Source organism: Phyllostomus hastatus, unplaced genomic scaffold (assembly GCF_019186645.2).
Source record: "Phyllostomus hastatus isolate PE091 unplaced genomic scaffold, TTU_PhHast_1.1 phas_contig_495, whole genome shotgun sequence".
NCBI lineage: Eukaryota > Metazoa > Chordata > Mammalia > Chiroptera > Phyllostomidae > Phyllostomus > Phyllostomus hastatus.
The window spans coordinates 9,636,055-9,761,934 of NW_025333895.1; the positions used below are offsets into that span (position 1 = coordinate 9,636,055).

A 125,880-nucleotide genomic window follows, 5' to 3' on the forward strand; every position below is an offset into this window, starting at 1 on the left:
TCACAGTTTATCTGGCCACGTGAAAGCTCCCCCCACCCCCGTCACCCCAAACAGCAAACCCCGAGTTGACCATTTTATTGGCCGACGGCTGATGGGGGAGGGGCAGCATGCTCACAGGTCCACACCCTCTTCCCCCGTGGGGCCTGGCCGGGCCCCCTCCCTGAGCCAGGGCCCCACCCAGGGGTGCCCCCGAGCCCTCCGGTCCTAGCTGCGGGCGCGCCCCTCGGCCTTCCAAGCACTGTGCTGTGTCCGCCGCTCCCGCCGGGCCGCCTCGACCCACCGGCGGATGTGCGTGGCCTCCAGCTGGCGCGCCTCCAGGACAGACACGGGGTCTGCCGGGTGGGACGCTCTGTGGAGCAGGCAGGGGCGGGACACTCGGTGGGCAGGCTGGCCGGGGCCCCCCAAGGCCCCCCGCCAGGTCCAGCCGTGGGCCCAGGCCAGGCGCATGCAGTGCCCCCGCCGGGACAGGGCCGCACCTGAGGTCCAGGTGGTGGGCTCCCCCGCGGATGGTGACCGCCAGGATGGAAGCACTCAGGTTTCTCTGGATCTGTGTCGGCCGGAGGCGCCAGCACGTGTGAGGGGCGAGCTCCAGGCAGGCGGCCCCAGCCTGCGGCACAGCCCACACGTCCCCCCACCAGGGGTCCCCCCACCCTGGGGTGCAGCCAGGGCAGTGACTCGAGGTGGCTGTGCGGCCTTGGCGGGTCCCGTCAGACAAGGGGCCACAGGCAGGGCCCGGCAGGCCAGGGAAAGGACCGGAGGGCAGAGGGGGAGGGAGGAGGCACAGACCCCCATGGGGACCCTGCGAGGACAGTTACCGCCCGAGGAGACCCCCGACTCACCCCGCCCCCGGCCCAGGGGTCCAGGTCACCGTTAGAGAAGATGATGTTGCTGGCAGCTCTGAGGTCTGAAAGGACAGAGCAAGTGGCCGGGGACCGGGCAGGGCCCAGGCTGGGCGAGCCGCAGAGCTGCCGGCCCCGGGCAGGGCCGCTCCCCCGAGCCTCACCGGCGCCCCCGAAGGTGGTGCGCAGCCAGTCCCGCCGCGGCCACACGCCCCACGTGCGCAGGCAGTACTGCTGGCGCTGCTCCTCGGTGAAGGGCAGCTCGGGGAAGAGGTCCGTCACGTTGTTGCTGGAGAAGGCCAGGTTCATCTCCGTGCAGGCCTGCGGGCCCCGCGGTGCTCAGGCCTGTGGGCGGGCAGGCACCCCCCCAGCACCCCGTCCCTGGTGGCCCCCGGTGGTCCCGCCCCTGGTACCTGGTAGTCCCAGGCCCTGGCGTCGGGGCCCGAGCCGCAGCCCGTGGGGTCCGCGCACGCCCGGTACTGCAGGTAGATGTCGTAGCAGGGCTGCGCGCCCGAGGAGTTGTACACCAGCCCTGTGGGGAGGGGAGCCGGCCGCTCGGAGGGGCCCTGCCGGCGTCAGGGCTCTGGGGCCTCGGCCCCGGGAGCAGGGGGGCCCCTGGGTGTGCACTGGTGCCTCCCACCCCCCCCCCCCGCCGGGGCCTCCTGCAGCCCCCAGGGAGCAGCGACCCCAGGCCAGGACAGGAAGGAGATGGGCATTTCCTGCCCAAGGTGATGGTGGAAGTGTCTTGGGCCCTGAGGTCCCCCGGACCGCCCCCACAGCCCACCCGCCCTCACGCCCACGGCAGGACCCCCAGTCTCTGCACCAGCCCAGGGCAGAGGGGCGGGCGCACCTGCCAGGGCTCGGAGCCCCTCGATCCTGCCGCTCTCGTTCAGCAGCCGGTCGCAGGCCACCTAGCGGGGGGGGCGGGGGGGGACGCCTCAGCAGGGACCCCCCTGGCGACCTGCAGCCCCCGCGGTTCCCCTTCCCTGGTCCCAGGCAGCAGAGCGGAGCCCGGCCCTCAGGCTGGCCGGCACTGACCGCCCCGGGCAGCCGGGGCCCTTCCCTGTCCACGGGCGCAGGCGCCTTGCCTTGACGGGGTTGGCGGGCAGGCGCTCCAGGAAGTCGGTGGGGTACGGGTAGTCCATCATGGCCAGCACGGTGAACGCGTTCCGGGCAAACCCGAAGAGCTGGACCAGGTCCTTCCAGCCCGAGAGTGGCCGGCAGAGGCCGAAGGCCTGGCTGACCGCGTCATAGGCTGCCGGGAGGGGGCAGGAAAGGCCTTTGGAGGCTGCTGGTCGGCGAGGGGGGACGGGGTGCGAGGGGCGGGGCGTGGCCTCACCTCCCTGGAGGAACAGATCCTTGATCTGCCGGAAGGCGTCGCGCACGCCCTGGGCACACTTGGGGCCCTGGCCCTCAAAGTCCTGGAGGAGGGAGCGGTGGTTGTGGCTGCGGCTGCGGCTGGGGCTGGACCCCGAGCCCCTCCCCCGCCCCCACTCCCTCCTCACTCACCGCAGAGACGTCCCGGAAGAACTGGTAGGCGTCCCCAAGGCCAGCCACCAACACCACAGGGGCGCTGGCCGCCAGTGCCCCCGCCACTAGGTGGGGGTACTTCATCCTCATGTAAGCGCTGAGCATCCCCCCGTAGCTGTTGGGGGCACGCGCGGGGTCGAGGCTGCGGACCTCCTTCCCAGACCCCGCCCACTAGGGGCGACTCGGCTCCCTCCCAGACCCCGCCCACCGGGGCGACTCCGGCAGCAGCCTCTCCACCCCCCGTGAGTGGGGGGCTGCGCCCCAGCACTGGCCCTCTCCCCCTCAGCCCCATGCCCCCCACACCCCAAGCGGTGCCTGAAATGTCTGAGACCCACACCACAAGTGTCGCCCCGGGGCTGGGTGCCCACTCGTCCCCGGAAGACAGAGGAGACGGCGAGGACCCACCTCCCGCCAAAGGCGACGGCCGGGACGTCCTGGGCCCCGAGGTCCCGCCGCAGCGCCTGCAGCAGCCTGGCGAAGTCGGCCAGCGCCTGCTCCACCGTCAGCAGCTCCATGTGGCCTCGCTGCGTGGACCGCTCGCCGAACGGGAGCGACTTCCCGTAGTACCTCTGCGGGCGGCACGGGGGCCGTGGCCTCGCCTGCGCCGAGCCCTGGCGCCCCCAGCGGCCGCCCTCCTCCCCCCACCGCGGCCGGTACCCACGTGCTCCGCGAAGACGACCAGAGCCGCCTGCTGCGCCGCCAGCTCCAGGATGAACCCCGAGTTGTTGGCGAAGGCCCACACGTCCCCCTCGTTGCCCGTGTAGAAGAACAGGGGCCCCTCGCCCCTCTTCCAGAACTTCTCTGCGGGGGGCAGGCGGGAGGGGTGGGGGTCAGGCGCGCGGCAGGCCCCCCGGGCCCGGGGGTCCCCACGAGGCCTCACCTGACACCAAGAACCGCTGCGGGAACGTCTTGTTGCCAAACCTCTCGAAGTTGAAATGGTCCAGAAACTGCTCGAAGTAGCTTTCTCGGAAGTCGGGGTCCAGGGCTCTGTGGGCTGGAGCGCACAGCGCTCAGCAGATGAGACCACCAGGAGCGGGGGAGGGGCCGCGGGTCCCCACTTACCCCTGGCCTCCGGGCCGCGCAGCCCCAGCGCCAGCAGCAGGGTCAGCGCCCAAGGCAGGGCCGGCGGGGACGGAGAGCCCATGTCTGCTCCGCCCGCGGGCCGGCAGTCACATGACTAGCGGGGCCACCCTCACGTGGCTGGCTGGGCGGAGCTGTGCGGGCATCTTCCGCCCCATCCCCAAGCTTCCCCGCAGCCACCGTCACCACGGAGATGGTTGCCGTGGAGACACATGAAGCAGAGGGAGGGCTCCACGGCCTGGCAATGGGACAGGGGACCTGTGTGCCCAGCCACCTGCCCTCCAGTGGCCACCACTAAGGGCCCGGCCTGCCCCACGCCTCCCCGCTGGGCACCCAAGCTGGTCCTCCTCACTCCAGTCACCCGCCAGAGGGGCAGGTCACCAACACACACCTGGGCGAGAAGTGCCCGGCCCTGCGGCCCAGCTGTCCCAGGCTGACAGCCTCCCTGAGATGCCCGAGCCGGGGCCCCTGCTGGCAGGCACCGGGGGTGGGGCTGGGTGGAGGAAACACCCGGAAGGTGGGGTCAGGGGGGTCGGGTGCTGAGGGCAGCACGCCTAACCAAGCAGCTTGTCCAGGGGGCAGCCAGGGGCCGTGTGGCTGGCTGTGGGGCAGTGTCCTGGGGCCCAGGCAGGGGCGGGCAGTGGCTGGCGACTGCTGGAAGCCGGGGGAGGGGGTCCCCATCCCCCCAGGCCAGTCTGTTCACCGGCTCTCCAGGGGGACGGGCTCCCCAGGTGGCCACCACCCCCTGCCCCAGCGGCGGGCCGTCCAGGGCCTGGGTGGGGGGCCAGGCCCACAGAGCCATGCCCCCCCACTGCCCCCGCTGCAGAGGAAGGAGCCCGTCTCCACTCCAGAGGCTGCCCCTGGCCAGGGTGGCCCCCGGCCCCGGCCCCGGCCCCGGCCCCGGCCCAGGCCCAGGCCCAGCCTGCCTGGCGCTGGCCCTGGCTGGGCTGCCCGCAGGTCTGGCTGCAGGAGCCGGCCCTTCGGCTGCCCCTCACTCGGTCCCCAGGCTGTCACTGAGGCAACCGGTGTGGTGACAATGGCTGTGCGCCGTGTCACACCACCCCATGGGCGTGGCCATCCCATGGCCACCCAGGGACAAACCGCGGTCACCCCACAGTCCCTGACCCAGCGGCTCTGTCCCCATGTCCTCCTGCCCCCCCTGTCCCTGTGCCCCCACCTCCCTGTGCCCCTGCGTCTCCGTCCCCGCGTCCCCATGCCCCCCGTGTCCCCGCCTCCCTGCCCCTGTGTCCTCGTCCCTGTGTCACTGTGTCCCCACACCCCTGTGTCCCTGCCCCTGTGTCTCCGTCCCTGGGCCGTGTCCGCGAGTCCCTGTCCCCGTGGTGGGCCCACCCCTGTGTCCTCGCCCCTGTGTCTCCGTGACCCCGCACTCCTGTCCCTGCGTCTCTGTGCCCGTGTCCCCAGTGTCCCAGTGTGCCCCATGTCATGTCCCCATCCCGGCCTGCCCCCCCCCCTGTGCCCCCGGCCCTGTGTCCCCCTGTCCCCGTGCCCCCGGCCCCGAGCCCCCATACCCCCCTCCTCCCCCGTCTGCACCTCCAAGCACCAGTGCCCGCGGGTCCCCGTGTCCCTGTTCCTCTGCCCGCGGACCTGCACCCAGGGCTGCGTGTCCTGTGCTAAGTAGAGCGGCCGCTCGGAGCCCCCAGGGCCCCCACATGAGGACTCGCAGCCCCTCCCCGGCTGCTCACGCTCGGGCGCCAGACACTGAGCCCCACGGAGAACCTGGTGTGTCACCTCCGGGCCTCCCGGCAGTCTCTCCATCGGCGGCGCTGGCAGGGCGTGTTCAGACTCTCTCCGGCGGCGGTCCGGCCACGACGGGTGGCCCTGCACAGGCGGGTACCTCTGCGGGTCCAGGAGCCCCCCCCAACTCACTGCCTGGGAAACACGAGTCCCCGCCCCTTGGTTCTCCCTCCGAAGGTGGTTGGTTGCGTCTTCTCCGGGCCCCTTGCCGGTCCGGTCCGTGCACACGAGCGCTGACCGCTGTGCTTCCGCAGCAGAGGCCGTGGGGGCCTCGACGGGGGTGGCTCTGGATTGGAGGGGCACCCTGGGGAGCGCTGACCCCTCAGATGCAGGCTTCCCAGCCACGGGCAAAGGCTCTCTTCCCACTCAGGTCTTCGAACTCAACGATGGTTCACAGTTCTCCGTGTACAAGCATATGGCCTCCTTGGTTAAACTTATTCCTAGTTATTTTTGTCTTTCTTAAAATGATTTTATTTATTTTTAAAGAGGGGGGAAGGGAGGGAGAAAGAGAGGGAGAGAAACATCCATGTGTGGTTACCTCTCCTGCGCCCCCTACTGGGGACCTGGCCCACAATCCGGGCGTGTGCCCTGACTGGGACTCGAACTGGTGACCCTTTGGTTCGCAGCCCGTGCTCAATTCACTGGGCCGCAGCAGCCGGGGCTGACGGACCTTCCTGTCTGAGCGGCTGTACTTGTTCTCTTCACGGAGCCGCTCGCCCCGCACGCACCTCGCCGTCCTGGAGTGCCCGTGCGGCAGCCTGTGCAGGCTCTCCGCCCCCTCCGCCGTGTGGCTGTCTGCCGGGACGGTTCCCGTCGCTGGTTTTCTGGCTCCAAGTGGACGTGCTCGCCGGCACGGCTTCTTCCCGGTGCTTTTGCTGTCGCGGCTGCGAGAGCCGGTGGTGGCGGCGCTGCCGGAGTGTGATGTGTGTGTGTGGGGGGGCAGGGATGAGAGCAGGGAGGTCCCCACGCCGCCCCCGGCCGACACCCGCCCTTGGCCTTTCCGGTCTCCTCCGAGTGGCACGTCCCCAGGCTCTGCACCTCATCACCCTGCGCTCCGAGCCTCGCCCGCGGCCGCTCCCCGGGGCGTTTCCCTGTCAGGCTGAAGGAAGTGTCCCCCTCCTGTTCCCAGACCGAATACGCGACCTTGTGCAGCCCCGGGAAGGGGCAGGCGACGCTGGGTGGACCTGACGCTCAGGACACTGAATTCTGAACTGTGGCCCAAGGAACAACTGCTCTCCTCCTCCGTCCGCACCCAGGAGTTTCGCCGTGACGGAGACCCGTCCACCCGTCCGGGAAATGTCACTGCTCTGGGAGAGGCAGCCCCAGGGGGGCCGGGTGGGCTGCTCCAGGTCCCAGACGGGGGTCTGCGCTGCTGGGTTTTCCAGACCGGGGGGGGGCTGCCTCAGGGACAGCGCTGTGTGCAGCCCCTCGAGTGACGTGCGGAGGGCAGCCCAGGAGTCCCGCCGCCTCCAGAGGGGGCGGGTGAGTGAGGGCACCGGGCACCCCAGGGCTGCGCTCACTCCCCCCCCACAGACCCATCCGGGGGCGGCCAGAGGGCCAGTGTCCTGGCCGCCACGTCCTCAGCCCACTGACCCCGCAGAAGTCCTGGGGCCACCAGGCTGGCCCTGTCCTCTGGGCAGGTCTGAGCCCCCGCTGGGGGGTGACAGTGTCTGCGGCCCACCTGCTCACGTGCACGTCCACACGCCCTGTTCGGAAGCCCAGGTGGGGCCCTGCAGGGCACAGGTGGGTCCTTACCCACGTGCTCCAGAATCCGGGGGCCCCACGAGGAGGGCCTGCTGGGGGCCTCTGCCCTCCTGGATGGGAGCTCGGTGCCCTGCTCCGGCTCTATCACGGCCCCCCGCCAGCTGCAGGGAGAGGGGGGCCGTCAGCCGTGCAGAGGCCGGGACGCGGGAGCCCGTGGGGGCCGCCCGGCTGGGCCCAGCCCCGCTCCAGCCCCGACAACCAGGAGACAGGCCCCCCCACCCCGCCCTGGGGGGGCGCCCTGAGGACGGGGCAGACTGCCTGCTTCCAAAGGAAGGTGGGCTCAGCCAGGTGCTGGTTCCCCTTGTCTTTCAGGGAAGAGACGCCCAGCGCAGCGGCCCCTCCGGTCTCCTGGAGCTCAGACCCGCGTCTCCGGCTGCAGGTACCTGACGACCGTCCTGGGCGGGTTCTGCTGCTGGTGCGCCTCGTCCGCCGCCGCCTCCCTCCTCCTGGAGCCGTCCTGCCTCCTGCCCTGCGAGTCTTTATCGGGGGCTCTGATCTGCAGGTTGGGGGGGCCCCGCCGGGCGTGCCTCTGAGGCTTCTGGACAAACACAACATCTGCTTTCGAGGAGAAACCAGCTGCCTACAGGCTGCCGTCCGGTTCCACCTGGGGCTCCCCCCACCCCCGACCTCCGCCCCGTCAGACCAGCCCCCGGGGGACTGTGCCCGGACGATTTGTTTTCGTCCCCACCGTGACGTGCGGATTTGGGGGAGCCCCTTCCCTGCAGCCTCCTGGGCCTGACCGACCGCAGTGTGGACTCTGTCATCTCCTGGCTGTCCCCCTGTCCAAGGGCTCGGAACATCTCCCGGCTGTCACAGCCCCAGGGGGACAGCAAACGGCTGCGAGGCTTGTCCAGCAAATGGACTCAGGGGGACCTCTGCTGCAGGCGGGCCCCGGGCCCCCTCCTTCATCCTCCGCCCTGGGGCCAAGGCGCCAGGCCCCTGACCCTGTCCGGGGCTCAGGCGTGGGCTGGGGGCGGGGCTCTACCTGGGTCTCGCGGCCAGTCCTCCCCGGCGGGTGTGACCAGCGACACCGTCGGGGACAGGAAGGAGCCCCATGCGTGACGCGTGGCCTTGGCTTCTCAATACACTTCCTATGAGCCTGGGAGGCCGTCTCGTGGTGGCAGCTGAAGGACTCGGCGTGGGCCCGGCCGCGAGGACCGGGAACACGGCGCTGTCGCCGAATCGCATCGTGGGGGCGGGGCTGCGGTCCGCGGGTTGGGGCAAGGCCTCTGGACGGGTGTCCTCCCTGATTTGCGCCCCAGGGGCGTGGGGCGTTCACCCTGCCATCCCGGCCCCTGCTGGATGCCAGGGCCCGGGCCGTGGCCGTGTCCCGGGGGCACACGTGCTGAGTTCTGCTTTCGTGCAGTTGGACGGTCCCCAGGGGCGAGCCGCCGAGGGCGCGGGAGGGAATGCTCGTCAGCTGGACCGGGGGAGGCAGGGTGGGCGGCGGGGTGTGAGGGCCACTCCTGGCCCAGCGTCTCCTCCCCCCAACCCCTGCTGCTTCCCCCCACCCCGTCCCCCTGCCAGCCACAGAGGGGGTCCCGGGCTCCCAGCATCAGGGCCTCAGAGACCACCTCCCCAGAACCACCCATCTCCAAGGGGACCACCCCAGGCCTCCTGTTAGGGTGGGGGCGCCCCAGGGCCCGACACAGCCCCTGCAGCCCCCTTCCTGGAGGGTGGGCCTGCGCCCCTGCCTGGGGCCTCGCGCACCTGTCTCCTCCAGGCCCAGGCTCTGATCCTGGCTCCCCCACCCCCACCCCATGAGGGGTCGTGAGGTGACAACCGATGTCAGCCCAGGCTGGGCCAGGGCTGGGTGGCTTCAGAGTCGCAAGGTGGCGCTCTCCACGTGGCCCCACCCAGGGCTGGAGGAAGCCCTCGTGGCAGCGTGACCCTGGCACTGGGACGGAGCAGGGGGCCCAGAGCAGCAGCGCCAGGGCCGCCGTGCTCCCTCGGCCCCGCCCCGGAATTCTCCCCCCCCCCACTCCCCCCGTCACTCCCGCCACGTTCTGTTGGAGCCACCACGCCCAGGCCGCTCCGAAGGCGGGGAACCGGCTCCCCGTGGAAGGGTCCAAGTCGGAGAAGCCCCCCCACAGCCCCGCACACTCCGCCTGCCCTGAGGCCCACCGAGCAAGCCCCAGCCTCCCTGGGTGGGCTCCACGTTCCCTGAGGTTCCCGCCAGCAAACCCCGCTCCTCGGTGCGCTGCACCCCTCCGGTCCCCTGAGGGACTGCGGCCTGACGCGTGCCCCTGCGGAGCCGGCCTCTCGGGCTGCACCCCGCCCCCGCCCACAGGCGCACGGGAAGTGGAGCCCTAGAGGGACTCGCTCACGCGAGGGGGCCCCCACCCCACCTCTGGAGGTTGGGGGCCTCGGCAGGGGCTCCAGACAGAAGCTGGAGCACCCCCAGCCTGGGGGAGGCGGGGCGCCACACCTGAGCTCTGGAGCAGGGACTGGCAGTGCCCCGGGCGGAGACACTCCCACCGCGGCCCCCTCGGGGCTCCCAGCCCGCAGGTTCCCACGGCCAGCAGAAGCCGCTCCGGGCCCCACGGGGGCAGTGGGGCAGGCGGGAGGGGACTGGCCTTCTGCCGTCTGGATGCAGCCCCGCCAAATCCCTTCTTCCGTCCAGGCCACCCCGAGCTGGCCGACCCAGTGGCACCCACACCTCTCCCCACCCATGCAGCCCCCGGGCTCCGACCTGCCAGAGGCCATGCGAGTTCAGAGACAGGCCCCTGAGCCTTTGGAGACAGAGCCCCACGTGCCCTCCCGGGAGCCCCCGGGAAAGGTCCGCGCCCCAGGGCTGGGGCTCTTCCCCCTGTGAGCCTCCACCTGCGGAGACAGGGTGGGGGGCTGCAGCCGGATGCCGGCCCTTTGCCCCCGGGCACTGGGCCCTCGGTGGAGAGACAAGGGGCCGAAGGGGAGCCTGACCCGCAGCGCAGCCCCTGCGGCTCGGGGCCAGGGTGGCCCTCAGCGTCTGTGCTCGGCCCTGGGGAGCGGCCTGGGGGGAGAACCGCGGGCCGTCGGGCAAGGACCAGCCGCGGGACCGCGCGGCTCCCCCCCCCCCCACTGCTTAGAACCCCACGTAGGTGTGGGGATGACTCTGCTTTGTCCCCACGGGGGGCTTTTGCTGTTGGGTCTGCAGAATCCTCCGTTGCTATTGGAAACGGTGATGTCACTGGCAGGGGCGGAGCTTTGGCCTTCCTTTTAGTGTGGGAGGGGGAAGCACAGGCCAGGCGTGGAGGGGACAAAGAATTAGGGCTGCGAGGCCCCCAGGGTCGGGGAGGCTCCGGGGAGGGGCAGGCTGGGTCAGGAGAGCGGCTGCAGAGGGCCTCGGGGCACACGGGGGAGGGCAGGCGCCTCGCGGGGCAAGTGCTTCCCGTGGTCTGAACTTAGCCCCGGCTCCTACACGTTCACCACCGCCGGCCTCGGTCCCCCCGCGCTGGTTTGGGTCCAGACCCCGGGCTCCGGTGGGAGGTCCCGGGGTGGCCCCCGTCACCCCTTCTGTTCTTTTCAACCCTTCGGGCGAGCCCAGGTGGCACGGCCAGGCGAATGGTGTCTCTTCCCCTTTTCCAAGCCTTCTGGGGCCGGGAGCCACACTGCCCCCCCCCCCAAGAGGGACTTGCTGAGGGCCTCGCCGCCCCCTGGACCTCCAGCCCAAGTCAGGTCCCGGAATACCACTGACTATGAGTGGGGCTCGTGCACATGCGTGCACGCGCGTGCACACACACACACACACACACACACAACCTGGCACGCAAAATTCGGCCACGTTAAAAGACACGAGGCTGCACGCAGTGACACGGCACGCTACCGCAAGTCAGCCCCCTGCAGGTCCCACACAGCCCAGGTTTCTGTCCCAGCGACCCCTCCACAGACGCGCGCGCGCGCACACACTGTCCCCCGCTCGCCGCGCTCGGGCAAACGCTCACACGAACGCAGGCGCACACTCCGGCGCGGGAGGCGCCCTCCCTCGGCTCCGCGTTAAGAAGCGGGGGCGGCGGGAGGGGTAAGAGACTTGGGTCCCGCTCGAGGCTCCGCAGCTGCCGCAGTCGCCGCAGCGCCAGGACCCGGACCCTCCAAGCCCGCGGAGGAGTCTCCTCCGCGGGGCCCACTTGGCAGAAGGCGGCGGGAGCCACGCCGGGACCTGCTTCAGCACCGCGGACAGCGCCGCTCGCTCGGGGCCGAAAACCCGACGCGCACCCAGGACAGCCCCAGCCGGGCGAAGGCGCGGGTGCTCCGTTCCCTCCCGAAGACGTCCAGGGCCTAAGGTCCCCGGGGAGGTGGCGCCCCTCGCCCGCCAGATCGGGCGCGCGCAGGACGGCCGGGGCGCCCCGCTGGGGATGCGCCGAGAGCCCCTCGTTCGCGCTGCCCAGAGCCAGGGCGCTGCCCGGAGCCCATGAGCACCATGCACCTGCTGACACTCGCCCTGCTTTTCTCCTGCTCCTTCGCCCGTGCCGCCTGCGACCCCAAGATCGTCAACATCGGCGCGGTGCTGAGCACGCGGAAGCACGAGCAGGTCTTCCGCGAGGCCGTGAACCAGGCCAACAAGCGGCACGGCTCCTGGAAGATCCAGCTCAACGCCACCTCCGTCACCCACAAGCCCAACGCCATCCAGATGGCCCTGTCCGTGTGCGAGGACCTGATCTCCGGCCAGGTGCCCGCCCCCGCCCCCTCCCCCGCCCCGGGGCTCGCCGCGCGCCCTCGCCCCTCCCCCCCCGCCTCCCCCCACCCTCCGCCCTGGCCCTCCGGCCTTCCCGCCGTCCCCGTTTCGTCCCCCACTCCTGGCCCTCGCCCCTCCCCAAGAGGGGCCCCCAGGTCAGCCGCCGGGCCGGGGATGCCCCGTCTTGGCCCCCAGACACGGTCGCCCGCCCCGCAGGGCAGCGCGTCCTCAGAAGGGTCCCAGGGCTCGAGGCCCTGGCCAGGACGCACAGATAAGTGACAGGCATCTGGTAGTGCGTTTCATCACGGCGTGTGTGAGCCGGGTGACTGCGCGCTCCCGGCAGAGGTGCCTGTCCCAGCCCCAAGCCCACGCGGCTTCCACCGGGATGGCGCCTGGGGCCCCCGTTGCTCCCGCTTCCAGATCCGCCCTCCCTCCCTCCCGGCGTCCCCGCCACAGGTCTGCCCGGGGTGGGAAGTGCCCAGGCGTCGCAGCCCAGTGTGCCGTGGGGTAGGAGTGGGGGCCACGTGTGGGAGGCGGCAGGGCGCGGCGCGGGGGCGGCTGGCACCGGGAGCCGCGCTGCGCCGCGCCGCGCCGCGGGGGAGGACACGACCCGGAGCTCGCTGTGGGAACTGTCCGCCCCTGGGCGCGCGCGCGCCGCCGCCGAATTCCAATGAGGCTGCAGGACCGCCGCATTGCAGCCCTTTATGTAAGAGGCAGCGCCGCCGCCGCCGCCGCCGCTCTCCGCGCTCGGCTCCAGACACACGCGCCCCGCGCGCCGCGGCTGTGCAGAGGGGCGGGGCCTTGCACGAGCACACACGTGCACACCAGCAGCACACAATCAACTGCGCGTACACCCCACGCACATCCATGGACACACGCGCTCGTGCGCCACACACCGCTTGGCACCCCCCAGTGCACACGCAAACCCCTGCTCGCCCACACCAGGTCCAGTCACCCATCCGGGTGCACATGGAACACAGACACACGGGGTCACACTGTGTGCGCACGCATGCCGCACACACGCTCATGCAAACACGCACTGGGCACCTTTGGGTGCAGACTGGAGTGAGGGCCGGGGTGGGGTGGACCCACCCAAAGAGCTCACCCGCCGAAGCCAGGCCAGAGCTCTGCTCACAGGCCACTCCCACGCCCGAGCGGCACTCGTGTGGCCAGTGGCCCCTGTCACGTGTTCTGTGTGGGAGGGAGGCACAGGAGGAAGTAGCCCGGGACCCCCTGCTGAGGGTCCCTCCTCCAGCTCACAGTGTTGCTGTCTGAGGGGGCTGTCTCCCCAGCGAGCACCCGCCCTATGGGCAGAGGGGCCAGCGCTGGCCATCACGCCGGGTGGGGCAGGCTCTGTGGGAGCGTGGCGGCCGCGCCCAGCCGTCCGGGGCCGGGCGCACCGCCCCACCCTCTGCAGAAGCAGGCGGCTGAGAAAGGGGAGGCAGAGTTGGGGCAGACCCAGGTCCTTCTAACGTGAGGACGGTGCCCCCCACCCCGCTATCTGACCCCCGTCCCCCTGCCTGGGGGGCCCGGCTTGGTCCACGCAGGAAGGCCTGGCCACCTCCCACCCCACCCCACCCGGTGCCGGGGCGTTGCGTCCTGCCCAAACCGAGCGAGCTCGCCCGCTCCTGGAAGCCACCAACAAAGGGATGGGCCCCCGGTAGCCCCTCACCCCACCGCTCTGGCTGCAGCTTGGGCTCCGGAACGCCAGCTCGGAGCTGGGTGGTCTGAGCGGGGGCACCAGCCTTCCCCCCGGCCCACTCTGGGGGTCTTGTGTGGCCAGCAGACAGGCCTTCGCCCTCCCCGTCGGGGTCTCAGCGTGCACATCGCGGCCACCCCTGCAGCGTGGGGGGCGTGAGAGGGGCCTGTCATTCCCCTGCGTGTCCTTCCAAACGGGCTCAGCCTTGTCCGGCCTCTGACCTGAGGGCATCAGAGGGTATCAAAGGGGGCGGTTGCAGGGTCCTGCCTCGCGGGTGTGCGCCTGTGGCTGTGCAGGCACAGGTGGCAGCCCCCCCCCCCCCCCGCCGAGCTCAGCCTCTGCCGCAGCAGGATGCGGCTCCAGTGAGGGACGCAGCCCGCCCCCGTCAAGCTGACCGTGTCCCCTTGTCCACAGGTGTACGCCATCCTGGTCAGTCACCCACCCACGCCCAATGACCACTTCACCCCCACCCCCGTCTCCTACACAGCCGGCTTCTACCGCATCCCCGTGCTGGGGCTGACCACCCGCATGTCCATCTACTCAGACAAGGTAAGCCGGACCCCTCGGCCGGGCCGGCCGCCCTGCTCCGTGCTGACACCCCCGGCCCCTGCAGCCCAGGGCCGCCGGCAGCGGCCAGCCGCGGGGGGCAGGGCAAGGACAGGGACAGCGCTCAGACCAGCGGCTCCGGGCTCCGGGAACCCAGGGCGATACTGGAGCACACGGACTTGTGCACGCTCCCCACACACTCACACCCATACACACTCACAGCCTCCTTAACACACACACCCACTTGTGCGCATGCCCGACAACAGGGTGCACACCCTCAGACACAGACAGATCCAGTCTCTCACACCTGCACGCACGCACGCACGCCACACACGCCCCCACACCCCACTCGCGTGCACACTCACGCATCGTTCACACACCCGTGCACACCCACAGTCTCACACACATGCACGTGCCCCCCCCCACGTGCGGCTGCACGTGCACCCCAGCAGGAGGCCCCTGAGAGGGGAGCAGCCCCGGTCCTCTGGCTGGTGGAGAAGTGGGGGCTCCTTCCCGCACCCGCCAGCTGCTGCCTCCCCGCTTCCGGGCACCTGCCTCCCCCAGTGCAAAGGGGGACCCACCTCTCCGGAGGGCCTGGGGGGACCCGCCCCTCGCCCCGCGTGTGCCCCGAGCCTGGATGCAGACCTGGCCCCGCCCCCTGGTCCAGCACAAGGCCCGTCTGACGGCCAGACCTCCGCTCGACCCCAGCCACACTCACAGTCCCACCACAGCCACCCCCGGCCCAACATGTGGGCCGGGAGAGCCGGTCAGACCCACCCCCCCTGAGACCCCGAGGACAGCCTCCCGCGACCACTGGGCCAGGCGGGTGGCCGACAGAAGGGAAGGGGTTACTGGGGCCCCGAGGCACTGTCCTGAGGCCAGGAAGAGGGGGCAGATGGGAAAACAACCCGGAGGGCTCAGAGGAGCACAGCAGGCGCGCGGGTCGGCGGAGGCACCAGCGGGGCGCTCCCGCTGCCTCCGCAGACAGACAGCGGACCTCCCCGCGGGAGGGCAGCGCCTGCTCCCTCCGCTCACCTCGCCCCCAGCCAGTGCGCAGGGACGGCGGGCAGGGCCCAAAGCCCAGCCCCGGCCGGCCGTGGTGAAGGGGCGGGCCGGTTCCCCCACCCGCGAGGCCCTCCCGGCCAATGCCCGCGGCCCTCAGCCCCGCCCCTGCCCCCCGCAGAGCATCCACCTGAGCTTCCTGCGCACCGTGCCGCCCTACTCCCACCAGTCCAGCGTCTGGTTCGAGATGATGCGCGTCTACAGCTGGAACCACGTCATCCTCCTGGTCAGCGACGACCACGAGGGCCGCGCGGCGCAGAAGCGCCTGGAGACGCTGCTGGAGGAGCGCGAGTCCAAGGTGAGGCCCGGGCCGCGGCGGGGGGCGCCTGCGCAGCAGGAGGAGCAGCGGCCTGCGCTGTGTCTGTGGCCCGTGTGTGAACACTTCTCTTTCCATCGTGCATGGTCCGCACCACCACGTCTGGCGAGCGCCCGCCCCAGCCTGTCCTCGGCTCATTTCACTCGCTTTTGCCATTAGTCGAAATCTCCTTCGTGTCAGTCCCTGCGGGGCGAGGGCAGGACCACCTGGAGCTCCGCAAACACCCCGCCCCGCCCCCCCCCGCCCCTCCAGGGCCGCGCGGCGCGGCCCACCCGCTCCCACCCCCCCCCCAGTCCCCCCACCAGGCCCAGGACTCGGGCGCTCCGCCCCGCCCCCCACAGCCTCAGGCATGGTGGTCACGGGCCACACCACCCCCCAAGGACCGGTTCCCTCCCCGCCGTGACTCCTTCGACGTCCCTGCGCGGGCCTCGCCTGCCCCACGCACCCCCTCACCTCACAGCAGCCCACCGCCCACCCTCCGCAAAGCCCCGTCCACTGACACACGCGGCCCCCAGCCCCGCCTGGGCTCTGCCCCCCGCACACCTCCCGCCGCAGGGCTGGGCTCCTCTCGGAGACCATCACACACCTGCTCCGCGGACGCGCTGGCCACCCTGCCCCGGCCCCTCTCCGTGGGGCTGCCCAGGGACCATTCAGGTGGTTCTGGGGGTCCAGGAGACCCCCGTCCCCACTGCCAGCCTGAGGAAGGGCAGGTGCTCACCAGAGGCCCCGAGGGCGCCTTTGGCCCGTCCAGAGCCCTGCTGCCCAGCCCCTGGGTCACAGGCCCCCCGGTGGGGTGGAGGCCAAGCCGGGCAGAGAGGGAGGGAGGCCAGGCTGGGAGGGCCCTGGGGGGACCAGACCTGGGGTGGTGGGGAGCATGCTCTCTCGGGGCAGGCAGAGCGGGCTTCTCCAAGCTCAGAGCCACCTCGGGGCCCCAAGGCGTCACAGAGCCCTGAAGGGAGCAGGGGGTGCCAGCTGGGCGGTGAAGCCAGAGAGCAGCCCCAGAGGGTCCCGGGGGTCCCTGTTGTGGGGACTGGCTGAGGTGGGGAGGGAGGGCTGGCTCCCAGTGCCCTGTGAGGACCCCCCTCTGGAGACAGCACCCCCGAGCCCGACAGGCACATCGCCCCCTCCTGCTGTACCCACCCAGGGCTGCACAAACCCACGTGCCCAGTGCACACTCACACACTCACCAGACACACCCCTGCACACCCAGCCACACGTGCATGCTCTCTCGGTCGAGTGCACTCCCTCCCCACCTGCCACTACAGACTCGACCCCATGTGCCTCCCCACAGCCTCCCCTGGGGTTCCCGGGCACCCCCTCGCAGGCACGGGTCTCACGGGCACACTCGCCCACCAGCTCACACACTCGTGAGCATGCACACACACATGCGCACGAGCCCCTCCCGCTCTCCCGTGGGCCGGCGGGGTGTGCACAGCAGTGGGCGGCGGGAACAGGACACAGGGACCGCTTAGACAGTCGGAGGGAGGACACGAGGGGGAGGGGGCATAGGGGCAGAGCATGGGGAGGGGCCGTTCACCTCCCACTCAGGACCGGCGTGGGGTGGGGCCACACGGCAGGTGCATGAGGAGAGTGGGGGCGGCAGGTGGGACCCCAAAGGGACACGTCCGGCACGGGCGCGGACAGGGTCTCCCTCTCTCCCGAGTGCGACCATTTCCAAGAGCACAGCTCCGCGGCCGGGAGCCTCCGTGGCCCTGCGCCCCCCGCCCCGCATCGCCCGGCCCCCGCCCCGCCCCGGGCCTAGGTGTTTGCGAGCTCCAGGTACGTGCCCATCTGCAGACGTGCCGAGGAGGTGGTGTGATTGCTTTGGCGCCGTCATTTTCAACCGTTTATAATCTTCTTCTGTGTCTGCATATTTTCTCTGTGCACATTATTCATCAGAGTAAAAAAAGGAACTATGAAAACCTCGACCAACTGTCCTATGACAACAAGCGCGGACCCAAGGTATATATGCATGGACGTGCACGCCACCCACCGACTAGGGAGCCTTGGCCTCTGGCGCCTCGGCCGCTGGGGCCGCTTTCCGGCCCGGCCGAGCCGCAGGCCCGAGCAGTGAAGAGAGTGAGGTCGTGAGGCAGGCAGCCACAGGCAGGAGAGGGCAGGAGCGGCCGCGGGGGTCCCCGCGGCCCCGCCGTCGCAGCCAGGGCCGGGCCCGCGCCCGAGAGCGGGCACGCCGCAGAAGGAGCTGCTCTCCGGGAAGTGCATGCGAATCTCTGGAACCCCCGGGGTTTCCTCGCGGAACCCAGGAGGGGGCCCGCCCGTGCAGCCGCCCGCCCGCCCGCCCGCCTGCCTGCTGGGGTCCGGGCGCTCTGCAAGGGCCTGTGGAATCAGGCCTGCGAGGACCTCCCGTGGTTTTGGCACAGTCGGCCCCGTCTCGGCTCCCAGTTGTTCCGAAACTCTTCCAGTTCCTGGGCGCTGCACGCTCTCTGGGTCTAGGCCCGCTCCAGCTTGCATGCTCCGAGCAGAGAGGACAGCCGTGGCAGGCGCAGAGACAGGCGAGGAGAGCAGGGCGCGGCCCAGCCCAGCCGGCGGGCCGGAGGAAGGAGGAGCGAGGCCGGGCCGGGCCCGGAGCCAGGAAGGCAGGCGCACAGCGCAGGTGGCAGGCGCAGGCCTCGGCAGCCTCGGGGCTCCTAGTGGCTGCGGCCCAACTCTCGCCCCTGAGGCGCTATGTCTCCTGCCCCGGCCACCCGCTGACGCTCCCGCTCACACCACAGGCGGAGAAGGTGCTGCAGTTTGACCCGGGGACCAAGAACGTGACGGCCCTGCTGATGGAAGCGCGGGAGCTGGAGGCCAGGGTCATCATCCTCTCGGCCAGGTGAGGCTGCCCCTCGGGCCAGGGCTGGGGTCACCACGGGGCGGAAGTTGAGCTCCCAAGTGCCCTCGCCCAAGACAGCCCCTGCTGCAGACACCTGGCGACCCGGCAGGTGGGACGCCCTCTGTCTGTCCATCCTTCCCTGGGTCCTTCCTGCCTTCCACCGTCACCCACCGCCACCTGCCCTGAGCTGGGCTGCAGGGGTGCGGCGTGGACAGGCTCCCGCTCTGAGGGCGGCGAGGTCAGCCCCGGTGACAGAGGGGTGACAGTGTGCTCTGGCAGCGGGGCTCAGGGAGAGGGCTCCTAGGAGGGACCGGCCGGTGTGCCAGTGAGCCCAGGTGGGAGGCCCAGAGCAAAGAGGGGCTAGTGTGCAAGGACGGAAGGACTGGAGCCTTCGGAGTGGGCGGCGCGGAGGGAACCAGTTAGAGACGGAGAGAGCCAGGCTAGGCCGCCACGGACCGGGCCTGGCCCCGCCCCTCAACCTCAGGGACCGGCCGCAGTAAAAATCCCGCTGTTTGCAAATGGCTGGCTCTCCTGAGAAGGGAAAATCTAGGCCACGCGGGAAAGACAGAGGAAGAGCCCCACCTCGTGGGCCAGCCAGGAGCACCTGGGGGCGATCCACCCCACCGTCCGCCCCGTCCCGGTGCTGGAAGCTCCACAGAGCAGAGAAACGACAGGCATCACTCCGCCCAGACGGACGCGCCCCGCACGCTGCGGTCCTGCGGGCCGAGAGCGCTGGCGCCCCAGGGCAGGTGTCCGCGCGCACGTTCAGTGGACAAACCTCCGACACAGAGAGACGGCAGCCCTCCCCCGCCCCGCCCCGCCCCCCACGGATGCAGGGTCTGGCGGACCGGGACTCCTGGGGTTGGGAGGCGGAAGCAGCCGCACTCCCGCCCACAGAGGGTGCTAATCCCGCCCCCGCTGCCCCGTCCCGCTTTACAGTGGCGAACCCAAACCCGAGTCTCAGTCACGAGCCACTTGCTCGTGCCGGCCGTCCGACCCCGCGCACGGCGGAGTAAGCACTCCTTCCAGGACCTGCGCGGGCGGAGGCCAGAGGGCGCGCTAGCCCTCCCGGGACAAGCCCCGCCCAGAGAAACAACCCCACCTAGAACAAGCCCCGCCCAGAGCTGGCTCAACCCAGAGAAAGCCCCTCCCAGAACAAGCCCCGCCCAGACCCTCTCCTTCACTTCCCTGCTCCTTTTACACTTCCTGTCCTCACGGCGCTTGAGGGAGACTGGGAGAAGGTGCTGGGGTGCAGGATAGACGGGCGGGTGCACCCACAGGCGGGCAGATGGGCTACTGGACAGTCGGCCAGCGACCCGAAGGTCCGTCCATTCAGGGCAGAGCAGACCAAAGAACCCATTGCCCAAAACGTAGGTGTCCACTGCTGGGCACATTTACAAAAGACAAGGTCACACCGAACCTGACCTGACCAATCCTTACATCGTACTCACCAGGACTCGGGCCAGAAAGCCACACGGAGAAGCCACACACGATCCCCACCCCACCCAAGCCCCCACGGAGGGGCGGGCCCTGAGGCAGGGTTTCCCTCTGGTCACACGAGCCCCACCCCACACGCTGCAGGCCTGGGTGGGGAAGGTTGCCGGGCACAGGCTGAGAGGGTGTCATCCTCTGTCGCTAGCCCCAAGGTCAAGGACCAGTTTTCCAGATGCAGCTCCAAAACACAGGTCAGCCCAGAGAAGGGGACATGGTCACAGCAGACAGTTGCACGTGTACTGCGCACAGAGAGACACACACTATGTGCACGGCACATGCACATGAGCACACGCCATGCACACCACCTGCGCACACATTATGTGCATACCATGTGTGCACTCATGCATGCATCTCACACACCGAGAGACCCAAACATGTGTACACATGTGCACAGGCACACAGCACATTCACACCATTCCCACACTCATGTACACATCACATGTTTGCACACACACCACACACACACACACTGTGTACCCACCATACACAACACACACAGAACGTGCACACCAGACAAATACGAACACGCTGTGCACATGCCATGTACATGTGCACACATCATGCATGCACCCATAGACGTGTGTGTGTGCTGCACACACATCATACACAATGTGTTACATGCTCACATGCAGGCACCATAAAGATACCACACCCATGTTGTTTTATGCACACACCACCCACCACATACAAATACATACATGTACCTATTTACATGTACATCGTGCATGCACACAGTCCACACCAACATACACAGTGCACACATGGGCGTGCACGTACAGAATCACGTGCACAGCACAGCACACGCTACGTGCGTGCATGCACCCCACACAGGCGGGGACACCCCCACTGAGGCACAGCACCCACAGCAGCCACACGCCCACCAGCACGCCTCTGGAGCCTGTCTGTGTGAGGCCTCGCGGCTGCCGGGGCCAGCAGGCGCCCCGCCCCGCACACGCCAGGCTCCTCGGCGCCCAGAGCCCAGAATCCCACAGCAGACGGCAGACCAGCGCCCGGCACCCCCGGCTGCAGAAGCCCGGGGCGGCAAGGCTGTCCCTGACTGTCCCCAGGCAGCAGCGGCCAGCACCGGTCTTCTAGATCTTGACACACCAGCGTGGCACATCTTGGCTCACACATTTTGCAGAGAGATCCCATCAAACTGAGCTTAATTTTTGGCCAACTTTCTGCTGAATGCAGAGAATTCATTTCTGGACGTTTCCTTTTTGTCATCCTGGAACAGTTCTTACTGCAGGCAGCTATTTCCATGAAACCGTTTGAAGATTTTATTTATTTTTAGAGAGAGGGGAAGGGAAGGAGAAAGAGAGGAAGAGAAACATCCGTGTGTGGTTGCCTCTCCTGCGCCCCCTACTGGGGGCCTGACTGGGAATCAAACCAGCAACGCTTTGGTTTGCAGGCTTGAGCCTCAGTTTTTGTTTTTTTGCTTTTGTTTTTCTGCATTGGCTAATCTTTGAGAAAACTCGGGGCCGACCCCTCAGACAGCCTAGGGCCACCTTGGTCTCCAGGGGCAGCCACTGTGACAATGACAGAGCACTCGGCCCACCTGTCCAGCCCCTTTGCACCCTGCTGCCCGTGTCCTGGGGCCACAAAGTGTCTATTGCAGTTCAGGTCCATCTGGGGCGGGTCCGGCCGGCAGGAGAGGGAGGGTGGGAGTGGGGGAGGACTCCCAGTGGCCCCACAACCCCACCGCCTCGCTGGGCCGAGGGTCCTTGTCCCGAGGGGACTGGGTCCACAGGGTCTCCTCCGTGGGGTGAGGACACTCCAGGATCTCGGGAGCACGCGCGCCTGCCTGCCTGCCAGGTGAGGCCTGTGCTGTCCCGCCAGCGGTCCCAGCCGGGGGAGGCGGGTGGAGCGCAGGGCTCGCGCAGACTCCAGGGCCTGGAGCAGCAGCCCTCCTGTCTTTTCCTGTGGCTTCTGCTGCGACACCCAGGGCAGGGCGGTCCCCGGACGCTGGGCCCCGCCAGCAGCTGAGTGCCCGGGAGAGCTCCCAGCCGCTCATTTCCTGGGTGGACATGGAGAACCAGAGGGCATGTGGCTGTTCAGGGCCACCGGGGCGAGCCGTCTGGGCACAGACCTGACTCTGCCCCTTACCGTCCCTCGTGCGTCCTGGGTGCCTCAGTTTCCCCTCCCGACACACGGGTAGTAATGCCTGCTGCATAGGGGTCTTGTGAGAAGTAAAGAAAATAGTCCACATAAAGCGCTTAAAAGATAAAGTTCCCGGTGACTAAGTGATCAGTCAATAATGATCCACCTCCATTCCCATCACCTTGACCCTGCGCGGCAAGGGGAGACCAGTGAGGGAGGCCTGAGGAGCTCTGGGGGCCTGGGCCCCACCCCGTCTCACCTCTGTGGGGTTCCCGGGCCCAGGTGCGGGCTGGGGGCGGGGCTGGTCCCTGTAACCCTGCAGTGTTTCTGGGCGCCCATCCAGGTGAGGGGCTTCGGGAGACGCAGGGACTGGAGGAGGACCTGGGAAGCGGGGCAGCCGCCCGCCGGCCTTGGTGGGGGGAGGGCTGGAGTCCTGGCCCGTCACCTCCCTCTGCCCCACAGCGAGGACGACGCTGCCACCGTGTACCGCGCAGCCGCGATGCTGAACATGACGGGTTCGGGGTACGTGTGGCTGGTGGGGGAGCGCGAGATCTCGGGGAACGCCCTGCGCTACGCCCCAGATGGTGAGTGCTGGGCCTGTCCGGGTCCCGGCGGGCGGGGTTCCCCCTACGGGCTCTAAGCGGACGTTCGTCCCAGGCATCATCGGGCTGCAGCTCATCAACGGCAAGAACGAGTCGGCCCACATCAGCGATGCGGTGGGCGTGGTGGCCCAGGCGGTGCACGAGCTCCTGGAGAAGGAGAACATCACCGACCCGCCCCGGGGCTGCGTGGGCAACACCAACATCTGGAAGACCGGGCCGCTCTTCAAGAGGTGGGCGGGGCTGCTGACGAGGTGGGCGGGGCCTTCTCTGGGAATGGGCGGGGCCTCTGAAGAGGCAAGTGAGTCTCCTCTGGGAGTGGGCGGACCGCTGAAGAGATGGGTGGGTCCGCTGACGAGGTGGGCGGGACCTGCTCTGGGAATGGGCGTGGCCTCTGGAGAGGAAAGCGCGTCGGCTGTAGGAGTGAGCGGGCCGCTCCTGAGCGGGGCTGAACCGACCGCAGTCAGTGGGTGGAGCTTCTAGGAGGTGTAAATAGTCGCTCTTCAGCTGGTCCGGCTCAGCCTGCTGCCCACAAATACAGATACAGTCACTCAAGCCATTCGCCCCTTTCTCTTCTCCCCTCCAGCACCGGCTCCGCCGTGCTAATCATCTGCCCCATTTCCAGCACGCACCCATGTCTTGAATGTCGCTTCCTCCACAAGGGGCTCCTGCCCCTTGTTCTAACACTGCAACCAGCTTGAAACCCCACCCGACTCCCCATGGTGGCTGACAGCCCACGGGAGGGGGCTCCTGCTGCAGGCGGGGGCTGGGCGCTGCCAGAGACCCAGGCGTGCAGACGAGGCATCCAGGGACGCAGAGGGCCAGGGCTGGCCGCAGACCCAGGCGGATGGCCATGTGGGGCAGCAGTCACCTCCCAGCGCCTTGGACACCACGCCCCAGGGTGGGCAGGCCCAGCCCACCACCAGACCCCATCCCTCAACTGAGTAGCAAGCACTGGGTTGCATGTAGGAGCCACGGTCCCCGTGCCCACGACAGGAGACACGTGGCCGCAGGTGCAGGCTCCGTGTGCATGCGGATTCTGAGAGGCGTGAGCCACACACATACATGCCACACACACAGGCAGGGGGGTGCATGCCACACAAGGATCACACGCGCCCACAGGTGTGTGGGCGTGCCACGGCACACGCACGGGTGCACACGCGCAGAGAGGCAGGACCTCAACCCTGTCCCACCCACTCGCTGGCAAACAGGCCACGGTGCGCTCTCTGGGCGTCCACCTCTTTGAAAAGCGAGGGCAGCCGCCGTGAGGACTGAACACCCCGCCCCACGGAGAGAGCCCTCAGCGCAGGGCCTGGCCCCCAGGAGCCGCTCTGCTGCTGCAGCCGTGCTGTCCAGCGGGTGCAGGCAGGTCGGCCTGCCGCCCGCCGGGCTCCCAGCTCCCGGGCCTGACAGGGACCGGGGCAGAGAGCGGGGCCCGGGCTGCTCGGGAGGCCAGGCAGGGGGCCGCCTGAGCAGCCGGGCTGACGCCGCCCTCCCCAGAGTGCTGATGTCCTCCAAGTACGCGGACGGCGTGACCGGCCGCGTGGAGTTCAACGAGGACGGGGACCGTAAGTTCGCCAACTACAGCATCATGAACCTGCAGAACCGCAAACTGGTGCAAGTGGGCATCTACAACGGCACCCACGTAGGTGGGGGTCATGAGGGGGTGGGGGCTGGGGCCTTAGGGTCCTGGGGCCAAGACCCCTGCGTGGCCACCCTCCATCTCATACTCCCACCCCCAGGTCATCCCCAACGACAGGAAGATCATCTGGCCGGGCGGAGAGACGGAGAAGCCGCGAGGGTACCAGATGTCCACCCGGCTGAAGGTGGGGTCCGCCGCCCTGCCCAGCACCCACACCCTGGACACTCCTTCCAACCCCTCCCGCCCTGGGGAGGGCACAGCGAGGCCACTGAAAGCACCTGAAGGGAGTGGGGGCAGGACTGGCACCTGGCTGCCCGCGCATGCACGAGGCACCGCAGGGGAGCGCGGAGAGCGGCTGGGGAGGGGAGAGGAAGCAGGCGGCCCCTGTCCCCCGTCTCCCTCCGGTGCCCCTGCTGACCCAGCTCCACTTAAGTGCAGGGGAGCTGTGAGGGACAGGACTCCCCTGGGAATGAGCTACGGGGGGGACAGAGAGCCAGATGGTGGTCATTCTGAGGACGTCCGCCTTGGCGCTCCGTCCTGAGTTCTGGTCCTAGAGACACAACCTCCACACTGCTTGTCGTCCCGCCCCCAGGTGGTCCCAGCCAACCCCACTCCAGCCCCACGGCCCCACGCCGTGACCGGGTCCTCCTGCCCCTCAGCCCTGGCCTGCCTGCAGCCTTCTGGTGATGGTGGGCCATTCTCTCCTGGACTCTCCCCGGGGCCTCCGAGGGCCCCTCCCCGGCGGCCTCGCCCTCACAGCTCCTCTCCCCTGGCTGGCTCGACTCCCCCAGCTCCTCGGGGCTCTCTCCTGGGCCCCCCGAGGGTGCTCTCTGGAGAGGCCCTGCTCATGCTCACCAGCACCAGGCCCTGTCTTAGTTCCTCACCAGCCCGCAGCGTCCCGGGCCCTCCGTGCCTCTCGGTCATCCTCATGTGCATTCTGGACCCGCCCCCGTGTCCTCTCTCCCCGAGCCCCTGTCTGCAGGTCACCTCCCTGCTCCCTAGAGTTCGGACACCATGTGTTGAAAACTCTGACAGTAACCCCCAAACACCAACGGCCGGATGGTTCCATCCAGACTGCCAGCTTTTTCCATTTTTCCCACTGACTTTTAAAAGGCACAAACATGTACTGCTTGTCTCAGAGGAAAGCGTGGTGAAAGCTCAAACGGGCACTAAGCCCCTTCAGGAGCTCCCAGTCCCCCAGCAGAAAGCCGAAACGCTGCCCTCGCTGCTGAGGCTCAGGCCGGTCCACCCTGCAGGCCGAGCCGCCTCCGGGCCCCGCCCAGAGGGTGCCTCCCAGACCCCTGCTCGCTGCAGGCTCAGCTCCAATACCGCCTGCCCTTAAGCCCCTCGCCAGCACGCTGTGCTTAGTTCAGCCCCCTCTGCAGGAACCTGTCCCCCCACCCCGGCCCCAGTCTACAGGCCCCTCAAGGACGGGGACAGGCCCAGCACGGCCCCAGGAGGCCCTGGGTTGGAGAGGTGGGAGTGGGAGAGAGGACCACACCAGCAGGGGGTGGAGGAAAGGAGGGAGGATGGGTGACCAGACAAGGACCCGCCGCTGGGGAGGCTGGGGAGGCTGGGCAGTCAGACGAGGGCAGCCGCAGGCCCTGGGTCCTGCTCGGATGTCAGGGGACAGGCTCCTGTGCTCAGGGGGCAGGGGCCGGGCAGGGGCCGGGCAGGGGCCGGGAGCTCCTCATCCCTGAGACGTCAGAGAGGGTGCCCGACAGATGGGACATTTCACCAGGGCCATGTCCCTTCCGAATGCCGAGGTGGCGTGGGTGCTGCGGGGAGACAGGGTCCCTCCTGAGGGGAGGGTGCTGGCGGCGGGGGCGGGGCTGGGGGCTGGGGGGACGAGGCTGGAGAGGCGCAGCGGCAGGATGGGGAACAGGTCTGGGGCTTGGAGGCCTTCAGGGGAGTCTGGGCGCTGTGAAGAGGACAGCGACCCCTGGCAGCTGCGGGCAGGTGGTCCAGGCTGGGTCTCTGCCTCCCCGCCCCCTCCCCCCCAGATCGTGACGATCCACCAGGAGCCCTTCGTGTACGTCAAGCCCACGCTGAGCGATGGCACGTGCAAGGAGGAGTTCACAGTCAACGGGGATCCTGTCAAGAAAGTGATCTGCACGGGGCCCAACGACACGTCGCCGGGCAGCCGTGAGTGGGGGCAGGGGCGCGCGGGGCGCGGGGGCGGCCGCGGGGTCGGGGGCGGCTCGCCGGGAAGCCCCGAGGTCACCACCCCTCCTCCCCCAGCACGCCACACGGTGCCTCAGTGCTGTTACGGCTTCTGCATCGACCTGCTCATCAAGCTGGCGCGGACCATGAACTTCACCTACGAGGTGCACCTGGTGGCTGATGGCAAGTTCGGCACACAGGAACGGGTACGCGAGGGTCGCTGTGGGACCCCGCGCAGGACGGGTCCCATGGGAGGGGTCTTGCTGGGGGCAGGGCAATGGGCCTGTGCCGCCTGCAGGCTGGGCGGAGTCTGGGGTGGGCGGGGCCAGCAGGCTGGAAGCGGTCTGGGGCCGCCTACACTGAGGTGCGCTAGAGCAGAAGCCTGTTTCGGGCCTGGGGCCCGCGGTGTCCGCGTCCCCACCGGCGGTGTCGCCCCCAGGTGAATAACAGCAATAAGAAGGAGTGGAACGGGATGATGGGCGAGCTGCTCAGCGGGCAGGCGGACATGATCGTGGCCCCGCTGACCATCAACAACGAGCGCGCACAGTACATCGAGTTCTCCAAGCCCTTCAAGTACCAGGGCCTGACCATTCTGGTCAAGAAGGTGGGCCGGGGCCCGTGTGGGCTGGGCGGGGTCCTGGGAGGCCCCGGGCGCCGCTGACGGCCTGCCCACCCGCAGGAGATCCCGCGGAGCACGCTGGACTCCTTCATGCAGCCCTTCCAGAGCACGCTGTGGCTTCTCGTGGGGCTGTCGGTGCACGTGGTGGCTGTGATGCTGTACCTGCTGGACCGCTTCAGGTGAGCGCGGCCGGGGGCCGGACACATCCACCTGCGGGGCGGGCGGAGCGGGCGAGGGCGAGGGCGGGGCGCGGCTGCCTCTCCCGCCCTCTCCCGCCCGCCCTCTGCGCCCTGCAGCCCCTTCGGCCGGTTCAAGGTGAACAGCGAAGAGGAGGAGGAGGACGCGCTGACGCTGTCCTCGGCCATGTGGTTCTCCTGGGGCGTCCTGCTGAACTCGGGCATCGGAGAAGGTGAGGCTATGCCAGGCCCCGCCCCGCCCCGCGCCTGCAGCCGGCGGCTGACGGACCTCTGCTCACAGGCGCCCCCCGGAGTTTCTCCGCGCGCATCCTGGGCATGGTGTGGGCCGGCTTTGCCATGATCATCGTGGCCTCCTACACCGCCAACCTGGCGGCCTTCCTGGTTCTGGACCGGCCCGAGGAGCGCATCACGGGGATCAACGACCCGCGGGTGAGGCCCGGCCCTGCCGGGGGGCGGGGGGGGGGGTCGTGAGGTCCGCGGGGGTGTGCCTGGGGGTGGGGGGGGGGCTGGGGAGCAGCCGCGAGCCCGCCTCTGACCCCGCAGCTGAGGAATCCGTCGGACAAGTTCATCTACGCGACGGTGAAGCAGAGTTCGGTGGACATCTACTTCCGGCGGCAGGTGGAGCTGAGCACCATGTACCGACACATGGAAAAGCACAACTACGAGAGCGCGGCCGAGGCCATCCAGGCCGTGCGGGACAAGTGAGGGGGCGGGGCCGGCAGGGGGCGGGGCCGCGCGGGGCACGTGAGGGGGCGGGGCCGCGCGGGACCACGGAGGGGCGGGCTGCACCAGGCGGATCGTCCCCGCTGAAAGGAAAAGCGAGTGTCCAGGCTGGATGGGACCGGGGGGCGGGGACGGACAGGAGGCTGGCAGGCTGGCAGGACGAAGGAGCGCGAACGTGCGGGTTGAGGGCAGACGCACTGTGCGGGGCTCCCGTGACCCCTGCCCCTGCCTGCAGCAAACTGCACGCCTTCATCTGGGACTCGGCGGTGCTGGAGTTCGAGGCCTCGCAGAAGTGCGACTTGGTGACCACGGGCGAGCTGTTCTTCCGCTCCGGCTTCGGCATCGGCATGCGCAAGGACAGCCCCTGGAAGCAGAACGTCTCTCTGTCCATCCTCAAGTGAGTCGGCCTCATCTGCAGCCCCGACGCCCTCTCTGCTCCCCCAGAGCCTCTGCACCTGCAGCAGGGGCAGCCCCACTCGGCCCACCGCCGCCTCGCCCCACCCCAGTCCCCTAGACCCACACCTCCCGCCCGGCCCCATTCACTCGCCCCGCCCTCCCTGCTCAGGCCTAGCCACGCCCAGCCCACACGCAGCACCCAGGCCCCACCCCCACCACACTCCTGGCCCGCCCAGGTCTCATGAGAACGGCTTTATGGAAGACCTGGACAAGACGTGGGTGAGGTACCAGGAGTGCGACTCGCGCAGCAATGCCCCTGCCACCCTCACCTTCGAGAACATGGCAGGTGCGTCCTCCGCCTCCGCCTCCGCCTCAACACCCCTGATGGCACTGGCATGGGTGGGTTCTGCGGGGGGCCTGCGGCCTGCTTAGCCAGCGTCTGAGGCGCTGGGTCCTGGCCCGCAGGGGTCTTCATGCTGGTGGCCGGGGGCATCGTGGCTGGGATCTTCCTGATCTTCATCGAAATCGCCTACAAGCGGCACAAGGACGCCCGCCGGAAGCAGATGCAGCTGGCCTTCGCCGCGGTGAACGTGTGGAGGAAGAACCTGCAGGTAGGGGGGGCCACCCTGCGAGGCCTGGAGCCCACGGCCCGGCCTGGCCCTGTCCTCCTCCACCCCGACAGGCCGGAGCGCTGGCCCTGGCTCCTGGAGCCCCTGGGAGCAGGGCTGGAGCCAGGAGCCACGGCCACGGGCGGCGCCAGTGGGGGACCACCTGCAGGTGGCCGCCCACTGCCCAGCCAGGCGGAGGGGGGCCACGCACCCTGCCCCAGGCCTCCGCCCGGCCCCTCCGTCTGCAGAGTCGCCCTCCGGCGCCCATTCCGTAGGAAGGCAAACTGAGGCAGGGTAAGACAGGGACCCCCCCCGGGGGAAGCACGTGAGTCTCAGATGCACTCTGCCCTCGCCGCCCCACACCCCTCCTCAGCGACCTCCGGGCCCCGGTCCCCGCTGCCCTGCTGCGTCCTGTGCTGCATCGCTCCGGTCTGAAGCGGTCTGGCTGGCCCAGCCCGGCGCCTCTGCCCGCGTCTGCGGGAACTCGCTGCCAGCGGGGCCCGGGCCGCACCCGGGGCAGCCGCAGCCCTCCTGGGGCGGGGCAGGCCCCTGGCGCCTGCCCTGCGGCCCGAGCCCAGGTTGCCGCATCTCTTCTCTTTCTCTGGGCGCCTCCCCAGAGCCCGCGTCCTGGGAAGAAGCTCGCAGTGCAGAGAGGGCGGGCCTCGGGGGGGCGGGTTGCTGGACTCCCCCCACCTCTCATCTGCCCACTCTTGCTCTCGGGACCTGGGCGCTGCTCTCACTGGCGGGCACAGGGTCGTCCTGGCCATCAGACCGAAGGCCAGGGTCCCAGGAGCTGCCTCTACCTGCCGCTCCAATTCGTCTGGACACCCACCTCTGGCCCCTCGGCCCCTCCTGAATCTCCGTGTGCCCCCCAGGGGTCAGCATGGCCGGCAGGCCCGAGGGGCGACTCCTCCGGCGCTTGGGGGGGACCCTCCTCCTTGGGATGCCTGTAAACCAGGGCCACCCAGGAGCCAGGGAGCCGAGCGGACCTCCCAGGAAGAGAGCCAGACGGGACCCCCCAAGCCCAGCCCCAGCGCGAGCCAGGTCAGACCCGACCCGACCCGGAGCCCAGGCCGCCTGCGCGCGGCCGGCGGCCCAGCGCAGGGAGGCAGGCAGGAGCGAGGGCCCGAGCGGGGGCCAGGCCGGGCAGCGGCCCCCAAGGAGCAGGCGAGGGCAGGTGTGGCCGTGCCCCTTAGCTGTCTAATCACTATACATATTCATTTTAGGATAGAAAGAGTGGTAGAGCAGAGCCCGACCCTAAAAAGAAAGCCACATTTAGGGCTATCACCTCCACCCTGGCTTCCAGCTTCAAGAGACGTAGGTCCTCCAAAGACACGGTAAGGGGAAGAACGCCCAGCCCCCCGTCTCCGACTCTTCTCTCGCCCTCCGTGTCTGTGTCCCGTGCATCAGGCGTGCCCTCTCCCCCTCATCATCCCACCCCACCGCACCCGCCCGCCGTGGCCTCTGCCCTCATCTCGACTCGCCCGCGCACTAGGTCTTCTCTCTCCGGCCCCGGGCCTCTCTCCGGCCGGCCCGCACGGGGCCCCCTCCCCATGTGTCTCTGCGTCAGTCCGCCCCGCCCATGCCATGACGCCACGCGCCATCCTGAAGCTGTGTCATGTTGTCGGTCCGCCCGTCGGCCTCACCGCTCGGGCCGTGCCCGGGGCCGCCCGGGCGTCCGGGGCTCCTCGCGCGTCGGGAGGCCACACCACCTCACTGCTGCGTCCGTTCTCAGCCTCTCCGGGTCGGGCCCGCTGCCCTCTCCCCCTCCCCGCGGAGTCCGCGGAGAGGGGCGGCTGGGACGTCCCATCCGTCCATCTGTCTGGCTGCCGGCCCGCCACCCAGACACCTGTCTCTCGTGTCTCACCGGAGCCATGCCTGTTGCACCCCTTCCATGTGGTCTCTGTGTGGGCCGGGGCTGGGGGCCGGGCCTGGCTCCCTCTGGGTGGACGGTTGGGGCCTGCACTTGGAACAGGCCCCCAGCCACAGGGGACTGTCAGGCGGGGAGCGGATGGGACCAGAGGGGGCAGCTCCCACCCCAGGCTGAGCAGGGCCCTGCAGGAGGTGTGCCAGCAGCCCCCGGGGGCCCTGAGAGGGGGTGGGCTTGGCCCAAAGAGCTTAGAGCGTGGAGAATCCCAGACAGAGGCCCAGGAAGGGGATGCCTCCTTGGAGGAGACCGGCCCCTCAGCTCCTGCCCCCCAGCCCCCCCGCCCCCCCCAGGACCACATCACAGCCAGGCCTTCGCCTGAGCCCAGAGTCCCCGCCCTCCTGCCTTGGGCAGCTTGTCGCTGCAGCTGGCTGTGCTGCTTGGGCCAAAAGCCCCTGAGGCGTACCCAGCCTCACCACGGGCGCCCCAGTCTCAGGAGGGGCAGGGCCACCCCGAACCGGCACAGCCAGCCCTTGGGCCAGCAGATGCCCCACAGTCCTGGGGCAGATTTGGCCCTGACCCCACGGGAGCTGAGCTCCAAGGTGGAAGTGGGTTCGCAGCACCTCCCCACCCACCGCAGTGCCTGGGAAGAGGGGGGACCCCCGGGACACAGCCAGAGCAATCTGAAGTCAAGGCGAAGCCACCAGGGTGCCCCAGGCGAGGACCCTGAGGCTTGGCTAGCTCCTCTTCACAAGAGGTTCTGGGCACCAGGACAGTAGGGGACAGTGAGGGTCAGCGGGGCTGGAGCGCAGGCCGGGCCACCCAAGCCCGGGAAAGCAGGGAGGGCCTGAGACAGGGGCACCGCCCAGGGTGCAGGAAGAGGAGGGCAGGTGCCCAGCACAAGAGGGTAGTGGGGGTGGAGCAGTCCAGGGGTGCAGGTGTCCCCAGCAGACAGTGCTTTTGGGCGGGCACCTGCAAGGAGGCACACGAAGTCCCACAGGCGATGGCCCACTTCCCACGGTGGCACTGAGCCCTCCCGCCACCCCGCTCCCCCCTGTAGCAGACAGGCACGCCCCTTAATGGGTCCAGGCGCAGTTCAGAAACTCACAGTGCCCTTCCGGGGACACGCCCCCACCGGAGGCCTCGCCCGAGCCTCCCTGGGCACCAGGCACTGTCCCCAGGCCAGCCCCGGGACTGGCCCTTCCCTGCGGGGTGACTGGGGGCTCTGCCAGCTGGGGGGGTCGGGTGGGGGAGGGCAGCCTGGCTCCCACCCTGGTTCGGGCTGGGCGCCCGCTCGGAGGGAGGCCTGGGTGGGGGGGCTCTGTCGGGATGGGTGGGGTCGGTCCGGCTGCTGAGATCCTCTGCCCCTGTGCTGTGGCCGGTCCGGGCCAGGGTGGCACTGGGCGCTCAGGGCTGGGGTCCCTGGCGGCCAGCGGGGCCGGCGGGTATTGATTGTTGGTTCTCATTTATAGAGCACCGGGGGTGGACGCGGCGCTTTGCAAAACCAAAAAGACACAGTGCTGCCGCGACGCGCTATTGAGAGGGAGGAGGGCCAGCTGCAGATGTGTGCCCGTCATAGGGAGAGCTGAGACGCCCCGCCCGCCCTGCTCTGGCCCCCCCCCGCAGACAGACAGACAGACGGACGGGACCGCGGCCTGGCCCACGCAGAGTCCCGGAGCACGACGGGGTCAGGGGGAGGAGCGCCCCCAGCCTCCCCCAGGCCGCGCCCGCCCGCCCGCCGCTCGGCCGGCTGGCCGGCCCACCCGCCCCGGCCCCGCGTGCGCCCCTGAGCGTCGGGCTAACGGGCCGCCTTGTCTGTGTATTTCTATTTTGCAGCAGTACCATCCCACTGATATCACGGGCCCGCTCAACCTCTCAGATCCCTCGGTCAGCACCGTGGTGTGAGGCCCCCGGAGGCGCCCACCTGCCCAGTTAGCCCGGCCGAGGACACTGAGGGGTCCTGCTGCTCGGGAAGGCCTGAGGGAAGCCCACCGGCCCGAGACTGCCCACCCTGGGCCTCCCGTCCGTTCGTCTGCCCTGCTGCCTGGTGGGCGGCCCCTGCTGGACCCAGGCGCGGACCAGAGCGGCTGAGGACGGGCCAGAGCTGAGCTGGCTGGGCAGGGCCACAGGGCGCTCCGGCAGAGGCAGGGCCCTGGGGTCTCTGAGAGTGGGGAGAGGGGCTCGGAGCAGAGACTGAAGCCCTGTCCTTCCCCAGCCACCACCAGAGCCTGTGGCCCCAGGGGACTGAGTCACCCCTGCTGCAGGGCCCACTCCTAGCAGCCTCGCCCCGCCCGCTCTCCTCGTCTTGCCCTTCCCTTCCTCCTCGATCCCTTTCGCGGAACCAACCCTGCCCTCCCCCGACCGCAGACCCTGACCCCCCGCACTGGCAGCCGCTCCGCAGGGGGCTCTGTGGCCTCCCAGCTGCCTCCCTGCTTTTCCTCCAGACTCCGTCCGACCGAGCCTCCTCCTCTCCGCCTCTTCCGGCATGCAGCCCGGGATGGGCCTCCCCAATCCCTGGCTCGGGACTGTCCTCAGCCCGCCCGCCACCTTGTACAGGCCTAGCCCGTCCTGTGTCCGAGCGCGTGCCTTCCCTCGCGGCCCGTGCGCGGCTGCGCGCTGACCCACCGCCCCAGAAGCTGGAAGCGCACCGCACCGCTCCCTGACCCAGTGTGTGCAGTGGTGATGCCTAAAAGAATGTCACGAAAACCCAGTCTGTGTCGCTTGTTGATGTCTGCAGGGAGTGTGAAGGAGGGCAGGGGATGGGGGAATATTCGAGGGCAGCAGCGGCCCACTCAGACTTGGGCGGTGGCAGCGGGGCTCCCAGGGTCCGCAGGGGAGGCCTCGGCGAGGCGAAGGTTCAGAGGCGGTCTCCGCCGGTGGCGGGCGGCGGCGCGTTGGCGGCGCGCGCGCCAGGCGGTGAGCACGGAACCCAGAGCCAGGCAGATGGCCAGACTGGCGAAGAAGGAGGCTGGCCCCAGCGTGTAGACCACGACCAGGTCCCGCGGGGCGAGGGACTGCACGCAGCGGCGGAAGGCGATGTCGGAGAAGGCGGTCAAGGGGCTGAGCGTCTGGAGCCCCGGCGACACGCATAGCAACGTCTCGGCCTCTGCGGGACAGGGGCGCGGCGTCAAGCAGTGGCGAGTCTGTAGCCGCCCCGCCCCGCTTGCGCCCCGAAGGCTCACCTGCCGCTGGCCGCGGGTGCCTGCGCAGCCAGGCGCAGAGCGGGCGTAGAGCGCAGCTGCAGGCCCAAGGGTTGCCGCGCAGGCGCAGTGAGTTGAGGGCTGGAAGGCCGGCCAGTACCCCGGGGGCGAGCGCAGTCAGCTCGTTGTCCTGCAGGCTGAGGTCACGCAGCAGCGGGAGCGCGCCCAGCGCCGCGGGCTCCAGGCGCGCTAACCGGTTGTCCGCTAGCGAGAGTTTGCACAGCGCGCGCAGGGACGCGAAGGTGCCAGGAGCCAGCGCCTCCAGCTGGTTGGCACTGAGATCCAGCTGCTGCAGCGCGCCCAGACCCCAGAAGGCCCGAGCGTGCACCCGGCGCAGCCCGTTCTCCCGCAGATCCAGGCGCAGCAGCGCGCCAGCGCCCAAGAAAGCTCCGGGCGGCAGCGCGCGCACATGGTTGTGATCCAGCAGCAGCGCGCGTACGCTCGGGCTCAGGCCGGCGGGCACCGCGGGCAGCGCACGCCCTGAGCAGTTGGCCTGGCCGCCCGGCGCGCACGCGCACGCCTCAGGGCAGTCCGGGGTTGCCATGGGGGTGGCCACCCAGACTGGCCACGGCGACAGCAGCAGCAGCAGCAACAGCGACGGAGGCGGCCGCGAGAGAAAGGAGGGGCTCAGCATGGGGGCAGCCGTGGGACCCGCGGTGGGAAACCTGCTGCCCGTGTGTCCCTGGAGCCCGTCCGTCCCTTCTGCGCCGGCACAGATATTAACTCTCTGGCCCAAGCGCCGATAGTTCCTGTCCCACGGCTGGTCCCGCCTAGGGCGGGGGCTAGGCACCTAGCCAGGGCCCAGCACTGCCAGCCACCTGTCCCGGAGCGCCAGCTCCCCTTGGCTCCACGCCAGAAGCAGCGCTGAGAAGATGCCCCCATCCCCCCTGTCGTCCACCATCCGGAGCCGCGCTAAGGCCTGAGCAGCTGGACCACACACACACCACCCACATGGGTGCCCCACCCCAACGGAACCCCGTGCACCCTGCTCCTCACCCCAGTTTCTGCTAGTCCCAGGCTCCCTGAAGTGACTGTCCCGCACAAGTACAGTGCCCCGCCCCCCCCCCGTGTAGGTAGGGTCCCATCCCCAAGGCGTGTGATCCGCGGAGCACCAGCACGTGATGAGGGGGCTGAGCCCAGGGGACAGGCTGGGCTGGGCGGTGGAGGGGGCCGCCGCACACCTGTGGCAGGGGAGACGGTCTCATCTGCCCCCGCCCACCTCCTGAAGATTGTCCTGGAACCTCAAGGAAGCAGTGTGGGTGGGGCAGGGGCACCAGCGAATGTCCCCTTATCAAATGCTACTCCCCCTGGATTCCTGTCCCGTCCTGGGGTTTTCTGCGGGTGGGGTGGGTGAGGGCCCAGGATCCCTGCCAGCTTCATGGGACAAGGCAGCAGGAAGATTCTGGGAGGATCTGGGCTGAGGCTCGGGCAGGAAGAAGTGGAGAATCAAGGTGTGGCCCCGCCCAGGCCCTCGAAGAGAGACGGCGGTTGCCTGGTGTCACACTGCACACCCCCCCCTACATCGAAGAGGAGGTGGCAGAGGTGCCAGCAGAACCCCCTCCCCGAGACCCAGCTGCGCAGGGGCTCCGGGAGGACCTCGCAGAACCACTAAATACTGTTTAATCCCCCTCCTCCAGCTGCCCACAGCTCCACTCCGGTGGGGGGTGCTTCTCCAGAGTCAGGGAGGGGTCCATGGGGATGGTCATGAGGCTGTGGCCCTCTAGGGGCGGCATCAGGGCGACCTGCAGCTCAGGCTCCATGAGGTGGGGCTCCACCTGCTCCATCTGCAGGGGCTCCATGAGGTGGGACTCCATGTGCACCGTCTGCAGGTCCATGTGATCCTCCTGGACCCCGTAGTGCTCCACCGTCCTGCACGACAGGGCCCGCCCGGGTCAGCGCCGCCGGCCGGCCGGCCGGGCTGCAAACGCGCCTCCCAGGGCCGGGGGCTGGGGGCCGGGGGAAAGCTCACCCTTGGGGCCCTCCCCCGGGTCACTCACCGGCTGTCCGTGGTTTCGGGGCACGTTTCACTGTGGGGACAAAGGCAGGTATGACTCCTAGAACAACGGGGCTGGGCTCCAGGAGCCCAGAAGTGGCCCCGCACCTCTCCCCAGCCCATAATCTGGGAAGGCCACGGCCCGAGCCTCTGGTGACATCTCTCCCGGGGCGGGGGCGGAGGCCCCTCTCCGGGCAAGGCCGAGGCTCCGGGGCGGGCAGCCCCCACACCTCCCCAGCCCTGGGGCCCACGCACCCCTTGCTCCGGAGGACGCCGATAACCACGATGACGAGTGCAAAGAAGCAGCTGGCGCTGATGCCCGCCAGCACCACGAGCAAGGCGATGAGGGCCTCTCGGCTGAGGCCCAGGCTGCAGTCGCAATAGGCTCCAACTGCAGAGACAGGTCCGAGCGTCCAGGCCGCTGTCACCAGCTGCCGGTGGAGGGCCCCCAGGGCCACCCCCCGATCCTGGGGGGTCGCCAGAACACAGATGCGTCCGCCCCGCCGGGACAAGGGAGGGGCCCTGGTGAGGGGGGGGCGGGGGCAGGAGAGGCACCTGCAACAGGGATGAGCCAAAGGGACAAACAGAGACCCAGGGGGTTGCCAACCACGCAGGAGCCAGGCTGGGGACCGGGGGCCATGTCCAGCCCCAGCCCCACCACACACACCTCTGGACAGAACTCATCGGAAGGCGCTGACCTCACAGTAGAGCTGTGAGGTGGGGGAGTGGGGGCAGGGCCTCTGCCTGAGCTTCACTTGCCCGTGGGCGCCGGGATTCGAGGAGCCTTGTGGGGGCCGCCATGGGCGGACCAGGTAGGGTGGATGGGGAACCACTCCTCAATGTCCTGGCCGGATCCGCGGCAGAGGCAATGGTGGGGCTGGAGCTTCACGGGAAACGGGGTGGGCAGGTCCTGCCTGTGGGGCCCTGGGGTCACAGAGACAGTGCCCTCAAATCCAGGGAAGTCCACAGTGGGCAGCGCCAGGCCTGGGGCAGCTCAGGCAAAACTTTCGAGGTGACCAACCTCCCCCCTCCAAGGCTGGGACAAGCAGGGCCTGATGGGGGTCAAGGGGTGGCTCTGTGCCTGTTGCCCTGGCATCAGCTCTTTGGAGGAGGGCCAGGCCCATACCCCAGTGATGCCCAGGCCTGCAGGGCCCTCAGGGTCCCCAGCCACCCAGATCATCGTCCTCCAGGGGCAAGGGGCTCACAGATGGCTGTGGGCGGCATCTGAGGCTCAGGCTTAAAGCCCACCACCACCTGGGGACCTGCCCGCCTGCCCCCCCGGGCGTGGTCTCTGCTTGACTTCCTGCAGACCAGACAGCGCTGCCCGAGGGGCTCGCCGGCAGGCTGGCGTGGCCAGGGTTAACCTCTGCCGCCCGGCCTTCCTGCACTGGCACCTCCACCCCTGGCAGCAAGAGGAAGTGCCCTGCCCCACTGCTGACCTTCAGTGCTGGGGACAGTGCACAGCTGGGGCCCAGCTGGCCCCTGGCCACTGGGGACCTCCCAGACTCCTGACACAGGTGTCCCCTCTTGGCGGGGCCCTCGGGGACCCAGTGGCAACGCTATGCCTGTTGAGTGACCCAAGACGCAGTGGGTCACACGACACTCTGCCTCCAAAGGCGCGCGGAGCAGGTGTGCCCGTGTCTGGGACTGACGCCGCCCCCCTGCCGGGCCGGTCCGGCAGGTTTGCATCCTGCTGAGGATGACCAAGGCCCACCCGGGCCGGTGCCAAGCGGATGCTGGTGTGGGGAGACTCGGGGCCCCCCCGGCCAGAACTCGGAGGAGACCGGGAAGCCCGACCGCCGTGACCACAGCTCCTGACTCCAAGAGGACAGGCAGGGGGGCCACGGAGGGGGCTGCCAGCGAGTCAGGCCCCTCGGAGCACTAGAGCTGTGAGCCGAAGCCCCGCCCTTTGCCCCGCCCTTTGCCCCTTCAGGCCCTGTGGCAGGCAGCCTTCTCGGGAGGAGGGAGGGGAAGTCCTAGATTTGGGAATGCCACTCAGGGCCCCGTGTAGAGCCAGCGGCCACCTGCAGAGGTGGAGGTAGTCTGCGGGGACCCGCAGGGTGCCTGGGGACAGCAAGCACGCCTCCGGGGCTGGAAGGCCCGGACAGTGGACACACGTGTTCCCAAGGGACGTTGTCGTCTGCGAGGACAGCTGCCAGGCCAGAGCAGCTCCCGCCTGATGAGGGAGGCCGGGGCCTGCAGGAGTCCACGCCCTCCCCTGCCTCAGGGACCTCTGGGTCCCCGACTGGCCTGGGGCAGGCCCGCGGGCACGGACAGGGGAGCTGCTGCGCCTGGAGAGGCTGGGCTCCCAGGGTCAGTTGTCCAGCACTGAGCCCCAAGCCCCTGACCACACGCTGGCGTGCAGAGGTAAGTGGCTTTCCTGAGAATACCCTTCACCGTGGGCTGAGCGCTGTGGCCGCTCAGCTCTAGTGTGGGGCAGGTGGACCAGTGTCCAGTCCCCCTCGCCATGAGGGCAGGTCCCTGGCAGTCCCTCCTGATGGGAACGCAGGCAGCCCCTGGCCTGGCAGGGACGCTTGGCCACCTGCACAGCTCCGGTGGTCTGATGGAACTCGTGTGTCCCAGCGGTGGTCCTGGGGCTCTTGGCCCAGAACTTGGGGGCTGGACACGCAGGCCAAGTGGAGGGAGGTGACCCAGAGGCTCCTTCTGAGGGCCAAAGGAGCGAGGCTGCAGCGGCAGGCCCGCACGTGGCTCGAGCCCACGCGCCGACTCCCTCAGGTTTGGAGTGCAAACACAGGTGCGCGGCCCGCCCTGCTCCAGGAGGCGGGCCCTGGCAGGCGCAGTGGAGAGGCAGCCTGGAGGGAGACCTGGCTCACGTGTCCGAGAGGCCCCACAAAACCACCGAAACAGGAAACAATGAGGAACAAACCGCTTTACTCTGCACTCTGGGGGCTGGGCTGGGCTGTGGTGCGGGAGAGACATGGGGGTTCCAGGCAGGGGCGTGGGGGCCAGGCCATCCGCCAGGCAGGACGCGGGCAGGCGGGGGCGGCGGGGGCAGGGCCTGGCAGGCGTCAGCTGCAGCTCTTGGGCAGGCGGTAGACGCCGGCCGCGTAGACCAGCTGCTGGTCCCGCACCTTCTTCTGCAGGAAGGCCTGCAGCTCCTGCAGGTCGATCTCGGCCAGCGCAGGGCCGGTGACCACGAACATGCGGAGCATGCTGTAGATGCGCTCCAGCGACAGGCTCTCCAGGTTGGTCAGCATGGCCTGGATGTAGGTCCAGAAGAGCTGGGGGGACAGCGGCCGTGCAGCAGTCAGCCGGGCCGCCCTCCAGCCCCGCCCCGCAGCCCCGCCCCGCAGCCCCGCCCAGCCACACGCGGCCCACCAGCAGCTCCTCCTCCTTCTGGTCCGCCTGCGAGGCCATGCCCGAGTCGCTCTCGTCGTCGCTGTCGATGAGCACCATGTTGTCGCGGTCCTGGGGCCGCTCCTCCTCCACCACGGAGAAGGTGCCGGCCGGCTCCTCCCGCAGCACGCCCTGCTGCAGCCACACGGACATCCGCCTCCGCAGCAGCGCCACCGGCATCTTCACCGCCTTGCTCAGCGCCTCCAGGGTCCAGGTGGCTGCGCGGGCAGCGACCGGCACGCTGGGTGGGCGGGGCCAGGCTGGCCTTCCCTCTGCCCGTCAGCCCCGCCAGGCCCCCGGGGATGGGAAGGGGCTGCCCAAGTCCTGCCTGCCTCTCCCCTACCAAGCGTCGTAGGCTGGGCCCGGGAGGTGCGGCTGGCTCACCTTGGTCCTGGAAGTACAACAGGACCACGGCCTGCACAGGCGTCACGGCCACGGACAGGGTGCGGTCCGCCAGCTCCACGTCCATGGTCACCAGGCCCAGCGTGTGCTTCCAGCTGAGGGTGCGCATGGCCTGTGGAGGGCTGGGGTGAGCCCGAGCGGCCCGCTGGCCGGGGGAGGGGAGGGTCCGCCCCGCGCCCCAGCCCCGAGGAGGCAGGGGGCAGCAGGGAGAGGGCAGGTGGGCTCCAGGTCCCACCCCCGGCCACCACAAAGGGACAGCAAGCACCCGGCAGGCTGGGCTGTCCTCCATGGCCGCCCCCAGGACGGCGGGCAACCTGACTGGGACGCGGGCCGGGTCAGGCGTCATTAGCTGAGGTTCTGGTGGGGTGGACCGGTCCTCACAGAACTTGACCCGAGTCCTCGTTAAGAGGAAGAGCACACGGGACGCAGACACAGGAAAAGACCGCGTGAGGACGGAGGCAGAGAGGGACCGCAGGGCGGGCCCTACGGCTGGGAGTGGGCGCGGCCCGCAGGGCCCCTCCCACAGCCGTGGGGGAGGGGGGAGGGAGGGGGAGGGGCCCCTGCGGCCCCTGACCTCAGACCCTGGCCTCGCGGGCTGACAAGAAAGCTCCGGCGTTTTAGTTGCTGGGTTTTGTCGCCCTCACCCGAGGACACTTGCCCTGCTTTCAGAGAGCGAGAGAGGGGAGCGTGGGCGTGAGCGAGGAGCACCCACCCGCTGCCTCCCGCCCGCGCACGACCGAGCCCGCGGCCCGTCTGCCACAGGTCTCAGCCACAGGTCGGAGCTCCAGGCACCCCGGCCGCACCCGCCAGGCCGAGAAGCCACCGGGCCCGTGCTGCTCCGTGGTGGCCCCACAGGAGCGGGTTCCAGTCCTGGGAGGGCGTGCTGCTCCAGCACGCACCCCAACAGTGGGCGTGGCCGCGCAGCTGGGTGACTGGCGGAGGCCGCGGGTTTGAGCAGCCCGCCCGTAAGAGCCTGGATCGCCTTGAAGCGACAGGTTCCAGAACCACGGACGACAGTAAGGCAGCACAGGCTGCTGCCGAGAAGGCACAGGTAACGCAGGTGACGCAGGGATGCGGGTGCAGGCGGGGTCCGCAGAGGGAAGCAGGGCAGACGAGAAGGCGCTGGCAGGGGCGGTGAGGGCGGAGTCCGCAGGGCACGATGGGAAAGCCCCCCCCCCCCGGCCGGGCGCAGCGCCCACGCGGCGGGCGGGCAGTACCTTCAGCTTCTCGTACTTCCTGCAGTAGGCCTCCAGGGCCTCCCTGATGTGCTCGGGGACCTCCAGCTTCTCCTCCTTGAAGGGGGGCCAGAACTCGCTGGACAGGATGACGGCGTAGACCCCGAAGGGCGGCTGCTCCTCCGCGGGCCGCTTCTCGTCCTCCTCGCGGATGTTGGCGTTGATGCGGCGGGAGTCGGCCATGTCCTGGGGCACCGTGGGAAAGGAGAGGAAGGTCTCTGAGGAGGGCGGGGCGGGGCGGGGCGAGGGCAGGCAGTGGGCGGGGCCTGGCGCCCACCTTCAGCATGACTTCGCAGAAGTGCATGGGGGCCTCGCCGAACCGCAGCTTCAGCAGCTCCACGTTGCGAATCTCCCTAGGAGCATGCGTATTAGGGCAGCGGCCGCGCCTGCCCACCCCGAGGTCTTCGGGGGCAGCAGGGGGCGCAGGGCGAGCCTCCCCAGGGCCGAGGGGCCCGGGTCAGCACCAGAATGCACTGGGGCCAACGGAGGGCGGCCCGCAGCAGCGGAGGAGCCGCAGCGCCCGGCGCCTCACCGCTCGGGGCTGAAGCTGAACTGGTGCAGCAGGCGGTCGGCCAGCAGCGAGCGGTACTCATTGATGAACAGGTCCTTGCTGCCGTAGATGCTGACCAGCAGGCTGATGATGTCGGAGGAGCGCCGCTTGGAGCTGGACTTCCCTGCGCAGCGGGAAGGGGCGCCATTGGCACCTCGCAGAGACAGAGGGAGGTCCCCCTGCCGGGCGCCGACCCCTCAGGCCTCAAAGGCAGGTGCGGCAGTGACCTGCAAAGCACAGTGCCAGCAGCTGACCCCCCCCCCAGTGCAGAGCCGGCGGGCCGCGGGGCGCGAACCTGGGTCTGCGTCCACGGGGTCGGGGACCCAGTCCTCGGGCTCGCCGGAGTCGTCCTCGCTGTCCTGGCCAGTCTCCAGGCTCGCTGGGTCCGTCTTGGACAGCTCGACAGCCAGGTCCCCCGTCCCATCCGAGTCCCCCGTCAGCCCGGCCACGATCTGCCGCACCGTGTCCTCCCGAGTCCTGCCAATGTGAGCGCGCGGCCCTCAGGGCGGCGTGGCGCCCACCCCGCCAGCACGCGGCACTGCCCGCCCCCGCAGCCAGCCCCCTGGCCCCCGTGCCAAGGACAAGCCCATCAGGCTTCCGATCAAAACATGAAATAAAGCGAATATACCCCACCCCTGTCCGGGAGCCACAGGGGCAGAGATGACCACACCGGCCGGGCCAGGCTGCTCCCGGCCCAGAGGCGGCAGGTGCCCCCAGTCCTGGACTGGCCGGCCCCGCCAGCCCTGAGGGGCTTCCGGCGGCACCTCCTGGAACCAAGGCTGCCCCTGCTGCCGGCCCCACCTCCTGCCAGCCGGGGCCAGGTCAGCTGGGCCACTCCCTGTGCTGGGCCGGGGGCGGGCCGGGGCAGGGGGACCCGGAAGAGCTGCCCAGCCGCACGGGTGGGCGGAGCCAGGGTCTGGGGCCCAGAGCACTCACCGCAGGTAACGGCGGACGGGCTCACAGGCCACCTCCAGGATGACCATGGAGGGGTCCAGCACGCGCAGCGCCTTGATGGCAGAGATGTAGAGCGTGATGATGTCGCACGTGTTGACGCCTGCGGGGGCGGGGCGTGGAGGCAGCCCAGGCTGGCCAGGTGGTCTGCAGGGAGCAGCCCCCTCCCACCTCCCGTCTGCAGGAGGGTTCTCCAGAACTTCCCCAGATCTGGGCACCCCCCAACCAAGCAGTGTGTGTCAGGGGCCTGTGTAGTGCTCCACCTCCAAGCCAACCCCCAAAAGACCCCCCACACTGCTGCACAGCCCACCACAGCCCCAGGCCCTGCGGGTGGCGGCCACACCTGGGTGGAGCAGCCGCGTCTCCAGGGCGGCCTTGAGGGACACGAGCAGCTGCTGCCTCTGGTCGGTCCGCTCCAGGCAGTACTTGAGGTCCTCGACGGCAGGCCGGGAGTCTGGGAAGTCTGCAGGGGGTGGCCAGGCCTCGCACACTGCGCGCCCCATGGAGCGGGGGCGGCAGGGCCAGGAAGGCCAGCAGCCCTGCCCACGCGAGGCGAGGACCGCCCGGGCGGGGCACCCCGACTCGCCCTTGTGCCTTCAAGTATCCACATGCGGGATCACAACCACCTGCGGGGCAGGCAGCTGAAGGGCCAGCGCAGGGCAAGAGGCCGAGGGGCGGAGCGGACCCCAGAAGTACTGCCCCCCCCAGCCCCCCACCCGCCCTGACTCAGACACCTGGCCGGGGGAGCCCACCCTGGCGGGGGGGGGGAAGCAGCTCCACCCCAGACCACAGGGCCCTGACCACCCGGGAGCGCCTCGGGGCGCACCCCGGACGATGCTGAAGAGCTCCTCGATGCGCAGGCCGGCATAGATGCGGTAGAAGAACCTCTGCACATGGCAGCGCCAGCGGCGCAGCGTGGGCCCGGCCTCGGGGGACGCCGGCCTGGCCGGGCCCTCCTGCAGGAACACCTTGCCCAGCCAGCCGACCACCCTCTCGATCCACTGTCGGGAGAGCACAGGTGTGGGGAGGGGGGTCAGGCCCGGCCTGACCCAGAGCAGAGGGGGGGCACAGCTGAGCCCCGGGCAGTCCCCGAGGCCACCCGCTGAGGAGACCAGAAGCACATCCGCGTCACCGGGGGGCGGGTCCTGAGGCCCTCCGTGTGCCCACCCCGTCCCTCCCACGTTGCAAGAGCGCCCCCGACAGGGCGCAGGGCAGAGCGCAGGCCCACCCCCGCCCTGGAGGCCAGACACGGGCACACTGGGGAGCGCACGCCCGAGCCCCACCTGCCGCCGCTGGGAGGCTCGGAGGCCAGTGAGAGACCCCTCCATTCACAAGCAGATCCCGCCTCACGTCCCAAGACCCACACGTGCCCCCAGCCTGTGCGACGCCAAGAGGACCGCTGGACACTCTGCGACCCAGGGCAGCACGGCCACCCCGCCCAGGCCCCCAGCCCCACGCCTGCTCCAGACCCCGCCCCGGGTGCCCGCTCTGAACGTCCCCACCGCAGCTAGTCTGCCCCCTGGAGGCAGACACCGGGACAGAGCGGGGGACGACTAGGAAGTGGGAGCAGAGGGGACAGCCCTCCATGGTGGGTCCCAGCCCCCCCACCACTCCAGGGAGCTTAGAGGAGAGTGTGGACCACGCCCCAACAGTGCGGGCGCCCCTCGGCCCCTTGCTGCAGCCCATCGACCCTCGACCCAGCCTCTAGCCAGGTGACCCTGCACAGACCTTACTGCGCATGACACAAGGTCATCCTCACTGTCACCAAGGAAGACCCCCGAGGGCCGATCTCCACCACCAGTGAGTCTGTTCTGCAGAGCCTCCGCACCCTGGCCGCTTCTAAAGCCAGCCAGTCCCGTTGGCCAGCAACCCACTCCCTGATCCCCGGGGACAAAGCTCGAGGAGGCGGCCTTACCTTGTGGAACTCGCGCAGGAAGGAGCGCTCGTACTCGCCACGGCAGCGGTCCTCCATCCTCTCCCGGGTCACCTGGTGCAGGGTGACAGTCACGGCCTCGGCGCTGACCCGCTCCAGCAGACTGAGCCGGTGCCTGGAGAAGAGCCCCGCCCATCAGCCAGCGGAACTCAGGCGTGCCCCCCACCCCGCCCCCGAGTGCACACGGTCCCACACGCTGGGAGGGCGGGGCCCGCCATGGCTCCGCCCTCCCCCGCTCGCCTCCCTGCCTGGGCGGGGATACTGGCGGCCCCTGTGTGCGCAGCGTGTGGGACTATTGGGGGTCAGAGTCTCATCCCCCAGAAGTGGCTCTGAAACAGCAGCTGCAACAGCACAGGGACCCACGAGGAGGTGAGGAAGACCGCTTCCGTGCCACTGCCGTCCGGAAGGGACCCAGCAGAGGCCCTCAGCGCCTCCTGACCCCTGCCAGCAGCAGGGCCGCCCCAGGTCCTGCTAATGGACTCTCCGCCCACCAGCCCACACTGCTACTTTACTCAGCGGGACAAGCTTGTCCTATGCGGCCACAGAGGGTGGACAGCCTGTACAAGAGGACCTGACTCCAACAAGAACAAAATCCTCCGGTCTTCAAAGGGCCGGAGAGGCGTTTGCCTGCCCAGCCCGTGCCCCGCCCCCCTCCACCTCGGGCGGGTGCCACAGAGCAGGGCAGCCAGCCCGTCTTCTGACGCTGCAGGGCAGGGTGGGTGCCATCCTTTCCCCGGAGCCTGCTGAAGCCTCGGCTGAGCTCTGCAGGGAACTCGGGCCCTGGCTGGAGTGGCTCAGGGGACCAAGTGCCGGCCTGCGCCCCAAAGGGTCGTCGTTCGATTCGCAGGCGGGGCACCTGCCTGGGTTGTGGGCCAGGGCCCCAGTGCGGGGGCGTGTGAGAAGCAATCACACAGTGAAGTTTCTTTCCTTCTCTTTCTCCCTCCCTTCCCTTCCCTAAAAAGCAAATAAACTCATTTTTTAAAAAGAAATCACATAGAATCTCAGCCCAGACGAAGTATGAAACCCTGGGCTAGTGTGAGCGACAGGGACAGACACAAGCGGTGTGTCAGGCTCACAGCACAAGGGCCCTGACAACCCTCCCTCTGCCATGTCCACGGCCATGGCGACAGGTGGCAGAGACCCAGCCAGCGCGCCAGCTCCCTGCAGAGGTCGGCCAGACCCAGGGGAGTGAGGAGTCGGGAGGAACCCACCCGGCCGCACGGGCCCGGTACTCACAGGACCTGGCTGAGCTGGTGGAACTGTTCCAGCGCCTGGCGGCACCAGCACTGCTGCTTGTCACTGCCACAGCCGGCGCACAGGGGACTCTGCAGCAGCCGGTAGTACCGGCGGCGGGCGTACCGGCTGTCCAGGTCCCCCTCCAGTTCCGGGTCTGTGCCCCCTTCCCCTTTCCTTTTACTCTGCATGTAGACTCTCAGGAAGCGCCCATAGAGGCGCTGGACCATCTCCTGGAAGGTTCTGGGAGTGGAGAAGAACAGGACGCCCCGCAACGTGGTGTGGACCTTGTCCCGCAGCCCCTGAGCACCGGTGCCCATCAGCAGGCCCAGGCGAGTCCACTTCTCCAGGAGCTCCAGGCTGCGCAGGTAGGGGTCCAGGCGGCTCTCCAGAAGCCCGAAAGCATCCAGGAGCAGCAGGAGGCACTGCGGCTCGTCCGCACAGTTTTCGCGCTGGGAGACGGCATTCCAGAACTCGAGCGAGATGTGGGCCTGCAGGTCGTTCTGCAGCACCTCCAGGAACCACTCCTCCAGGACCGAGTGCACTCCGTGGGCCCTCAGCACCTCCACCGCCGCCCGCAGCTCCTCCTCCTTGGGTGGGACTGCTCCGCTGGTCCGGGAGGACGCCTGGAGGCAGCAGGCCGTGGGGAACAGTGGTGGTGGGAGGGGGGACAGATGGGGAAGAGACAGAGCGGAGGCTGCGGAAACGCCGCCGCCCCTCCTCCGCGGCAAGGGCTTCCGGGGAGCCGAACGAGGCGGGACCGTGAAGGAAAGAAGCAGTACAGAGGCTGGGAACTCACGCAGCCACAGGCACCCAAAAATGCACACCCTGAGGCAGCCCGCAGGGTCCCGGGAACACCGCGCGCACGCCACCCTCGCCCCGGGCCTCACCAGTCCCAGCGCGGCCGGCGGCACCAGCCCGGTGCTCACGGTGTTCCAGGCCACCAGCAGCTCCTGGGTCGGCCCGAGGGGGCCCTCTGCCACCGCCGCCGCCATCGGCGCCCACCGGCTCCCAGAGCGGTGAGGCGCCGCGCGCAGTGATGACGTCAGGCTAGGCGCGCGCACGGCGATGACGCACGCGGAGGCGCACAGCAGTGACGTATCGGTGGGCGCGCGCGGTCGGGCGGCGGTGGGCGCGCGCTGGCGGCGATGCGGTAGCGGCGGTTGGAGTGGCGGGGACCCCGGGAGGCGACCATGACCCAGCAAGGCGCGGCGCTGCAGAACTACAACAACGAGCTGGTCAAGTGTGAGCGGCCGCGCGGGGCGCGCCCGCAGGGCAGACGGGGAGGGCGCGGGGCCGGCCGCCCAGGCAGTAGCTGGCCCGCTGCGCTCCACGGAGTTTGTTGTCCTGTCTTCGCGGGGGTGGCCCTGTCCGGACGGCGCGCAGGCCGTTCGGACCTTCCCAGCGCACAGCCGTGGTGCGGCCCGCACCAGGGGCTGGGTGGCTATGGAGTGAGGGAAAAATAAGACAAACAAAAAACCGAATGGCCTGAGCACGTCCTGCCTCCAGGCCCCGCGCGGAGCGGTCCGTGCGGTGCCTTCTTTAACTCCGAGACCCCTGGGAGGTAGGACACCGGCCTGACCCCGGGGCAGCGGGCCGAGCCGGCGCCTCGGCCTTGCACCACCGTGGTGCCCCACGGAGCGGTGGGCCGCAGAGTGGGTGGGGTGGCGCGCTCCCCCTGCCGGTGCCCACGGCCCTGCCCCTCGCCCCCAGGCATTGAAGAGCTGTGCCAGAAGCGGGAGGAGCTGTGCCAGCAGATCCAGCAGGAAGAAGAGGAGAAGCAGCGGCTGCAGAACGAGGTGCGGCAGCTCACTGAGAAGCTGGCCCGAGTCAACGAGAACCTGGCCCGCAAGATCGCCTCCCGGAACGAGTTCGATCGGACCATTGCAGAGACCGAGGCCGCCTACCTCAAGGTGGGGCTCAGGGCAGCTCTAGCAGCCTGGGTCCAGGCACGGCCCCCCGGGGTTTCTGGCCTGGGGCGCTCACAGTCGGAAGTGACAGGATTGTGGCGCCCCCAGACCCACCGCAGTGAGGGTGCGGGCTGTCCGTGGTGCCTGGAGTGATTCGGGTTGTTCTGTGCACTGTACTCGGTGCCGTGTGGCTTGTTCCAGGCTGAGCAGCAAAGTGGCAGCAGGGGCCAGGGCTAGCCTGGCTTGCCAGGGTGCACAGAAGGGGTACTAAGCTAAATTCAGAGAAAAAGCATCACCCACCCTGTCCGCCTGATCCCTCGGGGGCTCCCCCTGGCCTGCTCCTGCCCCAGAGCCCCGGTGGTCTTGCCCTAGTACAGCAACTGAGGTGGGCTGAGCTGTGGGGGCTTCCAGCGGGACAACCGTCACGTGTTTCTGTCCCTAGATCCTGGAGAGCTCCCAGACTCTGCTTAGTGTCCTGAAGAGGGAAGCAGGGAACCTGACCAAGGCCACGGCCTCAGAGCAGAAGAGCAGTGTGGGCAAGGACAGCTGACAGGGCCCCAGGTGGGGAGAGGCCTGTCTCCACCTCCTCCATTGACAGTGTGGTCTCCAGTGAGTCTGTCTGCAAAGCGGCAGCTGCCAATCTCCACTGCCCCTGGGCGACCAGCCCCGGAGGCAGCCCACCAGGTGGGAGGGGCCCTAGCCATGTGCTCATGCAGGCGATGGGGAGGGTGGGCTCTGGCTGTGCTCTGCTGGGGGCCAGGAGCCCCCACCCCCTCGCTGGGCCCCGGGGAGGCGCTGCTTCTGGTCTCTCAGCATTGTGGGAGAGCCCTCACGTCCCTCTGCCAGTGGGTGCCCAGGACGGACACCTGGGCAGGGACAGGAGCCCTCCTTCGTCCCCGAGTCCACACTGGTGGCTGTGACTGTTAATAAAGGTTGTGTTTTTAAAGATTTACGCCACCCCACTGCCTGCTTTCTGTTGGGAGAGTGGAGCTGCCGGATGTGGCGTGAGGGGGGTCCCCGAGCACCTGCTGTGACTCTGGGACTGCCCACCCTCGCTGTTCCTGGCCCCCTTCACCTGTGGCCAACACCCGCAGGCAGCCCATCCTTTGCCAAGGGGCTCTGCCACCCCCAGGTGCCCAGCACACGGCCTGACCTGGGAGATGTCCCCCGGGTCTGGGCATCCGGTGAGGGCCGTGCTCGGTGACAGCGCCAGCGTGCCCCGCCCTCCCTGGCCACCCACCAGGCACGCACGCTGCCAGACTTGCAGGCATGCTGGGGCCCCGCCTTCCTCGGCCACCCTCACCCCTGTGGGGGTCCCTGCAGCTGTGTGCCTGGGGGGAGTGGGGCGGGGAGATATGTACAGGTCGGGAGTCCAAGTGCAGAGAAACGAGCCCACACCTCCTGGGAACAACACCAAAAGCACGTTGCTCTGGGACACCGCTGAGCAGGCAGCCAGGCCCGACCTGCAGCAGCTCCCAATGGGCAGCCCTGCACCTCCTGCCGCCTCCCAGGACCCACTGGGCTTCCCTGCCAGCTGCTAACGCCAACAACCCCAAGGAAGCTCGGAGGCTCTCGTGGGTCAAGGAGCTTTCCGAGCCAAACACGAGACAAGATGCCTGAGGCTCGGCCCACCCCATCTCCTGAGTCCCTTCCAGGCCCTCAGCCCTTCAGGGGAACCCCTTCCCATCCAACAGCGGCAATGCCTGCCCGCCCCCTGCCCCCCCGCACCTATAGTCCAGGCCCCTGGGCACAGAGTCCCATCTGGACAGGAGCGGAGGCCCCCTGTGCAGGCGCCGGGGAGCTGGGCAGGAGAGGGCCGCCCGAGGCTGGGGGCACACACAGGGGTCAAAGGGGCAGCTGCGAGGACAACAGGCGGTAGGGAGTGGGAACCAGCCCTGCAAGTTACGGGGTACCCACTGGGCACCCCCACCCCGAGGCACAGAGGCCCAAGCTGGGCCCCCCCACCCACTGCCAGCCCCTCCGTGGGGCCCGGCACCCCCTTCGCAGGCAGAGGACAGATGGCTGGAGGAGGCGACCTCGTCTGGTGCTGTTTATTGAGTCCATTGTCAGAGGCAAGGACAGACTTCCGTTCACCACAAGGGAGGCGGGCTGAGCTCGGCCACAGGTGGGGGTAGCCTGGGGGGCTTGTGGTCCTGCAGAGGACAGGCAGCTGAGCCAGCCCCTCACCCTGGACATACCAAGCAGGCCCTGGGCCTGGCGGCCGGCAGGACCCTGCCCCTAAACCGTGGCTGGAGAGTGAGTCCCCAAGGGACGGAGGGGCCCCAGGTGCAGGCCTCCAGCACCAGCCTGGTTCTGAGGCCCCGGGAAGGCAGGGTGGGCCGCGGGGGGCAGAGCCTGGCAGGGCCAAAGGGGCTGTGGTGCTGGCCGTCCGGAGGGCTGGGATCAGAAGTAGAGGGCTGGCTCGCTGCGGAAGTCCGAGAGGTCGTCGTGACTGGCGGGGGTGAGCTGCGGGGCAGGAAGGCGTCAGCAGGGGCTCGCCCAGGCCTTCGGGACCCAACCCTGCCCCACCCTGCCCACACCTGGGCGTCCTCCTGGCCCCTGCTCACCATGACCTCCTTCTGCGAGGGCTCCACCTCCGCCGGGGCCTGCGCCGGCGCCGGCTCCTGCCAGCTGCTGAAGGCTGTGGAGTGCTTTGGAGTGTAGCTGGACAGACCTGCGGGCGGAGGGGCACACGTGTGAACCTGTGAATGCACACACACGTGGCCCAGGCTGCCCGCTGCGCTGTCCACCTGGACAGGTGGGCACTCACCTGAGCCGCCGTCGGGCAGGCGGGGGCTCTCGGGCACCACGCCGCTCACAAACTTGGCCCGGGGCAGGAAGAGCGTGAAGGGCTGTTCCACCGCCCCGTCGACGTCAGCCTCCTCCGCCGCGTCCTCCTCCGCCTCCGCCTCCGCCTCTCCCTCCGCCTCCCGCGCCAGCGAGCTCTCGGAGGGGTACTCGAATGTGGTGTGCAGGCTCTTGTCATTGAAGGAGATCTTCATCTGGGGGAGAAGGCACGTCAGCCAGAGCCGCTGCTGACGCCAGCTGGTCCGGTCCGAGTGGGGCATCAGGCCGGACCAGGACGACTGGGCACGGCATCTGCCCTCAAAGGCTCTGACAGGTGGGGGGGCTGCCTCTCATCTGAGAACACCCCGCCACCCGCACCCTGAAGACCCCTAGGAGAGCTGGGTCAGGCTGCATCCAGCCACCCCGCGGGGTCTCCAGGAGACGCTGAGGCAGCTCCAAGGGTCAGGGCTGCCGTCTCAGCGCCGGGGAGCAGCGCACCAGCCACGCCTCCTCCCGCCTGCTGGCTCCGCGCAGGAGCAGAGTCCAGGTCAGGCTGCCGGGTGGCCCCGCCTCCTCGGCACACAGAAGCTCCCGCTGTTGGCCGGGGCCCCCTCCAGAGCCAAGTTCGCATTGCAGCTTGCTGGGCACCTAGATGGTCCTTCCCACCCAGCTTAGCGTGGACCACCACTGCCAGGCATACCCGAGGCCACATCCCCACGGACCCAGGGCCCCGAAGCCAGCGGCTGCCACCAGGAAAGAGGCCCGTGTGCGCGTCAGCACCGGTCTGAGGCCGCACCGAGGGCGGGGTCAGAGGCCTTCTCCTCCCGCCTGGCTGCCGTCTGGCCAACGTCCACCCTGCCCACTCCGTAGCCTCCAGAGTTTCCTGCCCGGGCCACACGCCCCCAGGCCTGTTTGCAGGATCCCGCCAAGCCCGGGGTCGGTAATGAATACTCAGCCCGCCCGCAGCAGATGGAGGCAGCCCTGCTGGGGCTCGAAATATTAAACTCCTGGGCACAGGACACCGGCGGCCGGCTCAGGTTCCTCCTCCGCCCCAGGAAGGAGCCGGAGGCAGGAGCGGGGCCTCCAGGCAGAGGACTGTGGGGGCCAGGGACCGTGGGACGGGGTGGGCCTCAGGATGGCTGGGCTGGCAGCCCCAGGCAACAGAGGGGCCCAGACCCCAGCCTCGGGGCGCATGCGGGGCCCACCAGCATCTGGGAACAAAGGCAAACACTCCAGCCGACCCACCCTCTCTCCTCTCTGGGCCACTGGAGCAGGTGCAGCCACGCCCGTCCACAGAGCGCCGGGTCCTTCCGGCTCAGCGTGGCCACAGCACAGAAGCCCGCAGGGCACGGCAAGGCTCCCAGAGCCCTTCGCCACAACCACCCACACAGACCGGGGGCAGACCGCCCAAGCCGGGCAGAGGGCGGCAGAGCCAGGACGGAGATGTCTGCTTCCGTCCCTGGGGGGCACGCTGTCCCTCACCCTGCTCTGCCCCTGCCGCAGGGGCCAGGAAGGGGGCCTGGCACAGGGGGTGATCACCACCATGTACAGGTGTCCGCCCACCGCCAGCCAGCTGGGGGGGGGCGCTGCCTGGCCCTCTGGGACTTGGGGATACCCCAGGAGGAGCCCAAGGTGGGACAGAGCTGCCGGTCCAGGGGCCTCCCCCTGCCCTGGGGCCCCACAGTGAATGGGACTTCCAGTCACCCCCAGGCACATGGCATCGTGCCCGGAGACCCTGAGCCCTCCGGACCCATCCCCCACTGCTGAGGAGTCAGGAAGGGCTGGCTGCCAGGGCCAAGGCGGATTAGCGTGCCCTCATTAGTCCGCATGACTGGCTCCTAGCGGAGAGGCTGAGGGGGCTGGGCACACGCAGGCCCGGAGCCTGACACGGCCCAGCCGGGTGGGGGTGGGGCAGCGCTCACAGGCCCTGCCCGCACCCAGCGGGGCCCAGTTTTGGGCCACGTCCCACCCCCCTCCACGACCCTGGACAGCGGCCTCCTCTGCAGGCCCGTGTGTTCGGGTCACAGGACGCTCCGTGAAGCGTGCGGCTGGGGGGCACCCTCCAGACCCCCGGCAGGTGGAAGGGGAGTGTGGGGCTGGCGCCTGCACACGCCCAGTCACCTGCCTCTGAGGACTTTGACCACCGCACTGAGCGCAGCCATGGCCCACCTCCCGGCCCTCTCGGTCCTCCCACTGCACACAGCCGCCCCGGACGGTGGGCCCACTGGGCTGGACCACCCCAGCTGGGATGAGTGCCCCACCCCTCACCCGCCCACCTGCTGGCTCCCCCCTCACTCTGCCCTTCCCCCAGCCCAAGCTCAGGGTGCTCCGTGCTACCCCCACCTAAGTTCCGACAACCGCCCAGGGTGGGGACCTCGAGTCCAGACCCTTGGCAGGTGGGGAAGCCGAGCAGAGCAGGGTACGGGCCTCCCCCCGCGGCCTCGGGGCTCTGGGAAGACCACTGATGGGGAGGGGCGCCTGCGGGAAGAGGCAGGCAGGGCGGGCAGGGCAGAGAGCAGGTGCAGCCACAACAGCGCCGGGCACCTGGTGGCCCCCCCCCCACCCCCACCCCCACCCCCGGCAGGGGAGTGCAGGGCTCCACACTGGCAGGCAGGTGGCCGCACAGGCCCCAGAAGGCGGCGGCACCCCAGGTCTCAGGCCCAGTGGAGACCGAGGGCCAAGGCCACGCCAGTAGACGCGGGTGCTGGGCAGTGGTCACCACGGGTGAAGTGAGGGCAGAGGTGTTGAGGACCCAGCCCTGGGGACACCGACACGCTCGCCTGGGCAGCGGACCAGCAGGCGAAGAGGGGAGGAGGGCAAAGAGGAGACACCAGACAGCAAGGAGCCTGCCGGGTGGCACCTCACAAAGGGGAGGCCCGCGGCCCCAGCCCCATGGGAGGCGGGTGCGGAGAGCCCGGGGCCGCCCCACCCCCGACAGCCCAGGGGCCAGGCAGGGGTGAGAGGGAGCCAGGCCGCTTCGCCCGGCAGCAGCCAGCCTGGCTTGGCCACCCAGAGAGGTGGCGATAGAGCATCTGTGATTCCGCAGAGATAACTAAGTGGGGACGTGTGCTGCCAGGTGGGCGGCCCCGGGGCCCGGCCAGGCGGGCGCCCCCGGGGCCCGGGCAGAGATGCGGCCCCCGAGGCTGCACCAGGGCACAACGCCCTCCCCTGAGGTGCTGCCCAGGGAGCCCAGCTGCAGGGGCCCACTGCACCCACACCTCCTTCCACCCCCCTGGGTCAGCCAGCCACGCCTGGGTCAGCGTGAGCCGTCAGCCCCGAGGCCCTGCTGGCCTCCAGGCCACCAGGTCCCTGGCAGAGGGACCGGGACGCAGGGCAGGGATCCAACCCCAGGCTGGCGGAAGTGGTCCTGGTGAGGACGAGGTCCACAGCCCGGGGGCGGGGGGGGGGCGGCGGGCAGTGGGAGGTGTTCCCAGGGACCGCAGACTGGGGGCGACAGGGGCAGCCCCAAACTGGCAGGCTGCTCTGGAGAGCTGGGCAGCCCACGCCCCATCCCACCCGCCGTGCGTCCGGCACTCCCTGGGCAGGGCGGCTGGTGCGTGCCCAGGCAGGAAGTCACCGCCAGCAGGTCGTGCTGCTCTGGCAGGGCAGGGCCCTCGCCAGGCCACTCGGCCCTGCCAGGCATCGTCCATCTGGACCCACAACCCCCTCAGGTTGGCACGGAGACAGGCCCAGGCTGCCGGAGCCGCCTCCACTCCAAGCCAGGTCTGCCGTCTGGCCCCCGCACTGCTGGCCCCCAGGCCACCGCCTCGCCCTTCTCACACCCACCACCCACAAGTCACCCCGTGGCCCTGCACCCAGCCCCCGCCAGGGTGCACCAGGCTGCAGCCCTCCGGCCCCAGGAGGAAGCCAGCTCCCACTGGAAGGGCAGCCAGGTTAGCACGGCAGCTCTAGCGACAGGAGCCGCCCCACAGGCCCCACGACCTGCCTCTCCTCTCTACAGAGCGTCACCTCCGGTTCTCCCAGTACAGCCAAGGTCAAGGGTCGGAAAGCAGGGTGGGGACACACAAGGGGGTTGCCAGTATGGTGGGGTAGGGCCGGGGGCCAAGGCTACTGGGTGGATCGCGCCTGGGAGGTGAAGGGCAGGGACCAGGGAAGAGTGGTGGCCCATGGCCCCAAAGAAAGGCCAGGCCGGGCCAGGCAGGGGGCGCTTGGGGAGCCAGGTGCGGGTGCCTGGCCCAGCAGTGGGAGCTGGCAGGAACTCGGGTGCCCTCGGCAGGGAAGGAGGGAGTGACAGGGGGTGGGGGCGCATGGGGGACAGGGTGCCGAGGCCAAGCTGAGGTGCTAGGTCAAAAGGGAGCAAACAGAGGGAGGAGCTGGCAGAGCCGGCAGGCACGTGCCCACCCGGGGAAACTGAGGCTGGGGCAGCAGCCGCTGAGGAAGAGGCCCGCCCGCACCGTCTCTGCGGTCACTTCTCGGGAAGTCAGTTCCAGGAAAGCGCATCTGTTCCCGGTTGCTAATCTTCACGTGGAGTTGTCCTTGGAATTTGCCCTGGGGCCAGCCACAGGTGATAAAATGACCAGGAAGAATCTGAGGAACGCTTCCTCGTGCTGAGAGGGTTCCAGGCCACCAAGCAGGGCAGGGCCCCAGGGACCGAGACTCCTGGGTCACCCTCTGCCCTGGGCCCCTCCCCCTCAACGAGGGGGGAGCCGTCCTCACCTCTCCCGGCACCACAGGCCAGACTCAGACCAAGCCTGGCACACAGGAGGAGCTCAGGAAACACTCTCAGAGCCCAGGCCCTGCTGAGCTCCAGGCCGGCACGCCTTCTGGGGAGCTGAGGGCGCCCCTCTGAGTCGCTGCCAGCGCTGTGCCCCTGGGCTGACAGCGAGGTAGGGATCCAACCACACCTGGGTCACAGGCCCCCTGCCCCTCTCCACTTCTGTCCTGGCACCTGCTACCCGAATAGGCCAGGAGAATACCAGATCATACCAGAGCTACCCCTCTCTTACCTGGTGGCCAGGTGGAGCCACCAGGCCCGAACTTTTCTCCTAGCTGGCCCTTCGGTGCGACAGGCCTGCCCAGCCGACTCCAGACAAAGCGCTGGGGCTCAGGGCAGGGGTTCCCCCCGCTCAGCCCCTCCTGGAGTTGGCATGGCCCCCCGGCCCCAGCTCTGCCCTGGTCCACAGAGAAACAGCACACCCCCCCCCGCCCCCCACAGACTAGACATCCTGGGAAAGCCGGACAGGAGACCCACCACCTCTGCACCTCCTGGCCGGAGACCTGCCCCCACCACTGACCTTCTTTCTCGAGGAGCCAGCCTTGGTGAGGCAGGACTTCTGCAAGGCCAGGTAGCCGCCAATCACCTCGATCTCATGCACGGTGGGGTAGCGCTTCTTCAGTGCTGCCCCCAGGGCAGCGGGCGGCTCTGAGAGGCTGCCCACCTCCGCCTCCTCAGCCTCCTGGGGCCCGGGCCCCCCGTTGGCCTGCAGGGCCCCTGGCTTCCTTTTGGGCACCACCGTGAAGGTGTTGCCACCTCGGTGCAGGAGCTCTGACGGGTGGTACTGGGGAGGCGCGCCGGCCTCTGAGCGGGTCAGTTTGGCTTCTTGGGGGATCTCGTCCTCTGAGTCCACCTCGTCGATGAAGGTGACAGGCAGCCCCGGTCTCCCAGGCTCCCCACCAGTCTTGGCCAAGCCGGGAACCCCAAAGCCCTGGGAAGGCTCAGCTTCGGTGGCAGCCGGAAGGGATGGGGGTGGCGGTGGGGAGGATGGCCTCGGCCACCTGACAGCCCGGTCCACTAGGGCGGTGGCCGGCCTGGGGCAGGCCCCTTCCTGGACCCCCAAGGGGCCCCTCCCACTGACAGGCTCTCTGTCCGTCCCAGCCACTGCCTGGGCTCCACTCTGGGAGCCCTGGGAAGCCCAGACCACCTCTGTCTCGGGGGCCCGCACAGAGGGTCTCCCTCTGGGGGGAGTTGTTCCGAAGGCCTTGCGCTTGGGGATGAACACAAAGGAGTTTCGAGAGTTCGCGCGGAGGCTGGCCAGGGCCCGGGCCTGCAGGTCCTCGGCGGGAATTGTGTCCATATCTGGCTTGGGGGCTGGCCGGATCTCGAAGGAGTCGTTGGCGCTAGTGGCTGAGGAGACCCACTGGCGCTGGCTGGGAGTGGCACTGGCATGGCTGGGCATGGGCAAGGTTGGAGACGGAGCTGGGGTGGCACTGGAGGTCCCGGAACTGGGGGACGGGTGGGCGGGGAACTCCCCCGACTCCACCTTTGGCTTGCACTGGCTGGGCCCAAATGCAGAGCCTGCAATGCAGTTGGCAGCGCCGGCCCGGGACTCTGGGGCCGCGGGCCCGTTGGGGAGAGAGCGAGTGCCCGAACTGCGGGGCAGGCCGCGGGGATGGACGGTGAAGGAGTTGCTGCTGGTCTTCTGCAGGAAGTCGCTGCGTCGGGCCCCGGAGCCTGCGCCGAGGCGCTCAGACTCGAAGCAGGCGACGCGCTCGCCCACCCGCGGGCCAGTTGGGCCGGGGGAGGGTGGCTGCGGCGGCGGTGGCGGCGGCAAGGGGCGACTGCGCTCCGGGCTCCCGCGACGGTGCGGCGCAGTCGGCGGGTCGAACTTCTGGAGTAGACGGCTGACGCGGCCGGGCGGCGCCGGCGCCTCGTACACCACTACCTCGGCGGCGCAGATGCGGGCCGCTGGGCCAGTGTCAGGGCCGGGGACGGCAGGTGGGAAGCCGGGCGCCGACTCAATGATGAGAATGTTCTCGGCACGGATGGTGCGCACACCTGGCACGCGGCTGTACAGCTCCAGCAGCTGCTGCACCGGCCGCGCTCCCGCCGCGCCCGCGCTCCCGCCGCGCCGCGCCCCGCGCCGCCGCTCCGACTCCAGCCGCATGAATGGGTTCTCTCGCAGTGGGCCCAGGCTATCAGCCAGCACCAGCCGCTCCTCCACCGGCTCCGCTGGTCCCGCTGCGTCCGGCCGAGCCCCGGGCGTAGCGCCCCCGCTCAGGGCCGCCAGCTTGGCCCGCTTCCGCTCCAGGATCTCCCGCTTCCAGGCGGGCATCGCCGCGCGGGGTCCCGGGCCCGGCCGCCCCAGGCCTGCCATGGTGCGGAGCGGCCGCCCGAGCCAGCGCTCGCTGGGAACTGCGGCCACCACCCGCCGCGGGCCTTTGCGCCTCGGCCACTCCCTACCTCCCTGCGGGGGCTGCCTATTGGGGGAGGCCCGCTCAGGCCCGCCCCATACCAGGCAGCCCCACCTATAGTAGGCGAGGATGGCTGGCCTACCTGATTGGAGAATGTTCTCCCTAGCCCCACCCCCAGAGGATCTCATTGGACAGCGTCTTCACCAGAGCCAACCCCCCACTGGGGAAGGCCCCCTTGAACACGCCCCCGACACCTGGAGCGGCTCATTGGCGGCCCCCACTTCCGCCTCTGCACCTAGTCTGGTTCTCGGGGCGGGGCGGAGGCTTGGAGTCCAGCGGGGGCAGGTCCTGGCTGGCTGCAGGAGACGGACCCCTGCGCTCCACGTCGCGGATGACCTTGGCCCGGCCAGGTCCTTCCTCTTGGTGCCAGCACCCAGCCTGCCTGTTCCCCATGCCGAGAGCGCAGTGGAGGAAGGGCCTGCCCGGACCAAAAGGCTATCCCCGCTCTCGTGGGTGATGCACAGGCTGCACACCAGCCTCGCGCCTCCCGGTCCAGGCCCCTCCTGGCCCATGGACTGCCCACCTGCGGTCCTCTGTCCCCTGCGGGACTTAGCAGAGATGCCGATGCTAGAGCCCCGCCAGTGCTGAGGGATCGGTCTCTCAGGAATCCCTGGCTTTGCTGCCCCAGAACTGAGTGTGCTGCTCAAACAGGTGGGAAAAGCTCACCCCACACTTGGCCATCCGGGGCCCACAGGGCGTGGACAGGACTCCAGAAACTGTGAGGAGGCACAGAGGGAAGGGGACTCCCTCCCTCTCCGCAGACAAGCAGGAGCACAGCTCTCTGCTGCAGGAAGAGCCACAAAAGCCAGACCATGTGTTCCCCAAGCTACTGTTGAACTTCCTGCATCCCAAGGCTGGTAGGGGTCTCCTGACCCTGAGAACACGGCCTCCCTGTCCAAGCGCCATGAGGAAGATCACTCCCAGTGAGGGCTGCCCGGGGCCCACCCACTCTTCCAGGTCTGCTGGGGCCAAGGGGAGAAGGGAAATCTGCCCCCGGGAGAAGGGGAGCACCGATACGGGGAGATGTCAGCTGCCTTCCATACCTGCCCTGCAGTCAGCGGCTGCTCAGAAACGACACCACCGCCTCCCACACCATTCACCCTTTAGGGGAGGAGTTCCAAGGGCACCCAGGGCAGGTTTCAACCAGAGGCGCCCTTCTCACTGTCTGGATGCCATGGCAGTGAATCGCCTTTCCCAGAAAAGCTAAACCTTCTTATGCTCATCACCTGTAACAGCGACGGGACTCCCTAATGCCGAATTACCGGAATGCAAACAGGGGAATGACAAATGTGCAAGCTAAAAACGACACTCAGAGGAAACCCACTGCAAATGCTCAGCTGGTGTCTGGCTTTCGGCACACGTCATGTCACTCCGGAGACATCTCTGTGGCTCTGGGACAGACCAGACCCGTCTCCAACTCAAGCAACACAGCACGCACCCTCAACAAGGGGTCACAAAGTTGCAGCCCTGGAACACGGGTCCACAAACCTGGGTTGTCAAGGCCTACACTGCTCCCCAGGGACATTTTTCTTCCAGAAGACTTGGCAATGTCTGGACACACTTTTGGCTGTCACAAATGAGACGCTACTGGCATCTGGTGAGTAAAGGCCAGGGATGCAGCTAAATATTCTGCAATGCTCGGGAGGGCCCCCCCTGCGATGAAGGATGACCCTACCCAAAAGACCAGCAGTGGTGAGGCGGAGAGAACCCGCACACTGCAGCCACACCTGCTGTCTATCAAATACACTTTCCTACAGAGTGGCAGCAAGGTCCACAAACACCGCGTGCTGGTCGGACGTCCAGGCTCTGATGTCACACAAACGACTCGGTAGGACCTCAGCAAGGGCCTGCCTTGCGTCTTCCGGTCAGCCCCCACGGCAGGAGGTAGGAACTCTCCCAGGGAAACCCGCCCACCCACCCACACCGCACAGCAGGAAGTGTCTCGGCGCTCGTTTGATTTCACTCCCAGTAGGTCAGGCAACCACTATGGGGTTCAGCAAAACATTCTCTTATTTTATTTTAATCTCAGCAAATATTCTCATTTGGCACCTGACTGGTATCAAACCAAAGCCCTCGGGCCGACACATGTGGGCTGAGACCATTCGCAAACCTCCCACTTGCAGGTCTCCATGCCTGGGGGCATCGGAACACCTGTTCCTCTCTCTGTCCCTCAGTGGGGCCTCAGTGGGTCTCAGGTGCGCTAATGCTGCCGGCCACAAGGTGGTGGCAGAGTCGAGATACTGTGATCAGCTGGGCTAGGAAGTCAAGCAGAGCCTTTAAAGCAAAGTTCTTTTCTCAGGTGACAGATCACCAGACAGGGCCCTGATCATGCTTACTCAACACAGTCCTGTCTGCCTTGGCTGGAATGACGGAAGGGCCACCTGTCCCCAGTGGCACAGGGGAGGAGATGCAAGCTGGCTTTTACGTTTTAGAGCCCAAATGTCTAAAGAAGTCTCCTCTGGGTGAATGGGACAGTGGGCTCCTAGGTCAGCGATGCTGGCTGTCTCTGCAGTCTCTGCACAAGAGTACTTTCCCAGGGTCCATGAAAATACGCAGAGCCCATTAGGACATTTTACTTATACGCAATTTCCAGCTGTCCGAGGAGTTCAGGGCTGTCTGGCCTGGGGCCCTTCTCACGATTTCCATTCGGGATTAGCTACTCGAAGCATAAAATAACAGAAAATACATCTTCTCATTCCTGCTGAAAACAGTTTCAGGCATAACTGACACACAGAAAGCTGGGTACTCTGCAGGGCACAGGCTGGCGCTGCTTCCAGACCCGGACTTCTCCCCCGCTGCGGTGGAAGGCTGGCTCCTCACACTTCCAGGGAGTAGTCCTCAGCTTGGGGTCCGGCATTCTCGCTGTGGAGCGCTCCCTCTCCGGCCACTCTGCGAGGCTAGTTGACCCGGCAGGCGCGGATCATGAGCAACTGCAGGAGAATGAAGACTGGAGACGTGATCAGGCCAAACCAGAGCTCCCGAGTCTGCTCTACCAGCTTCTGGCACAACAACATTTCGAAAACAAACTTGAGGCTAAGAACCGTGAGGATCCAGAAGAGGCGGAGCACGGCCAGCCGCTTCTCTCCGTCCTGGAAGAGGCGCACAGACACGATGGTGGTGAAGTAGGTGCTGAGCCCGTCAGCGGCGAAGAAGGGCACGAACACGTTCCACCACGAGAGGCCGGGGGCCAGGCCGTCCACACGCAGTGCCAGCAGCACGGAGAACACCAGCAGGGCCAGCAGGTGTACGAAGATCTCGAAGGTGGCGAAGCCCAGCCACTGCACCAGCTCCCGGAGAGAAAAGAGCATCGCGCCGGTTGAGCGCGGGCCCGGGCCCAGCCGAGAGCCCCTCCAACCGGGCCGCGCCTCTTCTCCCCGCGGGCTCCGTTGACGCCAGCCGCGGCGAACGAGAGGCAACGAGCAGCCCCGCCTGCCCCGGCTCTCGGTCCCAGCCCGCCGCGGACCTCCAGACCCCGGCCCGAGACCCAGCACTGGCCGCCAACGGACGCCCGCCCGGGTCGGACGCCATGCCCCGTCGGGCGCTGGCCAATGACGTCACTTCCTGTAGACACCGGAAGACGGAAGTCGGAGCCGGTCCCGACCGCCTGCTCCAGTTCCTGGGTGCAGGGGTCTCCGGGGCGCAGAGACGCCCCAATGCCGAGCCCACGCCTGCTGGTCCTCTTCGGCAGCCAGACGGGCACGGCCCAGGATGTGTCGGAGAGGCTGGGCCGCGAAGCCCGGCGCCGGCATCTTGAGTGCCGGGTGCAGGCGCTGGACTCCTACCCAGTGGTGAGGGCTCCCTGGGCGTGGGTAGGGACACCGAGCGTGCCGGGGGCGCCGGCCCCCAGAGCGACCGCAGGGCGCCGCGTTTTGTCTGAGAGTGGACCCGTCCGTTACGGAGGACGGAGGGGACGGAGACGCTTGGAAACAGCAGTCACCTTAGCATCATCTGGAGGAGGGGACAGGGGGAGACAGAGACAGGGGGAAGGCCGGGGCTCGCGGTGCCCCCTCGGTCCCTTTGCCCTGACACTCTGAGCGAAGGAGAGGGGCCCGGCTGCGGGACGGGTGCCTGGTCCCTACAGCCTGCGCTCTTACACCTGTGTTTTTTTGTTGAGGCAAACCTGATTAATGAGCCCCTGGTGATATTTGTTTGTGCGACCACAGGCCAAGGAGACCCCCCTGACAACATGAAGGTAAGGCCCACATGAAGTGGCTCCCTGTGCTTGGGAGCTCAGACCCCAGCCCTGGCCCCTCACCCCGTTTTCATCGCCTGGTGGCTCTGAGAAGCACGACGAATACTTGCCCTTTTCAATGGTGCCCGGTAGCCGAGGGTTTGAGAGGACGTTTTGGGGCGGGGCCGTGGCCTCTGGTTATTGTCCTTAATAAACTCTTCACAGGTCACCGTTTTAAGTTTTTGTATTTTTCCAGGGTTATGTATGAAGCTGGGTTTTCTGTGTGTTTCAGAATTGTTTGACCTTCAGGGGGCATTGTTCAATTCTTTGACCATCTCTTGGGCACACGTTACATTTCAAGCATGATCTAGTGCCAGGGGTCCAGTGCGATGAAGCCAGGAGCCACAGCTCCGCCCTCAGGGAGCCAACAGCAAGGAGAAGCAGCAGGCGCAACAGGCAGTCACAGGGCGGGAAACCCGCACAGCAGGGGGAAGTGCCAGGCGTTGTGGGAGTGTTAACCTGGGGGCTCAGGGACAGCTTTCCAGCAGACGGGAGTGTGGGCTCAGCCCTGAAGACACGGGGGATAGCTCAGCCCCAGCCAAGAGGGAGCGGCCTGTGCCAGGGACAACGACAGCCCAGCCTCTGGGAAGAGCCAAAGCAGCTCAGGAGGGCCGAGCCAAGTGGCGTGCTGGGGAGGAGGGACACGAGGAGGGAAGCAAGGCCCGGGAGCCACAGGGAGACGGCCACATTCAGGTCCTAGGAGAACCACCACCGGTCTGCAGGAGGGCAGGACAGCACCGAGTGCACGGTGCCGGCAAGACGCCGAACGTGGGCACGTTCCACAGACACCAAGGGCGGCTGGGCAGGATGCGGAATCCAGCCCGTCTCCGAGATGAGGAGGGAGGTGGGACTACTGAAACAGAGGTTCAGGCTCCGGTACCAGGAGGGAGGGTGGCTGCTGGCGCGGAGATATGCTAGCGAGGGAGTCGCCCAGGTGGAGATGCAAGGTGGGTCTGGAGCCGCAGCGAGGATCCAGGACTGCGGGGGCCGGGGGTGGGCCGGAGGGTAGGTGCTGGAGAGGCTCAAATACGAAGCCTGACAAAAGAGTGCCACCCTCCCCCGCTGACAGGCTGTGAGGGGCCAGGAGGGTGGCCCCAGCAGCGAGAGAGCGAGCACACCACGTGAGTGCTCAAGGGCGGGGTGGTGGCCGTCCCGAGGGGAAGGTCTCCCTACTCAGAGCTGCGGGGCAGTGAGATAAGGCCGGAGGGGCGCCAACGGAGCTTATCAGTGCAGGGACCGGCGACCCTATCAGTGCAGGGACCGGCGACCCGGGGGAGAGCAGCCCCCGAGGCTCTTGGAGAGAGAAACTGGATAACGGGGTCACGGGTGGTTGATGAGCGAGGGCGGAAGGGAGTCTGCAGGGAAGAGCTCAGAAAGGCTTCTGCTGTGGACGGGGCTGGGGTGGTACAAAGAAGACCCCCATAAGAAAGGAGCAACTCGGGCCAGCTTCAGTGCTGGCGGCGAGGACTGAGGAACAGGGTCGCAGTGGAGCGATGTGGGAGACCCGGGGGCAGGACCTCAGCGCCGGGTCTCCTCAGAGGAGAAGGCAGGTCGGAGGCGACCAAAGGCCAGAGGTGGCAGGTGGGTGTGAGAAGTGCAGGGCGCAGGCAGGGGCTGGAGACCACCCACCACTGGGCTGGGCCGGCCTGGGCTGTCAGGGCGGAGGTGCAGGCTCAGTGTCAGACGCTGGTGGCGTGCACCCTGGGATGAGGGTGGGCGCAGGAGGGCAGAATGCAGGGCCGGGCACCCTCCGGGGTGGTCACGAGGGGGCCTGCCCCACGCAGCAGGGACTGAGGCCTGAGGACACACAGGCGGGGGCTCGTCACACCAGGCCCCACGAGCAGCTGTGTGCCCAGTGGGAAGACACTAGCTTCCGTGTCGCAGCCCCGAGAACCTTCTGGCCAGGTGTGCACCCCCAGGCAGCGGCCAGGGGAGCACTTGGGGACCCAGTGATGGCAGTGGGTGGCTGGGCAGCCAGGCCCCTGCCCTGTCTCCCAGCCACAAAGCCCACGGGGAGATGGGCCCAAACTCGTGCCTTCCTGTTGGCCTCTGGAGCACAGACGGACCACGGGGAGCCAGCGGACGCTGTGGGAAAGGCCTGGGGGCAGTTGGCCCGGAGGAGCAGCCAGGGCGGTAGTAGGGCGCTGCCTGCAGAGGGACCGGCCTTGGCCCCCGGGGCCGGTGCTGGTGACCCACAGACGCTCTTTGAAATGACACCAGGAAAACTTGAGGAGGTGGACAGTTCAGAAAGTCTCCCGAGAAGTGTAACAAAAAATAAGCTAGAAACGAGAAAGAATACATTCAGAGTCCAAGGTCGCTCCGGCGGCTGCAGAGGCGGGAGAGCAGGGAGGAAGTCACCCCGGAAAGCACACGCAGCCTCCCACGTGCCCAGGCAGGGGCCACCGGAAGTGCGGAGGCCGCCCACCCGGCTCGTCCTCACAGGCCTCAGCTGTGGGGGACACGGGGGCCGAGGAACTCCGGCCCCTCGGCCGTGACTGCCCCTCTGGGCCAGCTCACGGCAGAGCCTGGGGGTCTCAGGGATGCGGCTTCCCCCCAGCGCCCCGGCCAGCAGTCCGCGTGGAGAGCACGAGGGTGCGCTGGGTCACGAGCATTCCATCTCCCCGGGTCCTTCTCGGGAGGCGCCCTGGGGGGAGTCCTTCGCCGGCTTCCGGAAACCAAGGTCTCAGGACACCGGGCAGGCGTGGTCCCCAGCACTGGCCGATGGCCTGTGCAGCAAAGTCCTTGGGAAGGCCAGGGGGCGGAGCGGGGCTGACAGGGCCAGGGCCCACCCGCCCCGGTGGCCTCAGTTGGGTGAGGCATGGGATGAGGGGGAGGGGCCCAGGTGCTTTAGAAGCACCTCCAGTGGCCCCGGGGGCCCTGGGCCAGCGCACAGCCAGCCAATGTGGCTCGGGGCCCGGGGCCCGGGGGCGGGCGGCGGAGCTCCAGGGGAGAGAAGGCGAGGTCTCGCAGCCCAGAGCTGCAGCCGAGCCCCAGCCCGCACTGAGGCCGAGGGTGGAGGAGCTCCAGGGACCTGGGGCTCTCGGTGAGAAGAGAGAGGAGCCTTTCCGGGGACCCAAGTCAGAGCAAGCGCTTCCGTCAGCCTGGGGAGAGGTCGGGGGAGAGGGCAGTGCCCATCCCACGAGGACCCAGCAGTCCTCCGGCCTCCCCAGCCCGCACCCCAGGGAGACGCCCAGAGCCCTCTGCCCGGGGTGGGGACGGAGCCCCACGCTCTCAGGTGCGGGCTGGGGGCGACTTTCTCACGGTTCTCCCCCTCTTCCACGTTTCTTGCCCTTGTGATAAAATGAGAGGCGGCCCCTGGGGGGGGGGGCTAGTGCAGAGCCTGGGAAGGCCAGGGACGCAGCACCCCCCCCCAGCACCCACCTGGGCCCTCGGGGCCCGGAGCAGGGCTGCAAACCCAGTTCCTTCTGGCCGTAGAGCTTCTGGAGGTTCATATTCCGGAAGAACCTGCCGCCGACTTCCCTCTGCCAGATGGACTTTGCCGTCCTGGGCCTCGGGGACTCCTCTTACACCAAGTGAGTAGGGGCAGGCCAGGCTGCTGGCCAGGGGCCCTGTCCTCGGGTTGAGTGCAAGGTGTTGGGGGACAGGTGACCCGGCCTCCAGGACCCCCAGCAGACTCTGGGCTGGGGAGCCACCCAAGGCACCCCGTCCCTGGTGACAGTGCTGTCACCACCTCGGATACTCTCGGCGTCTCCACACCACGTCTTGTTCTGGGCAGAGGGGTGTTACTTTGGGTGATTTCCCAGGTGAGCCCGCAGCGTCGGGTCACAGGACACCAGCGCCCTCGCTGTCCACAAGCCGGCCCCCCGCCCCGTGGGGCCCCCAGCTGGGCAGCCGCAGCAGCCTCCCTCTCCACACAGGTTCAACTTCGTGGCCAAGAAGCTGCACCGCCGGCTGCTGCAGCTCGGGGGCACCGCCCTCCTGCCCGTGTGCCTGGGCGACGACCAGCATGAGCTGGGGTGAGTGTGCACGGGGTGCCTCCCGCGGGCCGGCCAGGAGCGGGGTTCCTCCGGCGAGCACCTGTGCCCTCCCCGCAGGCCCGACGCCGCCATCGACCCCTGGCTGCACAGCCTGTGGGAGAAGGTGCTGGAGCTGCACCCCATGCCCCTCGGCCTCGGCGTGATCCCCCCGGAAGTCCCGTGAGTGTGGGCCCTGGGGCTTCGGCACCCACGGGTGCAGCAGATGAGCCTGGCCACGGGGCCCGCGGGGCCCTCCCCAGGCCTGCTGCCGGTCTGACGAGCACCTGCCCCTCTGCAGTTTGCCGTCCAAGTTCACCCTGCGGTTCCTTCAGGAGGCCCCCGGGCCGTGCTCCGAGGAGCGGCAGGTGGCCGGGACGGACCCTCCGAGTCCCCCTTCCGAGCTGCAGCCCTTCCTGGCTCCTGTGGTCGCCAACCAGCGGGTCACGGGCCCCTCGCACTTCCAGGACGTTCGTCTCATCGAGTTCGACATTGCGGGCTCGGGAATCAGGTGAGAAGGGCTGGAGACGCCCCTCGGGCGGCCGAGTCCGACCCGGGGACCGCGGAGGGCACGGCTGAGGCAGCGGGGGGGCCCCCCTCCCCACCCCACCCCCCAAGCCAGTACAGGCGCTCGGCAGGGCGCAGCCCAGGCCCAGCGCTCCCCCCACACACACACACACCCCGGCTCGGTCCTCCGCGGCACCCTCGAGCCCCAGCGTCCTCCCACGCCGGCCGTGGCTTTCCCGCCCAGCTTTGTGGCCGGCGACGTGGTGCTGATCCAGCCCGAGAACACGGCCCGACACGTCCAGCAGTTCTGCCAGGTGCTGGGCCTGGACCCCGACCAGCGCTTCGTGCTGCAGCCTCGGGAGCCAGGTGAGCCCCGGTCCCGGCCACCGCCCTCGTTCCCCGCCCTCCCTCGAGTCCCCGAGTCCCCAGACCCCCACCGTCTCCTGCTCCCCGCTGCAGGCTCCCCCTGCCCCGAGAGGCTGCCCCAGCCCTGCTCCGTGCGGCACCTCGTGTCCAAGTACCTGGACATCGCCAGCGTGCCGCGGCGCTCCTTCTTCGAGCTCCTGGCCTGCCTGTCCCCCCACGCGCTGGAGCGGGAGAAGCTGCTGGAGCTCAGCTCAGCTGCGGGCCAGGAGGCCCTGCATGAGTACTGCACGCGGCCCCGCAGGACCGCCCTGGAGGTGGGGCCCGGCGGGCGGCGGGGTGCCCAGCCCGGGGGCTCCGGGGGCCCCGCGGGTGCGGCCCTCCTGAGGCTGTGTCCCTGCAGGTGCTGTCGGACTTTCCGCACACGGCCGCAGCCGTCCCCCCGGACTACCTGCTGGACCTCATCCCCCCGATCCGGCCGCGAGCCTTCTCCATCGCCTCCTCCCTGCTGGTGAGGGTCCGCGTGGGCTGGGGGGCGGGCTGGCAGCTCCGTGGGCAGGCACCCACTGTCCCGTCCCCCCCAGGCCCGCCCGGCGAGGCTGCAGATCCTCGTGGCTGTGGTGCAGTACCAGACTCGCCTCAAGGAGCCCCGGCGGGGCCTCTGCTCCTCCTGGCTGGCGTCTCTGGACCCTGGGCAAGGTGATCCCTGCTCTCTGGGGGGCGGCCTGGGCTCGGGCCCTGGTCCTTCAGGCCTCCTCACGCCACCTCCCTCCTGCAACAGGCCCGGTCCGAGTGCCCCTGTGGGCGCGGCCAGGGGGCCTGGCCTTCCCGCAGACTCCAGACACACCCGTGATAATGGTGGGGCCTGGCACTGGGGTGGCCCCTTTCCGAGCAGCCGTCCAGGAGCGAGTGGCCCAGGGTCAGAGGGGTGAGTGTGCAGGGTGCATGGGAGGGTGGGGGCAGGGTGGGCCGAGGAGGAGTCCAGACTCGAGGCCCCTGCCCTCCCCAGGGAACCTCCTGTTCTTCGGCTGCCGCCGGCGGGACCAGGACTTCTACTGGGAGGCCGAGTGGACCGAGCTGGAGAAGAGAGGCTGCCTGACCCTGGTCGCGGCATTCTCGCGGGAGCAGGTGGGCGTGTGCGGAGGGTGGGGCGGGGCCGGGGCCCGGGGGCGGGGCCGGGGCCGGGGCCGGGCCGGGGTCCAGACTCACGCAGCCCACCCTGCAGGAGCAGAAGGTGTACGTGCAGCACAGGCTGCGTGAGCGCGGGCCGCTGGTGTGGGAGCTGCTGGACCGCCAGGGTGCCTGCTTCTACCTGGCAGGGTGAGCCGGGGTGCGGGGGCGGCGAGGGGGCCCCAGCCCGCGGGGCACCCAGGCTGCGCTGAGCCCTGTCCGGCCTGTTCCTCCAGCCACGCCAAGTACATGCCAGCAGACGTGTCCGCAGCCCTGACGTCCATCTTCCAGGAGGAGGGCGGGCTCTCGGGCCCCGACGCGGCCACCTACCTGGCCCAGCTGCAGCGCACGCTGCGCTTCCAGACCGAGACGTGGGCCTGAGGAGCTGCCGGCCCCCGACGGCCACGGCCCACTGCCCTGTCGGACTCCGCCCAGCGGGGGGAGGCCCTCTCCCCTGCACAGCTGCACGCTGTCTGGGGGCCTCCACTCTGCCCCAGCCCCACCGCCGCCCGGCCTCTGGCCCCAGCTGGCCCCAGCTGGCCTTTCCCCACTGGCCCCACCTCGGGTCCTGCTTGAGGTGCTGACCCAGGAAGGCACCGGCAGCCCGACGGGCCTCAGGGAGCTTTCCTGACCACCAGCTTCCAGACAGCGGAGGGATTTGGGGTGCAGGGCCCGTGGCAGAGCCGAGTGCCCCCTCCTCTGCCCTGGGCGGCGGTGGGCTCCCACTCATCCTCTGCCATGCATGTGCCGCTCCGGCCACCAAGCGCCCCCAGCGCCCCTCGGGGCCCAGGTGCAGGCAGCGAGGCCCCGGCCAGCACACGCCACCCTCACCCGGCTCCAGGGAGTCTCGGCAATAAACGGCGGGTGCAGGGCGGCTGCTCCCGACCTTTCCTCCTCCCGCGGTCCCTGGGCCTCAGGGGCGGTGGGCCTGCAGCCCCTAGGGGTGGCGGGGTGGTGGGGACGTGGGCACCACTGCTCAGCCACCTCATCTGCAACACTTGGGTGTCTGGTTCTCACGTGGTGGGGGCCCATGGTGTGCCCCCCTTGTACAAGCTCTGTGGGTGGGGGGTGGTCTAGAGAGGACTGCAGGAAGGAAGAATGGGGGGGTCACCTGGCCAGGCTGGTGTGGCCCATCCCTCGGCCTGGGAGCAGGACCCAAGGCCACAGAGGAAGGGGGTGTGGCCTGAGAGCCAGGAAGGGGCAGGGGGGAGGGGCCGGCCTTGGTCCGCCCTGGGACGGGCCTTCCCTGCTGCCCAGGTTCCTGTCGGAGCAGTTGGGCCGGCCGGCCTCCCCACGCTGCAGTGGCCCGGAACCCGTTCGCCTAGGTCAGTCCCCGACCCGGGTGGGCCGTGGCTGCAGCCAGGCTTGGGTGGACCCGGTGGGGACGGCAGGGGAGGGCCCGGAGCGGGGAGCCAGCACAGCCCGAGGCCTCAGGGAGGTTTACCTTCGACGGGGGCGTGGAGCCCGGTAGGGCGGTGGCTGCCACAAGGTCAGTGCCAGACCCTGCCCTGGCCCCAGAGGCCACAGTGACCTTCACGGCCCCTCATCCCACTGCCACCCTGGGGTCCCGCCCCACACACCCTGACTCCTGCCCCAGAGCCCCTCCTCGTGGCCCCACAGATCTCAGCTGCGGGCCCCCTGGCCCACCTTCAGCCTCCCTGGGCCCACCGGCCCAGGTGCTGGCAGAGCAGAGGTTAGACAGCCAGGCCCGTGGGACCCCCTGGGATGCCGGGACTCTGGACTTCGAGCCCCTGCTGGGGGCCACGGCTGCGGCCGGCCCCCAGGCCGGGCCCACGGGGCGGGAGGAGGACGGGGAGGAGGAGTGCCCCATCTGCACGGAGCCCTACGGGCCTGGGGAGCACCGCCTGGCCCTGCTGAACTGTGGCCATGGCCTGTGCGCCAGCTGCCTGCACCAGCTGCTGGGCACGGCCCCCGGCGCTGACCTGGGCGCGGCCCGCTGCCCACTGTGCCGCCAGAAGACGCCCATGCTGGAGTGGGAGGTCTGCCGGCTGCAGGAGGAGCTGCTGCAGGCCGATGGGCCCCCACGGCCCCCGAGCCCCGTGCCCCCTGCACCCCCTACCCGGGGCCCCGGGCCCTGGGCCTCCCTGGAGCACCGCTACCGACTGCGCTTCCTGGCGGGGCCCGTGGGCGGCCGGGGCTGCCTGCCGTTCCTGCCCTGCCCGCCCCGCCTGGGTGCCTGGCTCTGGGCCCTGCGGGAGCGGGGGCCCTGCGCCCGCCGCCTGGCACTGCTGGGCCTGCTGGCCCTCGAGCTGCTGGGCCTGCTGCTCATCTTCACGCCACTCGTGCTGCTGGGGCTGCTCTTCGCGTTGCTGGGCCGCTCCGGCCACTGAGCAGGGCTGCCGCATGGGCTCCCAGCACCACCAGCCCGGAGACTCAGGCTGGCCATGTCTGGAAGTGTTGGCGCCGTGGGGCCTGCCCCTGAGAAGCTTCTCACCCCGAGGCCTGATAGCCAGGCGGAAAATTCCAAGGTCAACCAGGCGCTAATCCTTCAGTCAAGACCCAAGGCTGGGCCCAGGGCCACCCGGGAGCCTGTGTTCAGCTCCTGACCCAGCCAGGGCCCCCCAGCCGCCCTGCTCTCCCGGCAGTGCTGAGGACAGCACTGACAGAGACCAGCCAGGCCCCGTGCACTCGACCCAGGCCCCACACTGACACGGGCTGTCCCCCCACCCCTCCTGCGGTGGGGGGGGGGCCTGTGAGAGGCACAGGAGACACAGACTTGCGGGCCTGAGTCCTCCGAGAGGGCGGGGCCTGGGGCTGGGCTGCAGGCCTCCCCCACCCGCTCCTGCCCGTGTCTCCCATAAGGGCCAGTGTGTCTGCCCTGAAGGTCAGGGCGGCGCGGGGTAGAGGCTCTTGCTGTGCAAACTCAGCCCACAGAGGGCCTCATTCCCAGCCGGGGCACGGCCCAAGGGGGCATCACGAGTGTCTGGGGGCCTGGCATACGCCCCTGGGCTCCAAGGAACAAGGTCCCAGCCAGGCCTTGAGCTGGAGTGTTGAGCTGCAGCCACGGACGGCCTGCAGCCTCCCGCCTTGGAGGCCGGGGCCTTCACGGGAAGGGCAGAACACAGGCACGGCACCGCCTCATGGGCTCGTCGTGACGCGCCATGCACCAGGCCGGCCCAGGAAGCGGCTCGCAGTGAACGGCAGCAGCCGCTGCAAACACGGCTGCCCCACAGCCGTCCTCACCGTCACCCTTCGTCTCCATCCCTGCAGCCCCGCTCCACAGCCCTGCCAAGCCTCCTTCTCCGAGTCCGGGTCACCCGACTGCCACAGAGGTGGCTCCCGGTCCTTGCACCCTGTCACAACTGTGGCCAGCCACTTCCTGACCCCAACTCTTTGCGTTGGCCCGAAAGGTCGTTCCCATACAGCCTCAGGGGGTCAGCTGTTCACCAGGAGGCACGCAGACCGGGCTGCCCCCCACACGGCCACCCCCACGTGCAGAAGCTTGTGCACACATAATTTCTCCGGGCCCAGCTGGGCCCACTCTGCACACCCGCCCGTGCACCCAGGCTGGCGCACACAGGCAGCTGCCTCTGCACAGCTGTGGGGCGGGGTACGCACATACAGCGGGGCCCGGCCTGGCTGGCAAGCAGAGAAACCAACGCCACGCCGTGCCAGGCCCAGCGTGGGCGGGCCCTCCTAGGCTGCGCTGTTGCCCGCCCCAACTCAGGGTGTAGGCCACTGCAGTGGGCTTCAGTCCAGAGACAAGCTGCAAACTTTGGCGGCGTTTTAATGGCAAAGTTGGCTGCAGCAAGAATGCCACACAGGTGGGGACCAGAAGCTGTGACGGGTGAGGGCTCAGAGGGGGACATGGCAGGGCCGGACCCCTGAAGCAGCAGCGCAAGGACCAGCGGGCGGAGGCGCGCGGTGGCGGCGGCAGCGGGCAGGCGGGCGCTACATGATGGAGCAGGCCGACAGCGGGTTCCGCACGTGGCAGGTGCAGGCGGCCCCGCAGTACTGCCGGAAGGTCTGGTAGCAGCTGCCCTCGGGCTCACCCCCCCACTGCCCGCCAGACGGGGCGGTCAGCGCCTCGGGCGGCAGGCGGCTCAGGATGGATGTGTTGACGGCCAGCGCCGCCAGGCCGTAGTCGGTGAAGAGCACAGTCTCGCGGCGGCAGGCGGGGCAGGAGATGAACTTGTACTTGGGACAGGACTCGTAGAGGATCTGCAGGCACTGCTCGCACACGGAGTGCAGGCAGGACAGCACGCGCGGCCGCCGCTGGGTGACGTTGTACGTGTGCCCGCAGGTCGGGCACTCCAGGGGCTCCCCCGCAGCCGGGGACGCCACCGCGGGGGCGCCCGAGGCGGCGGGACCAGGCCGCATCACGTACTGATTCACGATGACCTCGTCCACCGGCGCCACCCGGGGGAAGCCCAGCTCGGCCGAGCTGCCCTTCCGGGGCCGCCGCGGCAAGGGCGGGGTGCGGGGTGCCCCTTCCAAGGCGGGCATGTCCCCTCCGCATGCCTGGTTGACGATGATCTCCGTGTCTGAGGGCCAGGCGCGCTTGGGTGCCAGAGCCGGGGTGGGCCGGGGGGCAGGTGGGAAGCAGGGGGTGGCCGCCTGCAGCTCGGGGAACTTCTCAGGGTGGACAATCTTCATGGCCTCCATCTTGAGGATGACATGGGGGCCCTTCAGGCAGGACATGAGGAGGCCCGGCCAGCCACTGCCCGCGTCGGGCCCAGGGTCAGCCGGCATCCGGCTGTCTCCTGTCAGACTGGGTGTTAAGGTGGGAGGGGGCGTTGGGTGGGGCCGGGGGGGAGGAGCAGGGGCAGCATCCTGGTCCCGCCAGGCCTGGTGGGGACCCCGGCCACCCTGAGGACTCTTGGGGTTGACCAGTGAGAGCTGAGGGGGCAGGGCCCCTCCTAGTGGCCACAGTGGCTTCTGTGGTTCAGTCCTGGGAGGAGGAGGAAGGGGCGGGGGAGGTGGAGGGAGGCAGGGGCAGGGGGGCGTGGGAGGCTGCCCTGGGCTGGAGGTCTGGCCCAGGGGTTCACCCAGGGTCTCTGGCTGCTGAGGCTGGTGAGGGGGCTTTGGCGGGGCTCCCCCTGCAGCCGAGGTCAGCAGTCCCCGGGCTGGGACATCCGGGCAGGCAGGGGCTAGGTGGGCCCCATGACTCCAGGGCAGCGTGCCCAAGGAAGGCAGCTAGCCGGAGCCCTGGCTGCGGGTGGACCAGGGCCGACGGCTCGTCGGTGGCGGGAGCAGGGAAGAGGCCTGGACCAGGCCCGAGCTGCAGGTGAGAGACGGCGTGAGGGCAGCGCCCCGGCCCACCATCACCCTCGCCCTTGTCCGGCACAAAAGACCCCGCGCCCAACCTCTGACCCTGACCCTCGCTGGCCTCGGAAGCCAGCCCCCTCCCAGTCCCCGCCCCCAAGGCCCGACCCCTATTGGGGTGGGGAGGAGCAGCACGTCCGGACCCCGAGGCCGTCCCGCCCCGCCCGCGCTCACCTGCCCCAGCCTGGCGTCCCCGAGCAGCGCGCCGCCGCCGCAGAGGTTGTCTCAAAGGCAGGCCCGGATGCGGCGTCCGCGCTTCGGCCCTGCGTCTCCGGTGGCTCCGGTGGCGACCCGGGGCGATGGCGCGGCCGCGGCGACTCCGGGGGGCGCGGGGCGCGGGGCGCGGGCTCGGTGCGGCGCGGCGGCGGCAGGTGCGTACGAAGCGTGGCGCGCTCTGCGGCGGAGGCGCGGGGACCGCAGTGCGCGCGGCGCCCGCCCGCGCCTGCAGCGCCACCCCCCGTCTGGGGACCCGCGCGGGGTCCGCGGGGCGGGGCCAGTCTCTCGGCCGCCCCTCAATCCGCAGAGGGCCCGGCGCCCGCTCCGAGAGTCGCCCATCGCCCGCGGACCGCGTGCGGGTGATGACTCCCGCGTCGCCCCTCCTCCGCCCCACCCCCACCCCCTGTCCCCGCCCGGCCGACCCTGGTTCCTAGTCAAGTCCCCCACCCCCAATTCTGGAAAGGAAATCTTTTCGCAGCCCGAAGCCTCGCAGTGCGGGAAGGAGGGAAGGGGAGCCAAGATGTGGTCCCTGGAAAGCTGGTTCCCAGGGCTCCTCCTCGAGACAGCCAGTGCCTCCCCATCCCCCATCCCCCACCCCCTAGAGTCAGGGTCTCTACTCGTCCTTCCCCTCAGCACCCCGTGGGGATGCTCCGGAGTTTCCCAGCTCACAGGGGCACCCGGGCTCTGCCCGGAGCTGGCAGGCTCCAGAAGGGCGACGCGGCCCTAAGGGCAGGCATGTATCAGAGGAGTGGACGGAGAGACAGACAGGAGTTGGGAGAAGACTTCCGGGCGGCCAGACAGATGGGTGGAGTGAGGGGTGTTTGGAAGGTCAGACAGCGGGACAGGCCCCTGCAGGACAGCCCACGGAGGACGCGCACCTACTCAGGCTGGAGTGGCCCTTTTCTGCACCCCAGCACGTACCCAGCGGCCGCACAGCTGAGTGCTAACCGGACTCCACCCAGCCCCATTCCTTTCTGCTTCCTCAAGGAGGAAGGCTTCCTTGAGCCAGGCTTCCCTGTTCCCCTGGGATACACCCTCTGCCTGCGGGGCGCCCGCAGAGACAGAGGGCAGAGGACCTGGTGGCAACTACAAGGCAGGGGACCAGGGCTGCAGGGCCCCCGAGTGCCACCGTCTCCTGACCTGCCGTGGCCACCACGCAGCATGCCTGCAGTCTTGGAACCTACACTGGGCCCGCTTCTAACCCTGGGCTGTCCCGGCCCGTTCAGGCCACGGCCCCCTCCACCCTGTGTGGGCAAGGCTGCCTGTGGCCCCCGCGTCCTGCGGGGCCACAGAGCCCAGAGGGGTCGGCATTCCTGGTGAGGGAGCCCGGGGGCAAGACAGGCTGGAGGAGCGGCCCCGGCCCTTGGGGCCGACTTTGTGCCCTGTGTGACCTGGGGCTAGTGTGTGGGCCTGCTTCATGTCATTCAGCAGGAGCAGGTGTGAGAGGTGCGCAAGTGAGCAGGTGCCTCTCGAGGGGGGCAGCTGAGGCCGCCTCGGCCAGGGGACACTTGGGAGCCCAGCCTCTGCCACGGGCTCCACACAGCCCCGCCACTCACCCGCTGGGCGCGCGCACGGGGGCACCAGGCTCCGCCCCCGCCCCGATGCCCCGCCCCCCGCGACGAGGTCCCGCCCCGTGAACGCCCCCGCGTCCAGCCCGCCAAAGTCCACTCCTCGCGAGCTCCGTGGTTCAGAGCTGGGGCGGCCCAAGCCCGGTTCTGGGCGGTCCGAGGCCAGCAGACCCCGAGCCGGGTCTTTAAGGAAACCCTCGAGCGCGGAGGCTTATGGGGAATAAAGTTCCCACAGGCCGCCTCGGTTTGTTCCGCGCATGCGTTAGATCCGCCTCCCCGCGAGGGGCGGAGTCTGCAGAAGCGGTGGGCGGGGTTTACGGCGCCTGCGCAGAAGGCCCCCGTCCCCGGCCTCCGGCGTTCGAGGCCCACTTCCCCGCCCGCCCCCCATTGGTTGGCGCATCGGTAGAACTCGTGTCCAGACCGGTCCGACCGGACCCACGCATGCCACCAGGATGACCCTGGCTTCTGAACCACGTCTGATTTGATCTCGCCCTTCCTGTGGGTTCCCCGGGGCACCAAGGACTGGGGGTGCCGGTCCCGGCCGCACCCTACGCACCGGGTCGCCCCCAGGGAGAGCTCACGAGTGCCAGTGTTGACAAATGTTTGCGTCCATTGTCACCCGCACACGCACGGCCGCCTTGTGTGGCAGGTGCTAAATGCCACCTTACAGACGACGGTGGGAGCGGGCTCCAGGGCCAAGGACGGGCAGGGAGACTCAGGGCGGCGGGAGCCCAGGCAGCGGAGGGAGGCGGGTTCAGAAATGAGTGAGAAATGTCACCTGCGTATGAAGCGCGCGTTGCCAGTTGTAAGACGAGTACGTTTTAATCAGCAAAAGTGTGTAAACCAGCTTCTCATCAGTTACAAACAAAAATTGCCCTGGCTGGTGTGGCTCAGTGGGTTGGGTGTCCACTCACAAACCGAAAGGCCGCCGGTTCGATTCCCAGTCAGGGCACATGCCTGGGTTGTGGGCCAGGTCCTCAGTTGGAGGCGTGCCAGAGGCAACCAATTGGTGTTTCCCTCCCTTCCCCTCTCTCTAAAAGTAAATTTTAAAAATCTTTTTGTAAATAAATAAAAAATAAAAGGTAACCCTCTGAGTGGTCTGTGCTCTCAAACGGCCCTGTCCCAGTCTGCCGGGCAGGGGCGGTGGTCCCAGTGAGGACCTCTACCCTCCGCCACGAAGCATGGGCGCTGAGGCGTGGGGGCAGTGGCTTGAGCCCCCGGACCACTGGGGGTTGAGGTCTGAGGGCCTGACCCCAGGCTCCCCGTCCCCACCCCCCTTCCTGCACCCAGGGCATGGCTGGGATGCATCCAGGCTGAGTCACCCAGGCTGGCAGTGCCCCTCAGAGCCAGGCCATGGCCACCGCCCACCTCAGAAGAAAGGGTGGGTAGCCTCTGTGCGGGAGGAGCTAAGCCTCTCGGGATCCTGGGAACCCCGTTTTTGAGTCCCGCCCATGGCCCCACCCCTCCCGGGGAGGGAAAAGGCTGCTGCCAGTCGCTCTGCTCACAGGCGCTGGGACTTGGCCTGGAGGAGGAGAGCACAGACCACCACTGCTGCTTCAGGTGGGTCCGGGCCTTCCCTGCACTGGGGCTCCCCTGTGGGGCCGGCTCAGCTGCGTCTCCAGACCCCCTCCCCCCACGCCCAGCTCCATCCAGGGCACCCCCACTCAGGGAAGGAAGAGACCCCTGGGGGGGCGGCTGGGAGCCTGGTCCTCACTGTCCCTCCCAGTCGGTGCCCACGGACATGAGCCTGGCTTTTCCTGGGCGGCCGCTCTCTTGGGCTGTGGCCATCCCCCTCTGAGGAGCCAATACTCCCCTCTGCCCACCCCGCCAGGCAGGCCATGGACCCCCACGAGATGGTCGTCAAGAACCCCTACGCCCACATCAGCATCCCCCGGGCCCACCTGCGGCCTGACCTGGAGCGGCAGCTGGAGGGGACTCCCTGCTCCATGGAGCTGCAGCCTCTGCCCGTGGGCCCCTGCGCCCCGGAGCCCACCCGCCTCCTGCAGCCCATCGAGGAGGCCCAAGGGCCCAAGGGTGCCAAGGGCGCCAAGGGCGCCAAGGGTGCAAAGGGGACCGCCTTCGTCAAGGGCCAGCAGGCCTGGCCGCAGCCGGGCAACCCCTGCTGCCGTGGGCAGCGCCCTGCAGGACTGACCTACACGGGCCTGCCGCCCATCGAGCGCGGTGACGACATCGCCCACCACTGCTGGTGCTGCCCCTGCTGCTCCTGCTGCCACTGCCCTCGGTTCTGCCGCTGCCACAGCTGCTGCTGTGTTGTCTCCTAGCCCGGCCCCTGCAGGGCTGTGGGCCTGCCCAGGACGCCCCCACCTCGCAGGCCCAGAACTCCGTGCAGGCAGCCACAGCTGTGGGGACGTGTGGGGCAGCCACCGGGCCACTGTCACAGGCGTTGGCCACTTCACCCTAGACAGGGGCATCTGTGTGCCACAGAGGCCAACAGCTCAGCTCAGACGCATGGAAAAGGGGCCCTGGGTGCTGGCCGTGGCGGCAGCCCAGGAACACCCTTGAGCCCCTCTTGGCCCCTCACTCAGGGCCACGCCTAGGAAATAAAGCAGAGCGAGCTTTCTTCAGTTGATTCCTTTCGGGAGGAGACCTGGGCTGGATGACACCTCTGGCCCCCAGACTCCGTGAGACATTTGGGGGCAGGGTGCCACTATATCGCAATCCTCTGCCCTGCACCCCAGGTCTCAGATCCGCCCAGAGGCGGACAGGAGGGCGGGAGCGTGTCCCCTGCCCTGGCCGGGCCTGGGTTCAAGCCCGGAGACATGTCGGTCTGTGGGTCCGACAGCAGGTGCTGTGCACGGAACCTGGGGGTGCAGCCCCCAGAGAGGCCTCCGGGAGGAGGACCGGGTCGGAAGACCAGTGGTGGGTGGGACCGGGGCTGGCAGGTTCCTGGGAGAGGGAGCCCGGCGGCCGGCCCGAGCCCTGCTCACCACCGTGAGTCATCCTCGCCCTTCCTCAGCGGGGACGTTCTTCTGGCTTCCCACGGAACAGCCAGTCCCCGGGCATCGGCCATGGGGCACCAGGCTGTGCCGTTTGGCCCCGTCCAGCCCCCAGGGCCTGGGCCTCCTGGAGGAGGTGGGCTGCAAAGGCTCGGGGTGGGGGCAGAGAGAGGGTGGCGGTGGCCCGCAGAGCACCTGTCCCCCTCCAGGCCCCCACCGCGCGCAGCTCGCCTGCCCGGGAGGACGTGCGTGCGGGAAGCCCGGCTGCTGGGCGCGGGGTTGCCTCACCACCGGGGCGGGGCCGGGATGCCGGCGCGAGGAGTCAGTGGAGGCCCGCGCCGGGCGCCCTGACGTTTCCGGGGCTGGGCAGCAGTGGCCCAAGGAGGAGGAGGAGGAGGTCGGAGCTGGCCCCGCAGGACAGACAGGTCCTGGAGCTGGCCCTCCCCTGACCCACAGTGACTGGCCGCATGGCAGGACCGGTCTTTGGGCGTGGACAGACATGTCATTGGCCTGACTGTGCGGGTCCTTGGGTGTGGCCAGTTCCCACCAGAAGGTGCCCCCCACCCAGGCGGGCTACAGAAAGCTGTCCGGCCAGTCCAAGGGTCTGGTGGACCAGGGTGGCGATGGGCGTACGGACGGGCCCCTCTGGCCTTTGACTTCCTCCCAGCCAGCCGGAGAGGGCCCTGGGGGCCCTGACCCTGTCCCAACCCTTCTCCACACACCCCACACTGCTATGCCTGTGTCCCCATCACTGGGCAGGCCTTGGAAGGAGGTGGCTCCGGACAGGAGTGTCCAGGGCTGCCCACGGTGTCGTGCACCTCAGGGAGCTTCTGGTGGCCCAAGAGTGCGTGGGGACCTCTGTGCCTGTGCCTGAGTGCCCCTGCGGGCCTTCTGGGGCCGGCCACCACTCCATGATGAAGGTGCGGGGGCCAAGCAACAAGGACTCTCACACTGGGGCTGAGCTGGGGCACAGCAGGTCCCTCAGGGCTCTGAGCTGGTGGGGGTCCTGGCAGGCTTCCTGGAGGAGGCGATGCTTGATCTGAGAGGACAAACTGGCAACGCCCACGACAGGACCAGAAAGCTTTCCTACCATGGAGGGGGAGTATGAGAGTGGGGAGACAGGAGGGAGTATGGGGTTGGAGCTGGAGCTGGAGCTGGGGGTGGGGGTGGGGGTGGGGGCAGGCTGGGTGGGGGAAGCGGGAAGGGGAGCAGCAGCACAGCCGGGCCTGGGTACGGGTTAGTGGCACCCCGTCCGGGCACCGGGGGTGGGGGCAGGGCAGAGCGGAGGGGCGCCGGTGGATCTAGTTGCAAGTGCTTTGTGGCTGAAAGGGGAGCCCGCCCGCCTGCAGCCACCACCTGCCTCCCTGCCGACTCCGGCTCGGCCAGTAACGTGAGCCCCAGGGAGGGAGCCGCAGGGCGCCCTGGGTCCCCCCACGCCCGGCCACCCTCTGGCTGGGCACAGCCACCCAGCAGAGCGGATGCAGGTAAGAGGCCTGGGCCCGGGCAGGCTGGGGCGGGTGGGGGCCTGCGGCAGCGCAGGCGGGCTGTGGAGGAGGGCCAGACAGCTGGCAGGATGCTGGCTCACGGGGACCCAGGCTGCGCCCAAACCCTGGCAGGCACACACGCCTGGCCTCCCGGGCGGGCTCCAGGTGCCAGGGCCCTGACCGCGGAGGACAGCAGCAGAGGCAGGTGGGGCCCGCTGCAGCTCCCCGCACCCCCCTGCAGGATGCTGCAGCCAGAGGGTCTCCAGGCCTCCGAGGAGGGGACAGCCGCCGGGGGCCGCCGCGGCGACTGCATCGTCTGCTACTCGGCCTACGACCTCGCGGGGCACCTGCCCCGCCGCCTGTACTGCGGCCACACCTTCTGCCAGGCGTGCGTGCGGCGCCTGGACACGCCGGCGCACGAGCAGCGCTGGATCCCCTGCCCGCAGTGCCGCCAGAGCACACCCACGCCCCGTGGGGGGGTGGCCATGCTGGACCTCGACCTGGCCGCCTTCCTGGCCATCAGGGCCGAGCGGGAGCCGCCCCGAGTGGAGCCCCGGCCCCCTGCACCCCTCAAAGGGGTCACCACCGTCACTCAGCAGCCGGCCACCCTCTGCCCCACCTTGGGGCCCCAGCCCCACTTCCCCCGGGCCAGCTGCTGCTGCTGGGGCTGCAGCCCCCTCTGCTGGGAGCCCCCGGGCCGCCCCGAGGCCTGAGCTCCGGCTGCGGCGGCTCTCGCCTCGCACCTGCCTCGGCACCTCCGATGGAGGCTCACCCGCCCGGAGCAGCCTGGGGACTGAGAGTCCCGAGGGCTGCCCGCCACCGACACCCCAGTCGTGGCCCAAGGTCGGGGCAGCGGCCACAGTGCTGTGAGACTCTACAGGGACCAGCGGCCGCCTGTCAAGTCCAGCTGGGATTCCCAGACCCCGAGCTAGCCTGTGCGCAGACACGGGGCGGGGTCGCTGTGGTGGGAGCCTTCTGTCAGCCCACCCCAGGCCTGGGCTCTGCTCGGAAGGCAGCGCCTCAGAGGGTCTGGTGGCCGGTCCCCGGGGCCGGCCAAGGCCGTTCGGGCCCTGCTGCAGCGTGACCGTCCCAACATCTGAGTTGGGCGTGGAGGGAGGGCCACCTCCTCCAGGCAGCCCTGTGGAGTTCTTCCTCTCAACAAAGCTCGCTAACCCCCCCACTGTGTGTCCTCTGCTGTTCCGAGAGGGTCCCCTGCAGGCGTGGGTCACTGCTGTGACCAGTGTCCGAGGAGAGGGTCAGCTCCCAGCCCAGGGAGGGTGGAGACCTGCCCGAGGTCTCCAGCTCAGCAGGGCCACGCCCACCCCCGGCCCTTTCCCGACCTCAGCTTCCTTCTGACCCCCAGGGGCCACCGCGCGGGCCTTCGGAGGGGCCACAGCAGGTGCTGGAGGCGGTGGGCACAGACGCCCCGGGGGGGGGGGCAGGCTGCACGTCTCCACCATCCCCCCCTCCCCGGGAAGCAGCTGTCACTCAGGACCCCGTGGGAGGGGCTGCTGGGCTGCCCTGGGTGGTGGTGGGTGGCAGGAGCGGAGGGGGCAGGGAATCTGCTGAGAGGACACTCGGAAACCCCCTCCTTCCCCGGGGCAAAGTCCCCCGGGCACGCGGGACTGCTGGGCCGCGGGCACGTGCTGTGCTGTGCTGTGCTGTGCTGTGCGGAGCCAGCAGGTCCCCAGGGAGACCGGGCCTGAGGGGGGAGGAGCTGCTCTCCCTCCCAGCACCCTAGGAGCAGGGGGGGAGTGACCCCAGGAAGGGGCGCCCCACAAGCAGTGGGGCCAGCAGGGCACCGCTGTGCAGAGAGCAGGGTGGGCCACGCCTCCTGGTCCAGGTGGGGCTGGGTGGAAGCCTGACACCCCCTACCGTCGCTGGTCTCCACAGGCTGAGCCTGTGGGGGGTGGGGGGCTCTTTGCAGCCCTGCCCCGGGGCCCCAGGGGCAGGCACCTCCCTGCCCAGCTATATGAGGGGCTTCTCTCCCAGCATCGTCGGCTGGGGGCGGGGGCGACCAGACCCAGGTGAGCCCGCAGAGCTCCAGGCAGACCTCCCACAGGACCCCCAGGCTGATCAGCCAGAGCCCCAGCACGCTGCCCTGTGCTGGGTGGGCAGTGCGCCACGTGACACAGCGTCACAGTGTGTCACCGAGTGTCACGCAGGCACCTGCTTGTGGGAGTCCAGCGCGCCTTGCCGTGCCCCCGTCCCAGCACGGCCGGAGCCCCTGCCCCAGGGTGGCGGCAGGACACAGACAAGGCAGGTGCCCGGGCTCCGACGGGGGCTGGGGGGCCTCGCGCCTGGGTGAACATTAACGGGGCGCAGTGCGGAGCCGGTCACGTGTGCGCCCGCGGCTCTTTGACCTGCGGCTGCTCCTGCCCCGTGTGTCCTCCCCACAGGCGCCCCCTCACTCCCCGCACAGGTAGGAGCTGCGAGCACGGGGGGGCGGGGGGGGCCCCGGGGCCACCACTGCCCTCCCAAGGCAAGAGCCAGCCTGCAGGCGAGCAGGTGGGGACCGGGAGAAAGTGGGGGCAGAGGGCTAGATGGGGCCCCCGACACGGCAGGCCAAGGAGAGGAGCCCTGAGGTTCAGCGGGGCGCCCGGGCTCCTGCCTCCGTCACTGGGGTCCCTTATCTCTCGCGGAGACGGCACCGTTGGGTGTCGGAGGCCGAGGTGTGAGCGGTGGCCTGGATGGCACCGGATAGAAGAGGCCCTGGGTTCCAGGCTCCCGGCCACTCTGGCCGGCACCTCAGCACCCTACGCCCTGGACCACCCGCCGGGCCTGCTTCCAGCCAGGACCCGGGAGGGAGCTGTGCTGCCCCCTGAAACTGCACGGGGCGTGCCCGGCAGCACCCGAGGGCACGGAAGCCATCTGCCTCTGGGTGGAGGACGGGGGAGGTCACCAAGGTGGCGGGGTGGGGAGGGGGGACGGCTTCTACACTCTCAGGTTAGGGGTCTGGGGGTGAGGCAGGGCAAGGGCGGGAGAAGGGTCTGACCTGCCCTTCCGCCCCCAGATCTGGGCTCGGGCCTGGGTCTGCCTCCGCCGGAAATCCATGCCCAACTCCCTCGCCGGCGGCCACGTCAGCCCTCCCACCCTGGACACCGTTGGCCTGGTGGACCAGAGTCTGGGTGATGCAGGTACCAGGAGCCCAGCCCTTGGCCCCCCCCCCCCCCCCCCCCGGCTCCTGGCAAGCAGGGTGGGGGCTCAGGCCAACCCCAGTCAAGGCCAGATGGACTGGCGCCCCCCCTCCACTTCCTGCCTCTGCCCCTCACCCCAAGCTCCTGTCCCCATCCCCCACCCGCTTCTGAACCCATCTGGGGGTGTCCAGCAAACGGTTAGGTCCCTGGCTCTTCCTGACCCCGACCCCTGCAGGGACCTCCAGTCTTGCCCCTGTCTTGGAAGAGGGAAACATGGACCCCTGGGCCCTCCCTCAGCTGAAGGACACTGGCCAGTCCTGGAGAGGTGGGTCCGGAGGTGCCAGGAAGCTGGCCAGAGGGGGCTCTGGCTCCCCAGAGTCTGAGCAGGCGAGGGTCCCTGGGCAGAGAAGGCAGGAGGGTGTCTGCCCCAATGGGGGGCCCTCCACGAAGACCACCCTCTGCTCTGCTCCGCTCCGCTGGGCTGCCTGCCCCTCGTCCCTCCTGCTGGCAGCTAGGCTCCTGGGAGGAGGGTGGACAAAGAGGCCATCGGAGGGGGTGGGGGGCAGGGCAGGCCGTGGAAAGCACCGCCCTGTGCCCTCAGAGCTCAGTGCCCCCGGCAGACTGCTGCGTGTGCTCCGCGGCTTCCTCAAGGCCTGTGGCCTCCTGGGCGGCCTCTACCTCTTCATCTGCTCGCTGGACATCCTGAGCTCCGCCTTCCAGCTGCTGGGCGGTGAGTGGCCAGTGGGGTGGCTGAGGCAGGCAGCCGGCCCTTCGTGGCCTCACCGCACCTCTCCCGGGCGCAGGCAAAGTGGCTGGAGACATCTTCAAGGACGACGTGGTGCTATCCAGCCCCGTGGCCGGACTGGTCATCGGGGTGTTGGCCACAGTGCTCGTGCAGAGCTCCAGCACGTCGTCCGCCATCGTGGTCAGCATGGTGGCCTCCAAGCGTGAGTGCTCCCCCTGTCCCGGGACGGTGGGGGGAGGGCGGTGCCGGAGGCTGACGAGCCCCGCCGCCCCACAGTGCTGACCGTCAGGGCGTCTGTGCCCATCATCATGGGCGTCAACGTAGGCACGTCCATCACCAGCACCCTGGTCTCCATGGCGCAGTCGGGGCACCGAGATGAGTTTCGGAGGTGAGCGCCCCCCCCTGCCCCGCCCCGCCCCGCCCCGCCCCGCCCCCGGCAGGGCTGGGACCGCCCTCCGCGGAGAGCCCAGGCCGCAGGCCCCGCCCATCGCTCTGCTCTGCGCGGCCGCAGGGCCTTCGGTGGCTCGGCCGTGCACAGCATCTTCAACTGGCTCACGGTGCTGGTGCTGCTGCCGCTGGAGGGCGCCGCGGCGCCGCTGGAGAAACTCAGCGCCCTGGTCCTGGGGGCCGCCAGCATGCAGGCCCGCGGGCGCGCGCCCGACATCCTCAAGGTGCTGACGCAGCCGCTCACACACCTCCTTGTGCAGGTGAGGCCCGCGGCTGCCCTTGGAGGCCCCCCATGCCCAGAGGAGGAGCATCTGGGCCCCCGCAGTGGCCTGAGCTCCGGCCAGGTTCCTCAGAGCCCAGCACAGGGTCGCAACCCCTCTGTCCGCAGCTGGATGCAGACGTGATAGCCAGCAGCGCCGCGGGCAACGCCACCAACAGCAGCCTCATTAAGCGATGGTGCGGTACCAGGGCGGACACGGTGAGGTGTCTCTGACCGCCGCCCGCCAACCTGCTGAATTGTCCAGCCCTGCTGGCTCTGAGCCTGCCCTGAACCCACCCTGCCTGTCCGCCCAGGCCCCAGGGAACAGCAGCAACTGTGCATCAGCCGCCGCCGGCCCCTGCCCTGAGAGGAACGGCTCGGCCCCCGTGGAGCGGCTGCCCTGTGAGGCCCCATGCCCCCCACCTGTCCCTGCCTGCCCCGCAGGAGGGCTGCCGCTCCGCCACTCACCCCTCCCGCCTCGCCACCAGGCTACCACCTGTTCGCAGGCACCGCGCTCACAGACCTGGCCGTGGGCTTCGTCCTGCTGGCCGGCTCCCTGCTCGCTCTGTGCACCTGCCTGGTCCTCCTCGTCAGGCTGCTGAACTCCGTGCTGCACGGCCGGGTGGCCCGGGCCGTGAGGGCAGTCCTCAACGCCGGTGCGTCTGGACGCAGGACCAAGGCTGGGGGCCCTGCTGGGGTGGGGAGGCTGGGCCGGGGGGTGACCCGGCCTCCTCCCCAGACTTCCCCTTCCCGGTCGGCTGGCTCAGCGGCTACCTGGCCATCCTGGTGGGCGCCGGCCTGACCTTCGTGCTCCAGAGCAGCAGCGTCTTCACAGCGGCCATCGTGCCGCTCCTGGGTGAGCCGGGTGGGCGGGCACCCGGCCGTGGGGCGTGGGGCCCGGGCCCGGGGCCCAGAGCTGACCTCCAGCTCCCCCAGGGGTCGGGGTGATCAGCCTGGAGCGGGCATACCCCCTCTTGCTGGGCTCCAACATCGGCACGACCGCCACGGCCCTGCTGGCCGCCCTGGCCAGCCCCCCCAGCATGCTGCTCAGTGCCCTCCAGGTACCGCTCTCCCCACACCCAGTCCCCAGCCCCCAGCCCCCCACGCCCAGGCTGGTGGACAGGCCATGTGAAGCCTGTCCCGGCCTGGCCACAGGCTGAAGCTCTCCAGGGACCCACCCCCAGCCGCCTGCCCAGACGAACAGCCCCATCTCCGTGGACCCGGGGATCCTGTGGGCATCCCTGGGACCCCCAGCCCTGCTGCAGTCCTGGGTGCCCTCGGCACCTCTCTCCCTGTCCCTCCAACTCCTCACCCTGTGCGCCTGCCTGTGTTCCTTGCAGGCCTCCTGCCCCTGGGGGGCCTGGAGCACCTCTATTCCACCCCCTCCAGGGTACTCCCCCCCCCACTGGTCACCTAAGCCCACTGGGCCCCTGCCTGGACGACACGCTGTGCCCCTGCCGTGCTGGGCAACCCCTGCCTCCAGGCGGCCACTCAGCGCCCTGTGCCCCGTTCCGTCCAGTTCTGCTGGCTCCGCGGGGTCCCTGGCTGCAGCTGAGCATCCCTCGGCCGCCGATTCCGCCTGGGGGCCCGACAGGTGCAGCTCCCGGAAGCCCAACCCTGCTGGGCTACTGCCCACAGGAAGAGGGAAGCCTGGGCCCTTGCCGACCCCCGGCTGTCCGCTCAGACCCCCGTGAGCAGGGCCGTGCTGCACTCCCCGCCAGGACCCCCTCGCTCCTGTGCCCACTGGCACCCACGCCTCGGGTCCGGCAGCCCTTGGACAGGGCGTGTTTTCTCCACTGGGGCGCTGCACCTCCCCCCACAGGAGCCCTGCCCCAGCCCGGGGCCGAGGGCTGGGTGGCCAAGCCCACTGAGGGATGAGAAGGAGCCGCATCACTGGGCATGAGGCATGGGCAAGCTATGCCCAGCCCTGGGGGATGGGGGTGGGGTCATTGGATCCAGGCGCTTGCTTGTGGGCTATGCGGCCACCCTCAAAGGGGGTGGTGGTGCAGGAGCCGCAGGCCCGCACCTGGCCGGAACCTGCCCTCCCAGGTGGCCTGTCTCTTTCCGTGAGCGGCACCCAGGGCTGGCTCCGGGCTTCCCGCCCTTTCTGCCAGGGTGGCTGAGCAGCAACCTGGGGGGCCCAGGGGGCCCCGTGTCACAGGCCCCGCCCGCCCTCCCGCCCTCCAGGTCGCCCTCATCCACTTCTTCTTCAACTTGGCTGGCATCCTGCTGTGGTACGTAGTGCCTGCCCTGCGGCTGCCCCTCCCGCTGGCCAAGCGCTTCGGAGACCTGACCGCCCGCTACCGCTGGGTGGCGGTCGCCTACCTACTGCTCAGCTTCCTGCTGCTGCCCCTGGCTGCCTTCGGGCTCTCCCTGGCGGGGGACACCGTGCTGGCTGCGGTCGGGGGGCCCCTGGTGGCGCTGGTGCTCCTCGTCGTCTTGGTCAACGTTCTGCAGCGGCGACGGTCAGCCTGGCTGCCCCGCCCCCTTCGGTCCTGGGCGTGGCTCCCCCTCGGGCTGCGCTCCCTGGAGCCCTGGGACCGGCTGCTGAGCCGCTGCTTCGCGTCTCCCGCCGCCACCAGGGAGGCCCACTGCTACGAGAACCCCGAGATCCTGGCCTCCCAGCAGTTGTGAGGGGGGCGCCCTCGCGCCACACTGAGCTCTGGGTTTCCTGGGGGATCCCAACAGCAGCGGACTTCGGAGGCAGCCGGTTCGCCTTCTTGGCAAATAAACGAGGCAGTGACCCAGATGTGGGTGGTCTTTCCTCGCGGACAGGCCTTGCCTGGAGACCCCCGTCCCCCGCGCTGGGGTTGCAGCAGCGCCTCTGCTGCCCCTAGCGGACGCTCGGGGGCGCCAGCGAGCCGCGTGGGAGCGGACCGCCCCGCAGGGGTGGACACACAGGGGACCCCCGCCCCGGCTGCAATGGTTTCTCTCCGCGGCCGCCGGGGGCAGAAGGCACGAGCGGCGGTCGGGAGCATTGAGGCTTCCCGAAGTAGAAACCTGGAGTCCGGAGAGGCGGACGCAGCTGGGCCTTTCACGGCGGGCACAGGCAGGGGCGCCGGTTCCCACGCCCCGCCGCCCGGAGGCCGCGCGCGAGGAGGCGGGCGCGGGCAGCCCTTCCGCCGCCCAGCCCCACTGTCGCGGGTCGGCCTGGAGGGCGTCACCCACCCGCGGCGCGGCCTCCCAGCTGGGTTGGCGTGTGGCGCAGTGAGAGGGGGACCGGGTGGCCCCGAGGCGCCTCGTCTCCCGGATCCCGATTCTGCCTTTTTCTCTCTCCAGGAGGGGTGGGGCGCGGGGCTGCCCGCCGGGCCCGCAGGGAACAAGAGCTGTCGCACGTTTTCCGGGCGCCCGGGACCGCCTTGCGGGCCGCCAGGGCCGCTCAGCCCGGGAGACCTACCAGGAAGCGGGTGCTGCCCCAACCCCGGGCGCCGCCCGCACCTGGAGCCGGCGCTCGAGGGGAGCAAAGACCTCCCGCCGGGTGACGAAGCGCGAGGCTGAGCGGCGTCCCCCCACCTGGAGCTGGCACCTGCTCCTCCCCCCTCGGCCCCCGCCCCTCCCCGCGGTGGCGCGTTGGGTTTCCACCCAGGAAGGGTTGTCTGCCGCCAGCCCGTAACCAGACACCAGGGAAGCGGCCTGGGCCTCCTGCCCAGGCAGCCCGGGGCTGCCCACCACCTCAGCCCGACCCTGCACCCCACCAACCAGGAGAGAAAGCCTCAGTAGGTTAAGGCTCTCGCCCACAACCCTGCGCTGAGAGGGGCCAGAGAGCCACCCCTGTCGGGACCTGGGTGCCATGTGTTCCAGAAGCAGCTGCTGCCCTAGCCCGCACCTCCGCCCAGTCCAGGGATGAGTTCCCCGTGGACTGGAGGGGTGGGAATGGTCAGGAAGGTCGGGGGTAGCTCCGGCCCATCGTTGCTTGTGGTCCAGTCCTTTTACTATCCCTTGGGTTCCTTCAGGCCCGCTCCATGTCCTACCCCAAGGCCCTCTCCGTCCCCCTCCTGTGTCCCACCCACAGTGCCCTTAGGCACCCCCTATACCCCAGGTCCTCTGTCCCTCACCCCTCCTGTGCGCTGCAGCCCGCCCCCCCCTGCCCCCAATAAGCTCCTAGGCCTCCTGAGCCTGGGTTCACCGGGTCCACCAAGGGAAGTAACCTCTGCTCTGTGAGCCACGAGGGGCCTGGTGGGAGCAAGGCCCCTGGGGCAGGCCTGTGCGCCCCAGCTTGGGTCCCCTCCTCTTCTGTGAGCCCAGGACACTCCTTCTGGTCTGACATCAGCCTCACGTGGTTTCTCTGATGGGAACTGCGGGGAGGGGCTGGGAGGAGCTGGCCTGGCCAGTTCCCTGGGGAGACTGGGGAGGCCGAGGGGGGGAAGAAAGCACCCGAAGCACCTCTCCTTCCGGGGCGGGTGAGGCCGCCCACAAAGGCTGCCTGCCAGGTCCTTTGAGGCCACGAATGACTGTCTGCCTGCTGCCCAGCTTGGAGGTAACACACCCTCCCACAGGGACCATGGGCACCGGTGTAAACAAAGCCACCCTTATGGATGTCGCCAACAGCTGCTGGCTGCACAGGAGGGCCAGGCACCCAGCGCTCCCACAGCCCTGCCTGGCCGTCCCGGCCTGCCTCCCACCTGGCCACTGGCCCTCCCTGGGCCCACTGCTCCACAAGGGGGGCAGGGACGCCCTTGGCCCAGGGTAGGGAGTGCAGGGCCTCCCTCACTCTGCCTCCTGCAGCAGCAGCAGCCACAGTCCTCAGACTTCGGCCCCAGGACCACAGGCAGGGTCCCACTGTCCTCTTCACCAGGGGCAATGGGCGGGGCAGAGTGGACCACCTGGTGCCACAGAGAGCTTGGGGCTCAGACCAGGGCAGGCAATAAATACTACCTCTGTTTTGTTCCCCTCAAGTGGGGGTGCCATACTTAACTGGCGGCCCTGTGGGCACTGGCCACTGGGAGCAGGGGCCTTTTCCAGGAGGCGTCTCAGGCCACAGCCTACGGGGGAGGGTGTTGAGACACCTCCATGGGCAACCTCAGCAGGGCAGTGCGTGCCTCCCTGGGGGGAAACCTGATCTGTTCCCTCTCCTGACCACTTGTGACAACTCTGCTGCCAGGTGGAGGGGCCTCCTCAAGGCACGGCCAGGGCCTGGCCACAGCTGCGTGGGCAGCTAAACTGGCCACTGTGCAGACCCAGGATGCCAGGTGGTGATCCAGTGCCCCACACGGGCCATGGCCTGTGGTCCGCAGAAGCCAGGGCCACCTTCCCAGCCGGCTTGTGGGGGACAGGGCTGGTCTAAGCCCTGCTAGGCCTGCCCTGCACTTTGACACCAGGACTGCCACCCTGAGGAGCCAGCTGCAGACCACTCTCCAGGGGACACAAAGACTAATCGGTGTCCAGTGGGCTGCTTGTCCCAGCAGCTGGCCTGCAGGAGAACACCTCCTATGGGGATGGGCTGTGACCCCACAGTTGCTGCAATGCCCGCCTGGTGCTGTGCATCCCAGGCCAGGAGAGCTCACTCCCCAAGGGGAGGAACAGCAAGGCATTGCCCCTAACACCCTCTCCCCTGGGGGACAAAGGAGGGTAAGTTGACCAGAGAAAACCAGAATCCAGTGGCGCAGCGGCCACCGCCAGGAACTGTCCAGGGCAGACCTGAGGGAGTGATCTGTCCTTTTTAAATGTTACAAAAACATAATAATAAGTGTACTGCTATTAAGCCAACATAGTAATGGTGTGACCACATGTAATTTAACATTTTTCCCTCCTAAGTTTTGCCTCGCCGCCCCCCACCCCCAGCTTGAGCAGGATAAAGCAGAGGCATGTGTCAGCTCAGGCGCCGATCCAAGGTTGTGTTGGTGGAACTGGTGGCAAGAACGGCACGAGGACGGTAACCGAGGTTGCAGGCAGGCAGTCAGACTGGAACTTGGTTTGGTACCCTCAGTACCTGAGTGCTGGCTAAGAACTCGGACTCAAGACTCAGACTTGAAGAGAAAGTGCACTTAGTCACAGAGGTAGAAGTGACTCGCAGGAGAAATGGACTCGTGGGGCGAAACACCGAGGCCCAGGGCCCTTGGAGTGTAGCAGAGGGGAAGGTTAAGGTAATGCTTCTGGAGGGAAGCAGAGTGGGGCTCCCTAGAGGGAGAGCACGCTGGGGGCTTTTAAGGGCGGGGACTTCAGGGGAGGCCCAGGGAGGAGCCCAACAGCATATTTCTCAGCTTTCCAAGTGTGTCTTTTCGGGGTCCTGGTCTCTACTGATTGCCAGCGCCAGGGCAGGGGTCATTAGTCAAGGCCGCCGGCCCCGATGGCAGCCCTGGTGTTGCCCGTCTGGTTTTGCTGCTTCTCTGGCCCGGAGCTGAAACACAGCTGAGGCCCAGATGTACTGGATGTGGGTCAGAACCGCGCCGTCCTCAGGGCTTCACGCTTCGGGGCTGTTTTCTGCCCCTTGTTCCCACCTAAAGGGGTCTGACCCGCAGGAGTGGCAACCTGCCATGGGAGGGAAGGGGGGGGCCCAAACCGCGTCACCAGGGATATGAAAGGTCAGGGGATCTAAACCACAAGGCCAGCTCCCTGGGGGCCACGTCCTCGTTTCCCGGTTTGGGCCGCTGCTAGGCACCCAGGGCTTTCTCCCCATGACCTCCTCTACCTGACCTATTGTGTTAGCTGGGCTCGCGTCTAACTGCCTACCGACCGTTGGGGCAACAGGCCCGGAAGCAGCCCCAGGTGGGGGCCTGCCCGCGAGGGAGGTCCGGGCGCCGCCCTCGTATCCACGGAGCTTGCTGTGCTGGAGGTAAGCACCAAGGCGACGGGGAGCGTGGCTACCGCGGTCTCCACAACAAGCTCCAGGCGGCGGGGCTCGGACCCGCTCCGCCCACCCCGCCCTTCCCTTCCCCAGCTCCCGCCATGGCGCAGCGGCCCACGTGCTCCCTCACCTGACCGCCGCCCAAGCGGGCGTGCGGCCCAAAGAGGGGTGCCGCGGCCCCTGGGCCCCCGAGCCCTATTTGTCTCCGCTGTGATTGGCCTCACGCCCCTCCTCTTGCCCCGAAACCCCGCGGGGTGGCCACACGCGCCCCCGTTTGGCGGCGGCCGGAGACATCAGCCCTCCAGAACGCACTCGCCCACCCGCGACCGCGGGGAAGTCTGTACGCGTGCGCGCAGGACACCGCCCCGTGCGCCTTTCCCAGCACCCCCGCTCGCGCCTGCGCCCGCCCTCGGCCCCGAGGGCCGAAGCCCGCGCGCGCGCACGCCCCCGGAGCCCGCGCGCGCCTGCAGCACTGAGGCGGTTACCAGGACGCTGGTTCGGCGTAGCCAATAGCGCCAGCCTGTCGGCTGCTCTCCGGAAGCAGCCAATGAGGGTACAAATCAATCATTTGAAACATCCAATGGACAGAGAACTGCAACGCAAGGGGGGGGACTTTGAGAGGAGGAGCAGAGGCTGCGCTGACCAATAAACAGCAAAAGGAATGGGGAAGGGAGCGTTAGGAGACTCGATTGACCGGGCTAAAGCCAATCAAACGACGTCGCTTCCCATCCTCGTTCTGGCAGCCCAATAGGAGGCTAGCGGAGGCGTGCGCAACGGATATATAAAGCGTTGGCGGAGCGTCGGTTGTAGCATTCTGCGCGCCCGTGTCTCGGCCCTCGTTCCCGTCTATTCGCCCGCGCCGCCGCCGCCATGAGGGAGATCGTGCACCTGCAGGCCGGCCAGTGCGGCAACCAGATCGGCGCTAAGGTGGGCGGTGGAGCGACGGGGCCTTGTGCGGGCGGACCAGCGGGGCGGGAAGGGCGGACAGGAAAAATGGCGGCGGGCGGGCGGGCGGCGCCCCCGCATTGCGGCCCAGCGCGGGGCCAGGGTTCGGGCGGGGTCTCGGGCGCGGGCCCCTTGGGGACCTGGCCGGCAGCCGGGGGGAGGGGAGGGCCGCGCCCGTCCGGGGCGGGGCCGGCCCCGGGCACCGCCGGAGTGACTCAGCCCCGGCCCGCCCGCGTCTCTCGCAGTTCTGGGAGGTGATAAGCGATGAGCATGGCATCGACCCTACCGGCACTTACCATGGCGACAGCGACCTACAACTGGAGCGGATCAACGTGTACTACAACGAGGCCACCGGTGAGTCCGCACGCCCCTTGCCCGTCCCTCCCCTGCCGCCCTGCCGCCGGTTTCTCGCTGACGCTCTCTTGGCCCTCCTAGGTGGCAAGTACGTGCCCCGGGCCGTGCTCGTGGATCTGGAGCCCGGCACCATGGACTCCGTGCGCTCGGGGCCCTTCGGGCAGATTTTCAGGCCGGACAATTTCGTCTTTGGTGAGTCGCGGATGGGGGCTGGGTGGCGGTCTGTGGCCAGGAGGACTCAAAGGTCAAGGGGTGCCCAAGGTCACCAGCCTCAGAACCGCGAACACAGGTCCCGATGCGCTGCTCTGAGCGGAAGCTAGCGCCCTTGGCCGGGCACTCGGCTCCCCCTGCGAGTCACCCAATCCCTCTCAAAGCGGCTTTGGGAGGAAGGCCCAGCTGTCCCATCAGGGGAGAAGCCGCCGATGTAATCTCTCCGCAGTGAGCACGCCGCGCCGGCTCGTCTGTCCTTGGGAATTGGCAGGGGCTGCTGTGGGAGGGGCTGGCTCATCCTTAAGCTACAGCGGCCCGGTCCCTGACTGAGTTTTTGGCTGAGCAGGTTGCTGCCTTATTTGGGGGTCCCTGTGGTTTACCTGCAGGGTCAGCTGTGTGTCCCTCCGCACCACGTTACTGGGCTTTTCTGGCCTAGTGATCAGCGGTGACAGTGCAGGCCAAAGAGTGACCTGCTGCCCTCCCTTGCAGGCCAGAGTGGTGCTGGTAACAACTGGGCCAAGGGGCACTACACGGAGGGCGCGGAGCTGGTGGACTCGGTGCTGGACGTTGTGCGGAAGGAGGCCGAGAGCTGCGACTGCCTGCAGGGCTTCCAGCTCACCCACTCGCTGGGCGGGGGGACCGGGTCTGGGATGGGGACCCTCCTCATCAGCAAGATCCGGGAGGAGTACCCGGACAGGATCATGAACACCTTCAGCGTGGTGCCCTCGCCCAAGGTGTCGGACACCGTGGTGGAGCCGTACAACGCCACCCTCTCCGTCCACCAGCTGGTGGAGAACACGGACGAGACCTACTGCATCGACAACGAGGCGCTCTACGACATCTGCTTCCGCACCCTCAAGCTGACCACACCCACCTATGGTGACCTCAACCACCTGGTGTCGGCCACCATGAGTGGGGTCACCACCTGCTTGCGCTTTCCTGGCCAGCTGAATGCTGACCTGCGAAAGCTGGCTGTCAACATGGTGCCCTTCCCCCGCCTGCACTTCTTCATGCCCGGCTTCGCCCCACTCACCAGCCGGGGCAGCCAGCAGTACCGGGCCCTGACGGTGCCCGAGCTCACCCAGCAGATGTTCGACGCCAAGAACATGATGGCCGCCTGCGACCCCCGCCACGGCCGCTACCTGACGGTGGCTGCTGTTTTCAGGGGCCGCATGTCCATGAAGGAGGTGGACGAGCAGATGCTTAACGTGCAGAACAAGAATAGCAGCTATTTTGTGGAGTGGATCCCCAACAATGTGAAAACGGCCGTCTGCGACATCCCGCCCCGGGGGCTCAAGATGTCCGCCACCTTCATCGGCAACAGCACGGCCATCCAGGAGCTGTTCAAGCGCATCTCGGAGCAGTTCACGGCCATGTTCCGGCGCAAGGCCTTCCTGCACTGGTACACGGGCGAGGGCATGGACGAGATGGAGTTCACCGAGGCCGAGAGCAACATGAACGACCTGGTGTCCGAGTACCAGCAGTACCAGGACGCCACGGCCGAGGAGGAGGGCGAGTTTGAGGAGGAGGCCGAGGAGGAGGTGGCCTAGGGCCGCCCGGTCCCCGGGAGCGCACGGAAGCCGTGAGAACTCTTTATTCGCCCACAGCCTGTCCTCTGATAGCCCCGTCTCACAGTGTGCACCTGCTCTTCCTCCCGTCCCGGCGTCTCGTGCTGTGCAGACTCCACCATTAAAGCGTTTTCATAGCGTGCGGTTTCTCCTCTCCAGTTCCTCCTGGTAGGCCTTGCGGGTGCTGTTGCCGAATGTCATCGCAAAGTGGCCCTGCGTGGCTGTGAGGGGCGGTGCCACCGCTGAGCCGCCTCTGGCCCGGGCCGGGGCTGCTGGCGCAGGATGGGGGCAGTTCGCGCAGGATCTGAGGCGCTCGGGCTGCCTGGGCACCTGTCCCCCCTGCGGGGCCAGCGTCATCCCAAGGCAGCCTGGTCTCTTGGTGCAAGAGACCCTGGTCCCCACCCATGGGAGGGAAGAGGGGGTGGGGACATCTTGGGGCCGGGGGGGTGGGGGGGGGCTGGGGAAATAACAGCTGGACCCGTGCCTGCGGAGCAGCACAGGTAAGGGGCCCCCGCCGCCCGACTCTCCTCTTGTCGGCACTCACATGGCACAAACCCCATGTAGAAGGGTATCAGCCCCTGGCTGCCGTAGATGGTGTTGCTGGGCCAGTATGTTTGGGGCAGCCTCTCGCCCAGGGCACAGACGGGGTTTCTGAGCAGGAACTGGGGAAACAGGAATGTGCGACTGCCCCACGCTGCCAGCACCAGGCAACCGCAGCACAGCGCCCCGTGGGGGCAGGGCTGGCGATCTTGGGAGTGGTTGGTGCTCAGGCGGCCCCGTCTTCCCCTCCCCACGAGGCTCCAGGGCAGGGATCCTGGACTTGAACCAAAGGGCAAGGGCCAGCGCCTGTGCTGGTGTAGAGCAGCCCCCCCTTGGGTGAGCGCCAGTCAGAGCTCCTCCAGGGAGTCCGGCTGAGGCCTGGGGCCTGCATGGACCCCACTGGGCACTCGGGGGTGGGCCCGGGGTTGATGTCCTTATACCTGGCTCTTGTCAAACTCGTCCATAGCCTGCGTGACCCCGGTGCGGTAGTTCATCCCCATCACCCAAGCAAACCGGGGGATGAAGCCGGCGTACCCTGGGGGAGGGGAGAGGTCGAGGTGCTACCGCAGGTCCCCTGCACCACCCGGCTGCTGTCGGGGGCATCTCTCCAGGCTCCTCGCCTTCCCCGAGGATCGGCAGCTTTCCGCTGGGCACGGGCCGTCGGGGACTTTCCACCTGGGGGAAGCCAGGCTCCAGGAGAGGAAAGGCCTGGGGGCAGCCCTCCCTGGCTCTCACCCTCACCCTGCCTGGGGCCCGGGGGGTTGTGGGTGTCCCCCTCCCAGCCCAGGCCCCAGCACCCACCTGAGATGGCTTTGCGTTGAATCAGGTTTGCGTGGTCTAGCTGGGGCAACCTTTGGAACTGGTCGACGTCTAGTGTGTCCTGCTGGTGAGCCGGAGGCAGGTGCTCGTCCCTCCTGCAGTGGTACAGCTGGGGCAGGAGAGGGGGCGGTCACCACCCAGTCCCCGCACTGGGTCTGCCCGGCTGAGGCTGGCCCCAGTGCCTCCCAGCTACCTGGTACTGCTCAGGGGCCTCGTCGGCACGGGCAGCGCCCTTCCAGTCCTCCTCCCCGTGCGCCAGCCGCAGGCCCGGGTGTCCGAGGTCCTTGGAGCCCCTCTTCTTGCCCGGCGGGCACAGCGGGTAGGGCGGGTAGGGCATGAAGCCGGCAGGCAGTGGGACCTGCCGAGATATTTTCTCCATCCCCGGCGGCCCCTCAGCGGCCCCATCCTGAGGTGAGAACCGGCCCAGGATCTCGAAGTCCTTGTAGGGCTTCAGACCTGTGTGGAAGGGGCAGCAGTGAGCAGGCGGCAGGGGGCGGGAGAGGGGCAGGGCCGCCGAGCAGTGGGCTGCAGCTCACCCGTGTAGTGGGGGACGTAGGGCTCGCCCAAGTCTCGGCAGGGCACAAAAGGCGGCTTGGACTTGCTGAAGTCCTCGATGAACTTGGGCTTGGATATGGGGGACAGCACGGAGCAGGGGCTCTTCTGCACACTGGGGTCCGTAAGCAGCCGTGCTGTGGTACGCCCGTAGGTGTCTCCCACCTGGTAGCGCAGCTGGGGGTAGAAGCCGGCATAGCTGTGGGGGAAGAGGATGGGCGGGGCCTGTGGGCGAGGGCAGGTGCAGCCTGCCATCCCGAGGCCGGTACCTGGCCTCCGCCACGGAATGGGGGGCACTGTGACCCCTGGCTCTGGGCCCTCGAGGCTTGAGTGGGCAGCACACCCCAAACACAGAGAACCCACGTTGCCGTCGCCGCCATCGGGCCACCGCCCCTCTGCTGCCCGGCACCCAACAGCTGAGGGCAGCCTGAAGACGGCAAAACCGGAACTGCCCAGAAGTGTCTGCAGGGATGGCGACGGCGTCTGGGCCCCTGCATGGGGAGGCCCACGGCAACCACGGCGGCACCACTGGGGGGGCTTGCCACGCCAGACGCTAGGAACCAGGGATGGGACCAGGATCTGGGAGGCGGGGGAGGCTGCTGGTGGAAGCGAAAAGTCGAGCTGAGTGCCATTTAGCCACGTGGCCAGAAGGGGGGCATCTGGGTGAGGTCTTCCTCTCCTGTGTATGGTCTGGGACTGGACCCCAGAACCGCCGTGAAGCTGTTGCTGGCTCCCTGCCCACCCTCTCCATTGCTCTCACGGCTCCGTGCGTGTGCTCCCGAGTGTGCGTGCGTGCATGCTCCCCAGGGGGCGAGGCAGCTGGCGACAATCAGTTTACTCCCAACACTTGTCTTCAGCGTGTGGAGCACTGTGGGGCGAGCGTCGGCGTTTTCTTCGCCAGCCTCTGCCAGCCGCTGGGCGGCCCACCTTAGCGCCGCCAGCAGGGAAAGTGGGCCTGGGCCCTGAGCCCCGAGTTCTCTTGCTCCTTCAGCCTTTGGGCCTCACCCCCACCCCAGGGACCAGCGCTGGGGGTCCCCTGGCTGCCGGCTGAGCCTGCTCCCCCAGCCTCCCTGCAGGGGTGCAGCTCGTACCCAGGGACGTAGTGTGGTTCCGGGGTGAAGAGGTTGTGTTTCTGAGGAGCTGTCATCTTGCTGGAGCTCCACTTTCACTGTGCAACTCCCCCTCTGGTCTGGCTGCCCTCCCTAAAGGCCCCCGTTGCCTGGTAACGATTGTGAAGAGGCCCCATTGTTGGGCACCACCTGGGCCAGGCCCTTCCTCAACCCTCAGAGGGCTCCCGAGGTGCAGACTGGACCCCTGGGCCCAGACAGGCAGCAGGCTGGGCGGGGGCTGGGAGGCATGCCTCGGGGGACCTTGGGGTTCAGAAACCTGGGGCGGCTCCTGCAGCCAAGTCCCAAGTCAGCCCTGAGGGGGAGCACTGACCAGATTACCCCCAGGAGACTGGCAGCCTCCCAGGGTGCATCTGAGGGAGCCCCCATGCACCCCAAGTCCGCTCCTCAGACGAGAGGCCTTGAAGGTTCCAGGGCATGGTGATAAGCCGCCTCAGTGAGGTTGGAGGGTCTTTTCCCTGGAGCTGGGTGCTATTTTCCGTTTTTATATGTTTTTAAAGACTTTATTTATTTTTAGAGACAGCGGGAGGGAGGGGTAAAGAGAAAGAGAGAAACACTGATGTGAGTGTGAGACATTGATCGGTTGCCTCTTGCACGCCCGCAACCGGGCACCTGGCCGGCAACCCTGGCGTGCGCCCTGACCAGGAGTGGAACTGGCGACTGGTTTGTGGAGCGATGCCCAACCCACTGAGTCACACCAGCCAGGGCCGGATTTTTCTTTTTGTACAAAAGGACCCTCCAACTATACAAAATATCACGAAGGAAAAGGTTAGCAGGTTGAAGACCACGTCAGGAACCCAGCGTAAACCACTCTCGGAGGCCGACTACAGACTTGGAGAAAAGCTTGCCACGGGCGTGATGAGCAGATAGCGTATCAGCCGGAAAAAGCCCCAACGTGCCTGACAGAAACACGAAAAACTACCCCCAGCCCCGACAGAAACACACACAGGAGAGGCGCACGTCTTAAGGAAAAGGATAACGTAGTACACATGGGGCAGAGGGTTGGATTTAATCGCGTGAACGCTGATAACGGTGGTTTCCGGGGGCGCTGCCGGCGGGCGACGCGAGAGCCACCTCCACGGTGGCTGGTGAGGCCAAGAAAGCCTTGCAGGACGCAGATCAAGTCCGCAGGAGGCGCCCCCCTCTCGGGAGCCTCCCCTGAGGCACTGACACTCAGCGGTGCCGCCTTCCCCGGCAGTGCAAGCTGGGCCCGCACGTCCACGGAGGAGACTCCGGTCACAGAGCAGCATCTGCGGCCGCTGTCGGTTCCGCCCGCAGAGAGCACGGTACACGAAGCCCGGGCCCTGAGCCCCCACAAGACCCGGGTCTCCTCAAGCTAGTCTCTGGTCTGTCCATCTGGAGTGCCTCCAAGGGCCCTGCAGGGTCACTGCGGGGTGGGAGGGATCCGGACAGGAAGAGACTCCTGCGGGGGTGGGCGGGGGGGGGGGGAGCGGGGGAACGGGGGCAGGGCCCAGGGGATGAGACCGGCTTGACCGGGCCCTGCTGCTGGATGAGGTCAAGGCCGGGGCGGGGCTGGCAAGTTGCTCCACTTCGGAGGGCACTTGGAGGGCTCTGGAGTGTGCAGACTGGCCCACACGCGTTGGGCGCATCCTTCTTTTGCACTTCGGCCTGGGCAGCCCCAGCCGACCGTGGCACCTTCTGGCCCCGGTGCTCCGCCTCCGCAGCCCCGCCAGGGCCCCGGGCGCTCCAGGGCCGGCACTGCTTCTCCGTCCGGGTCCGCACCGCCCACTCAGACTCAGCCGCTTGGCTTTGCTGCTCCAGCGGGGGCTCCTCCTCCAGGACCACCCCTCCTACCCTGAAGCTGCCTTCCAGCTGGCCCCTGCACAGTGGGCACCGCGCGGCACCCACCCCCGGAAGCCCGATACACTGGACCCCCAGAGTCCAAAAAAGGGTTGGGACGAGGAAGGGGGACAGGGGAAAGGAGACTAAGCCAGGGGTCACTTGAGCTGGCTAGGGGTCCTCCTGGCATGTCAGACGAGCGGCCGGCTGGGGACCCTACTGCCACGCTCCCCGCCTCCCCCCCCCCCCGCTGGGTATCTTTCCCTTAGAATTCCTAGCAAAAGGGGTGGGGGGCGGGGCACAACGGGCCGAAGAGGTCACAAAGCCGCACGATGTCACAGGTCACCGTGGAAGGCAGCCAGAGACCCTGACAATGAATTTTGACCAGAAAGCTGTGAAATTCCTGGCAAACTTTTACATCAATGGAGGCAAACACTGGACCCACGGCCCCCTGAGGTGGAAGTCATTGGTGCCAGCCCAGCCACTTCGAGGGCGAGGGGTGGGGGGCGGGGCAGCTCCAGGGGGCCTCCGGCAGTGTGGGTGGACCCAGGCTGTCCTGTCTTGCAGGCCCAAGGATGCCGCTTGGCGGTGCCCGGGCGTGGGCGCCGCCTGGGAGATGTGGCCCCCCGCGGTGGTGCTGGAGTCCCCGGAGGGCCTCAGGATGCAGAGGGGCCCCTTCCAGGAGTCCCGGCAAAACTGCACCCGTGGCCTGAAGGAGCTGTGTGAGTGCGGGTCCCCAGTCCGGTCCGGGGAGGCGGGGCAGAAGCGGGAGGAGCCTCGCGAGAGGACCCAGGAGCAGAGCTTGCTTCCCCTCAGGGCTGGAGCAACGCCCCCCCATCGTGACCGACCCGGACGTCCCCGGCCCCGCCAAGTACGGGGTGCCAGACGCTGCGGTGCGCGAATCCTCCCCGCACCCCCGCTTCAGCATCGGCCGCAAGCACCCCGCCCCCGGTGCGTGCTCCTCCCCGCGTCCCGCCCCCCTCCGCAGCTCCCCAGTCCTGGAAGTGGGGCCGCACCCCCAGCCTGCCCCCCCCCCGCCCAACGACACTGCCCCCCCGCAGAGGGTGGCGGCCGCAGGGCGTGGCAGACCGTGTGGCTGCAAAGCGATAGCCCCTTCACGCAGAAAGTGGACTTCTGCTGGGAGCAAAAGGTACGGGTCGGCCGGAGGTTCTTGCGGGGGTGCGGCCTGTAGGAAGGGGGCGGGGCGAGCCCGTGGTGGGCGGGGCATGTGAGGGCTGAGACGGGAGGGCCTTCAGCAGCTCCTTCACCCACAGTGGCCATCGCCCGCGGACTACCGTCCACTCAGCGGCCCTACTTTCCCGGCCTTCAGCTTCGGGGCCCCCCGCCCGGCCTCCAAGACCCGCGATGCGCGCGCGCGTCCGGCGCTGCCTCGGGCCCGCGGTGCAGGTCCCCGGGCCCGGCCCCTATCGCAGCTTCCCAGCCCCAGCACCTACGACATCCTTCCCGGGTGCCGCCTGCGGGGCCCGCGTTCGCCCGCCTTCACCATGAGTCGCTCCCCCGCGTTCGCCTCCTGGCTCAGCTCCTGTAAGGAGGCCTCCCAGAGGGGAGGCTAGGGTCACGCGGCGTCCTGGGAGCGGTGTGGGCTGGGCAGCGGCGGGCGCCGGAGCCTGCATGGGGCTCCCACCTTGTCCCTCTGCAGCCCACACCCCCGGCCCAGCCGCCTACTCCGTGGAGGATTGCTATAACTCGCGCTTCCCCTCGGTGCCCGGAGTGGTCATCCAGGGCGTGCGAAGACCCAAGCGCCATGATACGGGCCCCTTCTGCGCGCTTTAGAGCCGGCTGGGCAGCTATGGCGTGGACCCTGCCCCCGCCCCCACCCCGCCCCCCACCCCTGCGCCTTCCAGACCTCCTTTTGGGACTCAGCGACCCCAGTCTGGCACCCCGCATCTACGCTGCCGGCCAGCTAACCATTCCGTGAGCTGCGGACAAGGAGAGCCCAGCCGGAAGCCCCCACTTGCTGTAAGAGATGGTTCTTCCGAACTCTGCCGTGTGCCTGGCTGCCACTCTCCCCCTGGTGAGCTGTCTTGCAGAGGAGCCTTTCCCCGGCCAGGGGTCCCCCTTGCTTGCCCTCACGTGTTCTCTTCTCTAGGACGGGTGGGTGGCAGCCTGAGACTTCCTGGCCTGGGACAGTACGGGAGGGGTCCTTCTGGGTAGGGCAGGCCCCCAGCTGCCAGTCTACCCAAGAGCCAGGCTGCTGGCCGAGCCAAGGAACTGACTTTCGGGGCAGAGGTCGGGGCCAGGCTCCCTGAACTGCTATCTTGAGGAGGTCAGCCTGACCAGCCACCGAGGAGGGCCTAGAGGACTAGGCTGTCAGGGCCTGGCCCTCTCCTCTCCCCCCAAGCACCTGCCCAGAGACCCTGCTGACTTGTCCCGGGCCCTGCAGGCCAAGCCACAGCTACTGGACTCCCTGGGCCTTCCCCAGTTAGGGGCCCTGTCCTGTTGGGGTAGCCTGGCCTCCCACTGAGGGGTGGACCCCAAGGCAGACTGCAACGGGGTGGTTACGGTGGTCCATGAACCCTTCTGCGGGGAGGCCAAGGCCCCGGGAGTCCGAGAGTGTTCACCTGTGACCTCGGGCTGACCCAGCTGGGGGTGGAGCCCCAGCATGCCAGGGGATCAGTGGGACTGCACACAGGTGTTGCCCAGCTGACCAGCTGGGCCAGCAGGCAGCTGAGCTGCGGGAGCCTGGCCCTGGGAGCCCAGCCCGGGTGTGGGAGCCAGGAGCCCTGCTCACAGCCGCACCACCAGCCACTGAGGGCTGAAAGCCAGCAGTGGGATGAGCAGGAAGGATGGAGCAATTCCCTCTTGCTGGGCTCAGGAGAGGGCTTCCTGGGGGAGGAAGTGCGGGAATGGGCTCTCAAGGATGAGCAGGAGGAAAGGGGATTTCTAGCAGAGCAAACCTGGACACAGGAGAAGGGAGAGGCTGTGGCATATGGGGTGGTGGGCTCGGAGACGGGGCTGGTGGTGTGGAAGGTGAGCTAGAGGGATTGGAGGCGCCGCAGATGCTGGGCCCACCCACTCTGCGTGCTTCTGGCACCCCAGGGACCCACACTCCCAGCCTCAGCTTGAGGGCCTGCCGCCATAGGCCAGCCTGGGGCCAGACGCTCACGGTGAGGAGAGGCCCGCCAGCCCTTGTCCTCCCCCACTGCCAGCCCAGGTCTCTGTGGGCGCCCCCCCGCCCACACACACACACCGCAAGCACACGCCTGGAAAGGGTGTCTCGCACCTGGTGCCAGGAGCTTCTAGGGCGGCAGCGCTCCAGTCCCTGAAGCAAAAACAGTGTGCTGACTGCAGAACGGAGCGCACTGGGCATCCCATCACCAGACAGGATTTGTTCAGGGAAAAGGGGTGCGATGGGGTGGGTGCAGGCTTGGCAAGCGCACGGGACAGGACAGAGATGGGGAGCGCTCTGTACCGAAGGAAGCGGGCTTGGGGGGCGGGGCCGCCACAAGGGCAGAGCCCCGCCGTAACCTTCGCTGTTCCTGTGGGGCTCTCACAGCACGAGGAGACTGGCCCCCATCCGGACGGTACTGTCTCCGAGCGGGAAAACGTCCTCCTCGGAGCCCGGGCTGTCGCCAGGGACTGGGAGGACCCAGGAGCTTGGCTGGAGGCCTCAGGGTGCCTGAAAGGGCGCTTCCCGGCTCTCGGCAGTCACAGCAGAAACTGGGGGCTTGGCGGTTTGTGTGGGGGCCTTCACTGGCCATACCGAAAGTTAAGAATTGTAGCAGTTCCTCCTTCAGCCGACGCATCGACAGCACAAGCAAACCGATGCGCCACATTAACCGAGTCTGCAGGGGACGCAGCTTCCCGTCCATCCCAGTCATTTTGCAGAAAGGAAAGGTCTCTGTTTAGCCCCTTAATAAACCGAGGTGAAGGCTACCCGAGTAGAAGGAAAGCCAGATTATTCCTTAGAAACTACCTGAGATCGATTACAACAGCCGCTGGCTCTGTGCTCGGGGGTCTGGGCCAGGCTGGTGGGAGGGCTTTGCCAGAAACCAGAGGTTGGGCTTTCTGCATCCCTTTCGGGACGGCTGTATCGTGTAAGCCTCATCCAGGGCGGAGCAGGTCTCCGTCGACTGGCAGCTTAACAGCTGATGCAAATCTGGAGACCCAAACTGGCAGGAGTGAACACCTACGTCAAACTCTGCAGCCAGTCAGCGAGGACCCTCTACCTGCGGCTCGCCATCCAGTTTTCCTGTAGAACAACGTATGCCATTTACGGCAGACATTTGGAGAGTGGCACCGGAGGCAAGGCAGCGGGCAGGGCAGGGGGCGCAGGGCTGGCTCGGGGGAGGAGCTGAGCGCTGCAGAGCCCCAGACGGCGGCGGAGCGGTGAAGGGCAACGCCACGCTGTGCCGCAGGCGAACAGGCAGCTTCCGAAGCCTTTTTATTTCCCTTCTTTAGAAGTTCCGTAGCCTCTGTTAATTCTGAAACTTTGGTTTGGTGAAAAAGCAACGTCAGATTCTTGGTAACATTTGGAAGCTACAAAATACCCCTGGCAATAGGCGCTCCGTTCATCTTTGCCAATTTTAGCCCTGTTATTGTCTGGTTCAGATTTAAGAGTCAGTCTGGAAATCTCAAAGGTCCCCCACGGTGGCCACCGAGATTCAGATCTGTTCATTTAGTTAAATATGTCCATGAAGAGTGACCTCGGTTTTCAAACGTAAGGGTTGCTGGAGGAGGGATGGCCTTAGCATTTTAAATAACCAAGACCCTGCTTTTCAGAGATGTTTTTTTAAAGGTTTTATTTATTTTTAGAGAGAGAAGGGAGGGAGATAGAGATAGAGAAACATCAATGTGCGGTTGCTGGGGGTTATGGCCTGCAACCCAGGCATTTACCCTGGCTGGGAATCGAACCTGCGACACTTTGGTTCGCAGCCCGTGCTCAATCCACTGAGCTACGCCAAAGAGATTTCTTTAGAGCAAGAACCAAAAGCAATGCACGCGACCCCAGCAGGTCAGATACCAGCCTACCTATAGGATAGCCTGACCCCGGGAGGGTCAGGGTCAGGCCAAGGCTAACACCGCCAGTTCTAGGAGGGAGCCTGCTGTCAGAGCAGCCTGGCCAACCGCTGGGCACTCTCAAGGAGGCAGTCCAATCTGCAACCGGACCGAAGATCAGCGGGTGTCAGAAGACACAGCCCCTGACCCAAGAAGTTTGGGCCATACGGGGAACAAGAAGCATAGATGGTAGGCACAAAGTAGACGGGGGGGAGATTAGGAGTAGCATGGGAAATGCAGCAGCCAAGGAACTTACCTGTGCGACCCGTGGACAGGAACTAAGGTGGGGAATGCTGGTGGGAGGGGGCCGCAGGGCAGAGGAGGATAAAGGGCTGGAAAACGGGACAACCGTAATAGCATAATCCATAAAATATACTAAATAAACCAGTTAGCCAAACACATCGTAAGAATGTTTTAAAGACTTGATACTTGAGATAGAAACTCAAACAATTGCCGGTATAATGAAAACCAAAGACGTATGGGCTGAAGGCTAGCCAGTCTCAAGAAACAGCCTGATCTGATCCCCGAGGTAACGGGTCTACCTGTCAAATCGAGGACTTACGGGCAAACAGCAGACATGCGAGGACTTTGAACAGGGAACGGTAAGCAGTTCCCAAGTAAAGCCCAGAGAGCGCCAGGCGCGAAGCGCGGACGCTGGACCCAGGAAAAGACCCACGCGAGGCCTCCCCGCCCGAGGGCGAGCAGCGCGCGGGCCGCTCGGCTGCCCTGACGCCCGGGCTTCCCCTCCCTGGATCCAGAACGAGCTGCTAACACGTCGGCTGCAAAAGACAAGCGACTAGGTGCCTGTCACCAAAAGAGGATTTCGTCCGCAAGAGGAAGACTGCCGCCCGCCGCCACGGAGCTTACAGCAGGCATGAAGACGGAGCAGAATTTGGCAGGCGGGAAGCGGAAGTCGGGGGCGGGGCTGGAGCGGCCCTCGCAGCCCCGACGTAGCTGTATGGTGCCGCTGGGGGGCGGGGCTCTCGCTGGGACGCGAGGCGAGAGCTCCGCCCACAGGGCCTCCCTTCTCCCTCTAGGTCTGTCCTAAACTCGATCATGTCTCAGCGTCAGGGGCCGCTGCGGTGGTTTTTCACAATAAAATGTAATCGGCCGAAAGGTCGGTTCTGAAATTCCTCTAGCGGCTGCGCCCCCGCAGCGGTACCTGCACGCCCCGCCGGCTCGGCGAAGGTTCTTCTCGCCCAGAAAGAAGGACAAGGCCGGAGGCGGGAGGGCAGGCGAACTCCGCCAGGCCGAGTCCGTGGCCCAGGCACCGGAAGCGGCCGGGGGACGGGGCTGGGCTCGGCGGGTGGGCGTGGCGCGCCGAAGGGGCGGAGCGGAGGGCGGGGCCTCGCTGGCGGCGCACCGCCTCTGGGCGTTGCTCTCCCTCTCGGTAGCTCAGCCTGGCGCGGCTTCTCTCCCAGGAACCTCTGCGCGGCGGCAGCATTTCCGGAAGGGGCGGGTTGGCGGGTGGACTGGCTGTGCGCGTCGGAAGTGGGCGGCCGCGGTTCAAGCGGAGCGGCGCTGCCGGAGGCACCTGGCCGAACTGGAGGGCGCGGCGGAGAGGAGCTCAGGCGGCCCCCGCGGCCCGAGCGAGCGGGCTGCTGGGGGGCCTGCGGGGGCCGCGGCGGCGCCGGCGGAGCGCGGTGGCGATGGGGCGCCGAGCCGGGCTGGGGCGGGGGCTTCGGCCATGTTCGCGGGGCTGCAGGACCTGGGTGTGGCCAACGGCGAGGACCTGAAGGAGACCCTCACCAACTGCACCGAACCGCTCAAGGCCATCGAGCAGTTTCAGGTGGGACGGGGCGCGCAGGCCGGGCGTTCGGCGCGGGAGCCCGGCAGGGGGGCGGGGTCGCATGGGGAGCGGGCCGGTTTCCCTGTCTCTGATCGCTGCGTCTGTCCCGCGGGATGAAGGGACCAGCTGTCCTGAGCTAGTGCCCCATGGGCGGTCATCTGGGTGGCTTTCAGTTTTTGTAGTTAGAACCAGCCGGGAACATCCCTGCAGCTGCCTGTGTGCATTCTCTGCGCATCCCCGGTGTCCGGACGTAGCCGCGGCTGGTTTCTGTATTTGCCGATTTTGCAGAGAAGCAAAATCGACTCCGCGCTGATCCTCTGCTTCTTCAGACAGAGAACGGCGTGCTGCTGCCGTCCCTGCAGTCGGCCTTGCCCTTCTTGGACCTGCATGGGACGCCTCGGCTGGAGTTCCACCAGTCGGTGTTTGACGAGCTGCGGGACAAGCTGCTGGAGCGCGTGTCAGCCATTGCTTCTGAGGGGAAGGCCGAGGAAAGGTGGGTGGGCAGGCGATGAGTGCCGCTGCCTTCTCAGTGTGGGAACAGAGGTAGCAGCACCGCTGTCCCCTTGGCTACACGTTCCTGCTTGAAAAAGGGCCTGCTCCTTCACGAGTCCCACCTGCGGAGACTCGTCCCTGGGGACAGGCAGGCGGCTGCTTCCTCAGCACTGGAGTGTTTGCAGGTACAAGAAGCTGGAAGACCTGCTGGAGAAGAGCTTTTCCCTGGTGAAGATGCCGTCCCTGCAGCCGGTGGTGATGTGCGTCATGAAGCACTTGCCCAAAGTGAGCCCCGGGGTTTCCCGAGCTGCCTGCCCGGCACAGGCGGTGAGGGGGGCCTTCTCTGTGCCGGCTTCTCCCTGCTGAGCCTCGCAGAGGCCAGAGTGTGGTGTCCTCTCGGGGCGCGGCCCTTGCCGGGAGAGGGCAGTGTGCGTTCAGGGTGGCTGCCTGCCCTGCCAGGGCCGGAGGGCGGCCCCAGGTGCCCCTTCAGTTGGGGCAAGGTTTGGAGGGCCTCTGCAGGGCGGGGGCGCCGAGGCCTCCTGGCCTGTGCCCAGGGCACAGGTGCCACTCACAGGTGGCCGGTGCGGTCCTGCAGGTCCCCGAGAAGAAGCTCAAGCTGGTCATGGCCGACAAGGAGCTGTACCGGGCCTGTGCCGTGGAGGTGAAGCGGCAGATCTGGCAGGACAACCAGGCGCTCTTCGGCGACGAGGTCTCCCCGCTGCTGAAGCAGTACATCCTGGAGAAGGAGAGCGCGCTGTTCAGCACAGAGCTCTCTGTCCTGCACAACTTCTTCAGCCCGTCCCCCAAAACGAGGCGCCAGGGCGAGGTGAGGCGGGGGCAGGGCCGCACTGGCCAGCCCCTTCTCCGCCCCCGAGTGTCTGGGTGTTTTTGTTCCGGGGAGGGTAGGTTCGTACACGAGAGCGGTAGGAGGGGGCTTTGCAGCGCCGCACCCAGGTGTGGGTCTTGTGGGTCTCGCCTACTCGGCACCCTGCGTGTGGGCGAGTCTTTCTGGTTGAGCTCAGCGTGTCTTCTTTCAGCTCCGGGGTGACTCTGTGTTTAGGCTTTAGTTGTTAGTTGCTTTGACAAACATTTTTTTAGCCAAACGTGTTTGTTTGTTTTTTTTAATTACTTAATTTTTAGAGAGGAGGAAGGGAGAAAAAGGAAGAGAAACAGTAATGTGCAAAAGATACATCAGTTGGTTACCTGTTGTATGCCCCCAACTGGGGACTTGGCCAGCATCCCAGGCCTGTGCCCTGACTGGGAATCAAACCTGTGACCCTTTGGTTCTCAGGCCGGTGCTCAATCCACTGAGCCACGCCAGCCAGGGCTGGTAGACATTTCTTGAGCGCTGACTTCCTGCCGTAGGCGCTGGGTTCTCCAGCAACTCTGGAGCTCGGGGCACTTGCAGGCGGGCGCGGGGGCAGTACTCGGTAAAGGTCACACGTTGGTTGGTCACCACGAGGTTGAGGAGTGGACCAGGACTGCAGAGAGGGGAGGTCGCAGAAAAGCCAGGTGTGAGCAGAGGCTCGGGGGACGGCCAGGCTGGGCTTTCGGGGCTGGTGTGGCCGGAGTGTAGAGCCAGCAGGTGAGCGGGCTGAGGTTGGGGGACCGGAGCCGCTGGGGACGCTCTGGCCCTCCCCAGTGAGGTGGAGGTCGCTGGAGTTGCATGCCCCGGTTGCGGGAGGACCGCTCCCCCGGGAGGGAGGTGGCGGTGACAGCTGGCCAGGCTGGCAGTGTGGCGCTGTGTGTTCAGTCGCGTTCTTTCTCGTGCACCTTTGCCCTGGAGTCTGTGTGCGGTGGGAGGGAGGGTGCAGCCTGACGTTTTCCTCGACGTCCGGGCAGGGGTTGTGCTCTGCTTTCTGGACGGGGTGGGGTGTCCTCGTGTCCTGCCCGCTCCCCCCGCTCACCTTGGGGGAGCCAGGCCTTCGGCTGGGGCTGCGTGGTCACCTGTCCCTTCTTCACGCTCCCCTCCCAGCCGGGGTCCTGCTGTGTGTCTTGTGCCCCTGCAAGGGGAGAGGGTGGCTGCAGGTCCACGCATCCCCCTGGGGTCCTCGGGGTGTGTGGCCAGCTGCCCTGAGAGTCGGCACCCCATCTTGTGTCCCCCCCGCGCGCGCGTGAGGCAGACTGGGCTGGGGGTCTGGGCTGCTGCGTGTCAGCTGTCATTGGAGGCCCGTGTGTGGGTGCCGAGACTCGGGCCCCGCACCCGGCTCTGCTGTGCTTGTCAGGGGCCCGGAGGCCTAGGGCGATCTTCGGCAGAGCTCTCGGGGGGCCCTGCGGCCCCTGCCGCTCTCCCCTGCCGTGTGCAGCCTGGTGCCTGGGGGCGTCCCTCACCTCAGGCTGCCCTGCGTGGCCGTCACCCTGCTGGACCATGACCCCGCTCCTGCTCACAGCCCGGGGACAGAAGGCAGAGCCCCTCCTGTGGGCTGGGGCAGCACAGGCCGGGCCTCCTGGGGCCTCCACTGGAGTCTGGGACGACAGGCCGGTGGCCTTTGAGGGAAGCCCTACGGGGGCCCTTGGTGACCCCGGCCGCGGGGTCTCGCCCCCCAGGTGGTGCAGAAGCTGACGCAGATGGTGGGGAAGAACGTGAAGCTGTACGACATGGTGCTGCAGTTCCTGCGGACCCTCTTCCTGCGGACGCGCAACGTGCACTACTGCACACTCCGCGCGGAGCTGCTCATGTCCCTACACGACCTGGACGTGGGCGACATCTGCTCCGTGGACCCCTGCCACAAGGTGGCGCCCCTGTGCCCTGGCCTCTTCCTGCGCTCCTCCCTCCCCGGGGGCTCGATAGTCCCCACCTCTGGGCTCCCACGGCTCACCCGCCTGACCCCCAGGTACACAGCCGCCGCCGCCCCACTGCTGCCTGGCCGGCGGGGCTGGGGGCAGGGGGCCTCCAGAGCCACGGCTGCTCACCCGCCTGCTCCGTCGCTTCCTGCGGTCCATCCTGGCCCACCCGTGGCCCTCGGGCCCCTCTCGGGTCCACGCCGCCCTGGTCTCCAGCAGCCCGAGCGGCCCCACCTCCTGGGTGTCCGCTCCGACACCCCACTGCAGGGGCCACCCGAGAGGGGCCCTTTCTACTTTCTTAATTATTTTTCCAGGGATTAGTACTAAAGACAGCTTTGATTTACGAGTAAAGCGTAGAAGCCCAGGTCTCTCAAACCCACAGCCCCCCCCCCCGCCCCCCCAGCGGTCCAGTGGCCTCTGCGCCAAGTCCCTGGGTGGGTAACGAGGACGACGGGTCTCCTGCCGAGAGGGAGCCGCCGTGGGCTCGGATTTCCGTCCCGCGTCCTCTGAGTTCTCCCCGGCCTGGGCTCCCGTTACTCACTGGTTTGGGAGACAGGCCCGCTCGCTGGTTGTTTCTCGCTGGTTCTCCCACCGGGCTGAGCCCACCGCGGGGAGTCGGACAGCACCCACCAGCTGAGCAGCCGGCCAGGGCTGAGAGGGGCCCCTTTTAGAGTAAAACTCGAGTGTTGTGTCCTCCACACACTCCGACTCGGCGGGGCTCTGGCCCGGCGGGCCCTGGGGGAGCAATGTGGCGGCCTTGCAGCGTGGCCGCGGCCCCGCCCTGACTGTGCCCCCCGCGCCCTCTCCCCCCACCCCCACAGTTCACCTGGTGCCTGGACGCCTGCATCCGCGAGCGCTTCGTGGACAGCAAGAGGGCCCGGGAGCTGCAGGGCTTCCTCGACGGAGTGAAGAAGGGTCAGGAGCAAGTTCTGGGGTGAGTGCTGACCTCTGCCTGCGGACACCCCGCCCCCCAGAGTCCCGTGTCCGGGCGTGCGGGGAGCGTGCCGCGGCGTCTGGTCCAGCCTGTTTGAGGGGAGCTGCCCAGCACCCCGTGCCCCTGGCTGAGCTTCGGCCCGATGTGGGGTGGGAGCCCCAACCCGCCCCTCCCTGCACATGTCTGTGGGGCCCTGGGCTCAAATGGCAGCATTTGGGCCAGGTTCCCAGAACCAAACACGGCCTGAATTTCTGGGAACTTCTTTAACTCTACAGGATTTTGAATAAGCTCAGTGCAAGTTTTGGAACCATGCACTTTTAGGGGGCAGGGGTCCAGAGGGGGCTGGGCTGGCTGCGTGAGGTGGGTCGCCTCGCTGGGCCCCCTGTGGGTCAGCAGCTCCTCGTGGCAGCGCTGGGGGGTGTCTCCGCAGGGACCTGTCCATGATCCTGTGCGACCCCTTCGCCATCAACACGCTGTCCCTGAGCACCGTCCGGCACCTGCAGGAGCTGGTGGGCCAGGAGACGCTGCCCAGGGTGAGTGCTCGTGGCAGGCCACAGGCCGCTCTCCGGGCGGGTGCCTCGGCGAGCACCCCGCCTCCCCCATGCGAGGCCAGTGCCTGGAGGCCAGGGGGCGGACAGCATTCAGGGTCGGGAGGCAGCGGGGCTCAGGGCGCTGGAGCTGAGACCCCCCCATCTCCGACAGGACAGCCCCGACCTCCTGCTGCTGCTGCGGCTTCTCGCGCTGGGCCAGGGGGCCTGGGACATGATCGACAGCCAGGTCTTCAAGGAGCCCAAGATGGTGAGGGGCCTAGCAGGGCCTCCCCCGCTCTCCTGCCGGGGAGGGGTGTGGGCATGGGCGTGGTGGCCCGGCTGGAGCGGGGCAGCCCCTGAGCCCTGCGCCCTCGGCCTCCCGCCCTAGGAGGCGGAGCTCGTCACCAGGTTCCTGCCCACGCTCATGTCCTTCGTGGTGGACGACCATGCCTTCAACGTGGACCAGAAGCTCCCTGCTGAGGAGAGGGGCCCGGCCGCCTACCCCAACACACTCCCCGAGAGTTTCACCAAGTATGGCTGGAGGGTGTGGGCGGGGGCCGCGCCCCAGGGCTCCCCCCAGGTGGCCATGGGGCGGCGACGCTCAGGCTGGGTGCTGGGCCCAGGTTCCTGCAGGAGCAGCGCATGGCCTGCGAGGTGGGGCTCTACTACGTGCTGCACGTCGCCAAGCAGCGGAACAAGAACGCGCTGCTGCGCCTGCTGCCCGGGCTCGGTGAGTCTGCGGCGCCGCCGCCCCGTCCGCCCCGAGGGGTGCGGGTCCCGGGGCACCGTCCCGGGGCAGGGGCAGAGGGCGCCCTCTGCTCTCCTCGCCCAGCAGCCCTCGGGGGTCGGGAAGCCAGTCGGCTGCAGCCCCGATGGGGCCGTGAGTGCGGGAGGTGGTGAAGACCCCTGGGGGTGTCGCTGTGGGCCGGGAAGGAGAGAGGGATCGGGGTGGGCTGCATGCGGGGGGGCCCTGTGGGAGCTGCAGGCTGTGGGGCGGGGCTTCCGGCGGCCCCTGCCGACTCGGTTGGTCTGCGTGGAGGTCGCACATGGTTCTCCCTGAGTGTGTTTCCAGGTCGCTGGCGCGCCCGAGGGGGAAGCTCCCGTTGCTTCCTGACTTCCCCTGTGGAGGAAGCTGCCCCTTTGTGGGTGTTAGCTGACACCCAGCTACCACCCAACTCGCAGCTCGAACTCGCTCCCTTCCCGTTCTGGAGGTCAGAGCCTGTGGGACGAGCCGCCCAGGGCCCCGGTCGAGGTGTGGGCGGGGCCGCGCTGCTTCAGCCACTGCTCAGGGGGGCCCTCCCTGCGCCTTCACAGCCCCTGTCCCACTGCTCCCGTGCCCAGGTCCGTCCCTCAGACTCTGACCCGCCCACGCCGCCGCCCCCTCAGCAGGACCCCATGGGGACGCGGGCTGTGTGTGGTCGGCCTGTCCAGGCCCCTCGGCGCCTCGTTGCCGGGCGCGTCTCTGGGCACACCCAGGAACGGATTGTTGCCGGCTTCTGCGGGTCGGCTGGAGACGGGCGTCCTGCTGTGGCCGGGGCACCTGTGTCCCCGCCTGCGGTGGGCCCTGGCAGGCACAGCACCGAGGTGCAGCCGGGTGGGACCTGCTCGTCGTCTCTGTTGCTGGCGGCTCTGAGAGGGGCAGGCGTCGGTTTACGAGCTCTCTCCCGAGTCTTTTAGCTTCTCCCCCGGGGACGGCAGCCCTGTGCCCGCCCGCCGCCGCCCCCCCGCGGTGGCCACCGTGAGTCCACGGGTGGCGTGGCCAGGGTGCGGACAGAGGAAGGGCGTCCTCACAGACGTGTCGCCCGGGGAGCCTCGGACGAGCCGGGGCTGTGTTCGCAGGGTCCCCTGTGTTTGTTCGGATGGCCTGTCCGCGTCGGGAGGCCGAGCGGGCGCCCCGTCCCTGGTCGTGCAGGGACTCGTGTCCCTTAAGCCGTGTCCTGCGGGTTTCGATGTCCCTGGTCTCAAAGAAACACAGGACATTTCCTCTGTTCTGTCCCCTCCGTGAGGACGGCGCTCCCCCTGTCCGTCTCCTCGCTGTCCTCTGGAGCCCACCGGGCCAGAGTCCCCTGGGCTTCCTCGCTGCGGCCCCGCCTCCCGCTTGCGCCTCCCAGGGCCCTCCCCGAGCGAGAGGACGCCCACCCAGGCAGGCGCAGGCCGGCTCCCGGAAGGGCTGCCTCGCTGCCCCCAGGGTGCTCTGGGGGCGGGGCCCCCGGAGGGTGTGGGTGGCGGGGAGCTGGCTGACGCCCGTCGTGCCTGCAGCGGAGGCCTTCGGGGACCTGGCCTTCGGCGACATCTTCCTGCACCTGCTCACGGGGAGCCTGGCGCTGTTGGCCGACGAGTTTGCGCTGGAGGACTTCTGCAGCAGCCTCTTCGACGGCTTCCTGCTCACGGCCTCCCCGAGGTACCTGGGCTGCGGGGCAGGCGGCCGGCGGCCCTGGGGGGGGGGGTCCCGCTGCAGCAACCCCTGCAGCGCCACGGCCTCTTCCAGGAAGGAGAACGTGCAGCGGCACGTGCTGCGGCTGCTGCTCCACCTGCACCCCCGCGTGGCGCCCGCCCGCCTGCAGGCGCTGCAGAAGGCCCTGGAGCCCACCAGCCAGGTGGGTGCCGCCCGCCTGGCCCCTGCCCGCCGCCCCGGGTGTCCCCGCCGTGGGGCCTGACGGCGAGCCTGCCCCTCCACAGAGCGGAGAGGCGGTGAAGGAGCTCTACTCTCAGCTCGGGGAGAAGCTGGAGCAGCTGGACCACCGGAAGCCCAGCCCAGCCCAGGCTGTTGAGACCCCGGCCCTGGAGCTGCCCCTCCCCGCCGTGCCCGCCTCAGCCGGGCTCTGATGCTCCTTCCCCTGGGGCCATGCGGGGCCACTCGGCCCTGGTGGCCGGGAAGAGGCCCCTTGACCTCACACCACCGGGGCCCGTGTCTCCTGGAGGCAGAGAGCTGCTCCTGGGGCTGGGCCGCCACACTGGGCCGTCGCCCCCCTCGGTGCCACAGCTCCGCCCCGGCCTGGGTCTTGAAAGCTGAGTGCCTGAGGGCCACCTGGGCCTGTGCCCGAGGCAGGCCTCCGGCCAGACCCCTGAAGCAGGGCCACTGTCCAAACGCCCTGCGCCTGGCCCCCGCTGCCCTGCACTGTGAGGCTGCTGCAGCCCCTGTGTGGGTGTCCGTGCGTGGCCGGAGGGGGCAGTGGGCAGAGACGAGGAGGAAGCCACCTGCTCTCTACGGGAGGGGGCGGGTGGCAACACTGCTGGGTCCGCCCAGCCCTCTGGAGGACTCCCAAGGGTCAGACAGCGGGTGTCGCTGCCCAAGGCCCTGCAGGGAGGGAGCCCTCCCGCCCTGGCCAGCAGCACCCTGCGGAGCAGGTGTGGCCCGGGACAGCCCAAGGCCCGCCCGCCCCTCTGCTTTCCCTGGCAGCAGGTGCGCGGCTCAGGCACCGGCTCAGCCAGGTGAGGCTCCCGTGTAAATAAAGGCTTTGTGGTCAGCCCCGGGGAGGAGCGTTCCTGTGTCCACGGCGTCGGAAGCAGCCTGAGGCCGGCACCTGCTCCAGGGGTGTGGCCGTCGCTGTGGGCCAGTCGGGTGGGAGGGCCTGGGTGTGGCCCAGGGCTGCTCAAGGCCACCAGACTGGGCTGGCTCCACTGTCCCCACCAGCGGGGACATGCGGAGGCCAGTGACTTTGGTGGGGGTGGCTCTCCAGGTGTGGGGGCGGCTGAGGAGGACAAAGATGGGGGTGTTCCAGAGGAGCGTGCTTCCTCAGAGAGGAAGAAGCACCTGTTTGCACAGGTGGGGATGGCCCAGGGAGGGGCCGGGCCAGGGCACTGGCTGGCCCTGTGGGAGAAGGGACAATTCTCAGAGAGGCAGATCTGTGGGTGCAGATGCTCGGGGACCCCTTCCGGCCGCTTCCGTCTCTGGGAAGCAGGGAGCTGGACAGAGCTGGGGCCCCGGAGAGCAGACCCAAAGGACCCCAGCCACGGGAGGAGCCCGTGGGCAGACGGCACTTGCCTGAGGCCCCAGGTCAAAGAAGAACAGACGGGTCAGCGCAGCCAGGCTCCCGCCCACAGGGGGAACGGGAGGCCCCGGTGGGTGAGAGGTGGTCCGGTGGAGGGTGTGGGGGGTGTTGCTGGGTCAGCCTCCAGCAGGGCAGCCAGCCAGCCCCCGGAGATGCCGATGCCCTGGCCTTTCCCTTGTCGGGAGACGCTTGGTGCTGGGGTCTTGGGGTAGAGCCTGGGCAGTGTGCTGCCCAGGTCCTGGGCCACACGGAGGGTGAGGTGCCCAAGGGGTCTCCCCGCACCCGGCCCTGCCAGGCCTGGGGAGCAGGCCCTAGGGGGCAGTGGCTTCTCAGCCAGGGCAGCAGGGCTGTGGGGCGTGGCAATGCCACCAGAGTGCCCTGGGCAGATGGACGGGTGGGAACTCCACACTTGGCCACCAGGCCTGTGCCTCCTGTGCTCTGGGGGACGGGAAACCCCCTGCCTGGGACGGACCCCCAGTGCCCACACGCAGGTGCGAGCTCAGGGGAAGGGGCCTGTGGGGTGTGCTACAGGGAGGCAGCAAAGGGGTTGGGGGGCCTGCAAAGGGGGACCCCAGACAGGACTGCGGGACCTGCGGGACGCAGGTGCCAAGGCCAGCTGGGGCCTCACTCACCCCCCAAAGTGGGGGCAGGTGTGCTGCCGGTGGCCTGGGCCTGGCAGTACGAGCCCCCACCCCAGGCGTGGTAGGAGACAGGCAGGCAGGGCCGTCCGAGCAGAGGTGGGGCCCGGTGGGGCAGGGCCCTGAGCACATGGGGGTCGGCCCCCTGGTGCTAGAGCCGGGTCCCTGCCATGCTGCGCTATCCTGGGGGCTCCGGGCTGGGGAAGGGGGTGGGGGTGCCCTGGTGGGGAGGAACAGGGAGGGGAAGAAAAGGAACCCAAACTGGGGGGGGGGTGGGTAGGGGAGTTAGAGGGAGTGGGGCTCCCCTTCCCCAAAGGGCCCTTTGGGGGTTCAGTGCCAGGTGTCCCAGGGAGTCTTGGAGGGTACGTGGAGGGCAGATCCAGGTGCAAGGGCCCTTGGGGTCCTGAGGCAGGGGGTGCTCTTGGGCTGGTCAGGCACTCCGGGCCTGCAGGGTCAAACAGGGCAGGGGCCTCGGGAGCGGGCGGGCCTCCCTGCCTGGCGCCACCGTCCAGCCCAAGTCCCGCCCTCGCCACACACCCCTGACTCACTTCCTTTGCTCAGAAGCGGAAACCTCCCTCAGCTTCCTCTGCGCTGGACACTCCCTGGGGACCGCAGGTGCCACTGCCCCTCCAGGCTGGGTTGGCCAGGGGAGGCCCCAGGCCCTGACCCCAGCCTGACCCTCGGAGGGAGGCAGCCTTTTCTGCTTCCTGAGCCACAGCCTCAGTGTCCGCGGGCGGGGGCTGCCCTGGGGCTGGGGCCGGCAGGGGCCTGGTCTGACGCAGCTGCAGGTATGGGGGTGGTTCGGGGGACCCCGGCTGCACCCCGCGTCTCTTCAGCGCTCTCCTCGGCTGCTCCTCATTCCTTCTCGTGCTCCTGCCTTTCCATCCATCTCCCCGGGGGGCCGTGTGGGCCCCATCTGAAAAGCAGAAGTTCTGGCCGGACCCCCTCCCCCTCAAGTGTTCTTACGTGTGGGGGTGGCTCTCAGCCCCAGGGGCTCGGCCTCTGCCTCCCTGTGACCCCTCTCGGGACGCCGAGCGCCCGGCGCCTGGCAGTCGGAGCTGCGAGCGGGGGCGGGTCCGGCTTTGACCCCTCTTCACCCCAATCCGCAGCAGGCCCGGCCGACCCCTCCCGTAGGAAGCTGGGAGGCCGACTGATAAGCTGCACCCTGTCACCCCCATTCCCTGCCACTTCCTCGGGGCCGCGCTGCTCACGGGAGGACCCGAGGGATTTGCATGGGGCCCCGCAGGGAGCTGCTTCCTGGTCAGAGGGGGCGAACCTCCGGCAACAGGCCCGGGCCTTGGGGCCGCCCAGCCACACTCCGGGCCTCCCAGCGAGGTGCGCTCTCGGGTGAAGGGACCCAGCCCGCCGGGCGTCAGTCTGGAGACCCTCCCGTCTTCCTGTTGCAGGGAGATCTGCATGTGAGTGCCGCGCCTCTGCGCCATGGACACCGGCCAGCCCAGCGTGGAGCCCGCGGCCGCGGCCCCCAGCGCGCCGGCCCGGAGCGTGATAGCGCCGCTGCGCGCGGTGGTCCGCCTGCGCCGCCGCGTGCGCCTGCTGCGCAAGAGGCACCTCCCGACCCCCGGCGCAGGGCTGGACTCCGGGTGTCTGGCGCCCCGCAGGGACCCGGACCAGCCGCAGATCTTCACTTTCGACAGCCCCGCGGAGCTGTCCTCAAGGACGCTGCGCAAGAAGCGCCGGCGCAGCCGCGTAGTGCTCTACCCTGAGAACTCCCGCAAGTGCCGGCCGCGCGCGGAGCGCCGGAGCCGCGCACAGCACTGCCTGTTGCTGCTCGTGGCCATCGTGGGCTTCCAGGTGCTCAACGCCATCGAGAACCTGGACGATAACGAGCAGCGCTACGACCTCGACGGGCTGGAGAAGGCGCTGCAGCGCGCTGTGTTCGGCCAGCCGGCCGCCGTGGGGCGCATCGTGGCGCTGCTGCGGGACTACCTGTCCACGCACGTGCACAGCCGCCCGCTGCTCCTGGCCCTCCACGGACCCAGCGGAGTGGGCAAGAGCCACGTGGGCCGCCTGCTGGCGCGCCACTTCCGCGCGGTGCTCGAGGACAGTCAGCTCGTGCTGCAGTACCACATGCGGCACCACTGCCCGGAGCCGCGCGCCGCGCAGGGCTGCCGCGAGGAGCTGGCGCGGCAGGTGGCCGCGGTGGTGGCGCAGGCCGAGGCGGAAGAGAAGACCCCGCTCCTGGTGCTGGACGAGGTGGAGCTCATGCCGCAGGCGCTCCTGGACGAGCTGCACGGCCTCCTGCAGCCGCAGCGCTCGCGTCACTTCCACAACGCCATCTACGTGCTGCTGAGCAGCGCCGGGGGCGCGGAGGTCACGCGCTTCGTGCTGCAGAACGCGTCCGGCTCGCTGCCACCGCGGCCCAGCGGCCCCCTGCGTGGCGCCCGCGCGGAGGAGGAGCTGAGCACCAGCCTGCGGGCGCTCCTGGTCCGAGAGCACCCTCTGTGGCAGGCCGCGGCCGTGGTGCCCTTCTTGCTGCTGGAAAAGCAGGACGTGGTCAGCTGCTTCCGGGACGAGATGGCAGCCGAGGGCTTCTTCCCAGAGCAGGCTCGCGCGGAGCTCCTAGCTGAGCAGCTCAGCTACTACCAAGTGGCCGGCCACGAGTTCGCTGTCACGGGCTGCAAGCAGGTGGTGGCCAGGGTGAACCTCCTGTAGCACAGGCCGAAGTGGACGACAGTGGGTCACGGGTCTCCCGGGATACTGGGCGGCAGGAGTGGGAAGAGACCTGTGGGTGTGCCCCAGGCCCGAGGCCCCTAATAAATCTGTCTGTGGCGACCCAGCCGGCTCACAGTCCCAATGCCATCTCCCCAGAGCGCCCTGTGTGCTCCCTCGGGGAACTTGCCACCTTCCTCCGCGCCCGTGTGTGCCCGGCCCAGGGGGTGGGCGGTCTGTCCCCCTGGTGCAGGGGAGGGTGGCTACACAGCTGGTCCCCTGGAGAGCTGGCTAGGACCGCAGCTGGGGTGGGGGTGCCCGCAGCAGCCGTCACGGCCCCGCCCGCTGCCACACACGCTCACCCTGGGGACCCAGAGGCAGGCTGCCCTCCAGCCCCAAGAGCCACAGGGACCGCCTGGATCTCCAGTTGGCCTCAGGCCCAGGAAGCAGCTGTATGGATGGAGGTGTGTGTCCACTTGGGGAGCTGACCCAATGGAATCACCTGAATGCAAGGTGGGTGGGGGGCTCAGTGTGACAGAGGCAGGAGGTGGGGAGCCCTGAACCCTCGGATCCCCCTGCCTTGGCCACCGACCTGCCCTGGGGAGGCACCTGAGTGTGCATCTTAGACTCGGGCAGAGTCCTGGTCCCACTGCTGCCCAGGCCTCCAGGAGGGAGTTCACTCCTGCCAGGGTTTGACTCGCCCCAGTCTCACCGCCCTCCCCCTCAACCCTCCGGGCTCTGCAGTCACCTTTTGCGCAGTGACTCCCAGAAAGGGGCCCCCACCCTCGCTCACACCGGCGACCAGATGGCCTCAGTGGTGCCGCCTGGTGGCCGCATCTCCCCACTGCCTCTGCCTGGAGCCCAGCCCACCAAGAGGATTGCCTGGCCGGTGGGAAGGGGGCGACAAATGCTCAGACCACATGTATTCCCGGGAACAACCAGTCCCAAAAGGGGGGTGGACGGGAGGGGCGGTGGAGCGGAATGTGCCAGGAGCTCCATCCTCCAGCAGGTGCCAAGTGCACCCGGCAGGAAGCTTTGCGGCCCCCACCTCGGAACTCAGCCTGACCCCTGCCCTCAGGACCGTGGGCTGGTTCCCCGAGGGCCCTGCGTGGTCTCAGCCACTGCCGCCCCCATCTGCAGCCCTGGGCCGAGGTCTGGCCGAGGGGAGGGGGTTGGGTCCCCACAGCTGAAATCTTGGGGGCTGGCCGGGCCAGCAGACCCTGGGCTCAGGGCAGGAAGGAGGAGCCCTGGCTGGCGCCAGGTCTGGGAGCCCCAGGGCCGTGCCAACCCCTGCCCTTCAGTCCTCCCAAACCCCGAGTGCCGGGCAGCAGCTGGAGGTGGCGCCCTTGGCCAGGAGCCTGCCCTGAGGGGCTGTGCGCAGCCCTGCTGTCTGCTGTCAGGTGGGTCTTCTCAAGGCACGTGTGACAGATGGCACCCAGAGGCCCGAACTCCTTTGCGGCTGCGCGTTGTGCCTTTTAGTTGTCCTACTTTTTCTGTGTGTCTTTCTTCTGATTACTCGCTTTACCGGGTTCCCCCGATGTGCTCTCCCGTCTCCTCCTCCCCGTGTCGGCAGTCACTCTGCAGCCCTCGCCCACCCTCACGTGGGTGGGCCCACGGCCTTCGGCTTGGGGGGGCGCGCGGCAGTGCCCTTGAGCCCCGCTCTGTGGGGCCAGCAGGGAGCTGTCCTAAGGTCTGCAGATGTCACAGCAGCTGGTGGGACATCCGCATCCTTGAAGAGTCACTTCCTCTTCTTGGGCTTTTCCCCTCAGAACTTGATTCTGCAAAAACCCTTTGGAAAGCCTTGGCGGGCTCATTGGAACTACACGCCCTGTGGAAGGATTTGGGGGGTCCTGGCAGGACTCCACACGGTGGCCGAGCACAAGGGCAGGTGGCTCAGCTTCCAAAGGAGCTTGGTGCTGTTCTGCAGACAGGCCTTGCTCATTTCTAGTATCAGTTCCTAGAAACCATACAATTTTTGGTTGGTGTTGGGGAGGGTGATGCTGTATAAGGACATACATCGAGAAAAGTGTTCAAAGCAAAATACATATTGATGTTTTTATCACGAGGCAACCGCCCATGTGCGTGCCCTCCAGGTCAAGAAACAGGACATGGCCCGCCCCCCAGACGCCCTGTGGGCCAGGAGAGACCACCGTCCAGATGCGGTCGGGCCCCGTCTGCCGACACCGGGGCCTCACTCGGCCAGCGCTCCGCTGCAAGGCGGCCCCCACCTCCCAGTGCAAGTGTGGGGTCTCTCACAAACCCCACAGGCTCCTCGCTCTGCACCCGTCCCCGCTCTTTGCCCTTGGTCCCCCCACCCCTGCTATGAAGTAGGCCGAGAAGTCTTGGGCCGGAGTTCCTCTCAGAGGGGAACATGAGCCCAGAACACGACAGAAGCTGTGAGAACCGCGGGACGGAATGTCCCCCGACATCTTTCTTTGCTCCTTTCGCGGCTGAGTCTGGGAGCACTGACCACTGGCCCCACTGGGTCAGCTGCCACCTCTTTATGGGCAAAGCCAGTGACGGATTTGACAGAACCTTTGGTGCATCTCCGACTGAGCTTCACACAGAACCTCAAGGTCTCTCCCAGAGTCACTCACTCCTCAGAGGCCCTTCCGGGCATCATGCCCACCACCGAGGTCACATGACTAGGGGCCTCGGCCCTGCACCCGTCCCCATAACAGTCCGCTTCACCTGTGACAGCCACCACGGGAGGCTGGGCGTGTGTCCAGGACCTCCAGCAGTGACCACGTGGTCATCCCTGGTCACCCCTGGACGTCCTGGCCCTCCCACGCTGCTGGCCCCCATCCTAGCTGGAAGCCTGTCCTTTCCTGGAGCGGATTCAGCCCCCCCGTGCCTTCCTGAGGGAAGGAAGTGGTTCCTGGGCAGCAGCCTCGGGGTTTCCTGCGAGCCCCTCCCACTTCTCCAAAGTCCTGCGCGGAGCTCCCTGGTCCCTCCCTTGCGCCTCCTGCTGGGAAGACATAGCCACTCACTAAAAGCTTTAGCCTTTAAGGGGGACCAATCAGAGGGGCCTGCGGTCACCAGGGGGAATTGGCAGTTTGCCCAAACCCAGGTTCCAAACTCGGGCAGAACCAGGCTGCGCCTGGACCTGCATAGGCTTCCCGGCACCCTAAGCCTGCCGAGGGCCCACACCAGGCACCGGTGGCCACGCTCTCCCTGCCTGGCCGGCTGCTGCCAACGTCGGGTGCCGCCCCTCCCGTCTGGCCCAGCCTCTGCGCGGTGACTGAAGACTGAGGGGTCGTGACCCAGGTTTGTGGGAAGAACGGACGACGCAGCCTGGAAAGCCCTGGCGGAGAGCATCATGGCCCCATCTGCCCTTGGGTGGCCCCACGACCAGATTCCCTGGTCCCTTTGTCTGTGACAAGGGCGGAGTGCCCTTGGTACTCGCCCCAAACATGGGGGCCACCCTGGGCCCCGAGAATACTAATCAGCAACTGCACCCTGTGGCCTGGGGACACTCCCGGCTTAGGGTCATTGCTGCTACTGCCTTCTTGGTTGAGGCCGCTGTGACCCTAAGGACTAAGAAGGGCGCCCGGCGGATCACTGGGCTCAAATGAAAACGCAGAGCCTCGCAGCCAGCTGCCCACAGGCCGCAAACCGCACTTCGCGGCCAAGCACCCCTGCACTGTCTGTTTGCTCTGCGTTCCTGCCTCCGGGAGCCCGATTCCAGTCCACAGAACGGCGACTTCCCCAACCAATCAGAGCTGCGCAGCTCTGACCAATCAGAGACGCTGTACTCTGACCTCCATCGTACTTTCAGGCCAATCAAACTGAGGCGATTTGGCGTCCTCACTTGCGGACCAATCAGGACCCGGGGTGGGGGCTTCTGTCCCTATCAGCGCGGCGGACGCGGACGCATTCTAAACGTGGCTCCCGGGAGCTCGAGGAGTCGCCGGTCACGGGCCTGCCAGGCCTGCTGCCCCCACAAAACACAGCAGCACTCACGCCTCTGTCGTGGTCCAAAGGGGTGTTTGCCGAGCTGGCCACTTAGAGAAGCTGGCCAGAGAGGCCCAGCGGTCGCGGGTTTGATGAAACGGAAAGCTCTGCTTCAGGCGGAGTAGCAGCCCCATCCTGCCGGACACTCCGAGGTTTCCGCTCGCCGCTGCTGGACAAGCAGCAAGCCGTCCGCCCACTGACAGGAGACCGGTCGAGAACCAGCAGCAGAAGTGGGGGCGAGGGACAAAGTGCCACCCAGGAAAGCCTGCGCGCGCGGCCCTGGGCACCTCGAGTTGCCCCACGGACCACGCAGGTCTGGGTGGATGGGTTCTGCACGGCTCCCCCGTCGCCGGGGTGTAAACGAGCCTTCGTCGCGGTGCGCAGGTTTTCCTCGCTGGACTGAAACTGCCCCTTGCAGACAGGCTGCTGCGTCTGCCGTGGCTGAAGTCCTTCCAGGGAAGGCGAGCCCACCCGGGGAGCCGCCCTTGCATTCCTCCGGGACCCAGGGGCCTCGTTTCCGGGTCACGTGCCCCCCTCCCAGCCTGCCCTGGGGCAGATTTGACACTTCCGCCCGCTCCCCGCCCTCGGCCCTCCGCTCTGGCCGCCTAGCGTTTCCCTTGGCAGAATGTGCCGAGGCCCTGCAAACGCCTTGGCCAACAGCATCGCTGTCGCTGTGGGTCCCTTCTCAGCTTCAGACCCACTCCTTTGGGGGTCACCAACTCACCTTTGCGGTGATTACGGGGCGCCCCGTGCGTCTGTCTGGGTCCTGCCTGTCTGCAAACGCAGGCGATGAAGGGAGACACCCTTCAGCACCGCACGGCGCTACCTGCCCCCGGTGGAGTAGGCCTGCTGCGGCGGAGCAGGCTTTTCCCCGCGCTCCAAGGAGGTGAAGACCCCAAACCCCACACTCTGCACCCTGTTGGCTTTGTGTACTGGAAAGGACAGCTCAGGAAAGACAGACTCTTCAATCTCCCTGGAGCAGCCCGTCAGGCACACAGCTGCCTGCGTGCCGCCGAACTCCAGGGAGCATGGATTCGCGTCAAGAGGAAGCGCCAAACCCCGACCACACCTGCGCGCTGCGACCTGCGAGTGAACGCTTCCCGGAACTGAAGCCACCGCACCCGAGCCGACAGCTTTCCCAGGAGGGGCGGGCCTGGCCCGTGGAACTGTCTGCCCAGCGCCAAGGCTGAGTCATGACGGTGACCTTGATAACGTGTGGACTTAGAGACAGAGCAAGGGACAGGTCTCCCTCCAGCCCCACCTCGTTACTCACGTGACTGCAATAGTTCTCCCGTCTGAGTGCTGTCGCTGGCGGGACCTCGCACCAGGAAACACTCCTTCCCCGCCGGCGGGAGGCGGGCTGCCGACCTGGGAAACAACCTAGCCCAATCCGAGACGCGTCCAGAGAAAGATCTTGATCAAGAGGGAAATGCACAAACTAACAAACGGAAGCCTCATTTAAAATGAAGCGGGGAGGCCAAGGGGGCTCTCCGGCCGATGCTGACCGCAGAGCCGAGCGAGACCGCGGCATAACCCTCTCCCGGCCTCCTTTGCTCCCGACCACTGGCTCCTCCCTTTGTTTTTCAGGATGGGCACGGGCCTTCCCACGAGGCCTCGTGTCCTGGTTTGCAACTCTTCGTTGTTTTGGAACAAACCATTTTGCCGGGGGCCCTACCTGGCTGGCTATTTGTTGAAAGCCGAGAGTGCAGTGTCTTCTCTGACAAGTGTGCCCCAAGATTGTGAAGTTATTCTTTCATGGTTCCTTCTAACAGTTTCATCGTTATACATTTACACGTAGGTCTGTAATCCGTCTTTAAAAAATGTTTTTAAAATCCCCACTTGAGATATGTTTATTGATTTTAGAGAGAGAGAGAGAGAGAAAGGTGGGGAGAGAGAAACATAACATGACAAACTTCTACTGCCTGCCTCCTAGAGGTGCTCTGATTTTTTTTCAAGAGTTTATTTACTTTTAGAGAGAGGGGAAGGGAGGGAGAGAGGGAGAGAAACATCAGTGTGTGGTTGCCTCTCACATGCCCCCAACTGGGGACCTGGCCCACAACCCAGGCATGTGCCCTGACTGGGAATCGACCTGGTGACCTCTCGGTTTGCAGGCGGGCGCTCAATCCACTGAGCCACACCAGTCAGGGCTTGAATTGGTTTTAAAATGATCAACAGTAAGGTTCAAAGCTCTCTTTTTTTCATATGGATACGCACTGGTAATGTGCCATTTGTTGAAGAGATTTTCTGTACCTCATTAAATTGTGTTAGTGTACTAAGAATAACTTTTTGCATACTAAGAATAATTATTGCTAAGAATACTTTAATGGTAGGTGTGTGGGGCTATTTCTGCATCCTAATCTATCTTAGCGACACCTGGATAAGTCTCTTCTTGCCAGGTCCACACTCTTAATTACAACAGTAAGTCTTGAGGAGTCTGAGATCCTGTAACTTTGTGCTTTATTTTCTAGATTATTTTGTCTACTTTTTGTCATTTGTCCTTCCAAATGGATTTTAAAAATCATCTTGTCAATTTGCACGTGCACACGCCTGGCTGGCCTCCAGGTGGCGAGGGCATTGAAACTGACATCTCGACCATCCTGCGTCTTCCAGACCACGAACCTTTAATTTAGGTCTTTAAATAACACCTCAAAGCTTACCCAGCTTTCATGAAGTGTCTCTTCAAGTGTTTTGTGATGCAACTGCAATGGTGTATTTTAACATTTTTAAATTGGATTTATTGGGGTGACTTTGGTGACTGGAATGAGCAGGTTGCAGGCAGGTCTTTCATTTTTCTGGGTCCTACATGTTGGATATAGAAACCTGGTGGCTGCGTCCTGTGACATCGGTCATTCACATGTCAGTCCTCGCACGGTGACTGGGCGCACAGCAAACTTCCCTCCCGCAAGGAGGAGGCCCCCGTCTCGAGCCTTCCGCCCTCCAGGCAGCAAGCCCGGCACAGTGTCCCTGGGAGGCTGGCTCTGGGACCAGGCTTCCGTCCGCAGGGCTCAGTGCCTGAGAGAAGGTGGGCTGTGACTGGACGTTGGGGCGCCGCGCCCCTGTTGGACAGGGAAGGGGTGGGCCGGCACCCACTCCCTGGGGCCCTCTGGGGCGTCTTGGGGATGCCAGATCTCTTACCGAGGAAAAGAACTCTGTTGACTGAAAAACCACCAATGAAAACAATCCATGTGTTGTGTTCCCACCAGATTTTTTCTAGTAAAAACAACACAAAAAAGGGGGGTGGGTAAAGACCCATTCCCTCCCACCCCCCGGTTCTCCAGAAGCTACTGAAACATGCAGCAACATGGATGAATGTCAAAGCATTGTCCGAATGTCAGAACAGGGCAACAAAGAACACGCCACACGAGCCCTTTAACATACAACTCCAGGACGGGCGCGGCTAACCCCGGGTGCTGGGAAGGTCGGTGGGGACCTGGGGTGGGGGGATGACGGGAGGACTTGGCGAGCTGTGGAGGGTGATGGGAACGTCCTGGGTTTGACTGTGGCATTAGTTATGTGGGTGCAAACATCTCAATACTTGCTGCACTCTGAATGGCTGCATTTTATTGTGTGGAAATTATACCGCCATAAACCGATGTTTAGGAATGAAAACGATCACCCTAACGGTTTCCGTCTGGCCTCTATTCCAATAAAAAGAAGCCTTGAAAAGGAGCGTTTTATTGACCCAATAACCTTGGGAACTCAAAGTGCTGGGTTACTCATTACTCCCCGAGATAAGGGTGAGGAGGTGGCGGCGAGCAGAGCCAGGAAGCGGAGCGCGGGAAATCTCATCCGCACCCACCTGCTCCGCGTTCATGGCGGTGGCACAGGCCACCGCCGCGGTCCGGGTGCCTCTGGAGCAGCTTGTGCACGACCATGGTGGTGGTCACCTCATCCGCAACGATGTTTGCTGCGGAAAACAGGCCTGGAGCGCGCGGGGAGAACGGGACTGTGCCCGCCGGACCCACCTCGCACAGGGTTCAGGCCTGGAGTTGCGCCCAGCCAGCGCGAGGCCCGCCCTCTGCGACCCTCCAGAGGGCTCCCTCCCGGCCTTGACTCTGGTCCTCCAGTGCTGAGCGGTTTCAGTCCCGAGCGAGTTCTTCATTCCGGCCGGGCCCACGCGCGGCGTGCACTCCCAACCGGAAGAACAGGGCGGAGCACGCGGCGCCGAGGTCAGGCGCTGACCGCTAGCCGCGCCCGCAAACGGCCGGCCCTCCTGTGACCCCGTTTCAAGCTGACACAGCCTTGGATAAAGACGTGAAAAGGAATAAAAAGAAACCCCTTTAAGTTGTAGTGGGGCGGGGTCTGCAGGAGGAGCTCCCCAGCCGGACCACCGCCCGTCAATGATCCCGAACCCGCAGAGACGCCAGATGTTTTCTGTTAAGTTGCTACCCCAGCAGGAGGAAGGTTTTCCCCGCGCCTGACAACAGCTCAGCCAATGAGAGGCCCTCACAACGCAGCCAATGAGAGGCCACTCCGTTTGGACCGCCCAGCCTCCTCCAATGGGCGCTGGGTGTAGCAGCCCCGCCCCGCCGCCGCATTCGGCTGTGTTTCTCTGCATTGCCCTCTGGGGTGGATGATGCGCGGTTCGCTAGGACGCTGCACGTGCATATGCTGAATTGAAATTCTTTGTTGTGCCCGAATAGACCCACTTCGCTGGACGAGTATCTGGCTAGTTGTTTAAAGTCAACAGACTACATTTCTTAGCCGCCCTAGCAGCGGGGTTGGTCACGTGGCTAAGTTCTAGCCAATGGGATGTGAGCAGATGTGGCAAGCGCAAGTTCTAGGAAGTGCCCTGGAAAGAGAGGACCTAAGTCAACCTGTACTTCCACCCTAGTTAACCTCTTCC

The 125,880-nt window shown here is 67.9% G+C and overlaps 19 protein-coding genes across 33 annotated transcripts; 11 read left to right on the plus strand and 8 right to left on the minus strand.

The window, feature by feature from the left end:
* Window positions 1-60: 60 nt before the first annotated feature.
* DPP7 (dipeptidyl peptidase 7) lies at window positions 61-3,566 on the minus strand. The gene is made up of 13 exons (XM_045846261.1): window positions 3,432-3,566; window positions 3,250-3,363; window positions 3,031-3,170; window positions 2,775-2,938; window positions 2,349-2,484; window positions 2,179-2,260; window positions 1,928-2,094; window positions 1,690-1,750; window positions 1,253-1,371; window positions 1,004-1,160; window positions 840-904; window positions 477-547; window positions 61-349 (listed from the first exon to the last, which is right to left on the minus strand). The coding sequence occupies exons 1-13, from the start codon at window positions 3,511-3,513 to the stop codon at window positions 205-207; spliced, it is 1,503 nt and encodes a 500-aa protein (XP_045702217.1). The 5' UTR covers window positions 3,514-3,566; the 3' UTR covers window positions 61-204.
* Window positions 3,567-10,720: 7,154 nt separating this feature from the next.
* Window positions 10,721-33,196, plus strand: GRIN1 (glutamate ionotropic receptor NMDA type subunit 1). 9 transcript variants are annotated; one of them, XM_045845955.1, is made up of 21 exons: window positions 10,722-11,616; window positions 13,736-13,870; window positions 15,051-15,227; window positions 17,145-17,207; window positions 17,978-18,078; window positions 22,135-22,256; window positions 22,330-22,504; window positions 23,772-23,916; window positions 24,014-24,097; window positions 25,917-26,058; window positions 26,155-26,282; window positions 26,516-26,680; window positions 26,756-26,874; window positions 26,992-27,104; window positions 27,173-27,321; window positions 27,436-27,593; window positions 27,851-28,012; window positions 28,248-28,357; window positions 28,477-28,622; window positions 29,846-29,956; window positions 31,959-32,212. In XM_045845955.1, the coding sequence occupies exons 1-21, from the start codon at window positions 11,359-11,361 to the stop codon at window positions 32,073-32,075; spliced, it is 2,880 nt and encodes a 959-aa protein (XP_045701911.1). In that variant the 5' UTR covers window positions 10,722-11,358; the 3' UTR covers window positions 32,076-32,212. The 9 variants fall into 9 exon arrangements, with proteins under 9 accessions (XP_045701910.1, XP_045701911.1, XP_045701916.1 ...); XM_045845956.1 differs by lacking the exon at window positions 31,959-32,212 and adding an exon at window positions 32,323-33,196 and having other exon boundaries at window positions 10,723-11,616; XM_045845960.1 differs by lacking the exon at window positions 29,846-29,956.
* Window position 33,197: 1 nt separating this feature from the next.
* LRRC26 (leucine rich repeat containing 26) lies at window positions 33,198-34,536 on the minus strand. The gene is made up of 2 exons (XM_045845964.1): window positions 33,669-34,536; window positions 33,198-33,592 (listed from the first exon to the last, which is right to left on the minus strand). Exons 1-2 carry the CDS (start codon window positions 34,318-34,320, stop codon window positions 33,279-33,281), a joined length of 966 nt encoding a protein of 321 aa, XP_045701920.1. The 5' UTR covers window positions 34,321-34,536; the 3' UTR covers window positions 33,198-33,278.
* A 769-nt stretch (window positions 34,537-35,305) lies between these two features.
* Window positions 35,306-38,412, minus strand: TMEM210 (transmembrane protein 210). The gene is made up of 4 exons (XM_045845923.1): window positions 37,119-38,412; window positions 35,935-36,070; window positions 35,684-35,713; window positions 35,306-35,555 (listed from the first exon to the last, which is right to left on the minus strand). Exons 1-4 carry the CDS (start codon window positions 37,366-37,368, stop codon window positions 35,306-35,308), a joined length of 666 nt encoding a protein of 221 aa, XP_045701879.1. The 5' UTR covers window positions 37,369-38,412.
* A 139-nt stretch (window positions 38,413-38,551) lies between these two features.
* ANAPC2 (anaphase promoting complex subunit 2) lies at window positions 38,552-46,377 on the minus strand. The gene is made up of 13 exons (XM_045846172.1): window positions 46,231-46,377; window positions 45,344-45,966; window positions 44,090-44,222; window positions 43,001-43,175; window positions 42,518-42,637; window positions 42,160-42,277; window positions 41,519-41,700; window positions 41,206-41,347; window positions 40,951-41,026; window positions 40,656-40,859; window positions 39,421-39,550; window positions 39,019-39,254; window positions 38,552-38,921 (listed from the first exon to the last, which is right to left on the minus strand). Exons 1-13 carry the CDS (start codon window positions 46,333-46,335, stop codon window positions 38,709-38,711), a joined length of 2,457 nt encoding a protein of 818 aa, XP_045702128.1. The 5' UTR covers window positions 46,336-46,377; the 3' UTR covers window positions 38,552-38,708.
* Window positions 46,378-46,428: 51 nt separating this feature from the next.
* SSNA1 (SS nuclear autoantigen 1) lies at window positions 46,429-48,202 on the plus strand. The gene is made up of 3 exons (XM_045846174.1): window positions 46,429-46,585; window positions 47,054-47,253; window positions 47,693-48,202. The coding sequence occupies exons 1-3, from the start codon at window positions 46,534-46,536 to the stop codon at window positions 47,798-47,800; spliced, it is 360 nt and encodes a 119-aa protein (XP_045702130.1). The 5' UTR covers window positions 46,429-46,533; the 3' UTR covers window positions 47,801-48,202.
* Window positions 48,203-49,287: 1,085 nt separating this feature from the next.
* On the minus strand, window positions 49,288-57,190 carry TPRN (taperin). The gene is made up of 4 exons (XM_045846453.1): window positions 55,293-57,190; window positions 50,021-50,252; window positions 49,818-49,924; window positions 49,288-49,716 (listed from the first exon to the last, which is right to left on the minus strand). Exons 1-4 carry the CDS (start codon window positions 57,090-57,092, stop codon window positions 49,654-49,656), a joined length of 2,202 nt encoding a protein of 733 aa, XP_045702409.1. The 5' UTR covers window positions 57,093-57,190; the 3' UTR covers window positions 49,288-49,653.
* A 1,991-nt stretch (window positions 57,191-59,181) lies between these two features.
* Window positions 59,182-60,729, minus strand: TMEM203 (transmembrane protein 203). Its single transcript, XM_045846113.1, has one exon. The coding sequence runs from the start codon at window positions 60,495-60,497 to the stop codon at window positions 60,087-60,089; it is 411 nt and encodes a 136-aa protein (XP_045702069.1). The 5' UTR covers window positions 60,498-60,729; the 3' UTR covers window positions 59,182-60,086.
* Window positions 60,730-60,737: 8 nt separating this feature from the next.
* NDOR1 (NADPH dependent diflavin oxidoreductase 1) lies at window positions 60,738-68,346 on the plus strand. Of its 2 annotated transcripts, none has more exons than XM_045846110.1 (14): window positions 60,738-60,977; window positions 61,304-61,381; window positions 64,856-64,953; window positions 65,299-65,397; window positions 65,476-65,577; window positions 65,696-65,905; window positions 66,146-66,267; window positions 66,361-66,581; window positions 66,668-66,775; window positions 66,849-66,963; window positions 67,046-67,192; window positions 67,274-67,392; window positions 67,490-67,584; window positions 67,671-68,346. In XM_045846110.1, exons 1-14 carry the CDS (start codon window positions 60,738-60,740, stop codon window positions 67,813-67,815), a joined length of 1,899 nt encoding a protein of 632 aa, XP_045702066.1. In that variant the 3' UTR covers window positions 67,816-68,346. The 2 variants fall into 2 exon arrangements, with proteins under 2 accessions (XP_045702066.1, XP_045702067.1); XM_045846111.1 differs by having other exon boundaries at window positions 60,776-60,977; window positions 61,353-61,381.
* On the plus strand, window positions 68,177-70,192 carry LOC123823338 (ring finger protein-like). The gene is made up of 2 exons (XM_045845924.1): window positions 68,177-68,224; window positions 68,760-70,192. Exons 1-2 carry the CDS (start codon window positions 68,177-68,179, stop codon window positions 69,783-69,785), a joined length of 1,074 nt encoding a protein of 357 aa, XP_045701880.1. The 3' UTR covers window positions 69,786-70,192.
* A 957-nt stretch (window positions 70,193-71,149) lies between these two features.
* On the minus strand, window positions 71,150-73,331 carry RNF208 (ring finger protein 208). Its single transcript, XM_045846112.1, has 2 exons — window positions 72,895-73,331; window positions 71,150-72,676 (listed from the first exon to the last, which is right to left on the minus strand). The coding sequence occupies exon 2, from the start codon at window positions 72,145-72,147 to the stop codon at window positions 71,347-71,349; it is 801 nt and encodes a 266-aa protein (XP_045702068.1). The 5' UTR covers window positions 72,148-72,676; window positions 72,895-73,331; the 3' UTR covers window positions 71,150-71,346.
* Window positions 73,332-75,953: 2,622 nt separating this feature from the next.
* Window positions 75,954-77,084, plus strand: CYSRT1 (cysteine rich tail 1). Of its 2 annotated transcripts, none has more exons than XM_045846359.1 (2): window positions 75,954-76,064; window positions 76,336-77,084. In XM_045846359.1, exon 2 carries the CDS (start codon window positions 76,343-76,345, stop codon window positions 76,784-76,786), a length of 444 nt encoding a protein of 147 aa, XP_045702315.1. In that variant the 5' UTR covers window positions 75,954-76,064; window positions 76,336-76,342; the 3' UTR covers window positions 76,787-77,084. The 2 variants fall into 2 exon arrangements, with proteins under 2 accessions (XP_045702315.1, XP_045702316.1); XM_045846360.1 differs by having other exon boundaries at window positions 75,964-76,064; window positions 76,340-77,084.
* A 293-nt stretch (window positions 77,085-77,377) lies between these two features.
* On the plus strand, window positions 77,378-80,183 carry RNF224 (ring finger protein 224). 2 transcript variants are annotated; one of them, XM_045846414.1, is made up of 2 exons: window positions 77,378-78,381; window positions 79,187-80,183. In XM_045846414.1, exon 2 carries the CDS (start codon window positions 79,188-79,190, stop codon window positions 79,656-79,658), a length of 471 nt encoding a protein of 156 aa, XP_045702370.1. In that variant the 5' UTR covers window positions 77,378-78,381; window position 79,187; the 3' UTR covers window positions 79,659-80,183. The 2 variants fall into 2 exon arrangements, with proteins under 2 accessions (XP_045702370.1, XP_045702371.1); XM_045846415.1 differs by lacking the exon at window positions 77,378-78,381 and adding an exon at window positions 78,890-78,945.
* Window positions 80,184-80,855: 672 nt separating this feature from the next.
* On the plus strand, window positions 80,856-87,065 carry SLC34A3 (solute carrier family 34 member 3). Of its 3 annotated transcripts, XM_045846009.1 has the most exons (13): window positions 81,053-81,367; window positions 81,959-82,082; window positions 82,318-82,407; window positions 82,684-82,812; window positions 82,886-83,029; window positions 83,104-83,215; window positions 83,339-83,534; window positions 83,663-83,752; window positions 83,848-83,935; window positions 84,022-84,189; window positions 84,273-84,389; window positions 84,470-84,594; window positions 85,721-86,282. In XM_045846009.1, the coding sequence occupies exons 2-13, from the start codon at window positions 81,998-82,000 to the stop codon at window positions 86,165-86,167; spliced, it is 1,791 nt and encodes a 596-aa protein (XP_045701965.1). In that variant the 5' UTR covers window positions 81,053-81,367; window positions 81,959-81,997; the 3' UTR covers window positions 86,168-86,282. The 3 variants fall into 3 exon arrangements, with proteins under 3 accessions (XP_045701963.1, XP_045701965.1, XP_045701964.1); XM_045846007.1 differs by lacking the exon at window positions 84,470-84,594 and having other exon boundaries at window positions 80,856-81,367; window positions 85,721-87,065; XM_045846008.1 differs by lacking the exons at window positions 81,053-81,367; window positions 84,470-84,594 and adding an exon at window positions 81,387-81,453 and having other exon boundaries at window positions 85,721-87,065.
* A 4,024-nt stretch (window positions 87,066-91,089) lies between these two features.
* On the plus strand, window positions 91,090-93,534 carry TUBB4B (tubulin beta 4B class IVb). Of its 2 annotated transcripts, XM_045846012.1 has the most exons (4): window positions 91,090-91,244; window positions 91,508-91,616; window positions 91,698-91,808; window positions 92,316-93,534. In XM_045846012.1, exons 1-4 carry the CDS (start codon window positions 91,188-91,190, stop codon window positions 93,374-93,376), a joined length of 1,338 nt encoding a protein of 445 aa, XP_045701968.1. In that variant the 5' UTR covers window positions 91,090-91,187; the 3' UTR covers window positions 93,377-93,534. The 2 variants fall into 2 exon arrangements, with proteins under 2 accessions (XP_045701968.1, XP_045701967.1); XM_045846011.1 differs by having other exon boundaries at window positions 91,508-91,808.
* On the minus strand, window positions 93,527-96,452 carry FAM166A (family with sequence similarity 166 member A). The gene is made up of 7 exons (XM_045846013.1): window positions 96,397-96,452; window positions 95,290-95,504; window positions 94,947-95,209; window positions 94,736-94,862; window positions 94,375-94,469; window positions 93,939-94,056; window positions 93,527-93,615 (listed from the first exon to the last, which is right to left on the minus strand). The coding sequence occupies exons 1-7, from the start codon at window positions 96,450-96,452 to the stop codon at window positions 93,527-93,529; spliced, it is 963 nt and encodes a 320-aa protein (XP_045701969.1).
* A 2,074-nt stretch (window positions 96,453-98,526) lies between these two features.
* STPG3 (sperm-tail PG-rich repeat containing 3) lies at window positions 98,527-100,114 on the plus strand. Its single transcript, XM_045846004.1, has 6 exons — window positions 98,527-98,688; window positions 98,800-98,954; window positions 99,049-99,183; window positions 99,294-99,382; window positions 99,507-99,777; window positions 99,893-100,114. Exons 1-6 carry the CDS (start codon window positions 98,606-98,608, stop codon window positions 100,024-100,026), a joined length of 867 nt encoding a protein of 288 aa, XP_045701960.1. The 5' UTR covers window positions 98,527-98,605; the 3' UTR covers window positions 100,027-100,114.
* Window positions 100,115-104,556: 4,442 nt separating this feature from the next.
* Window positions 104,557-113,247, plus strand: NELFB (negative elongation factor complex member B). The gene is made up of 13 exons (XM_045846001.1): window positions 104,557-105,040; window positions 105,370-105,533; window positions 105,718-105,817; window positions 106,128-106,358; window positions 108,080-108,265; window positions 109,138-109,250; window positions 109,681-109,783; window positions 109,953-110,048; window positions 110,169-110,311; window positions 110,404-110,510; window positions 112,040-112,181; window positions 112,269-112,377; window positions 112,460-113,247. Exons 1-13 carry the CDS (start codon window positions 104,939-104,941, stop codon window positions 112,604-112,606), a joined length of 1,743 nt encoding a protein of 580 aa, XP_045701957.1. The 5' UTR covers window positions 104,557-104,938; the 3' UTR covers window positions 112,607-113,247.
* Window positions 113,248-114,763: 1,516 nt separating this feature from the next.
* On the plus strand, window positions 114,764-117,207 carry TOR4A (torsin family 4 member A). The gene is made up of 2 exons (XM_045846003.1): window positions 114,764-115,198; window positions 115,817-117,207. Exon 2 carries the CDS (start codon window positions 115,851-115,853, stop codon window positions 117,081-117,083), a length of 1,233 nt encoding a protein of 410 aa, XP_045701959.1. The 5' UTR covers window positions 114,764-115,198; window positions 115,817-115,850; the 3' UTR covers window positions 117,084-117,207.
* The last annotated feature ends 8,673 nt before the right edge of the window (window positions 117,208-125,880 follow it).

Bases quoted from the DNA above. Each gene is read 5' to 3' on its own strand.
- DPP7 (XM_045846261.1), bottom strand. From the start codon at position 3,513: ATGGGCTCTCCGTCCCCGCCGGCCCTGCCTTGGGCGCTGACCCTGCTG. The intron at 3,171-3,249 runs GTGAGGCCTCGT...TGCCCCCCGCAG, and splicing joins GCAGCGGTTCTTGGTGTCAG to AGAAGTTCTGGAAGAGGGGC. The intron at 1,161-1,252 runs GTACCAGGGGCG...CGGGGCCCGCAG, and splicing joins CCAGGGCCTGGGACTACCAG to GCCTGCACGGAGATGAACCT.
- GRIN1 (XM_045845954.1), top strand. From the start codon at position 11,359: ATGAGCACCATGCACCTGCTGACACTCGCCCTGCTTTTCTCCTGCTCC. The intron at 27,105-27,172 runs GTGAGGCTATGC...CTCTGCTCACAG, and splicing joins GAACTCGGGCATCGGAGAAG to GCGCCCCCCGGAGTTTCTCC. The intron at 28,013-28,247 runs GTGAGTCGGCCT...TGGCCCGCCCAG, and splicing joins GTCTCTCTGTCCATCCTCAA to GTCTCATGAGAACGGCTTTA.
- LRRC26 (XM_045845964.1), bottom strand. From the start codon at position 34,320: ATGCTGAGCCCCTCCTTTCTCTCGCGGCCGCCTCCGTCGCTGTTGCTG. The intron at 33,593-33,668 runs GTGAGCCTTCGG...CCTGTCCCGCAG, and splicing joins GCACCCGCGGCCAGCGGCAG to AGGCCGAGACGTTGCTATGC.
- TMEM210 (XM_045845923.1), bottom strand. From the start codon at position 37,368: ATGCAAACCTGCCGGACCGGCCCGGCAGGGGGGCGGCGTCAGTCCCAG. The intron at 35,714-35,934 runs GTGCGTGGGCCC...TTGTCCCCACAG, and splicing joins GGCGTCCTCCGGAGCAAGGG to TGAAACGTGCCCCGAAACCA. The intron at 35,556-35,683 runs GTGAGTGACCCG...CCTGTCGTGCAG, and splicing joins CCCGAAACCACGGACAGCCG to GACGGTGGAGCACTACGGGG.
- ANAPC2 (XM_045846172.1), bottom strand. From the start codon at position 46,335: ATGGCGGCGGCGGTGGCAGAGGGCCCCCTCGGGCCGACCCAGGAGCTG. The intron at 42,278-42,517 runs GTGTGGCCGCCA...CCGCCCCCGCAG, and splicing joins GACGCGGCTGCTCCACCCAG to GCGTCAACACGTGCGACATC. The intron at 38,922-39,018 runs GTGGGCCGCGTG...CTGTCCCCCCAG, and splicing joins AGAAGGAGGAGGAGCTGCTG to CTCTTCTGGACCTACATCCA.
- SSNA1 (XM_045846174.1), top strand. From the start codon at position 46,534: ATGACCCAGCAAGGCGCGGCGCTGCAGAACTACAACAACGAGCTGGTC. The intron at 46,586-47,053 runs GTGAGCGGCCGC...CCTCGCCCCCAG, and splicing joins CAACAACGAGCTGGTCAAGT to GCATTGAAGAGCTGTGCCAG. The intron at 47,254-47,692 runs GTGGGGCTCAGG...TTCTGTCCCTAG, and splicing joins CCGAGGCCGCCTACCTCAAG to ATCCTGGAGAGCTCCCAGAC.
- TPRN (XM_045846453.1), bottom strand. From the start codon at position 57,092: ATGGCAGGCCTGGGGCGGCCGGGCCCGGGACCCCGCGCGGCGATGCCC. The intron at 49,925-50,020 runs GTGAGTGCCCAC...CTCCGCCCGCAG, and splicing joins CCTGCCCGACGGCGGCTCAG to GTCTGTCCAGCTACACTCCA. The intron at 49,717-49,817 runs GTGAGCAGGGGC...CCTGCCCCGCAG, and splicing joins CCTCGCAGAAGGAGGTCATG to CTCACCCCCGCCAGTCACGA.
- TMEM203 (XM_045846113.1), bottom strand. From the start codon at position 60,497: ATGCTCTTTTCTCTCCGGGAGCTGGTGCAGTGGCTGGGCTTCGCCACC.
- NDOR1 (XM_045846110.1), top strand. From the start codon at position 60,738: ATGACGTCACTTCCTGTAGACACCGGAAGACGGAAGTCGGAGCCGGTC. The intron at 64,954-65,298 runs GTGAGTAGGGGC...CTCTCCACACAG, and splicing joins GGGGACTCCTCTTACACCAA to GTTCAACTTCGTGGCCAAGA. The intron at 65,398-65,475 runs GTGAGTGTGCAC...CCCTCCCCGCAG, and splicing joins GACGACCAGCATGAGCTGGG to GCCCGACGCCGCCATCGACC.
- LOC123823338 (XM_045845924.1), top strand. From the start codon at position 68,177: ATGTGCCGCTCCGGCCACCAAGCGCCCCCAGCGCCCCTCGGGGCCCAG. The intron at 68,225-68,759 runs GTGCAGGCAGCG...CCGTTCGCCTAG, and splicing joins CAGCGCCCCTCGGGGCCCAG to GTCAGTCCCCGACCCGGGTG.
- RNF208 (XM_045846112.1), bottom strand. From the start codon at position 72,147: ATGCCGGCTGACCCTGGGCCCGACGCGGGCAGTGGCTGGCCGGGCCTC.
- CYSRT1 (XM_045846359.1), top strand. From the start codon at position 76,343: ATGGACCCCCACGAGATGGTCGTCAAGAACCCCTACGCCCACATCAGC.
- RNF224 (XM_045846414.1), top strand. From the start codon at position 79,188: ATGCTGCAGCCAGAGGGTCTCCAGGCCTCCGAGGAGGGGACAGCCGCC.
- SLC34A3 (XM_045846007.1), top strand. From the start codon at position 81,998: ATGCCCAACTCCCTCGCCGGCGGCCACGTCAGCCCTCCCACCCTGGAC. The intron at 82,813-82,885 runs GTGAGTGGCCAG...TCCCGGGCGCAG, and splicing joins CGCCTTCCAGCTGCTGGGCG to GCAAAGTGGCTGGAGACATC. The intron at 84,190-84,272 runs GTGCGTCTGGAC...CCTCCTCCCCAG, and splicing joins GAGGGCAGTCCTCAACGCCG to ACTTCCCCTTCCCGGTCGGC.
- TUBB4B (XM_045846011.1), top strand. From the start codon at position 91,188: ATGAGGGAGATCGTGCACCTGCAGGCCGGCCAGTGCGGCAACCAGATC. The intron at 91,245-91,507 runs GTGGGCGGTGGA...CGTCTCTCGCAG, and splicing joins GCAACCAGATCGGCGCTAAG to TTCTGGGAGGTGATAAGCGA. The intron at 91,809-92,315 runs GTGAGTCGCGGA...CCTCCCTTGCAG, and splicing joins GCCGGACAATTTCGTCTTTG to GCCAGAGTGGTGCTGGTAAC.
- FAM166A (XM_045846013.1), bottom strand. From the start codon at position 96,452: ATGACAGCTCCTCAGAAACACAACCTCTTCACCCCGGAACCACACTAC. The intron at 94,470-94,735 runs GTGGGTGCTGGG...CCCCTCCCCCAG, and splicing joins TCAACGCAAAGCCATCTCAG to GGTACGCCGGCTTCATCCCC. The intron at 93,616-93,938 runs GTGAGTGCCGAC...CGCCCCTCACAG, and splicing joins CTACATGGGGTTTGTGCCAT to CCACGCAGGGCCACTTTGCG.
- STPG3 (XM_045846004.1), top strand. From the start codon at position 98,606: ATGAATTTTGACCAGAAAGCTGTGAAATTCCTGGCAAACTTTTACATC. The intron at 99,184-99,293 runs GTGCGTGCTCCT...GCCCCCCCGCAG, and splicing joins CCGCAAGCACCCCGCCCCCG to AGGGTGGCGGCCGCAGGGCG. The intron at 99,778-99,892 runs GTAAGGAGGCCT...GTCCCTCTGCAG, and splicing joins CGCCTCCTGGCTCAGCTCCT to CCCACACCCCCGGCCCAGCC.
- NELFB (XM_045846001.1), top strand. From the start codon at position 104,939: ATGTTCGCGGGGCTGCAGGACCTGGGTGTGGCCAACGGCGAGGACCTG. The intron at 105,818-106,127 runs GTGAGCCCCGGG...GCGGTCCTGCAG, and splicing joins TCATGAAGCACTTGCCCAAA to GTCCCCGAGAAGAAGCTCAA. The intron at 108,266-109,137 runs GTGGCGCCCCTG...CCACCCCCACAG, and splicing joins CCGTGGACCCCTGCCACAAG to TTCACCTGGTGCCTGGACGC.
- TOR4A (XM_045846003.1), top strand. From the start codon at position 115,851: ATGGACACCGGCCAGCCCAGCGTGGAGCCCGCGGCCGCGGCCCCCAGC.